We start from the raw sequence: 143,854 nt of genomic DNA, 5'->3' as shown, positions 1-143,854 counted from the left end.
ATGGAGAAGTTTAAAGAAACCTTGAACCATTGAGCTGTTTGAACAGGGCCTCCCTGTGTACCCCAAAGATTGCACTTCAGCATTCTGCTCCTCTGCAAAAGTTTTGCAAAGGTAAAATATGATACACCTTTTGATTGATTTATGACCCATTCTTTAGTGTCAAGCAGAGAGCTTTATCCTGAGGACTGATCTCTATAGAATGGCTTAAAAAAGGAAGATACTCTCTGTTAAACTGCCAGCTATAAGAATTATTTCTATGCCCTTCTGTCAGTCTCATCTCCATTCAATTCCATAAGACTTTTCTTTAAAGGTAAGTAACTGCTTTTGTAAGAAATTAAATCTTAAGTGAGCTATCTATTGAAAGCATGGGTGGATCCTCCGTCCCATTACAGTGAATCGATGCACAAGTAATTTTGAAAGCACTGTCATAGAAACCCTGACCTCAACAAGGAGATGTTGCCATTCAAAACACCCTGACCACAGCACTTCCAGTATTAATCTTGCATCCAGAAGGATGTGAATGGCCCTGCTTTCCATAACCACTCTACTGACAGTGATGTCAAACCTTTTCCAAAAGCTGATCCTGACTTGTCCTTTGTCTGTTCCTTCTGGGAGGCAGAGGGAGGCTGGGGGTGGAGAACAGAGACCAGTTGTCACCCAGCTCCTTGGCTATATGAGAAAGTGGCTTCTGTTTCCAAGCTTCTCTCTGCTCCACATCTTTCATCAACATCAAATTGAACAAGACTTTCTTTTGTACAAGGGGAATAAATGGTCCATGCAGGGGCCAAATAGCACTGCTTACCCAGTCTGGGACATGCCTCACACAGTACAGGCTTGTCCTGGGGATACACAATCACCATCAGTACGTGCCCCCAAGGCTGGCCTTCTTTCCTTGGCACTGGACACAGGGGGCAGAGTCCATGCATCCATCCAGCCATGGAAGAAGGCGAATGTCAGGGCAGTACTGCCCTCTGCAACATCCAGTGCTGCATCTATGCAACATCTAGTGGCTGGGGAGGGCATTTCTGCACTTGGTGCCCCCCACTTGCTGGGTTAGTGCTTGAATGCAAGTCTGAGCATGCCAGCACTTCCATGTAGTCACAGCTGTGAAGTCCTGTGTGAAACACCTACATGTAGAGGCCAGATAGGAAATTTCTTGATGTGATGATGTTCTGATCTGGGTAACGGCTTTAGTTGCGACTTTTGGTCTTTAAATGAGAGGCAGGCACAAATCCCTATGAATTTTCCGAGTCAGCCACATGCCTCCTCCAACACAAGCTTGCAAAGTCATCTCATAAATACAACAGAAGCTTTTGATCATTGTCTGCTAGAACAGAATCTGCCTCCTGCTGTAGGTTATGCCTCACAGAGAGATGCATGCTGGTCTTTGCTGATGAACACTTATATGTTTGTTCATCTGGCCTTCTAGTGTGTATGGGGTCCTCTGACTCTGTCAGCTACTGATGCCAGCTTCTGTGGCTAAGTAACCAAATCTGGGCAGAGCCTTCCCTCAAAGGAGGGCTGCTTCTGTTGATGAGAAAGCAGAATTTGTCAAGGTAGAAAAGTACATAGTATCCAGTTTTCTTTGCAATGTCTTTTCTTCTAAGTCTGCAATCTCTCCCTCAACGAGAACAGCCTCTGCTACTCCAGTGTAATCCTGCTTAGGGAGATTGCTTGGACATTACAAATTCAGTCCATTGAACATTCTTTGCTTTCTGGAAATCTCTTGAGTGCTGTTCAGGCCAAGGTGATTACAGCAGTGGTGAATGGAACAGCAAAAAAAGCCCAAGCCTGAGCCAAATGCCAGGACAGGCTATTTTTGTGTCAATCAGCAATGAAGTCTGTGTCCATGGGCAAAAACAGGATATGAACAGGACAAGAGGCTGCAAATGTGTCTGTACAAGAACTAAGGAGTTTTGGTGATTGCTGTATTATGCTACACCAGCAAATAGAAAGGCCACTGTGCTGGACTCTTTGTTAAAGGCATCTCAATCTCTACGCTGTCAGTTTTGGGTTCTTGTCATGCTTGGCCAGTTAATAATTTTTGCAACATGAAACTCTATTTCAGTCCTGAAATATTGCAAAGTGTGCTAGACCAGTGTGACATGACAATGACATAAAAGGGCCCAGAAAGTTTTCAGACCTCCGGACAAAGGATTATACTCCTGCTGATGGGCTGTCTTTAAGAACAAGAGGGAGTGCCAACCGACCTGAAACAGGTGGAAAGACTCTATGAGCAAAGAAATGGGATGAGCTCATGAGCACTGATAGGGAAGTTCCTTCCTCTCCATCCTCTTCCATCTGTTGACCTCATCTCAGCACTGCAGAGGACACTCTGCGTGGGAGATTCAAAACTTAATTCAGTCTTTGGGCTTGCTCAGCTCTCAGCACTTCGCCCACACAAATCCTGCCAATAGTCATTATTGTGATGTCTTCAGAGCTACTTCCAGTGAGAAATATTGGGAGAAAAGTGATGAGTGGATATAATGTGCTAACAATACATGCACCTCGTACCCCACTCTTCATTTTGGTCTCATTGGTGATGAAAGGCCTCCTTGCTATTTCTTTGCTTTTCATCTCAGAAGGAGCAAAGGATCAGGTGAGGGATATGAATTGAACACAAGTGTGCACACGCTCCATGTATGTGTGCATGCATGTCTGTTTGTACCTGTGTTGCACAAGGAATAAAGTCAATGATGCCTCCTTGAGTAAGTCACAGGTCACATGTCACCTGTATTTGAAGGTCTAATTTTGTCAGACAAGACTGATTTTGTCAAGAGGGCATGAATATGAAACACTGTCCTAAAAAGAGCTAATATTCTCAATAAGAAAAAGACTATATATGTACTTTTGTATTCTTTAATACTTGAATATTCCAGGAAGCTGAGTCAAGTGGCAATGGAATAGCAGTTATTACTCTAGCTGTGTTATTTTAACTCCCTCATGTGCATAATCTGTTCTGAAATAAGAGGAATTACTCCAAAGTAAGAAAATGCTTTTATTCTAGAACAGCATCCCCCTGAGGATGAATTATACTGAGAGCAGAGTGTGAACTAGTTTTCCCTGCCTTACCAGACTTTAGGATGTAAAAATTGTTTTCTGATCAGCACCAGAATAAAAATCAGATTATTTTGAGATTTTTATCAGTGAAAATAAACCAACGAGATCAGGAAAAGCTCCTTAGCAGCCTCCTGATCAGTATCTGCTGTGGGTGGACAATCTAGTTTGAAGTCCCTTGACTCTGATTCATGGATGGACATTTACTTGGAGAGAAATGTCCTGAAAACACTTCACTGTAATAAGTGTGTGTTCTGACTCTTACTGTTTTTTTTTTTTTTTTTTTTTTTTTTTTTTTTTTTTTTTTTTTTTTTGGGTGGGTTTTTTTTTTTTATTTTTATTTTTTTTATTTGAAGTGTTCTTGTCCTTGAGAAAAGTTTCATCTTTGATAAAATCAGTTGGTATTTTCCAATTAAACACTGGTTTGTTAAAAAATTCATGACCATCCTTAGTAGTATTAGCATAGATTTAATGGTATAATTATCTAACTATAGTTATGCTGATCAGTGCCCTGAGGTACTGAAGCTCTAAGCTCATTTCTTCGTGTGCATGCAAGTTCAAATGATAATGCAAGTCGAGTAATCCTCTCCCCTGAGCATGGGCATCTCATCTCTTCCCTGTAACTACCCTCGCTAGTGGTGCCCCACAGCACTTACCTGATCCTGCCGTGCAGCCCCCTGGGCTGCCCTTCCCGGGCTTCCCACATATATGCTAACAGCTGGGATTGCCCTGAGGCTCCTTTAGACCCTCACCTTCCAAATAAGCAAAATCCCTAGCCACTGCATCCCTTACCCCCGTGCTCTGCGTTTGCAGCACTGCCAGCACCCAGGACTGCTCTCAGGCTGGTGTCCTTGAAGCAGCAAGCTCTGTTATCTCCTCGCCAGGCTGCCAGCCCACCAGCTTGCCTTTGCCTTCCCACTGCATCCTCCCCCTCCACGGCCGCCGCACTTGGAGCTTGTTGTAGCATCTGCTGCCCTCTCAATTGGAGTCTTAGTGAACCCTGCTGCCCTCAGCTAACTGTCAGTATTTACGATGGCATCCCATTAGCACAATCCACACTAATGACTGTGAAAGAAGCATCCATTTCCATTTTCTAAAGGGCTTCCACTAGCTGGAATCCAGCTGCAGGCTGAGGCTGGGGAGGGTAGCACAGGAACAAATCTTAGTGTTGATGGAGCAGCGCATACATATCATTACCGAGTGCTCTTCTCTCCAGCGGCTCAGCAGCCGCCAGGGCGAGTGAGGGACTCCTCTCTTGGCAGCTCAGCACCGGTTAGGACCCTGAAAGGTGTGAGCTGGTCCAGAGAGGGGGGGAAATTGTCTCCTTTTTGCCATCTGCACAGACAGCATGCCTTTCCAGTTAAACAGACTGCAAGTGTCCAAAGCTGCCATTTCTCTCTGAAGTGTGTGTTGAGAGTTAAATCTACAGTCTCATACGGTGTGGAAGAGCCAGGAAACAGGATGCAAAAAGTTCATAATCAGTGTGTATCTGGTGGGGAGAGGGGACTGGATTGGGGAATCATGGTGCAGCCTCTCCCTACACTACACAGCACTCAGTTCACCTTGCTCAGCTGCTGGGGTCTATGTCTATAAGGTCTCTGATTTGTCCTCCCCAAATGGCCCCACTAGGGAAGAACTAACTTCTCCCATGTATCCAGCACCCTTGCCTACTCCTTTCCAACACCTCCTTAATCCAAATCCTGTTTGTGTTCCTTGTGTCTGACTGAATTGGACTTTACTGCAAAGGAACAGAGAGACTTCAGTGTCAGTCTTGTGTAGAGAGAGGGAATGGGTCCATGGGAGATGCTCAAAGCGCTTGCTATGTCTTTCTGGATGGAGGTAAGTCAGTTCTGTTGCAGTGAGACCAAAAAAATAAGGGTTACAAGAAAAGAGGTTTGTATCCTGAGCCCAATCCTGATTTCCTGCAGCAATCCCTGATGGGTGTTTTGGTTCAGGAGAAGGCAGAAGAGCAGGCAAAAACCCAAGGCAATCAAACATAGTAATGCCATTCCCTTCTTAGGACTTGACACCATTTTCTCCTTGTCCCTCTAATATCCTGACTCCAAAACCTCCCACCCACTGCTGGCACAGATCACCCTGTGCTGCCCACAACAGAGGCCCTCTATACAAGTGAAATGAAGTAGAGAGAGCTTCCATCTCTAACATCAGGAAACTTTTCCACAACCCAGTGCAACTTTGGCCATACCTGATACTGAGTTGGAAATATCCTCTTTTGCTCCTAGCTTGTCTCTTGTCTCCCTGGCAACCTTGCCCTTTAGCTATTGATGAATAGCTGAGTTTGCTTTTGGTCATCTCTTATCCCACAAATATAGATTTAACTTCAGTAATGCTTGCTGTAAATTTGGCTTTCTAGCTTTCTGACTGGTCTCATCATTTTTCTCTGATCTCCAGTTCCAGAAATTGCCAGAAGTGCCAGAAGTACATAGCTGATGTAAACTCTTGCATGTCAGATTTCCTCTCCTCTTTTTTAGGTGCCCAAAGCAACAAGGAACATTTTCAGAACATTTTTGTATTAAAACCTTCTGTTTGCTTGGTGCTTCCTCTTCCTAGACCTATGCTGTTACCAGAAATATTTCATATATCTTCTATTTGTTGGGTATGTGCTAGCAATATTTTAGCCTTTACTTTTAAAAATTAATTCCATCTGGATGTTTCTTGCTGAAGTTTCCAGTCTCTCTTGCTCTGTTTCTGGTTTGCTTTGGTCTTCATTATTTCATCCCCAAGGAACCACGAAAGGTTTCTATAGTCCTCCTTTGATGTTTATCCTTGTCTCATTGCCTGTATATTTTCCTTTCGCATTTTAATTCATTGAGAAATTCCTTGCTTATCCAAATGGGCCCTACACTAAAATACCCAATCTTCCTGCTGAACAAGATTGTTTATTCCTAAGCTCTCAATAATTTTGCTTTAAGAAACAGTCAGCCCTGTTGGTATCTTAGTCCCTCATAGCAGCTTCTTTTTCATATGATTCTGCCTAGAAAGTCTCTAAAAAAAACCCCAAAATTTGCTCTGGGAAAATCCAGAGTATTAACTACTGTTTACTTTCCCAAACATTCTCTAGATCTTAAACTCAGTGATTGTATGGTCCGTGTGGACCAAACCACTTTCTGTGACATCATTCACCAATATTACCCCTGTTTGTGGGAAGGAAGAGCATTGCTTTATCCCTGCTGTGTATTGAGGTTCCTAGGACAAAACTGGGTTTCCTGTTGCTCTCCCAGCAGATGTCTAAATGGTCAATATTCCCTGTGAAGATCAGCATCTACACTAAGGAGATTTCTGTTAACTGTTCTTAAGAAGCCTCATTTACTTCCTCTTCTTGGTCAAGGGGTTTGTGATGGAACCCCCGTGGAAACTTCTCATGTTTCTTTCTTTGCCCCTGCCTGTCCTTCCTAAAGAACATCCATGACCTCCAGTTGTGAGTAGCATCCTACCATGTTTCTGTGATCCCACATGATCCTTCCTTGCTCTCTGCAATCTGGAAGATGGGGAAGAAGCTGGATGAAGGTACACACAATCCCTTCATGTGACTTTCCTTTAGGTATGAAACCACTTGCACAACATTTCCATCCATGTTTGCTTATCTTGCAGTCATGAATACTGTGGCATACTGGTTCCTCCTCTGCTGTAGTCTGGAAAACTCTGTTGCCTGGTGTTACTGAGCAGAAGGAAGGGTTTTCTGAGGCATGACAGCAAAATGAAATTAAACAAACCTGGAAAGATAGATACTGAGATGTTCAGATTCAGAATGAGGATAGAAATAAAAAAATAGGTCTTAAGAAGAAAACTTTTTACAGTTATAACCTGTTTTTCACTGCTGCCCTCTAAGAAGATGGGTACTCTACATCATATGCTGTGACAAGGTGGTCTCGCTAAAAGCAAAATGATATGTGATACGAGTGAGAGATTCATGGCACACTGGAGACTGTCTTGTCTTGCTTCTCTGAATGAGCTTTGTGTGAAATTGTGAAGCGCTCTGATTATCTCTGATAATATGACCTGATGACCAGAGGGACCTCCACTAGACAGCACTACAGCAGAAAGAGCTGTGCAAAGCTTGGTTAAACATTTCTGAGCAGGCTGTGAAACTCTGACAGAGTAGAGTACTTCCAGTCTTTCCTCCCACAAGAAAAGCAATATGAAGGTCTTTTGATCATCACTGGATGGAAAAATTAGTCGAGGATGAATCAAGCCCTAAGAAGAAATGTAAGCAGGTGAATGGAGCTCAGGTGATTTTTGTCCTACACTTTTTGTGCCCAGTGGGAGGTTGCATATGATTCAGCAAGACCTTCTCCGTTTGATGTCTTGAATGGCAGACAATCTAAAGCCTTCTGGACTTCAGTCCAAAGCTAAACCCTGTACATTTCCATCACAGTTTTGAGATAAGAGAGAGAAGCATAAGGAAATATTCCAGACAAAAAAAAAGCAAGGCAGGCAGGCTGATAACACGTATCAGGGAAGAGCTTTATCGTTACTACCTGCTACTACCTGCAACTGAAGATAAACTGCAGGCAAAATGGCAAGAGCTGTTTGGGCTGAGCAGGGAAGGAGGGGATGAAGATTATGGGATGGAGCAGCCTGAGGAGAATCTTTGAAGTTGATTTACTATGTCTCTGGCCTGAATGAAATCCCAGGAAGCTCTGAGCTGCACTTCAGATGTAGAAAAAAAAGACCCTCCTTTTTAAGTTTTTTTGTAGGTAGAAATACACAGTTGTGGAGGGAACAGGGGATATATAGCCAAAGGCAGAGTTAGCAGGAAGAGCTAACATCTTCAGCAAGTTTGTCAACACATTTGTACGTGTGTACAATAGGCAGCAATGTATCATATCAAAAAGACATGCTTCTTCCCACAAAACACTCCTCCAGGCATGGGGTGAAGGAAGAAAGCAGCACAGCCCTTGGTGTCTGCAGCAAACAGAATCACTGCCTTTTCTGTATCTTCACAGAACTTGGTGCTTTTCTTTGAAGCACCAGCTACCCTCTGCTTCACTGAGGTGGTCTGCTAGATGTGCCGAACAGAAGCAGTTACATATGAGACCTTGCCAGGGTTAATGGCTGACTGCCCTGGAGCTGGGATGCAGATGGAAATCTGCAAGATTACACTGATATCTGGACTCACGAGGCCACAGGTGGCCTTCCAGAAACTCATGGATTTATTTCTGCAGTTCCAAGTGGAGGGTACGGCAGCCTAAAGGACATGGTCTCTTACAGAACTGACTGCAGCAATGCTCAACCCCAGTGGAATTAGTCTGAAAACTAAACAGTCAAAGTGGAGATAACTACCAGCAGCTTCATTTTCTACCTTCCTGCTAAACATACGCTGACTGGTACAGAGAGTTCATACTTAAAGTATCTTAAGGACATTGGCAAAATCAAAACCAAGTATTTTCTAAAGCTGGAATTGTAGGGGAAGTGCTGAGTTACTAGCTTCAAAAAGCAAGACAATTTTAGGGGTAGAAAATCATTATCAGATGTCAATTTTTGAATATTTTCTTATTACCACATTCCCTGACCAATTTACTGTAAAAAAAAAAAAAACCCAAAAAAACCAAAAAAACAAAACAAAAAACCCCCCCAAAAAAACCAAAAAACAAACAAACCCAAAAATAAGAGAAGTCGATGGTCGAATGTCAATGTACCTTTGATGCAATAAAAGAAGCCCTGAGACCAGAGCCAATGTTGATAAGCTCTCACTTCAGGATACCACTTATAGCATAAATATATATGACCAAAATAGGACTGGTCACAGTAGCCAAAAGAAGGACATGAAGAACTGTGTATTGCATACAAGCAGGAAAATTTGCCCTTGGGAGCCACAGTACAGTACTGTAGAGAGGCTGCCTGGCACCAAGGCAGTTCTGCAGAGCTTTTAGGTCTGTGCTTGTTGCAGTGAGACACCAGCATCCTCTGGCTTGCTTAAATACACAGAGAGACACGGATACACACAGAGCAAGGTGCCACTCAGTTGCACAGTCCTGAGGTGAAAAAAGTCCAAAAAAGCCATTTAAAAATGTTAATCCTGGGGAGGATATATGTGGGGAGCCACTGTGGGTGTGCACTGCACAGAGCAAGAGGCAGGACCGTCTGTCTGTAGTGGCAATGGGCTTTTGCTTCCCCAAAAGTGTAATGGTTCTGCTGAGGAGCTGGTGGGCTAATCATGCTGGCAGGCAGCCTGATAAAAGAAATCTAATTGCTCAGGGCTCCTGTGTAGCCAGCAGTGAGCGAGACAGAGGAGGAAGTACAAGCTCTGGGGTGGGGAAATACTTGTGTTGCTTTCATGAGGAAATTAAAAAACTGGAAAGCTATTCTGATTTATTGTTGAGATAAAGCTGATCCCCATTCCTCAGGAAAAATATAATCTTCTGATTGCATGAAGCCAGATCTAACACCAGAATGTGCCAAACACTACATACAACATCAACAATGATTTTTTGCTCACAGTATTAAGTTTAGACCCCCCATCTTTCTCTGGCTATGTCCCTACATAAGTCCTAACTCACATAGGAGAACAAGCTCAGGAAAGGGAATGGTTTGCCTGGCGGTCAGGCAGTGAGTCAGCCCCAGAGTTTAATCAGAGAACGTGTGACTTTTCAGATGCTTGCCCAGATCTCTGGCTGTGCTTCCTCCCCAAACATGCCCCCAGGCCTTGGGTGGGATTTCTCTGCTCAATGAGGCAATGCACAGCGCATTAGTAGACAGGAGCTGCAGAGGGTCAGTAATTTTGCTGATAGGAACTGCTTCACCTGAAAGATGTCAGAATTTCCCTTTTCCTGCATTGATCTTCTCCTAAATGGCTTGGGGAAGAAACAGCCATGGACAAAAAGTTGGCTACCAGGCTGGCAGCCTTGATGCAAAGGTCCAAAGCGGCCAGATCTTGGTGACATTAATCCTTTCAATGAAAGACCGTGGCAATAAATCTGTGTAAGGGGCAGTGAGGTCTGATGCATGAAGACAGTTTAAAACAACTAGAGATGCGTACTGTAGCTTGTGTGAACGACTCACACCTGCCAGGTGACACCCACACATTTTATTGTGCCTATCAGTCTGCCCAAGCCCAGAAGGGAGGAAAAAAGCTGGTTTTCTTTTTCTCCTCGCCACTCCTGTCACTGCCCTTCTGGGCATTTGTGGGGCAGGATAACCTGCTGTGTTTGGTGTCACGTGCTAGGGCGCAGGGGTGGATTCGCCTCAGGGAAGGCTCCATGAGGCTGGGGAGTGGGAGGGACTCTCCCGCCTCTGGGAGCTTCCCCTGTGAGCTGCTGGGACCAATCAGTGAGCTGATTTGGTGATGGACAGCTCGAAAAACCAATTAAAAGTTATTTCGCTTTCACAAATCACAGTGGATCAAGTTAACTGTCCTGTCTTTCGGGCTCTGGCTCCAGTGGGGTGAGGTGGCTCTGGCTGGGGGTTCCGGCCCGGCTCTGGGCTCGGCAGGGGAGCCCGGCCTGGCCGCCTGGTCCCGGCCCCTACCCGACCGCATGGCTCTGGCCCGGCTCCGGGCCTGGCCTGGTGGCCCCCAGCACCGGCCGCATGGCAGAAGAGACCTCCAGCTGCCTATGTGGTTTTCTTCATCTGGATACAATTTTAACTTCTTTATGCCTGGATAAGATTCTCGATCTCCTGAGCTCCCCTGAATGAAAAGAAATGAAGCGTAGAGACTATAGAGGTCAGTGGAATGAAGATAAAGTTCCTGATAGGAAGAGATTGAAAAGATGCAACTGATAAGTAGCTGAAAACCTTTTTTTGTGGGGCTCTAAGGGGATTGTGACTTTACTAAAATTCCTTTAAACTGTGAAATATACTTGGGGAGGATGGGTGCTTGAGAAGAAGACTTTTTGCCTTGGGGAAATTGAGCTTTCTGTTTTGGGACTGGAATATGAACAGAGACATTTGATAGTGAAGGAGATGAAGAGAATTTTGTTTTTCAGCAGCCTGCCTTTAAAAGTAGTACCCCATGTGTGCATCGTAACCCATAACACGGCTCTGGAAGGACTGTGAAAATGGGAGGAAAATTCATGGTTCTGTAGGTCCCGGGTGGATGCAGACTATGAAAGCGAAGACACCCCCTAAGCCATAACTGAAAAAAAGGGACTTTTCTCTCTTAAGTGAACTGAAATGATTATTTGGGTGGATAACTAACTGAAGTGTTCTCTGTATGTTGTTGTTAAGGAATGTGGAATGAAGGAAAGGGGAGGAAGGAATAATCTAGGAATCTTATTCCGAATTCTTTTTGTGTTATTAATAAATTTCTTCTTGTACCTTTGTAAGTTTTAAGTCTGTATTGTCTTTACTCCTAAATCCTATCTCTAAAAGAAATTAAATATATTAAAATTGGCAAAACCCAAGTCACACCGTGACACCTGCCTTCTCCCACTGACCCATTTGGTGAGGTGTCTCTCATGCTGAGATACTGCATCCCAAAAAAAGGAAGCCAGTCAGGTTTAGCTCTTTGGAAAGGTTCTCTGTGCAGTGAGGAGTCATTCTGCCAGGGCTTCCCCAGGGCAGAGTAGATGAAAAGTTATCTTCAAGGAGTGGTACACAAAGATCACAGCTTTTTATAGCTCTGACCTCTTCAGACCAAAACTCTAGGCCAGATAAACAGTTTTTTTCCCAAGCCTCATGACTTTTGTCTGACTGCAGGTCCTGAAGCATTGATGCCTGTCTGAACACAAGCCATGCCTGTGGCATGATCTTCTCCTGGAGCAGAAAAGACAGTGAGGCCTTAAAAGAGGCATATTCTTCCTCTGCCCGTCTTTTCTTACTTCATTTCATCCCATCATCTTCTCTCAGGAAGAAGATGAGAGACAAATAGAGAATGCATCTGCCTTTCATCCTCCCCTCCCCTTCAAGCACAGAAAAATGCAATGAGAGCAAATTGTGCCTTGAGTTACCTTTACCAAGCCCTTTTAGGCTTGGGAAGAGAAATAGCCTACTTCTAATGCCACCTTGAGATGCAGAGTTTCAGGAAGGAGAGAGAAGAGCTCAGCCAGGTGCTGCAGGAGCAGATCTGAAAGAATGAGGTTGCTCTGGAGATGAAGGTCTCCAAAAAATCTGCAGAAAAGACAGCATGTTTTTGGGGCAAACATGAAAGAAAGTACAAGCATCAATTGAATAAGGCTTAATGGGGGAAGCTGGGAAATCTTCATCTTCAACGGGGTCCAAACCACCTTGGTTCTATGCATCTTGAAGCAATGAGTATAAGGTCTTTTTTTAATTCCCCCAGCCACAAATGTAGATGCAGACAGTGGGGGAATGTCCTTCTGCATATATCCATGTGTGTCTGTGAGAAAGAGAGAATAAAAAAATGCACAGTCATCTTCTTTGCTTGGTCTAAAGTATGTGGGAAGGTATCTGACTCAGCATTTGGGCTTAGGCACTCCACCAGAGACAGAAGTAACTCAAGACAGAAGTTAGAAGATGACACAGTTGCAGGGAATCTTAACGTAAACTGTATAGGGGTTTCATAAATACTGCTCCTCTGGTTCTCTGACTGACAGCAGGCCGTGCTCTATCTAAAACCAGGGCAGCTCAGAGAGGTCTGGCACGAACACAAGAAAGGATGGTCCATCAGCCTGACTTAACACTATATCATTTAAACAGAACTCTGCCTTCAATTCTTCCTGGTAGATTTCATGCATCTGATTTACTGTCCTAAATAAGATATCAAATATTAATACAAAATATTGCCTCTACCTCAGGGACTGAGAAGCTGTTCTTGCCATAAACTCCAGGCTTTCATTAAATAGGCTGAGGCTGCAGCTGTATTGTTCTTATAGAAACAGATCACTTTTCCTGCGTCAGGGCACTGCTGTGGTAGAGCTATGAGAGAGGGAATATGAGAGAAAATGATATGGAGCAAAAGAGATGATGGAAGAAGAGATATAGGGAACAGAAACTGGAATGTAGCAGCTGGGAAAGAAAGATCAAAGAAAGGAATGAAGATGTATTGATGATGGGGAGGAGAAAAGAGGCAAAAGGATGGAAAAATATGTAGCAACTATATGGCAAAAGAAAGAGAAAAGCTTGTTTCTTGATTCACAAGGCTAACACATGGTACTGAGGGGATCAAGGAACTACTCTGGAAATTCTGGGAAACCATATAATTAATAATTAGCTGCAAAATGGAGTTGATTTTTTTTCCTTTTGGCTTTTTCCATTCTTTTCCCATTATTCAGACTGCAAGAAGTTTGCCAGATCAACCTTCATAAGCCAGCCCCTGGGCTGGCAGCAGAGGAACAATACCCAGGCATTCATACCTCAAATGGGAGGTGAGGTGCTGTGGTGGCCTCTGGCAAGTGGGCACTACCATGTGGTGTATCACTGGTGGGGATACCTCATAAATCTGGGCAATTCCTACCCTCCTATGGTCTGGGCTGCGCAGCCAGTCTGGCTTGACGACTAAACCAGCCCCCAACTGCTTTGGAAATATTACCAGTGCTGTTTTGCCTGTGAATTAAAGATCTTTCCTGGTTCAGCAGCTGCCTTTAGTTGGTCCTGCTTTTTACAAATTCTTTCCCTGCTACACTGCAGCAAAATGCAATACTAGCAAGTAATGCCAGAGGCTTTCAGCAAAAGACAGACTTCCAAATGAGTGAAGTGAGTTCAACACTCTCCACAATGCTATTCCACAGGTGATCTTGTGCTTATGTTTTGCTGATTTTTAGGGATTGCTACCCAAATCTCTAAAGGCAACAATAAAGAAGACAGATGAAGGAGAAGCATAGTGTTAGGTTTCATTCTTTAAGGTTCCCATCTCCTACCAGAGTGAATGGTCAGTAGAGGGGAATAACACATTTGCAGATGGCAGAAAAAGACCCTATTTTTATTTTTCTGGAGATTACACTTTTACAGTGTGGCTCATTTGACCAATTGCACAAACACAAATGCAATTCCTGGGCTTGCCACATTTCAGGCTAAAAGGAATCACAGTTTGATCAAACAGTCTGACCTTCTGTGCACTACAGGTCTTTCATATTCTTATTCCATTGCTGCTATAATGGTAGGATGAACTAGTGTTTCATGAAAGCATCTTTTTTTTAGATAAGCATTTAGTCTTGATTCAAGGAGAGCAGGGGATGTGACGTCCAAATCTTATGTCAGTGCTGTTTCCTGGCTGACCATCCTCTTTGTTGAAATTCATACTTTGCCTCTAGCCCAAAATTTGTCCAGCTTTCAGTGACTCCTGCACTCTTTCTTTACTGCTAGATTAGAGAGACCCCTTTAGTAGCTGATATTTTCTCCCCATGAGGGTATTTATAAGTTGCAATCAAATCACTTCTCTGTCCTGGTTTTGATAAACTAAACAAACTCTACTCTGAGATTCTCATAGAAAGGTGCTTTCTCCAGATCTCTAAAGATTTTAGTTGCTATTTGTTTTTCTCTTTGTTTTTTTAGCATCCTTCAAAGGATGGACACCAGAGCTGAAAGTAGTATTCGTGACTTAGTTTGATTAATAAGAGGAGGCCCCATTGCAATATACAGCATGAGAGGAAGTGGAGGGACAGGTACTGATCTCTTCTCACTGGCAACCAGGACCTGAGGAAACGGCCTGAAGTTGTGTCAGGGGAGGTTTAGTTTGGATACTAGAAAAAGGTTCTTCACCCAGAGGGATGGTTGGGCGCTGGAACAGGCTCCCCAGGGAAGTGGTAACAGCACCCAGCCTGACAGAGTTCAAGAAGCATTTGGATAATGTTGTCAGGCACAGAGTGTGACTCTTGGGGATGGTCCTGCACAAGGCCAGGAGCTGGACTTTATGATTCTTGTGGGTCCCTTCCAACTCAGCATATCCTGTGATTCTGTAATACTCTCATGCAAACATAAAATAACTCTTTTACAACAGAGAAGTAAGAAACACTTTTTCCTTCTGCATTGAAAGCTCTTATTATCTCTCTTTGTCAAAAGGTGGTACAAGATGATCATTGCTTGTCTGGCTTTGCCACCAGATAAATTTCAGAGTTGATGTTTCACAAGACACTTGTAGTAGGAATAGCTTGTGCTCTTTCTTCTTAGTTTTTCATTGAACCATGTCAAAATGCGTTTTGTCTGTAAGCATCCACTTGCTATTAAATGCAACTCAGGGTCCATAATGGCTTTTTTTCTTATATTTAATACTCTGCCGAACTTTATCTCCCTATAAATTTTACTGGCTGTGATTTTTTATTTACTTCCAGATCACTAGCCATCAGGCCCATTTCTGATTGTGGAGCTGTGTGAGACACCATCCCCATCTGAAGAGCTGTTCTTCCTGACAACTCTTTTTAAAGGCCTTACAGCACATTCATGATGTGCTTTATGGACGTTGTAAAATCATCACAGGTCTTTTTTAAAATCAGAATATCATGTGCTACTAAGTGAAAAGAAATCTGTGTGGTTAACTTCTTCAGCTAAACTTGCAAGCCCAAGAAAATTGCAACAGGTTTGACATGTTGATTGTCATTAATTATATTTCTGCTCATTACTTTGCCAGAAGTGGATATCTGGCCATCTGACGTATCACTGGAACAAGTTTCTTGCATTTTTTTCTACCATTAACACAGCATTAGAGTTTTCTCAGTCTTCTGAGATTTTGCCTCCATGCCAAGATTTGTTTACTGTAGATTACTGACTCTAATCAATAGGTGACACAGTGAACTTCTTTGGACTCTTAGCTAAAAAGGAATTCAGATCTGGAAACATTAAAATATCTAACCATAGCAGGTGATGTTTAATAGCTTAAGACACTAATGGACTGGAAAGCACTTCATCCTCTTAAAATGCTGCTGTGTTTTTTAAAATACAGACCAGAAGAAATACTTAAGTCAGTCTCCTTTTGTCCAATATATAATAAAATATTATCTCCACTAGTCATGAACCATGATACAATTTATTTAGTTCCTTAGACACTTAAACTTATTGTCCGTAATCTTAACACATACTTGTTTTCAACTTATGTTTAGTTTCCTTTATCAATTTTCTATATTCATTACTTCTAATTTATATTGACTATCATCTGTTTTCAGACACAGTATAACTCATTTATTGTACACGTCTTCCCAGTTTCTGATTGCTGCTTTGACTTTGCAGCTGAATAAGGATGATGAGCTTTCAAGGCAAAGCATCCCTTTTGTTGATGGAAAAGATGTACTTTTTTCCTAGCAAACTTTTCTGTAAGACCTGCCAATTTTCATTCATCTTTCATGTCTATTTTTACCCCATTAATTTCACTTGTATTTCTCTTCTGCTGATCAGAAATTAGCTCTTTGCAACTGCCCTCTGTTTGCCCACATTTAATGTAATCATCTCACAGTCATTATCATCTATAATTTTAGAAACCTTTAAACTCTGTCAGCCCCAGCATATATCCTTATAATCAAAGCTCATTAAAACTGTGCTTTCATTTTTTTCCCTTCCTGCATTAGGTATGAAGAAGAGACAGGTGCTTAAAGAATAACTCACCTTATTTTCTGCTTTGATTTAGCACTCTGGAACATCCCTGTACCTGCATGCCTCCTGTGTTTTGTTAGATAACGTATGCTTTCAACATCCTTTGGTTCTGGTTTATCGATAACCCTAAATCAAGTAATGACATCTTTAATGCAGACTGCCACCTCCACTTCTTTTTTCTGCTCACTTATTCTTAAACCAATTAAACTCATGGATTTTAACATTCCAGACGTGTGAATTGTCCTACCAGATTTCAGCAATGGCAATTATATCAATGAGACTTTCTAATTCTTTTGCTTGTTACAGAGTCTCTTTGTGCTGCAACATGAGCAGTTGAAACATTTCTTTCCCTATATGCTGCCATCCCAGCGCAGTTTGTCCGTGATGAGCTGTGTTTCAATGTCAGTTTTTCACTCCTACACTCATTGCTTGTCTCACAAGGTGTGGAGTGTGGAATCTGGTGTCAGGATTGTATCAACATCCATATTTTATAACAGCGCTAGAGGCTAACTTTTAAGATGGCTTGCTCTTTTGCCTATAAGAACCATAAAAATTACTGCATTTGGACTTGGCACCTGTCAAGTCTGTCTTCAGTAAGCTCACGATAAGATATTTAATGCCAAGACCATACTAAATAAAGGAAGGCAAAGATGTCTTTGTCATATTTGCAGTTGCAGAGTTTTGTGGCACTCTTCTTGTGCTTTGGTCCAAAGATGATGAGATTGAGTCCAGGACACAGCTGGATCTGTGCAACTGTTCTGGAGGGAGGAAGTCCCTTAGATAGTAGCCATAAGGCAAGACAGAATATTTCTCTACCTGCTTTTTAACTAAATGTTTTTCTTGTCTAATTGCTTTCCCTCTAGCTAATTATAACAGGATTTGTTGAAATGGGGTGGGTGGTGCTGGCCATGTTACATCCTCAATTGTTTGGCAATACACTGGGAATCAGTGGCATCATCTCCATCTCTCCATCTCCCAAGGATTTTCAGAGGGCAGTGTTTTAAATCATGCAGGCAGGAGCTTCCAAGGCAGATGTGCAAATGTCCATCATAACAGGATGCCTCGTCTGCAGCCTCCTGGGGCCTGGGTTACAGGGACTGTTTGCTGAGTAGGGGACAGACAGATAGGAGAAAGTCTTTGCATCAGAGGACATCAAACATCAATAATAAATGTGAGACTGGAAGTACTGATAGTCGTATAGAAAGGGTGATAATACAGATTGAAATTTCATTATTATTGCTTGAAAATTTTTTGTTTTTCATAAATGGCCAATCCCACAGGTGTTGTGATCTCACTCATCAGTTTCAAATACTTGGGATCACCAGGACAGAGAAGTTGACCCAACTGACAAGTGGTTTCCCAGCCCATAGCACGGGGGGCTTCAGGAGCAGATCAAAGGGAGAGAGCCAGCATTGGTTCTTCTTGCAGCAAGATAAGCATCTACTCAACCAGCACCCTCACCTCTTCCATAAGGGAAAGACACTTTGGTTGCACTCCAACAATGGCTAATAGGGAACCAACCCAAGCAAGAAAAAACAACTCTCCCTAGCAAAACACATACCTTTATCAGAAATTTGCTTGTGGTCCATGCTTATCATTAGACTCGCAGCTACAATGTTTTATCACTAAGTGCAACACCAGACAAAGATGTTATTTGCTCATATGCCTCAGCTTGCTCTTGTTCAGCATAAACAAACAAACAGTAAACACGCATGAGGGCAATGAGAGGTTTATCTGGGAAATGTGGTATGTAAAATGGCAATTACTCTGAAATCTGCTTCCAGTGTATGTTCACAACACAGCTTCTGTGCAAAAATATATGAGATATTGTTTTCTATGTTTCTATTGTTTTCTGTTGTTTTCTTTCTGCAAGCCATAGTTTCCATTGCCATTGGACATGAGTCAGGATGGGTATCTCATTATTCCTTTATCCCAGACAGCAAACATTTTCTCTGCCTGCCTCCATCTCTTCCCTTGCCACATTCAATACATTGCAAGTGTTAAGTCACCAAGTGCCAGCATTTGTGTCACTCTGCGCTAAGGAAAAACCCAGATGCCTGCTGCAATGCAAATCATTCAGGAGATTCTTGGTCACCTCTTCGCTGATTTAAGCATATAAAAGAGAATACATCATAGGAAGGGGAAAATCAGCCGTTTTCTCAGCCTTTTATCTGTGTCTGTGAGTGATAAAATGGGAGAGGAGCTCAGCTCCATCTGAACAGTATCAATTGTGGCTGGATTGTCACCGGTGCTATGGGTGAAAAGGTTTAGCAGTAGTGTGGGTGAGGAGAAGCATATTTGTCACAACAGCTTAGGGCTTCTCTGTGCTAGGAGGGGGTTCTGGATTGAAACCCTGGGATGATGAGGTGTGTCAGGTGGCTGTTACCTTTCCTAGCACCCTGATATCCCAGTGAAGACTGCAGACAAAAAAAAAATCACAGCACAGCATTGCAACATGCCTTGATGGTGCTTAAAGAGTGCTTGTGGAGGAAGCCAGCTTAAGACATGGGTACCACAGTTCCTACTGCGTAAGCTCTGAGCAAAGCATGATTTACATCCCAAGCCTTCCTGTGCAAATGTGCTTCATGCCTTCAGGTCTGAAGTGTCAGGTTTTATTCTACCAGACTCTGAGATAAAATGACAAGTTTGCATCTTCAACTAGATCTCACAAATTCCACCAATTCCCCCAGTATGTAGCTCTACTTTGGTCCATCACTAGTGGCTCTCTTTCTTCCAGCAGGAATGAGATATTCATGGTAAATAAAAGAAATAGCAGATAACACTTACGTATGTAAACTGTCCTATGGGTCATATATTAAGCCTGCGGTGGGAAGAACCAGGAGTATGACAAGAAGTTTAGCTTGCAATGGACAAAAATCCTGCAGGCTTTCATAATGGGCACACTACTATCCTGCTGCTACAGTGCAGTGCAGTGATTTGGGAACATCTGAATGCAAGAGTTTTCCAAGGTGATAGAGTCCAGTCTCTGCTAAAAATAGTAACTGTACCATAAAGCTTCTTGTAAACTGATCAAGTCCCCAGTAGCCCCATGTGGTTTGATCCCTCTCTCTCTTGGACCCCACATAAGACCAAGGGTTTTGAAAGACTTCGACGCATATAGACAAAGAGAAGCATATAAACAAAGGGAAGATACTTGCCACAGTGGCGAAGTTCAGCTGCTGAATATTGATACATTCAAGGGAATAATCTCACTGAGTCCTAAATGTTACAGAACCCAAATTGGCTGTCCCTAACAATCAGGTTAGTGAAAACTTGTTCTTCATTCCAATGTTAATCCAAACCAAACAGACAGAGAAAAAGGAAGAACAGTACAACAGCACTCCTATATGTGTTGATATAAATATTTATCGAAACTTATGTTTGTAAATGTAGAATTTTTGTTCTGTGGTGGCTTGTGCTCACTGAGAGTGGTTACAGTTGTTCCACTGGATGGTGAGGCTGAATGCTGAGTAGGTGCTTTGTGTCTTTAAGTCTGTCTGTAAAACTCAGTTTTAAAAAATGCTGTATTAAACACTAGTTATTATAATAATATACACATGCAAAAACGATCCAGGCTCAGAATTTTCACAGTGTTTGTATTGTTAGGAAGAGCCCCAAGAAATGCTAACCTTATTTTTGATCTTCCATTTGCTGTTACATATTTCACAAACCTTACTCTTCTTATGTATATCTTCTTTAAACTAAGAGAACACATCCTTCTCAATCTTTCTTTAACAGGAGCGTCCCAAGCAGATAATCATTCATGTCACCCATCTCTAAGCTACTTCTATTTCTAGTGCTACCACTTGATGGCTGGTGACTAGGAATGAACACAATATTCCACATGAAAGCACACTATTGATTTATTGAATGGCTTTATATTTTCAGTAATCTCTTTCATGCACACTTTCTTGTTACTGATGCTAGAGGAGTAAATGGATAAAAAATGTCTCTCAAATGCACTAAAATGGAAAATCTCAAGTATAACCTCTTCCTCCCTCTGGAAAAGTATCACATCTGACACCCTTTGTGTTACAGAAAGTGTATATCCATCTTCGATTTTCAGAGGTGAACTTTTGACTTTCAATGTGACTTGCAAGAAAGTTGTATTTATGGTGTTACTGCCCATTTGCAAAGTACCTGAGAACTGGGATTCAGTTAGCTGAAAATGTGAATAGCTTTTGTTGGGCTGAGATATGTTAAAGAAGGGAATGCTAAAGGACTTCTATTTGCCAGTAATCATTTCTGTAAGTGGATTTTAGCAGTAGGCATCTATAACCGTTTAAATATTCTTTTTTTCATATAAAATATATGGGTCATCCATAACAGTTATAAATATGATAGCATAAAAATATATAACTAAACTGAATTCCTGAAGTCCAGAATATGTACAGGTGCTCTCAGACTAGGTAATAAATGCCTCTTTTTATTTAGGGCCTTTGCTCTGAAATTTCCCCTATGAATAACCACCCCCTGGAATGCAACACATTAGCAAAGTTTGTCGTGCCTAAAAAAATAATTTTAAGCGAATGCCCTCTTTTGCACCATCTCCTGTGGAAAATAAATATCAAGAACTTTTAGGAAGTCAACAGTCACTGACTCCTCCTGGCCACCTCTGCCATGCTTTTCTCAGCCATCTCCTGGATCCCTAACAGGTGCAATTGGACTTTAAGAGTAGAAGGAGCATTTTCCTTGTTCCCAAAAGCAGCAGTGTGGACACACTCACAGGCAGCTGTGGGCTGAATGCTGGCAGCCTTCCTGCTGACTCTGAGGTTTTTCTGCTCCTGTAAGGACTTAAGAATGAAGATTGTAGACATACAGGCACTTCGACTCTATCTATCTTGGCATATGCCAGTGTAAATAAAAGAGTGTATGGCTACATGTTGAGGCTGTCTGCTAGAGCCAATTGACAAGAAATAAATGAAAAGTACAATAGTTGTCACTGTCATCAAGTTTCTTCCAGGCACCCTTACTGACCAGGAGCCCTGTCTCACAGAATGTGCAATGAAAAAGACAGTAAGATGACTTTGCATCCACCTTTCTGTCTGTTGTCCTTTCCAGAGTCCAATACTGAAGTTTCTCAATGCACAGCCACACTGCATGGTCCACTAAATGGTTGAGGAATTAGCCCTAATAAAAACAGGCAGCTGTGTGAGTAATGACCAGTAATTTACTCTATTTTTGGCATTGAAAGTCAGCTGGAGTTATCATTATTGGTGTAGAACTAATCCAGTCCTGGAGAGCAACCTGAGTTTCCATTATAGCCATGACTACAGAAATGAACATGGGAAATTTGCAAAACTTTATTAGCTAGTCATGATACCACTTTTGTTAGCAGGTCTCCTATACATAAAGATCTTTCCTGGGTGCTTAACAAGTACAGAGCCACTAGCATGGACTTGGAAGTACCAAGTACGAATCTTTAACTCTGGATGTATCTTGGGGATTAAGAACAGTTGTGCCTCTGAATTTTAGCCAACATGTGTTTGACATCAGCCTACCTGTCAGCAGGCAGTACAGATGCTTAACAGACAGGGATGTAAAAAATAACATCTAAGGAAGTTAGGGCTCCATCCAAATACCTCTGAATTAAGAGTTTGCTAGACATGACACATTTCAAAGCAACACGGAGAACTTCTCAGTCTTTTGTTTGATCTTGCTCATATTTATCACCAAAGAATCTGAATACTTACCAGTGAATGCACCCAAATCCTAAAGTAAGGCGGCAGGGTTAGAGACAGCTCCTCTCTAAACAGCTCTTTTAGCATCACACTCTACTGCTATGACCAGAGATACTGCTGTGGTGGGAACATGAGGAGATAAACAGATGTATAAAATAGATTAAATGGTTCAGGATTATAAAGTTCAGGTCACTAACCGTTGGTTTGATGGGTCACGTGCAGTCCCCATCCTTGTATATTTCCAAAACCAGAACAGACAAAGCCCTGAGCAACTCAATCTGATCTCATAGCTGGCCCTGCTTAGAGTGGGGGATCAGACCAGATGACATGCTGAAGTCCTCCCTTTCAATCTGAAGTCCTCCCTTTCAATCTGAATTAAATTACCCTGTGATCCTGCTGCCAGGGTCCCAAATCAGTGTTCTGATGCCAGAGCTTCTTCAGCCAGTCATGCTTTCTTAGCTTTCTTAGTCTTGCTATTAGTTTCACTCCTTGTAATGAACACTTTGAAAACATTCTGCATTCAATGAAGCCAAAGGACTAGGAAAAGAACATCAACAGGGTATCTGTGGCTGTGAAATTCACTGCCAGAGCTCTGACTAAAATTGATGAACAGTAACTATAAACTACCGTCACATTTCCCCAAACACATTTATGTTTCATGAAGAATAGCAAAATACGGTGCCTGTTTTCCACTCATGACATCTCCTTACAAATATATAGCTTTCAATTTTTTTCAAAGCTTCCCCCACCCCCAACTTTGTTTCATTCAGATATGATCACTGAATCATAATTTCTGTTTAATGTCATGTGGACCATCTCTCATCAGTCATATTAAGCAAATTCATCCTATTTGATTTCTAATACAAAAATGTTAGTTTGTTTTAATACTCCTTCCTCAGCCAAAACAAACAAAAAATTAGAGAAGAATCAAGAAGCACTTCTTTTATTCTGAAGAATTAAAATCTCTAAGGGAACAAGCATTTCTCATGAGCATTTGTTCCTTTGAAAACTCAGTTTTTGTTCAGAAAAAAAAAGAAAAGAAAGGCAATCCTTTGATGGATGTATTAGCAGCTCATTATAGCCAGGATATTAAATGAAATCCTCTCAAAGCAGAAAGAGCCCAATAGCCTCTTAAAACAGATAACTGCCTGTGATATCTTTTTGTGGACTGATGAACTTGGCACAGCATGCTCTTGCCTTGCTTCCTCAAGGCACTTTCTCACCTCCAGCTTAAGGCTACTGTGCTATAGAAGTCCCTGCCATGGCAGGAATCTCTCTGTGAATATCTGCAGTGCATATAGGGGCTATATATAGTCTGAAATCAGGTTAATTGTCTATAATAGTGCCCTTCGCTCTCTTTGTCAAGTTTATCATTGCTGAAAGATTCCACAGGAGAGTGGAATATACTCTAAATGTATGACAGACTCCCTTCTAATGAGTTTAGGTATAAGGAGGACAACTGTGATGACAGCTTTAACCTTGACCATCCCTCAAGAGCAGCAGAAGAGGATTGTCCACAAGAGGCAGCCATTGGTAGCCACTGGTAGCCACTTATGGCTACTTTTGAGTGGAGGAGAGTTGAGGTAGTCATATAATTTCAAAGTCAGAAGCTTCATACATTTTTATGTGTATGCATTTTGATGTATACACATCTTTGCCACTCTATGAACTCCTGGTGCAACACTGAATAAATGACAACTCCTTGGAGCATGATATTCATGGCATACAACAACCAGGAGGAATTATAATCACAGAGGTGATCACAGCCCAGGTGGTGCCCTCATTGACCAGGCACAGTCCCACAGCACCAGGCAGGGTGACAGCCTCAGGCAAGGCAAGGTGGTGAGTAAATTCCAGGTTCCCACCCGGGAACAAGACCAGGCCTTCTACAAGGTCGACCCAGTATATTTCCAGAAAAGGAATTAATTAAACTAGGACAGCACTGAGCACTGGTACACAATCAACATAACCCAGGAGAAGTATTGAAACTCAGGTCTGGGTTTATGGGCAGAGGTAAACCAGCCAGCCAGGGCAGTTCAGGTCTGTCAGTGCCCTCAAGGCATGGCAGATAAAAGTTGTAAATAAAGGGGAGCACCATTAAACAGTGAATGTGAATGCTGAACCACAGGGAGCTGGCTCATAGCATCTTGTGAACAATTGCCTTAGGGCTGTGTGTGAACTGATTATTCCAAGTTTTGTGATTTTTCTATTTTTGTTTTTTTTTTGTAAAGGGTGGAAAGTATTTTCTTTTTGCATTGGGATACAGGCAGTGATAGACAGACACAAAGGATTACACATCACTCAGCAGAACAGCTGTGAATTCAACACAGTATGGCAAGGGATAATGGGGAAAAATCAAGGACAGGGGAAAGGAATACTTTAGCCTGTGCAAAACAACAGAATTTGTACAACAACCCAGTAGGTGAAAACAACCACCACTGCCAATTGTTATGTGTCAAGGTCTAAATTAATTACAGTCAGGAAGGCATTTCTTTCCAAAATATACATGAAAACATGAAGTGTGCAATCAGCTATTTTACTATATTTTAGAACTCATCTGTCAGATCATTTTTTAGGAGAGTGTACTATGAAGAACAGAGCTGCTCTAGCATGAAAACTTCTGCTATTCCTCTCGCTCCTTTGGATATGCCAAACTGGATGTCCCCGGGAGATAGACTGTGGGAGCCTGAAGCACAAGGTATGAAGATGAGGCAGCAATGGGGATTGTAATAATCAGAAGGATTTTTATTTCTGTCTGGAGACATGGTTAGGACTTGTTAACTTCTTTGGGCCAATCCCTAGAAAAATATGGCATACTACTGTCTCTGAACTCTCTCTGCACACACTTCATGTGTTATTTGCACAGGAGGAGGAGACTTAGACAGCAGATGCTGCAGAAAACAGAATCAGTGAGTATTTATTCAGATTCTGCACAGCTGCTCATCTCCACTCCTCCCCCGCTCTCTTTTGTTTCTTATTCATGAGGATGGGTCTGAGTGGGGTTCTGTCTGACATGTACGTTTGGGACACAGCTGTGGCAGAGGGGTTTCTGCATTAGGAAGCAGAAATCTTGTAATTAAAAGCATTCTGACATGTAGTTCAAGAGCTGTAAAGCTCAGCACATCAGCAAGGGAGCCACTTATACAGTGTGAATGGGAGACGGGAGCAAACTGCAGATACCCCCCACTGAATGAAGTCTATTTGCATGAACCACTCATGAAATAATTACCAAGAGCAACAAAAAGCAAGGTCTGTTTGCTAATGATTCACCAGCTGGATAAAGGCTTGAATTAGTTGGATAATTTATTTGCAAAAAATAATCTAGCCAGCTGTAATTAGAAGGCTGGATAGAGTGATCTAGAAAGGGGACATAATTCCCAACAGCTCATGACCTTCCAGAGGGTATTATTGTTTTTGAACAGAAGCATTCCTAAATGCCTGTGAGCTTGCCTGGGTGCAGGGTGGATCTGGTAGAGGCCTAAAAACAGGATGTTCTTTTTTTTTTTTTTTTTTTTTTTCCCTAAAGTGTAGGGATCCTTTCCTTTCTTGGCTTTGGCCTATTTGAGCAGTTGGTACTATTCCCAGTGGCTTTTGGGTGTAGATCAAAGCATTGCTGAAATCACTTTCAAGTCAAGCAGAGAGCATTAGGAATTAGATCAGCAACTAGCCTCATTTTAAAAGATTTAGAGATTTTCTGTTGAGAAAAAAAGTTGGCCTTTTTTTATTTTTTTTAATTTTTTTTTTTTTAAATAGTAGGGCATTAACCTTCCTACAAGTTTATCCCTACTGTTCATGCCTTCCCCAAGCTCCAGCTCTTACAGAGGCTGAGATGGTCCCCCTATGAAGCACCATCCTCTAGGGACAGCACCTCCAAACCATGAGGAATATACACAGCCCTCTGTGTGATCAATCCCAGCGCTGCTCCTTTTGCCTGCCAAGGCCTTGAGCTCAAACAGTTCCTTGTCTATCAGCTGCCTGACCCTGACACGGGCAGCAGGGCCTGACAATTGTGCCTTGTTCTTGTTTTTGCTGCAGGGCTGTTCCCTTCTCCACTGGGTGAGAACATGGGGGTCAAAGAACTTGGTTGGGCAAGGAGGAGAGGAAAGGAGCCAGCTAGGAAGCTCTTGGTGGGGTCATGGTACTGTGAGGGGCAACCCACCTATTGCTTTGCACAGGGCATTGTCCCATCATCCTCACAGAGGAACAAGCCAGCTTTTTCTATGGACCTTCCCCTCAGCACTCACCTCCAGCCACATATGCACGCTAGCAGCATGAAACAGTGAGACATCCCATTAGGAAGTTATCTGCCTCCCCTGGGCCAGTGAGGTGCTCCTCTCTGACCTCAGTCTCCCTGTTTTAGCCTAGCAAGCTGTATAACTGGACCTTCCTTTGTTCAAAAGGAAAAACAGGCACTGGCTGACCTAACATTAGCAATTGTGTCAAACTCACCTCTGCTGGTCTGTAGTTTAATCGTTCCTGTCTGTTATTGTTGACCTGCTCTGAAGCCTTTGGAACAACACTTAAAGAGGCCTTTCCTTGAAATTTCCTTGCAATGAAATGTCAAAGAGACTGTTGCAGCTCTCCATAGCATGAGGAAGCAACAAAAGATGCTAACCATGCCCTCAGTTTTCTAGCAAGGGCTCTTCTAGAATGTCCTCCCTCTAAACTATTAGAATATTCCCTTACACAGGAGAGGTGACAAAACTCTCTTTCTTACTCATGGGGTGCTTCAGTTCAAGCCAAGACCTTCCCAACATTTCCATTGCTGGAGTGAGCTCCATCCTGCTGCCAGGGAGGGCCAAGGCTCAGCTGAGGCCGACCAAAATAGGCTGAAAGCTTCATGTAGGGGTTAAAAGGACCTCACAAGGGAAGAAGTCTATTTTTAATTAACTTTGCAAAATAGTGTAATCATTTTAATGATTTGGAGATTGGTCCTCTAAGGTATATCTGTGAGCTACAGTGGATTTTTTTATCTCTACCAGGGGAAAATCAGCAACATTCAAAGGGAAGCAAGTCCCTTAGATACTGAAAAGCAACTGTTTGTTGCTATCTATGTAACAGTCCTGTACAGAGGGGTTTGAGAAAGTGGTGGGTGGGAAGGGTTTCCACCAGATCAAAATAAGACTGTGAATCATCAATGTCATGCTGTTGCGAAAATGTGTAAGACCATACTAAGATGTATGGCTAGAGTTCTGTGAAGAGCTTGGGTGGTAATCCTTCAGCACTGGTGATTGGTATGATCTCATTTAGACAACTGGCATCACACTTCAAAATGTTTGTACATCAGCTGGGCAGAGTCTGGGAGGAGGGTGCCAACAAAGATCAGTAGTCGAGAAAACAAGATGTGTGAGAAAAGACAGAGAGTACTGCCTAAGCTAGAGAAAATAACGTTGCTTGAGGAGGAGAATGTGATGCACTCTTCAACATATAAAAGGCCACTGGAAAAAGTATGGGGTTTTTTTCTTCGTATTTTTGCTGGGGAAAGGAAATGTAATGAACTGCAGCAAGAGGAATTACAGAGGCACTGAGGTAGATTGTCTTGGATGGGTGAGTTTCCATCATGGTAACATTAGATAAATATCTGCCAGGAATGGCCCAGATATAGGTAATTCTCTTTTGGGCAGAAGATGGGTAAAATTAATGTTTGAAGTCCCTTTTAGCCCATATTTTTTACTAGTGTACATTCAATATGATAAAGCCTCCCACTAGTGACACACAGGGGGATAGAATTCTGGTACTGGAATGCAGGGATAAGAAATGGACATTTGTTCCAAAGGTTGCTGAGCCTTGAGAAGAGAATCGGAGAATTTCCAAGTCAGAATACGGCTTCAAAAAGGATTAATTTCATGCATTATAATGCCAAGCAGGATGCTGTCCACACATCATTAGGAGTCAAGGCTTTTAAGATCTGCTCTACACTGGCACAGAAAACAAAATTTGCCCCAGTGGCCTGTTTAAAAGCCATGAAAATAAAATTCTCCCTCATGCCTTGTTGCAATACACTGGCTACTGAAGAAGATTTGTTTGTCACCCTCCAGCCTGGTGATAGCCGCCTTCCAGCAGTGCTGCCAGAATGGCAGAAAGGTGCACAGACTACTTTGGGTTGGAAGTTTCTCCCCACAGGGCCATATGTCCACAAGCAGATAATGCTGTGAGCAGCATTCATTAACAATTTCCAAATCTGCAGCAACTGGAGCGTGGTATCATTTAAAACATGACTGATTTACTTCCTGCAGCCTTGAAAAGGAAGGATCAGTTGGAACCCAAATGCAAAACACATTTCTCTGAACTTATCAAATGAAGCCACATGTATCTCATTAGCATCACACACACACACTTACAGAAGTGACATCTTGGGGAAGGTACTGGAGAAGCTCACAGGACAGCTACTCAGTGGAGCACTGACAGAAGATCAGGTATCCCAGCTGCTGGGATGGCTCCAGAAATTGAGCAGAATGGAGAAAGTGGGAAGAATATTTATAATAATCCTGATGAAAACAAAGTGTTGGGCTACTATTTTATTAGAGCTTTTTTTAAAATTTATTATTGAGATCAAGAACAACACTAAAAGCTCTGAGGTAAGGACCATTCTTTAGGCAAAATTGTTCTGTGAAGGCTTGTAATATGTTGCACTTACCTAAAAAGAGCATTCAAGTCAACACAGTGTACCCTTATTTGTGTGACAGTGATCCATCTTTGTGCCCACCAGATGTTACTTCATTAATTATTGACAACATGGCATTTCTATAGCACTTCATAGAGTTAAGAGTTTTATAAATAAATAGATAAAAAACTAGTCTGAGATGATGCAAAGATTTTCCTTTTTTTTTTAAACATGCAAGAACAGAAAGACTGAGCCTGCCAGAAAAAAAGGGACAAATGCTTCCAGACTAAAAAATGTGAAATAATTTCTGAATGTTAAGCAATGGGGTTAAATGTTTAGAGCTTCCAAAAATTTTGGGCACTGGGATGGAATTCATCTCCTTCCCTTGATTAAATGCAGATGTTTGCATCTAGGCTTATCATTGTGGACCTCCTTTATAGTCAGCAGAAAGAAATGAACTGTACCCTTCAAGTGCCTGTTAGTTGTGGCTGATTATGAAAAGAGATATTGCAGATGTCAAGGTCTGATGCAGGCCTTGCACAGCTGGGGGAGAATAATCCTCCCCTGACATCTCCTTCAAAAATCTGTCAGGAAAAATATTTTGAGCTCCAGCCCTGGAGCTGCTGCAGTTTAGTTCTTTCAAGAGGATGCAGGATGGTATTTCAGGGGAAGGACGGCCAGGCACGTGGTGGGCACAGTGCCCAGCTAGCGCAAGGACGGCACTTGCTCTGCAAAGGCATTGCATAAGGAGGGCACCTGCCAGAGGGCAGGGAACGCTCTGCTCCTCCAGTGCCTCTGCATGGGCTCTGCCTCTGATCTGCACTGCTGCAAAAAAGAAGTGTCTGAGAGCCGAATTGTGAAGGAAATGTTGCCCGGGAATACACAGGCAGATCTATCCTGGCTGTTCTGCTCGCGTTTAAATCATGGCGATGCTGGAGCTCCTGCTGGTTGCTTTTAGCACAGTGGGTCGTGGCCACTGGCTGCTGTGTACCCAGCCGCCCTGGCTCTGTGCATTGCATGGCCTCTGTGGGCTGAGAGGCAGTAAAAGGAAGCTTTAAGCTGAAAAGTCACTGCTGATAAATAAGAGCAGTACCGAGAAACAGACTGCAGAAATCCTTGATCTGTTATGTCTGCAAAAGAGCATCAGATCTGCTGATGCACTGAGATATGTGACTTCTTTCAGTCATTTCTCCACAGCAAATGAACTGGTGTTTGTTTAAATGGCCAAGAATGGGAGCATAGAGAGCAAGGTGCTGAGGAACAAGGAAACAGAAAGCTGATATTGTACAGGGAATACTGCACACCCTTAAGGTGGAAAGATTTGTGGTTGTAAAACACCAGGAGGAGGGTCCCCTCTCTGCACAGCAGAAACCAGCACTCACCTGAGTACTCAGAATTTCACCTTCCCAGATGACAGGACTGCATAACTGTTAGAGGAGACATAATGGGAGGAGAACAGGGAAGGAAGAACTCCCGTACATACAGGGATAAAAATCCTATTTCTTCCTCCTATTTTGAAGACCAAGATCAGAATAGTTCTTATCCTGGGGACAGCAGCATACAACCCCACCAGTATTTTATAAATGTCACTAAAGGCTTCCCTAACATTTTGTTCTAACATAATGTACAGTCACAGCAAAATGCAACAAATGTTTAAGGGAACAATACTATACAAAGCAAGAGCAGCACTGGTTATCATTATCATTATCATTATCATTATCATTATTATCATTATCATTATCATTATCAAGATCATACTAACAAGATACAAAGACTTAGTTGTCATGTGTTGGGAGACCAAAGACATGGCCATTATCTTTTCAACTTTCTTCTATATAGACCTTACTGTGTTCGAGTCGCCAGTCTCCAAAATATGAATGGGTTATTTAAAAAAATATATTAATAGAAATTTGTTAAAAGTACTCATAATTGGTTAACATAGATTTATACACTTTCTAAAGAATGCTTAAAAATTTTAGAGTTTTTCTGTGTTTGTACTCCTGTGCAGTAGTCCTCAGTGGGAATTTCACTGGCTGTTCCCTGGCTTGGAGATGGACATGCAGCTACACAGATGTCAAAGATGGGATATGTAGGAGAAGGCTACAAGGTCTTTTAAGAAGGAATGGCCATTTCTTCTGTTTTGAACTCCCTCCCTTCAAAAGAACTCTATATACTTTCATGTTGATAGTAGTATCTTGATTATGAATAAACTTTCACTGCTTGTTTTTTGATAATCTTCCTTTAAACCCCTATCACATCACAGATATGTAACCTTATCGACCACAAAATTTTCTTTCATGGTCACCACCAACTAGAAAACACTAAAGTTGCCACTGGCCAAGCTCCTGCTACTGCTAGATTTTCTCTTCTTTCTGTGATTTTACCTGGTTTCTAGAGGTAACCTCCAGGAGTGTTACTTTGCTCTGGTGCTCAAATCACCTGAATATTTCTACTCTTCCCTATGTTTTCTTTTAATACAGATGCTTCTATAAGTGCATCATTATTCAGTTCCTAGCAGCAGAACAGCTAAGAAGACTGTTGGTTGCAATCGTTAATGGCACCAATCAAACCTGAAGCTGGAATATCCCAAATTCATTTAAACTCAGCCTCCTGCCAGACTTCAGAATTAACTATTTGCACATCTGTAGTTGTTTTACTTGTGTTAAGACCTTCCTGCTATTGCATAATGAACTAAGGAATCATAAGCAAAGAGATCAAAACACAAATCTTAAAAGATATTTCTTTTCTGGACGAAATGTGACCTGGGTCTACTCTTAGCTGTTTTTCTGCCTTAGTCAAAAGTGAGTGCAGGATGAGAAGGGACATAACACTGATGTGTGGCTGTGCATGCAGCACACAAGCATATACCTCACTTTTCCTGATGCAGGATTGTGACCCTCGCACTTCCTGTATGAGCTCTGGGATTATACCACACGTTACCACTAGATGTCAAGCTGTGTCCCAAATCCCACAAATGCCCCCTGTGCCAAGTGATGGAGGACCCTACGTGCTGCTTCTGCTGCAGCAACCGTGTCAGAGCAGATTTTAATTTTATTTCAGAGGAAAATGGTAGACAAATGATTGGATTAAGGGGCTTTAATTACTGCAGACACAGGGATTTCTAAAAGGGTACTTTGCCTAGAGAGGCAGGATAAGGTTTTACTAACAGCTACTAACTATCATTTTGTTAAAAAATGAAATCTACCTGCTTTGCACAGTTTATGAAAGAAAAAATTAATATAGGGGAAAGAAAAAAAAAATTCAATAGGGGAAAGAGTTAATTTACCAGCTAGTGAGGCTATATTATTCTTTTGTTCCCTCTTGACAAGTTTAAGTTGCTTTAAAACCAAAATCAGTAAGAAAAACTGAGGAGTCCTTAGCTTAGGACTGCAGCTCTAGCAGCATTTGTACACAAAGTGCAAAAATAATGATCAGCATTCAAGGATTCCCCCTGCAGGCAACAAAACCCACAAGAGCAGCTTATTCCTTAGAGTAGCTTAATCTGGAAGTGATGGAGATGCTGCCTTGCAGATGAGCTGCACACTGAAGACCCTAAGGAAGAGTGTCAACTACGAGTCCTGTGTCTCCTTTCTCAGGAGAGGCCTATGGTGCTATTACTCTGGACAGCTTTGAACTCCTGCCTACCATGAGTTTAATTTCTCAAATGTGTGCTTCTTTTTGTTACCTTCGGGTTTAAATTACAGCTCTTTTACCACCAGGCAGAGTAGTTTCTCAAGAGGAGGTGAAGAAATTCCCATCTAACACAATGCTTTCCCCGTGAAAGCTGTTATGTAAAGGATGAGATCTTGCCTTTACCATGTGTTGGAAAGTACAGTTTGTTAGGCTTTTGAAAGGACATGGCTTGGGCTCTTCTTAGCCTCACCAGCATCCTTCCTGTTTCTACCAAAAATAAACACAGACAAGCTTTTCTTCTTTAGCACTTTTAAACTTTCTTGGCTTTGTCTTTGTGCCACAGGATGTCCCACATCACCACAATATACTGCATCACCACAGCATGACATGGGCTGAGATCAGCTGGGGCTGGGGAAGCAACCAGGTCTCTCCTGCCTGCAGTTCTTTATCATCAGCTCCCACTGGATCAAGAGTGATCAAGTACACTGGGTGCAGGGTCTCCCTCCACAGCCTAATCAGGAGGATTTTATCATCTGGCTTTGACCTTCTCATTTAGCAGTGATGTCTTACACCTCTGAAAGGTGTAAGGCACCCAAGTCACCCCCTGAGTACAGCCTCAGTTCTTTCCATGTCCATTTTCCACACACATTCAGCATGCAAAGTTTAGTCATGGCTCGTGTCCCGAATTGGTTCCTCCTCAATTCTCTCCTCCTGTGGTCCTCTTTTGTGGCTGGCAAGCTGGCAGGAGGTCCTGAGGGCACAGCTCTGTAAGGACAGAGGGTCTGGTCCAACATGGCATGGTGGCTGTCTGCCTCCCACACAGGGAATGGAGGGTCTGACTATGGGACAGCCAAAGAGCTGTGTGGGAAGGAAAGGCTGGCTGAGCCTGAAGTCCTCCTCTGAAGAGATTGTGTCAAGGCCCACAGCAGGTCCTCCTTGGCAGTGCTGCTTTAATACATGGAGCAGCAGGTCTGAGAGGAGGGTCTCCTGGACAAAAGAGGTTGAAGAACAAGCACGTCCTTGGCCTGCTTACTTGTCCACAAAGCTGTCTCTCCAGCCAGAAAATTTCATCTTGACACATGGGGAGGACCTCCTCAGAAAGCGTGCTCTATCCAAACCAGTAAAGAAAGGGCCTTGTGCCAACAAAACCAGGCCACAACTATGCAATCAGACCTCCAGCATGTTTTAAAATATCTCTGGGTCCCTGTACACCCCACTTCTCCTGGCTCCCTTTCTGTTTCTCAATGTGAGGAAGGGATCTCCAGCTAGGCGAGGTTTGGGATGTGGTTGAGACGTTTCTGTGGTCAAAGGGTGGAGCTCCCTTTTTTCTTCCTTTTCCACAAAGTGCTCTGGCTCTTGGACAGTGACTGTTCAAAGAAAACATATCGCTTTTCCTCTTCACCCCCTGCCTCTCCTTCCCTCACACAGAAGGTAAATGAAGGAGCTTAGGGATGACAGGAGCAAGCAGCAAGCCTGAGCTTTGCATCAAAGCTCTCATTAGAGCAAGGTGAGGCCAGCACACCACAAAAGAGGCTAAGACAAGCACTTTCCTTCAAAGGGCCCTCCTTCCAACACTGGGACACCATTTCATGGGTTTTCCTTACTGTGTCAACCCACACCCACATGGTTTTAAAAAGAAGGATAATTTTGGGGTTATCCCTGTGTCACTACCTGCTCCACTTGCCTTAAAAGTTGCCTTCAGCAACCAAACAACAAATTAATAGAGGCAGGGATGGGGACTTGGGGAACACGAGAGTGCCCCAGGTTAGCAATGAAATGAAGCAGCTTTTGGCAACTTGACAATATAATTTCTCAGTCATCATTGCTCCCTCTGAATTTTATATCTGAGGCTATATCCTGTTCTGAGTATAATGAAAAAGTTATTCCCCTTTGATGGCATGCAGTCTTACACTTAAATTTTTCTCTCTTCAGCATCCTCCATAAGTGAAAGATACAGGTATAAAAGTTAACAGCCCCTTAAAGTAATAATGATGATCTTTTTACAATTAAATATTGGCATGAGACTGTGCTCTTGATTTTTCTTAGGCCTTGCGATCTCACTCATCACAGCAGGTCCAAATGCCTGAAACCACAACTAGTCAAAATTCACAGTCAATCCATGGATGAGAGGAAGAAACTGTAGAGAACTTGCCTGATAGCCTAAGATAATAAAGAACCTGAGGAAATTTCAATCTACTCTGGGATACTCCAAAAGTAGAAAAAGAAATGAGATTTGCTGAATAAACAATTCATGCCAAAATTATTCACTGAGATTAGAAGACAAATAAAATGAGGGAGAAGGATGCAGAAGGTAATAGAAGGTATGATGGTATTGGCACAGGAGGAATGTACTTCCTAGGAGAGATGAGAAAGAGGATCTGTCTCCTTATTGGCATTTTTCAGAAGCACAACAAGAAGTAAGACCCTAGAAGAAAAATAGAAGTTGTTTTTATCCACAGCCTATAGATCCTGGGGCCCCAGGACTGAGCTGTCACATCTTATTTTTATATCCTACTCCCAATATGTGAGTATTTTACCAAGATGTTTTCTTTTCTCTCATTTCATATTTTCAGCAACTGCTATTGTTCTGCAGTCTCCAAACGGGCTCTGGGAACCCAAGAACAGTATGAAAAGATGAAGTATGGGAAAGATTGCACCCGGAGAGGGCAGAGGAGGAGGACTGAAAGGGGTGACAGAGACTCCAAAGTCTTCTGGAAATGCAGTGCTAACTATCCCTGATGAAAGAGCTTTACTCAGGTGCTGTGGCATTTCACAGTGAGTTTAAAAAGTGCTTATAACCCTCAGGTATTGAGTGGCTGTGGTTTCACATGCATGTAAGAAGTAGGAGCTAGTGTTAGCCTAGAGTGAACAGAAAAAGCGATGTTTTGTAGGGGTTTTTTGTTTGTTTTGTTGTTGTTGTTGTTTTGTTTTTGTTTTTGTTTAGAGGCTGCTGAGCACATACTGAATGCTGGGGGTCTCTACTATCTACTTGTTGCCTGGCCATAAAGAATGAGCAAAGCCAGGAAACACGTGAGAAATTGTGTTACTTATTGCAAAGGTTAACCTGAAAAGAGATGATCTAGTTCAAACTCATTTGTGGGTAGCCTAGATAGTTTAAAAGCGAGACAACTGTGAGTTGGCACAGATTAGGGTATCTTAGAAAATCATTTGTAGTTTCCACATGACTGATATATGATTATGTCTGTTTGAAATTATGTTCCTTAAGAATATCAGAGAGCAAAAAAAGGACGATTGGTGTAATCTATTTTAGTTATGCTTCATATTTGTAGTTATTTCTAAAACACCATAAAAATTACCAGAAAACAAAACTAAACTGAACTAAAAAGGTTGCTTCCTGCTAGCTGGTAATTAAAACATCCTGATTTGAAACTAAATATAGCCCTTCCTCTTAATTTGGTAATTTTTTGCTAGATTGGGCTCTTTGCACATGTAAATAGAACAATCTAATCACTCACTTTTATTCAAATCCACAATTTGCATTTATTTATGTTAGAAAATAGTGAATGGCTTTGCTTATTTATGTGATAATTATTTTTTTTACTTTGATTTGTGTCAAGCTATTTTTGGATAAGAATTGGAATTCAATTAAGATACAGAAAGACAGCATTTAAATTCTACTTTTTATTTGATAATGGAGCTACTCAGTAGTTGTGCAGGACATAGAAGCTGATAAAACTGATTTAGCAAGGAAAGGAAATAGTATCTGTAGGTGTGAATTTGATTGTTTCTGTTTGGTTCACATGTCTTACAAGGTTTTAGAGCCAATAGATCTCAGCCTTTCCAGCCTCACTTATAGTGAGACAAAAGAAAAAAATCTAGTCTTCCTTGGTTTCCCAGCCTGCTATAAACTTTGTAGTGTTGATAAGAGCAGTAGTTGTTGAATCAAAATAATAATAAATAATGAATAAATTTAAGAAAACCTCCCAGAACTTCCAGGAAAGGATGCAAATCATAGGGAAAGGAGCTCTCGGACTTCAGCAGATTTTTCTAGTTTTTCCACTGGTGATTTACCTCACATTTCTGGTGTGAGATTCGGTCTTTAATACACAAAATTTCCCACTGATTTCATAAACAGCTTCATTTTCTAAAAGGAAGGTCCATTTAATTAAAAAGCTAAAAAGAAAATTAAAAAAACCCATACCAGCTATGATTGAACCCCTAGCAGTCCACCCTTGCTCCTATCCATTTCACATCCAAACAGAAGTTTCTGCAAGAGGCTCCTCCCTAAACAGGACCCATTCTGCGATCACCAAATACAGGTTTTTGTTGCATGTTCCTCAAACAATTAGCAACCACCTCAGCAGCCATTTCACTGCCATTCCTGAGCTTCTCAAGATGTCATTAATCCACCTTCTCCTCCTGATTCCCCCTGCTGGCAACCTTTTCTGTTTCATATCCAGCTGTAGCCCAGGACTTCCTCCACCTGACTGTGCTGCCACGAAAGGTCACAAGAGGACCCTAAGCACAAAATCTCCCTGTTACAGTTGCCCAGTAGCTTTCTTATAGGTAAGGGGCTGCAGCACTATCTTGGAGAATCAGAAAAGGATGTGGCTGCAGACCAATCCCTTTCACATCTCCTAAGCAACCACTGAAATATCCATGAACAGTCCTTTCAAAATGATAAAGTGATTTGGCAGAATGCGAATATAATATCCTGTTGATTGTTAAGGCTCCATAAATGATCTTTAGTCACTGAGCACAGTGGATCTGTGTTCTGCAATAAACAGCAAGTATGAAATAACCTCCTTTTCTTTTGCAACACAAACCAAGATCACAGCTTTCTTGTTCAGCCTGTGTGCACTAAATCAGGAGCTACTACAGAGACAGGCCTTTGTTTCTCAGCTTGATATCCAAAATTTTTACAGTTTGGGTCTTTAAAATGTCTCTATACACTAATGATCACTGTAGCTTTTTTGGTAGTGGTTTATCCTGAAATCTGAGTCTTACAAGAAACCCCCTGACACCAGGGCCTGGGACTTGACGGCAGTTGCTGTGTGACAATCATATTACAATCCAGAAAACCCAACACATACTGGGTTTTCTAATAACTCCCTTATCTCCTATGACAAAGGCAATTGCCAATTGACTCAGCTTTATTAGGGGCCTTTGAGTTACTCAGTCTTCTGTGACAAGATGAAGTGCAACACTGTAGGGTCTTGCATGCTGTATCCTATAGACCCTGTCTGCTAGGGGGCAGTCTGAAATACAGCTTCTTCTTGCTGCACTGATTTCTCCCATTTACTGATTTATCTGTAAAACATGAATTGTAGCACTTGAATAGTTCCCTCTCTTCCCTTCCATTCATCTATGGTTTCTCTCTGAGACTGCTGTCCTAGAAAGGCCATGAATCAGTGTTGTGTGCCCATGGTGTCAAAATATTATTATTATAATATTATGTACTTTTAACTATAATATTATCTACTTATTTTTGCCTCAGCTGCATTTTTCCTGACAGCATGTGTTCTCCTAAGCTGTTCTTAAAAGTTGGTTCCATTTTCAAGTTGGAAATATTTGGTATTGCTACAAAAAGAAGCTAGATAACTCAAACCATTGGATTTGTCCCAGCATCTTCTAAATTTGCCAGAGAACTGTATGTATGGGGTGATCAGTGGAGTGAGAGTGTGACACTGGCACTGGGGTCGCATGCACTCCTGCCCTCCTCCTCACAAGAGATTTATACCCCTCTTCTCAGGCAGGACTAGCAGATGTCTGTGTGGTTTAGGCAGATAATTTCTAGCTATTCTTTCTCTTTCCCTAAATTTTGCTATCATTGTGGCACTCAGCACCTTCCTTACCAAGGTTGAAAGGCTGTTTTTTTTTATTTGTTTTTTTTTTTTTTTGTTTTGTTTTTTTTTTTTTTTTGTTTTGTTTTTGTTTTTGTTTTTGTTTTTTGTTGTTGTTTTTTAATTTTAGGAAAAACTTTGTAGTCCTTATGGGTCTAAAGGAAAACACAAACCTGATCCAGTGCTGAAGGATGTTCCTGGGATCTCCCTCAGGGATGCACATGTCCTTTTCTGGCTAGCGATATTTTGGCTCAGAGGGCCAAAAGAAGCAGCAAATTTGGAGCTTAAGGTAATGGAACAAATCCATTTTGGATGCAGATCTGTGACTTCCAGGTTCTCAGCATTTAGGCTGCTGTGGATCAGGCAGACCTCTCAGTGAGGTGAAATGAATTAATGAAATGAAAGAAAGAAAGAAAGAAAGAAAGAAAGAAAGAAAGAAAGAAAGAAAGAAAGAGAAAGAAAGAAAGAGTGAAACTTTCATTCTCTCTTCTCCCTGTATGGATTATTTGGCTCCATTTTTTAAAAACAAGCAGAAGCAATCTTGTTCTTGCTCTGCAAACCAGTAGGGCTGGGGCTGCTTTTTCTCTCCCCTCACAGTGCTACTGTAGCAAGAATGGTGGTGAAACACCACAAGAGCACAGAAAAGAACAATGGGGTGAGGGAGAAGGGCATGTAACCACCTGTAACCCTATATGTACATGAGCAACTTCTGCTACAATCAGGGCAGAGATAGCAAAAGCTTTCCAGGAACAGTCTGCTGCTAAAATGCGCTCTGGCAGGAATACAGGATTTGGGGTGAGGGAGAACAGAGAGCAGATCTTATATTGCTCCTTCCCATCCTGATTTGATTTCTCTTGAATTCACCCCGTGTCTTCTGACACCTCCTCAAAGACAGTCCCTTGAGCAGGGTCACACCACAGAGCTCTTAGCAAGGGGAAAAAGCTCATGGTGAAGGTTGAAGAGGCACAAGTGCTTCCCATTTCCCAGTACAGTATGTTACAAGGGGCCAATTGCAAAGCTTGGCCGCCTGACAGTTTTGTTTGCAAGAGCGTTGGCCTCTTTCCAAGCAATTCTTCCAGGCCTCATTGTTTGGTAAGAAACAAACAAGGAGAACAGCACTGGGTGGGCACACCAGAAGAGGGTCTAAATATAGCAGGGCAGCATTCGGGAGCCAGGCTTCTTTGCCAAGCTTACTCTAAAGATGACACACCCACTCTGCTAGTCTGCAGAAATGACCCCATTTGTGCTGCAGGCACCCCAGTTACACCAGAGAGAGCTATCTAGGTGTCCCAGTCCTCTTGGCCATCTACAACAATGCTACATGAGCCATAAAAGCTGAAAGTAGCCTGTCAAGCTAAGTAATTGCAAAGCACAAGGAGAATATAACCGGTTGTAGCCTGAAGTCTTCGGAGTAGTTTCTGCTATAATTTACACCCAGTCTAAGTTCAGGATGAGTTAGGAAATAATCTGAATGACAGATTTAAGCAATGAGCTGTCAGAATGAAGGCAAGCCAAGCCCTTTCGACCTGTGATGGAAAGAAGATAACTTTGTGCCACCTTTGCCTGGAGGTGTTGAGACTCAGTAGGATACAAAGTAAATAATTTTGTTGACAGCACTGCAGAACTGATGACATTTCTGAAAACAGAGGAAAGGAGAAAACAAGTGTGCTAAAGAAGTTTAAAAACATCCTCCCTAACTTGGCATCTCCCCACAGAAAACACATTCCACTAGAACAGCCAGGGCACAGGTAAGGAAACGTTAAAGGAGAAATGTGGCTTTTTCTGACGGAATATATGAAGAGCTTTAATTTTACACATCCTGAGCAAGGGGACACTCAAATCTCAGGCAGAAGGGATCTCCCCACAGAGCTGATTTTCCTGCTCAGTATCTTCAGCATCTGAAAGCACAGTAGAAAGGCAAGTTGTTTTTCCACTTAACCTAGGGGCACACCTGACCACAAAGAGAGATGTGGTGTGAGGCAGGAGGAAAAAACATGAAGGAAGAGGGAATATGATTAGCCTTCTAGAGAAGACAATAGGAGATCATTTGTGCAGAACCCCCAGAGCATTTCCTACACGGATTTAGCCCAGCGAGCAGAAATAAGGAACAACAAATGTGCCAGAGCCTGCCACATGCAGGAACACCTGGCCTTGCCTGATGCAGCTGCCAGCACTCTCTACCCCTCACAGCTGCCAGCCCTTGTTAGAGGTGTCTGCAAAGAGGATGTGTGACTTTTGCAAACCTGTATTTCCTCTCTTCCCCTTTCCTGCCACCAAATCATCCTTTGCCCTGTTAGAAACAGAGAGAAGGTGTGAAGCAGCAGACTGTCCTAGCTGAAGACCACCATCATAGTTGGTGATCCTTCGTAGGAACTCATTCTTGTGCTGTATGTTCAGGCACAATAAAAGGAATCTTAGTTGAAAGCGTGTGCTAAAGCAAGATATAAGTCTCTCATACATTGATGATTCATGCAAGTGATGAAGAGAAGACCTCAAAATAAAAGAAGTCAGGTTTTAAGTGACTTTTAAAAACAGCATGTAACAGACTAGCTTTTATCCCTAAAATAGTAAGTGTCCCCTGAGCTATTTGTTGGGGTTTTTATTTCCAACAACAAAAAAGATTATTATGAAACAGCCCTTATCTTCTACAGAAAGTGACCAAAATGGATGATTGCTGGAGTGAACCCCTAAACCCACTTCTTTTCTACCTTCCAGCTTAGTCCTTATAATAGAGATTAATTCTCAACCCTTAGCCTCGAATCACCATTCAAATAATTCAAGGCTGCTGTTTTTATGCAGTCAGGTTAACCCACAACTTCCTTCTCCTGTGGCAACATGATTAGCAGAATGGATGATGAGAGAGGTACATCTGAAAGTGGAAATACAGGCAGTGAAGTGGGCGCTGGTTTCAGTGTCCTCTGTGTGGTGGTGAACTGGGCTAATCAGAAATTATACACGTGGGATACAATGCTGTTACAATGCTGTTGTTTGGCAGAACTGAGGACATGAGAGACTAAATAGTTTATTTTTTTGTTATAGGCCTTTGGCTCAAAAGGTTTTTCATTACTGTTAGAATAATGTTTATAGGCTAAAGAGTGGGGAAACTGCAACAAAACCTGTGGGTTGCAAAAGTGGAGAAGAGATATTTTAAACTCTCCTTCTATCTCTTAGGCTGTGGTAGTAAAGCTGACACATAGTGACAAAGCAAGGGGTATCTAAAGGAATAGATAGATAGATAGATAGATAGATAGATAGATAGATAGATAGATAGATAGATAGATCTATCTCAGGATTTTCTTCCCCAGTCGAGTTTTCTCAGCTCCTAGAGAAGCAGGCAAAAACATTTCCTGGTTTGGTGGGATTCCTTATTGTTGATATTTGCAGTGAGGCAATGTGTTGAAGAAATCACCTCTGTGACACACTACCTTGCTTGTACTCAGCATAAAGTTCCCAGCTGTCTCTTTGAAGTTATTAAAAAATCTGCTGGCAGGATGCTCTCAAAAAGGCCTGTGTGACTTTGGAATATCTCCACTGCGGAAGGTTTGTGGTCTTCCTGCCTCACCAAATGGGTCATCCCGCTGGTAAGATGCTAGGAGGAGATTCAGACCATGACTCTGAGATGAAGGAAGCTTTTGTTAGCTGTGTGGCATGTCTGACAGATTTCTCTGAATGTTTGTTTTACAACACTATCAGATATTACTGAGCTATCAATAGTTTTACACAGGGAGACATAAAGATTTTCTATAATGGTCTTTATGTTGTTTAAAAACCAAACAGTTGGAGTCCCCAGTAAAGAATTATAGATCCTCTGTGCTAGATGCTTGACAAACACAGAATTAGGCAAATGTCATGGTTCAAACAAGTTTGTGCTCTGAGAAAGGGAATGGAGATATGTTCCTCATCCTGCTTTCTGTATCCAATACACCTCTGAAAGGACTGTGAACAGTTAGAGAAGGCAATCTGTTAAAAACATAATTGCATGTTTTGTAGTTGTGCTCTGTATGGTCAGTACTGAATATCATGTTATATTAGGATAATTAGAATCATTTAGGTTGAAAAAGACCTTTCAGATCATTGAGTCTAACTGTTAACCCAGCACTGCCAAGTCCACCACTAAACCTCATACCCCTGATTACATGATCATGTCATGGGCAGGCAGTCAGCAGCAAGGGGACTTGGTAGCTTGTGTGAGGTGCCTCCTTCATTTGTATCCGAGGTGCTGGGATCTGCAAAGTAGCTGACAAAACAGTTGCACAGAGAAGAGAGATACACAGAGCAAGGTATGTTAGGGTGTAGGTCAAGAGGGTGGAAGGCCAAAAGGGAGAAGAGAGCTGAGGAGACGGCTTGTGTGGCTGGGAATGAAAGAAATTAGGGCCCAGGAGTGATTGGTATGCTGACAAAGATCAACGCTATATTCTGTGGTCCAAAATGTACTCAGAGAAACAAAAGACTCCACGCCAGCCTTTGGCTTCACAATGCACTCCAGCTTTGGCCACAGAGATGGGAGTAGACAGGAAACTGCTCTGGAGAGGGGCAGGAGAGGAAAGAGAGTATGCTGACGGGTGGGGAGGGAGGGTGAACTGGTGTGTCAGAGTCTAACAATGAACCGTCTGTGTCAGGAAAACAGATGTACTCAGCAGAGCTATTTTTAGGGGTTCAGATCTCCCCCTCTCTGAGTCTGCCTCCGCCCCTCTTCTGTGCTGAGTGGCGCCTGGCAGATTGGTGGAGATTTAAAGGCCACAGATAGGAAAGAGCTCAAACACAATAAAGGAAATGCAGCAGGAAGGGGAGAGATGGGTGCCCAGAAATAGCCTGTGCAATGCCTTAGCCATGGCCCCCAGCTCTTAGTGGAAGGGGAAGAAATACTTAGACCTAATGGCCAAAGCTTGTTCCCCAGGCTCTCAGAGTGCTTCTGGTCACCGATACCTTGTCTGTGAGAACGGAGAGAGCTGTACAGAACTGTAACGTAATTATCCATGCCGTGTTCTTTCACACACAAGGCTGGCTCACCACATCCGTTCTCAAGCTGAAGGGCGGGTGAGGCATCGCCGATCAGCAGTGAAGCAGGATGGGAAGGTGTCCCACCTTCCTGTGTGAACCTGTGGCCCTTGCTGACAGGGAGACCTCTGTAACTAACTGAAAATCCTGACCTATATTTACAGGTTCAAAGGGAAGGAATTAAAGTCATTGTCAGGGGTCATGGCTTCCAGACTTGGGCTGTGACACTGCAGGGCCACTGCCATCACACTCTGCATATGTTGGCAGAGAAAAGGAAGGAATCTCTATGGAGAGACGACTGCTATGAAAACCCCAGTTTGCCTTGGTGTTGCCCCTATTCTGCACTCACTTTTTGTTTTTGCAATTTTTTTTAGGAGGAAGAGAATTTCCCCCTTCTTCTCCAGCTGTTTCAACTTTGAATTTCGTTTTGCTTTCCATACTTCTTGCCTGAGATCTTTTCCTCTCCAGGTTTGCCTGGTCTTGTCTATGAAAGCTTTCCCAGGAGGAACACTGGTTTACTCCTTAGCCCTGCTCACTCAAACTAGTTCAGAGACCTGCTCTGCCGCCTGGGTTGTGCAAATCCAGACTTCATATTTTTTCCTCTCTAGAGAACATTGCCCCTTTGCCTCAGAAAAATCCCTTGGCTCAGCACTGATTTCAGGCTTTACTTGTAAAGCCTCCTTTGTTTGGCTCCCACTCACCTTGCCTGACCTTCTCCTCCTCCTCCTTCTCCTCCTTCTTCTTTTCCTCTTGGCCACAGGCTCCCTGGGCAATCCTGTAGCAACCTCCCCTCTATTTTGGTATGGGAAGCACCCCTGTAGACCAGCCTGCCTGGCAAGAGCTCTCCTGGAGCTCCTCATGTCTTCTTTTTCTTGCTGCAGCACATGTCTCTTTCACCGTTTGCCATGCCACTTCCTTTCTCCAGCTCTCTTCCCTCCAAGGGATTGAGGAGCTGGGCAGCAGCACAAGGCAGCAGGGCAGCAAACTTACAGCATCTGAAAGAGCTTCTTTGAATAAAGTGGGGATATGCCCTTTTTTGTTTCTAGCTTTTCTTCCCTGTACTTGAAATACTTCCTTGTGCTTGAAATACTGTTTTTTCTTGTCATGGAGGCAGCAGTCTCTCTGCTTTCCCCAGTATGGTACCGTGGTGGTGATGACTGGTGGTGGGTCCTGCAGCCTGGTGCTGACACTCAGGGTTCAGGGTCCTGACTGGGATAAGGGAGGCAGACCACAGACCTCAAATAACCGAAATAAGATGGCAGTACTCAATTTCTGCAGTGTTCATCAGCCAGCAGGACCCACCACCATGGGTTCCAAAGACGGTACCAAGCAATGGTGCCTTCAGCTGAAAAGCCTACCAGCCTGTAGTAAACACCATGGGGTGAGGGTGACAGTGCTGCTGAGTGCCCATACTCTGGGACTGTGAGCCTTGGAGCAGGGCTGTGCAAGGGATGGAGGGTCCATGCTGCACAAGATTCTCCCCCACTCCTGGGGCCAGAACTCCCTCACTTCCTCACACGGGGAAGCTTTACTCATTTATATATATATATATATATATATATATATATATATATATATATATATATATATATATATATATATTTTTGTTTGTTTCAAAATAAAGGCATCCTCTTTTGAAGACATTCTGTTTGGATAAACTTGCAAGAGGGGAGTGGAGAAACCATATCTAAGAAAAGGGAGGGAAATGGAGATGGGACAGGGGTGTGATGTAGAGGGTCACCAGACAAAAGTGTGCACAGACCCTGCTAGTGATTGCGTCCCTCTGATGTAGAGCAGTGGAGGAGACCAGCACAGTGAGATTAAACATCTTGTTTAGCTCAGGGAGGGAGGGAGGGGTCTGCAGAGGCAAGTTCAGGACTTCCAGGTGTGGTGACCTGCTGTGGTGAACCTGTTCTGTCACCATTGGTCCAATGTAGGGGCTCAGCCATATGGGAAAGGACTGGTGAGTGCAGAGGACATGTCTCCTCCCTGAGGGGGCTAGACAGGGCTTTATCTTCCTGTAGAAGGCAGCACGCCACCCAAACAGTGGGAGGATGGCCTGGCAAGGCATCCAGGTTTGAGCATCCTGTTATCTGTACAAGCTGTGTGAAGTGTGGCCTTTGGCAGGCAGGCAGGATGTGCTGTGGCACACCATGGCTTTGGCGGCACACCTGTGTGGGGAGGGATCCTGTCCTCTGACTTGACATCAAGGTGCTGTGAGAAGCCCAGAATAAATTCAAGGATGTTCTAAGTGTTTCATGAGGATGGAGGGTTCTTGAGAACAACTACTGTTCTGGTGGTGAGAGCTGAGTTTTCCTCCTTAGCCTGAGAGTGGGAGCAGAAGGCAGGGAGGTGACAGGCCAGACATCTCTATGACACATTCCGCAAATAATTTTCCTGTCAAACCATCAGGCATCAAGCTGTAAAATGGGGACAATTATGATAATTGCAGCGATAAACTGCCCATTGGAGTTATAATTATACAAGATCCTTCACTAGGTCCCTTGGTGTTTTTTCTTATGCATGAAGTGGTAATATCCAACAATTCTAAAGGAAAAAAAAAGACACTATACCAACAGAACCTGAATTGATTTTGGAAGTGGTCAGATCTCAGAGAGAGGCTTGATTTCTCTGAAAAATCAAATCTTACTCATCTCAAGTGAGTAAGGTGGTGAGTTTGCAGAGGGGTTCCTCTGCCCCATGAGAGTGAAGAGTCGAGACTTATGAAGGGAGGTAGCTTAAGGGTGTCCTTGGCCCCATTTCCTGCCCAGTTTTCCTCCAAAGCAAAACTACTTTCCTTGTCTTAGGCCTGATTTTTGGTAAAAGCTGCAATATCCTATTTTTCATTTGTTTGTTCATTTTTTAGCCCAGACCCATACAGCTACGTTTGGCACAGAGTACGAGGGATCAGTAAAGCCTTAGGAGAGTTAATTTTGCCTCCCTGTGCATGCTGGTGGGCACACCCAATCCCGTAAAAAAATCTGCATTTCTGGGATAAAAAAATGTGAATCAAGTGCAAGGATCTGCTCTTATGAGGTGTCCTGAAAACGGGACCAGAAAAATGTTTGTGGTGTGAAGGGTGCAATGACACACACAAGGCTCAGGGCCTGAACGTAGAGCTGTCCCATTTCCCTTCTTGCTGTTCTGAGTCATTTCAGCTCCTTAGCTAAACCCCTTTGTTTTTTGGGAGCTGACTCAAAAGTACGTGAACTTAGATGCCCGAACAGCATCTGTTTCTGCTTGCCCGGGAGGAGGGAGCTGAAGGTTTCCCTTCTTCCCCCTCTCTTTAATTTCCCAGCTCTCTGTCCCCTTCTTGCACTTCAAGCAGCTCCAGCCTGCACCTCTCTAGAGGAGGGCAGATCCCGCAGAGTCATACTGGAGGGCAGGAAGGCGCCCTACAGCGAAGGACTCGGCGCGCAGAGGCAGAGATCTATTGGAGAGGCTTGTGGTCTCTGCGCTCCTCGCCGGACCCTGCTCGGCCTTTGCCGAGCTGCGGGCTGGCAGAGCAGGAAGCGCCTGCCCGCGCCAGGGGCTCCGTCGGCCCGCAGTGATTTCCTCCCCGGCAGTCCGTTATCTGCCGACTGTCAGGGCAAATCTTCCCTCTTCCTTTCCCGATCCCCATCCCTGTTCCCCAACGCCTCTCCCCGCCTTCCCTCAGCCACTCGCTCACACACACACATACACACGCACACACGCGCGCTTTACTGCCAAAAACCGTCCTCCGCCCTCCTCCTCAGCTAACTTCCTTTCAGCGCTTTTTTGAGCTGGATAATCCTAGGATTTGTAAAAGGGGGGAAAGGAGAGAGCGACCGAGCGGGAGCCAGGACAGGAAACTGGTTTCTCATTCCTCCAACTGTCCAAACTAGGAGGAGGGGAAGGGGGGGAGCCAACGAGAAGCCTTGTACAGACTCTTCCCCAGTCCCTTTTCATTAGCCCGTTTGAACTTCCAGTCTCCTCCGAAAGCCAAGAGGAGGACGACCAGACCGGGACGCCTTCTGCTGGAAGTGGCGACAGCGCGACTGACGAAACACAGAAGGTGCCTGTGGAGGGTTCGGGATTGCGCTGAGGGAAAAGACGTCCCCCCACCATCCCCTACCCCCACCTTGCCAGCTCTGATGCGGGCACCCATCCACGACCCACTTGAGAACCCTTCTGGGCTCAGGCTATGATCACTGCTGCTGCCGGCTGTGGAACCTCCTCTCGCCCTGATCTTCTTCTGCCACAGGAGCAGCCCAACATCTGGTGGGGATTAATGTTTACTTCTCTGGCTGGACGCTGTACGGGACCCCCGATGTTGCTCCCTGGGAGTGGGACACGGGCGATGGTCTGAGGAGAAGAGCAAGAATTTTGTCGCCCAGCGCGAGGCCGGGGGGAGGGGGGCAAGGCAGGAGGGGAGTGAACGTCTTTTGGGACTAACCTCATGAAGAACAAGGGAGCCAAACAGAAACTCAAGAGGAAGGGAGCCGCGAGCGCGTTCGGCTGTGACCTGACGGAATATCTCGAGAGCTCAGGGCAGGATGGTAAATGCTTCTTTATTCTCACTCTGGTTGCAGAATAGCCAAGCGTGTGTCCTCCTGTTCTTACTGGTAGGACTGCAAACCAGACCTTTCCAAAAGCTAAGGATTAGACAGCCTGGGGCTGATTTATCCCTGGAAAGTGGAGTCACTGCCCCATTACTCACAATGAATGAACGATCGGAAGACTGCTTTGGTGATGCATCTGCATGACCCTTGCATAAGTAGTGCTGTGTGTGTGGAAAGGACTGGGCTGGGGTTCTCAGGCTACCTAAGTGTGTACTTAGACAGCCCGACATCGGCTGGGATACCCTCTCCCATCTGCCTGGCTGTGGAAGGGAGTAACAGGCTTTTAGGAAGTCAGGTTTGGAAATCTGAACTGTGCTCAGTGTTGCCTCCTCCGGGAATTCAAAATCCACCTTAAGCCCATGCGACTAGAATTTTGGAGGACTCTAGGGAGTAACTGGACTCCAGTACAGTTCCCATGTTATCTTTGGACTGGTGGATGGAGACAGGACAGAGACTGTGTTATGGGGTGGAGTATGGTGTGTGGTGTAGGAGGCATCTGAGCTAACACGTTCACCACCTTGCTGCTTGGCTTTCACTTCTTCTCCCCAAGGTCTTCATGCTCCCAGGTATTGAATGAGAACAGTAGCTCAGACAAGAGGTAACTCCAATAAAATAAGGGGGTCCTAAATTTGAAGTGGTCAGTCCTTGATGAAGGAAGGAGCAGAACATTTTTTCTTAAAGTGGGTTGGATGACAAGAGAAGTGGTTTTGTGTTTGACCAGCAGAAGGATCTGCAGTTTAGCAAGAGGAAAAAATAAATGCATACATTTTACCATCCCTGATGTTAGCATTATGATCCAGGCTTAGCATTAGGTTCCAATTTGAATTAACTAATTTTACCAATGTCAGGTTATTTCCAGAAAAAAAAAAAAAAAGAAAAAAAGAAAAAAAGAAGACTTCTATCAGCAGTGTCAGCTTTTTGTGGGGAGCTGTACAATCAGGTCTTTCATTTGCTGATGAGCATGGCTGATGGAGTGCAGTGTGGAACCACACTGGCAGAGGGATGGACTTCATAACAGGAGTCCTTTCTGTTGCGCAGTGGAGAGGGCAGTAAATGTATCACTAAGATAAAATGTTATATATGTCATTTATTTAGGTATGGGCGAAAACCAGCCATTCAATTGCATTGTGGGTTGTCTGTAACAGTACTGAGTCTTTTAACTTATATAGCTCTTAACAGCAACTGAATTGAAATGTCAGAAAAATAACACACTTAATGAGCTGATGTCCCTTTGCCAGTGTGAGGTGCAGACAGATAAATTCCACCCAGTGCTACCATGTGGTGGGGGAACTATTTACAGCTGTTTACAGGAGCACTGGAAAACAACATAGGGAAGGTGGGCACAGGCAGTATATTCACTCGAAGCAGCAAGGGGAATTTTAAAAGCAAAACCATAGTTACTGCAGTTGAAATTAGGCCAGAGGAGCAAAATCTGTTACTTAAAATCCCATATTTTATTTTAAAAATATAGTCTTTTGAGAACAAGAAGGAAGAACGTTTTCTCAGATCTCATTTGTGGCATGGTTCACAGTTCCAATGTACTTATCTCTCCATGCTGAGGAGCAGTGGGGGAGAATGGGAAGTTCCTTTCCTTTATGCAGTACTGCTGTTTGTTCAGTAGCACAACCCCATTGCCCAGTACTGTGGGATCCAGAAATGAAGGACTCAGTTGTTATAGGTTTATTGTTAAGGGTATAAGTTAGATTGGAAGTTCCAATTCATCAGAACAAGGGGAAAAGAAATTAAAGTATTAGAGATATTAATTTTGTGGGTAGTAGGACTCTCAGGATGAATACAAATGACTAAGAATGCTGAAGTGATGTCTTGAGGAAAAAAATGAAGGTTGAGGTGTCACTAGGACATCACAAACTTGCAACCAAATTAGAAGAGCATTTAGAGTATGAGAGATGGTTGATTTGGGGAGAATTGAATTGTCTTGCTAAGAATTATTTCTAGTGACAAGTCAATATTCCTGTAAGCAGCTAGTTTTATAGGGGCATAAAGCTGTAGCTTTATCACTGCTTTACATTGTGCTGTGTGTTTAACTGGTGGGATGCAGGCTCAGGTTGTTCCCTACTAAGAAACAACAAAGTTCTTAGACTGCTCCTGGTATCTGAGAGTGATGAGAAGCAGGAGGGCACTTTGACTGCTGTTCAGCAAACGTTTGGTTGTGGACCTTTCTGAAATCAGGTTTAAAAATGCACCCAGAAGGGTTAACTTGAAAAGAAGCTGCTGTGGACCTGACAGGACGTGAGTCATACTGGTTGTGCTGTCGGTTCTCAGGTTTGCTCTTCACCATCCTGAAGTGCCATTGTGTGTGATGGGAGTTGCACAGGCAAGGAGAGGCCAAGGCCTGCATTGCTGGTGCTGGCTAAAGGAGCACAGGGGATGGCCAAGGCTAGTGAGGACGATTCAGTTTGGAATTTTCCCTTCTGGTTTAGTACATGACCTTTGCAGTTAGGGGGTGCTGCGCTATTTGTGCGATGCTTTGTGGAGGAAAGGAATTGAGTCCCCACATGCTTGTGGTTGTTGACAAGCAACTTGTGCTTTCTGTAAGGACCCTAGTCCCTGTGTTGTCGCCAAATTCCAGTGGAGAGAATTATATCCTGTTAAAGGTATCAGCATTTCCTCTTTTCCCATTTAACTCTTTAATAACTCACTATGGTTCACTTTAGAGACAGCCAAAGATCCTGCTGTCTCCCTTTCCAGATCCAGGTATCTAAGCCTCTGTTAGAAAGAACTTTATGATAATAAAATAAAAGCTGCAGCAGAGATACAAAGTATTTAAAAATGGTCAAATAGGAAGACTTTAGAAGGCACTTCGGAAGAAGCTCAGGAGCCAAAAATGTGATACAAAGCCTTTAGCCCTAAGTTGATTCTTCAGATCTGACACAGGTCAGTGATGATGGGCAGATGTGGATGTCTGGTGGCTGGTTAGAAATTCAGATGTGTTGAATTTACTGTTTCAAGTCAGTGCCTGTCAGTAACACATTCGACCCTACTTGGCCTTTTCCTGCTGGCAGTCTCTACACAGACACTAGTCACACTCCTTATGGGGGCAGACAGCTATCAGTGCATACAGGCATTTAAAATCATGACTCAAGCCACAAAAACCACGACATAAAATCAATGCTGGGTTCTTTGTCTGCTTTCTGTTTTCTAAAACTTCAGCGTGCATCTGGGTTATGTTTTCAAGTCTTTCTTTGTAAGAGGGAAAAAGAAACTTCTCTTCCTCCTCACCATAATTACCAAACAATGGCTTAAATAGCAGTGTGTGTGAGGACAAGCTCACATCAGGCATAAAAGAATGATGGCTGGCAATACCAATGAGAAAAGGTTGTCTAATTTTACATAGTCCCTCCTGTGTCACTTTCAGCACTGAATCCACACTTGAAGGCAAGTGATCTTGTGGAATATAGAAGCTTCACTAGAAAGCAGTGTCCATGCCCAGACTTTTGATATGGATAGGCATCCATGCAGAAGGAAGTGAGTACTAATGCCCTCTACTAAGACATTTTACTGTGCCAAACTTTATTGAAATAAAAGAGTGCAATGAGGCTAACAGATAATAGTCTTGAAGGATTAACATTAGAGTCATGTTTTGGCCTCTTGATAAGCAGCCTAGTTTCCAGAGGAGAAAATTACATTGTGCCTCTGCTGAATTCAGTGGGAGCTGCACATCAGACACTCAGTTCCTGTAATAACAACAGTATAATTTTCTGGTGACGAATGGGCTAGCAGAGAAGACAAAACTCAAGTTTGTGCACCACCTTTAGCTGGGGCAGGACACTCTGAACTGCTTAAGAAAACAGTCAAAAAGTACAGTCTTGCTTCTGTTTATATCACAGAAGTGTTCTAAGGGGACACTGTGGTAAGAGTCAAAGCTATTAAAGTGAGAGGAGCTTAATCAAAAGGGATTTTAATATTCCCAGTGTTTCTAACTGTGGGAGATTCAAACTGAGATTTCAGGTATACAGCTAGGTACAACTTCTACTTTTTAAAATGGAAATGCAGACAGCATCTACAAGAATTGGATTGTGATGGTAAAAGATAATCTAGTCTTTTGCATAGGAACCGCTACCAATCCAAACCTACCTTTGCTTCATATGCTTAGAGCCAGGTAGAACTTGGGAAAAGGTGGAATTATTTCCTTAGTTTTTTTGGTATGCTGGTGTCTAGGCATTGGGCTAGGAGGTGTTACCAGGTCTACATGAAGCCAAATCTCAGATTTGATGCCTTGTTCTTATGATGCAGGTCAACTCTGTGTGTCTGAGATTCCCCTAGTTGCTGGAGAGTTAATTCTCCTGTTGCTGTACCCCTCTGTGGTTTCTTCCACATCTGTTTCTTGCCTGATGTTGTCTGGTTGGGATGCAGTGAGCTCAGCTTTTCCCCTCAACCCCCTCCCACACTCCCCACAGCTCCCTCAATGGCTCTCTTCCTGAGCCTGTAGCACCCAAAACACTTTCTATCTCTTAATCTAATTCACCTTATTGGCTTTGTTTGTTGCTTGCTTTAGAAAAAGGGCTACCTTGTTTGAGAAGTTTTGAAGCCACCAAACTCCCTTGTTCTCTCCACTTGAGGCTCCTTCTTGCCATGGCAGAGAGAACAAGGCCAGCCAGCAGCACTCCCTGAGGCTGGAGAGGGAAGAGGAGCTTTTATCTTCAAATGTAGACAGGGAGGCATGTGAGGAACCTTTACAAGTCCCTTGATTATAGGAAAGGAGACAACAACTTGGCTAGCCCATATGACACTCTTCTGTGCTGTTTGACTGTGCAGTGGCTGCCTTGTCACAACTGCATTTGAATGAAAGAATAAGGAAAGTTTTCATTTTGCATTCGTGGTCTCAAAAATGTGGTAGCTCTGGCCAGCCCTGGCTCCACGAGCAAGTTCTTAAATGTATCTGAGATTTGTGGTAGGCAAAGACTTTGCTGTAGCAGAGGCAAGTAGTTCTGAGGGAAAGCAGTAACAATAATTCAGCAGTAACATGCTGGGTACAAAGGAAAGGTGGGCTTGGATACTACTTGCTTGTTTTGGTACAGCACCTTAAGCACACTGTTCTCTGTGTGATTTTATCATCATGTGTTTCACTGTGAAGCAGCCTTGTCCATATGTGACTGGATAAGGAGACCTGTCACTTAGGAAAAAATTTTCTTGCATCAAGAATAGGCTCCCTTTGGAGCCAATCATTTAACCTGTTACAGAGATGTGAAGTAGCTTTTCTGGGCCCTCTGGCTTTCTTTACTCACTCTTGCGTGTCTTTTGGGATAGGAGCATGCTGGGAAGAGCATGAGGGTGTATGCAAGTCCATAGCACAAGTAAGTGTGTGTCACACAAAGCTGCATTTGTGTTCACAAGGCTGCGTTTGTGATCACTTAGGACATTTTTTTAAGCTGCCTTTCCTGTAGTGATGTTTCAAAGCGAAGGCATGCCCATACTTTTGGGTAGGTGCTTTTGGTTAGTGATGTGTGCAAGAAATCCTGAGAAAACTGCTGAAGAATCATTAAAGTGAAAGTGGAGGAAAAAGACGAAGCTTTTTTTTTTTTTTTCTTTTTTTTTTTTTTTTTTTTTTTAAAGTCCCCTTGGAAAAATGAAACTGCCACATGCTCATTTAATCTGCTGCAGAATAATGAAGAGCTGCATTCATCCATCCCGCTCTCAAAATTAGAAACTGCGGCACTGGAGATTTCTGTCTCATGAACTGATCAAGTTGAAAAAAATCCTTTTTGTGGAGGCAAATTGCCTTCAATCTAGATCTCTTTCCTGACCTGTCTTACTTGGTGGCTGTGCAAACACTTGTCTCCATTCAAGGAAGGAAGTGGCAGGGGCTGGGAGGAGAACAGAGTAAGAACAGCCTCTTGGGCTGGCTCGGAAATGCTTTAGTCCTCTTTTTTTTTTTTTTTTTTTTTTTTTTTTTTTTTTTTTTTTTTTTTTTTTTTTTTGTGTGTGATGTGCTGCTGGGGTCTGATCTACATTTTCACACTGCTGATATGCTAGAAAGCCACATGGCCTGCACTCTATGAGGTCTATTCCTGGCTCTAGCCATGCAGGCTGTGTGGATATTTAAGGCTGCACCCCTCATCCTTGTGACAGCAGCAAAAGGAACAGTTGAACTCTGAAGTTTGGGGTGAAAAGAAGTGGGATTGTGTTATTGTACAGTGAAGGACAGCTGTGGCAGTGGAGCCTGAGAGCTGAGTACATGTAATGGCAGTTGGAGTATCTAGGCTGGGCTTTGAGGGGAAGACAGCTCCTTGGCCTTTCCTACCAAAGCATGGCCAGTGGACAAGAGATGAGAAGCTTTCCTGCCAAAATGGATACTGTGGAGGAAATTATTAATAATGTAAATTCTTGCATTTTCTCCATCCTCTCTCACAAGTGGAGCATCACATTTTGAGTCCCAGATACCAGTGTCTGTGGCAACAAGTGTGAGCAAAAAGACACTGGGGACAATGGGAACAGAAGCCATCTGTTTGCTTCTGTTACTTTGCTGTTCCTTCTTGCTTCTGATGATGTTTGTGTTACTTCCGAAATCTGTTTCTGGCTCCTGGGACCTGGACCTTTGTGTCTCTGTGGCACAGTGTTACTGTTGTTTAACATTCATGTTGCAAGCTCAGCTCCTTGTTCTGTATTGACTTTCCATTGCTAGCATTGTGTGATTAGCAGAGAACTCTTGCATGTTGCCTTCTGCTTTACATTTCCCTTACTGAGCACTGCAGGAGGCAAATGTGTGGTTTGCATGCACTGAGCCCCACTTTGATCGTGCTTTTTCCCCCACCCTCTGCAAAGAGCATAAATCACGTCTTGCCTGCAGATTTTAGATTAGGACATGTATTTTGATTTAGCAAATGTTTTCTCTTTGTTGGTAGCAGCTGATTTCATCTGAACTTGGAAACCAAGGAGTAAGGACTTCACTGCTTTGGTATCACAGCTCTCAAAGTTTCAGGGAAACAGCTGTAGTGGATCAAACACTGGCAGTGCACGGGGTGGATGTACAACACAGACTGATCTAGACGTGATGAACAAGTCTGGGAGACCCTCTTTGGTTTGGGGTGCTTGGGTCCCAAGCTTTGGTGTAGCCCTGGTTCTAGTTTGGAGAGCCCAGAAAGCATTCATCTATAACTCGGACTTGCATATATGACAGAGTTCTACAGCAGCAACATTTGCTGGCAGTCAGGGTTGTGCCAAAAATTTATGTTCCAGTATTTCTCCTTTAAAGGTAATACGGGAAATGAAAACAGCCTGTCAGTAATTGTATAACCAGCCCTGCTCTAAAGGGCCAGGATTGGGGTGGCTGTCAGATTGACTGCCGACATCATGGCTTGGAGTGGATCTCTATCTGGAGGGTGATTAAAGGATGGAGAGCTACCAGCATCTGCCTCCCATCCAGCACCACCAAGAGGGTGTCAGATACACTTAGAGCTCTGACATGGAAACCTACAGATACCTTATTGCAATGCAAAGGCTGCTAAATGGCTGCGCTGCATTTCAAGGGCAGCTAGTACTCCTAGTCATCTACTAGTGGCTCCTTTCCATACATTCCCAGACCCTCAAGCCCTCAGCTATCCTTTGCTTGCATGCCAGACTCTTCAGCTTCTATGCTGATAATTTCAGTTGTGTTTTGCATTGTAGGTGAAAAAACCCCCAAAAAAACAACTACCAAAAAAACCCAAACCAAAACAAAAAAAGAATCTGCAGTATGTTTACAGTGGATATAGATAGATAACAGTGTAACATAAATTGAATTTAGTGTTAAATGAAATTACGTTGTGCAACTGTGCTGACTGTATTTTTAACTTTCATACTTAATTCAATAATGTAGACTGTTTTCTACATTTATCTGAAACCACAAGCAGACTTTCTGATCTTCTGCACCAGTGTGATTGCAGATATGAAAGTACTTAACCATGGACTTTAGACCTACTTTTTTGTCAGATGTTGGGGCCTTTGCATATAACGAAGTTACAGACATCAATACTACCCTTCACTGTCACTCAAGTGCCAGATCACTGTTACCTCTGTGTGTGAGAGCAAGGAGTTCAGTCCCTAACGCTACAAATCTTTTGGCACATAAGTACACAGGGAAGTGCCAGTCCTCTTCTGTTTCACCCCCTGCCTTGAACATGGCAGCTGGGTTAGATTCCCCATTTTCACCTGAGTGGGGTCCCTTTTGATTTTAACAATGCACCAAAAGGGGCAGAACAAAATTTATGCTTTTTGCAGCTGCCTTCAATTCCTCCAGCAGCCACCTAGCCTAGGCTCAAACCAGCCTTCTTCCATCTCGGTGTTGTCAGCTGATGATGTGTGTGACAGACACAGTTCCAGGCACTGTCAGGTTGGCTCGATGGCTGCCTTGACTTAGGTGAGTTAATGTCCCTATAGGAAGAGTTACAGCAGTATAAAATGTTACAGAATCACAGAATTACTAAAATGACCAGGGACTTCTTGAGATTAACTAGACCAAACCCTCTGCTCAAGCAGGATCAGCTTGAGCCAGTTGCCCAGGACTGTGTCCAGTTGAATTTTTAATACCTCCACAGAAGAAGACTCCACAGCCTCTGTGAGTAAACTGATCCAGCCCCAGAGTACCATCAAAGTAAAAAAGTGTTATGTTCAGATGGAGTGTCATGGTTTTTAATTTATATGTCTTATATTGCCAATGGGTACAACTGAGAATAATCTGACTCCCTTTTCTTCATTTCCTTCCAGCAGGTCCTCATTCACAATGATAGATCCTTTCTGATCCTTCTCTTACACAGGCTCAACAATCCCTGAACAATCTCTCCTCATATGAGAAATATTCCAGTCTCTCAATCATCTCTGTGGCCCTGAGCTGAGCTTGCTCTGTAGAGCCCAGAGCTGTGGACTCAGACAGGACTCCAGCTGTGGGCTCAGCAGCACTGAGCAGAGGGGAAGGATCACCTCCCTCAACCTGCTGGCAACTCACCTCTTAACTCTTCTGATTTCTTAGAAATCTATACAGTTACAAACAGAGATTTTCCTTGGTATTCCAGTTTTTGCTGGCAATCAATCAATAACTAACATGCAATCAGGATGTTGTAAAGGATCCTTTCTGCCTTGCTTAATGCTCTTTCTGCCCTGGTTAATGCTCAAAAGGTATTGTCTTTTCATAAAGAGACTCAGTTCTTTAGTGGTTTCTGAAGTTTTGCTGCTGGTCAGCCCAAATAAATGAATTTATATAATACTCTGCTATGCTGCATCTTGTGAAAGCTATGCAGAGCCTTGACTTGAAAGTCTACAAAAAATGCTTTGAAGCAGCACATTTTTCTCAGGTGGTGTTTGTAAGAGCTCACCCTCTCCTCCTCCAAAGCACTGGTGCACAGATCCATGGCATTGTGGCCAAGCTCCTTTCTGCCAAAGCATGTCCAACAGACTGGAGAGTGAGAAACTTTGCTGCCAAAATGGATACTGTGGGGGCAATTATTAATAAAGCAAATATTGCATTTTCTACACCCACTCTCACAAGTGGAGCATCACATTTCGATTCCCAGATACCAGCCTCTATGGCAAACAGGGAGAGCAGAAAGGCACTGGGAACAAGGGGAGCAGAAGCTGTGTTACATCTCCAGCATGGGGATCGAGCAAGGGGAGGGAAAACATGCATCCCTTTGCAGGATTCTCAGCTGTGTATGCTGCTCTTAGAAATATGCCTTAAGCGGCTGACTTGGGTTCATAGTATATTATCTCCAGCTCCTCACTGACCTCTTCTACACTCAGGGCTCAGCTAACTAAATGCCTTTAGAAATGCTGTGCTCTCTGGGGCCAGGGTTAGCATGGAGATGTATCATCTGGAACAGGAGGCTTTGTTTGGTTTTGTAAAGCACAGAAGGGTTAAAGAAAGAACAAAAAATTAATGCCATACCAAATGCAAAACTCACTTTAAATCTCATGCTCTTTATTTGCTCTCACCAATCTGGAAATATGCATGTATTCTGTTTTGCAATGTCATTAGATACTGTCACATGAGGAAATGGTTAGAGGAGATATAGCTCCATCTCTAGAAATGGGGATTGAACATCCAAATGACTAGGTGATATTCCTGATGTAACTAAGTTGAGTAATTTACTTCCTGAAGAGCATCAGATAGGAGACCAGGTCACTTTTCCAGTAGAAACTTCATATAAAGGATGCCACTGCTGGTTTTCACTAAACACAGCAGCGTTGATACTGCCTTTTTTCCTGAAAGATGCTGAACATGATCACAAATTTTCTATACATGTGGGATGCAAGGTTGAGAATCCAGGCTGGATCTGTGCCTGAACTCACCCTCTATATTCACTAGCTAATCAAAAAATACTGATTTAGCAAACACAACACTGGGAGGAGGGGTGTGTGTGTGTTTATGTTCAGCTGAATATTTCAGTTGGGGTATTTTTGATACATTGGCATTCTGCATTTGCCATCTCAGCAGTGAATGTGACTGTCAGTCTTATTGCAGACAGGCAGCTTGGCAGCACAACAGAGCTATCCAGCATGTGGCAAACCCTTTGCAGCATGTGCAACTAGTGCTGTTTTTTCTATTCCTGTTCCATTGTGGTGCTGCTGCTAGTGGTGGCAGTCACACCTCAGGAGGTTCAGAGGTGTGATCAGGCAGGGTGAGCTTCCTTTTTGAGCCCTTGCATCTGTGCTGCAATTTGTATAAAATAAATAAGCTGTCAGTGGGACTGAATTGTTTACTTTCTTTGTGCAAAATCAGAGACAGGAACAGCTTTACCATTTTGCTCTTTCTGTTTTTATCTTCTCAGTGTGTTTCAATTGGTAGTGCATTTTCCTTACCCTTGTTCTGGTCAGGTAATTTCAGATGAGAGGCTAAATGAGAACAAACTCTCTTGTGAGATTTATTGCATCTTCTGCTTCTAATCAAGCCAGAGAAATAGAGAAACAGACTTCCTTCTGTAATCCTGTTCTCTCCATTCAAGTTCCAACTGGAAACCAGAAGTACAACAAGGAGGAATGCAGAAAACAAAAACAAAAACAAAAACAAAAAATGAAAACAAAAACACAAAAAAACCCGAACAAATACCAAACCAAAAAAACCCAAATGTTCTGGAATCTCTAAGAAGAACATGGGGTTTGGCCTGAGGCGATGGCTCAGGGGTGCATGCGGGGCACGGAGGATTCTTCCTTCTCTCAAGTGTTCAGTTCCCCCTTAGTTGTATTTCTTACCTCCCTTCCCCGTCTCCCTCCATTTCGGTAACTTTATTACCAGGATGGCAGTATGTACATGTTGCCAAAATAATGAAGCTCTGTGCCTAAGGCAGGCTTAGGAGCAGTAAATAAGAAGAGCTGGAAGAGCTGGTCTCAATCCATTGAGTTCATCATTCTTTCCTCCTGCCTCCATAGTGACTTACATACTGCTGCCAAAGTTTCTCTGTGTAAAGCCACAAACGGGGGCCGAAATTCATTTAGGAAATTCAGTTCCATATCCTAGTAACTTCAGTTTTGGGTCACCCTCCAGACTTGTCAGAACCTAGATGAGGAATTGAATCCCCTGCAGGCCCAGCTGTAGAACAGGTGGCTGTAGGGACCCAGTGCCTGCTGTCCTCCTCGAGGTGGCAGGCAGAGCAAGGTGGTAGAGGCAGCCCTCCATTGCTGCTCACAAACCTGCCTGAGGCGGGGAGGAGCTGGTGTGACAAACACAAAGGAGGGATAGGAGTCCTAATTAGTCCTCATTTCTATCCTGCTAAAATATCCATCTGTCACTCTGCTGCAATAATGAGATTTGAGAAGATTAACTGGATACTACTGAGGCCCCTCAGAATGGCAGCTCAGTAAGCGTGCCGCTGTTCAGCTTTAAGCCACACTTGCAGCAATTTACACCCCAAGCAGGTTTATGTCTGCTTAGTGCTTGCACGGGAGTGGCCCAAAAAAATTTGCTACAGGAATGGGGTGGGTGATTCAGAAGATGGCAAGCGTAGTATCAGCTCAGTCAAGTTGCTGTCTTGGCATCATTTGGGGAAATGTTGCCATTTGGGCATGTGGTAAAACAAGGACCCCAATACTTAAAAATATCCCTGGTTTATATAGTTTTTGCCTTCTAGAGGATAGGGTCTCTTTTACACATGCACATGCTGTGCTGTGTCTTTTCTTTTGCAGAAGCAAATTTGTTTTTTTATCCAGTGTCCTAAACTGTCACATAGTTGCTCTGCCTGGCTCAACAGCTGTCACCTCCCAGCCTAGAGCTGGGTGGAGTGAGTCTTGTTTTAGAAGTTTGTGAAATATTTCAGGATGGAAGGCACTCATTAAATTATTGATGTTAGCTCTTGGGTGTTAAACAGATGTGAAATGCAGCTCTGGATCCTAAGGGCTTTAGAGGCTTATCCCTGCCCTAATGATGGTTCCCTGCTTGGAATTTTTCATGCATCTCTTACTACAAATTTGAACTCACTGCAGGGTGGTGGAAGGACTTAGCAGATGGACAAAGGATAACTGCAAGGCTTTCCTTTGCAACATTATATACCTGTGAAGCAAATCTTAATTGAGCTTTGCTAGAAAAAGGGAAAAAAAGTGCATGTTTTCTTTAGGAGAATGGGAAAAATTAGAAAAATGTCTCCTGCCTTTTGACAGAACACGTTTGCAGGGTATGAAAAGATTTTGAATAGTTGTGATTCGAGGAATGGTGCAGGTGCATCTGACATCAATTCTTGTGCTTAAGGAAAGATATTTTAGCTTGTAATGCACCTCACTTCTATCCCTTTCCCCAACCCTTTCTCCTTGATAAGTGACTGGCAGCAGTAGTGCTGCTGAGTTTACCTCATGGTGATGGCAGGGTGGAGGCTGGAAGGTTAGGACTTTAAATGCAGCCCTGTCCCTGCAGTACTTTCAGATCTTTGGCTGGGCTGTGGTGGTGAAAAATAACACATTTGCTGATGTGGGACAAGGAAGGGAGGGTAGAAAGCGTGACACCATGAGCTGTTGAGATCTCTGGGCAACTTTGTGGGCTGCTTGCTGGTTCCCAGGGAACAGACTGTAAACAAAACTGAGTATGGCAGGAAAATCCTCTCCGGGATTTGACATGGGGTCCTGTGTTTGTGTTTGAATGGGAAGTGCTCAAGATTCTCCCTTCACGTCCCCTTGCCCACCCATCCTCCCCTCTCTGCTTCGGGGTGCTGTGGGGGCACAAAACCCTCCTGTTTGTTTTGGGGCAGAAGAAGGGCGAGTGCCATCCCTGACCCCCTCCTCCCCTCTGCAGTTTGCGTGGTAATTAACTTGTCCCTACCAGACAAGCCCACAGCCCAACAGAGCAGCGATTCAGAGGCTGAACAATGTCCAATTATCCCAGCCCTGGGAGCAAGAGGCTATTCCCTGACACGTGGGCTCCATGTCCCTGCCCAGATGGCTCCTCAAAACCCCTTGGCTGTTCCAGTAACACTGCTTGGGGAATTTGACACTTGTCAGCAGTTTTGGCTGAGTGCTTTCATGAGCTACCAACAGCACTGTTGCCTGAAATATTGGGAAGAGCTCTGTGTGCACCTTGGGCAGTACCCCCCCACTCCATGGCTTGTGCTGAGGCAGGGCTGGTGGCTACAAGGGAGCATGGATGTTCACGTGTGGAGTGAGATTTTGCAGCCTCAGCTTGGTGACGTGTATCCCTCATCCAGTTTGGTGACCTGCTGGATATGTAAACAGCTTAAAAGCACTCCTTGTGCTTTTCTCTTTGCACTCCAGCAAAGTGAAGCACTGTGCACCAGTGAAGGCTGAATTGTTCAGATTAGAGTTTTAATTGCATGGAAGAGGTGGCAGGAGTCACATCCATGGCATGCGCAGGCCATGGCAAGCTCTTCTCCTGCCACTGCCTGGCTTGACAGAACTTAGGGCACTCCATATTTTTCCACATCCTACCTCTTTGAGTGATTAAATGATGCTGGTATCATCTTCTTTTCAGTTCAAAGCTCTCATTATTATTATTAAATAGGAAGAGTCCTACTTGCTTTCATGACCCAGTACTGAAAGGTGGGCTGTTACAGCTCTGGGGAGTGACACATTGGGTGAGAGCGAGGGCAGGAAAGTATTGATCTCACCCGGCTTGTCTGTCTTAACAGGTTCCATACCAAGAGCCTCCGAGGGAGGTGTGAAGAACACCAGGGTGGCATTATGTACCCAGAGTACTTTTTTTTGACTTGGTGTGGCTTCTGCCCTGAAACGTGACAATTTAGCTTTGAAGAGAACATGACAGCCATTAACCATCTAACCTTTGAGGTTAGGAAATGAAAAAAAAACAATGCTGCATGGATCTGAAATAGCAGAAGAGATTAGCCTAGACTGAAACTTGGCCAGGATGCTTATGCTAATCCTAAAAAAAAAAAAAAATAAAAAAAAAAGGAAACCAAGCAGAAAATTAAAAAAAGGCAACAAAGAATTTCTGCAAGACTGGAATCTTCATTTTATAGTCTCTGATTTAGAAGGGAGAATATGCAATAGCACAGCTTTCCCTTTGTACACCATGGGATGAGTTCATTACTGACTCATGGATAAGACTGCCCTTTACAAGTTGCCTGCAGCAACTTCAGATGATTCTGGTTTTGGGATGAGGCCCAAACTTAATTTATGGATAGAAGTTAATGATAATGCATCCAAAGAAACAGCTGGGAGGAAAGAAGTGTAGCAGAGCAATGGAAAAGGACATTGGAAAAAATGGCTGGGGAAAGGGAATAAGTGCAAATGTGGAACGTAGAGAAGCATGAGTAAATTCCAATATGCTTGAAAGGAAGGAGTTGAAGGTTGGAAAATCTAGTCCGAGGGCAAAAACTGACTGTATTGGAACAAATGGAGACTGCTCATGAATGGTGGAAGACAGAGGGCTGTAAGTGGGAGCAAAATTCAAAATCCTGGCAGCTTTGTTAATAGCAGTGGAATAGAGGAAGAGACACTGTTCTGGGTGTCAGAGAGCTGAAGGATAGACAGTAGTAAAGGAATATGCCCAAAGTTCGACCACTCTTGTTATCCAAAACTACTCTTCCAGATTTTTACCCAAACGTGAGATAGGGCAAGAGGTAAAACAATCATTTCTGACTCGTTTCAGCCCTTGAAACAAGCTTGATTTTATGAAGTGCAAAGGAGATGCCATTGAGTTACTACATTGCAAGTGGCACATTTTTTCATCAGCTAACTTCATTTTTTCATTCCACTTTTAGTGCCTAACTGTTAAAATGAGCTTCCGACTCTGATTAATTCTGAAGTCTGTGGATGTGAGCAAGAGCAGCTTTGCCTTACTTGGATAAACTTTCAATACCTAGTATTTAAATGAGCTCATCTTTATCACCTGCTAAAGGATATGGTGCTTCAGCTTCCTTTGCTTTGGAAACCTGCCCTATGAATCAAAACTTCTCTGATTTTACAGTCTCCAGCAAGGTCCTGCTTTTAGATCATTCAGTTCATCCCCCTTTGAGACACACCTGTGCAAGAATATGAACTTAGCCTGGAGTTTTCTTCCCTCTGAAACATGTCAGCCATGTACTAAAATCAGAACACAGGTCATGGCCTGAAGTGTGTGGCTCAGCTGTGTTGGCTGTGGAGAATTGCAAAGGCAAAGAGATGATTGACTTGTACAGCAGTACTGTAGCTATCAAAATGTAAGGAAGTTTGATTAAGCATGATCTCAACGCCCTTTTCCTGCAACACCCCTTCTTGTGTTTGCAAAGTGTTTATTAGTGTCTCAAAGCCCTTAGTACAGAAAGATCCAAGAGTCAGAAAGACAAAAGAAACACAGTCCAGAAACCCAATTCCTAGACATATGCCTTTGAGAAACATAGTGCATGAAAGGATTTTTTTCTTTGGTTGCTTCCTTTCTCCTTGCTTCCTCCAGTCTTTGTTATTCCCAGCAATGACTTTATTTACGTGTTTGCTTCTTCCCAAACCACTGGAGAGACTGGCTTCATCAGGGAGCAGTTTAGCTGGAGTGGGCAAAACAATAGGCCTTTAATCAGGGTGCCCCCAGCAGCCATTGCTGGCCAGAGGTTTTGCTGCATTCCTAACATGGAACAGTTGCCTCTTTCACGAAGTGCCTGTGGGATGAGCACAGGATTGCTACACCCAAAGGATTTTTATGCAGCCACAGCTCTCTGAAAGGAAGCACTGCTGAGGACACTGCCTGCAGCGCCCCAAGCTACTGGAGTGACCAGCATGAGAGAGGCTTTCTTCCAGGCCTGGGCTGTGTTTGCCTTCCACATGCAATCTGTGAATAGCTCGTCTGGAAAGTGTTTAGGAAAGCATCGAGCTTTTCTCTTAAAGGAGGGGAAAAAAAGAGGAGGGAAAAAGAAAAAGAGAATGTCAAGGATAAAGAAACAGTTTCCAGTGACTTGATGCAGTGTGGCCAAACTATTTGTAATAATTTCCTTTAAAATTCTTTAATATAGAAAGAATTAAATATGAAATCATGAATCAGGAAGCAGTCATCCTGCCAGCCAGTGACATGTACAGAAAGATCAGAGCAAAGTGAGAAAGACACAGAACAGCAGGAGAGTTGCAAAAACCTTTTTTAGCTCTCTCTTTTTTCTTCCTCTTTTTGTTTAGTGTATACATTCATATAGAAATAACATTTATGACCCAAAAGAAGCTGCAGGAATCTCCTGCTGTTCCTTGTCTCTCCGATGGCAGCCCTAAACCTTCCTGTCTTGATGTGTCTCATCTGTCTGTGTTTCCTGATGGATGTTGCAGTCTCCAGATGTTTGGATATCTGATTCATCTCAAAGAAGACTGTGAAACATTAGGTATTTTTAAATACCCAGCCTTATAATTGCTTTGTTTAACGTTGCAACTTTCTGAACTCATGTAAGGCAATAATAAAAATCACTGCTGTTTTCCTTCAAAGTTTTTTGCCATTGCTGCTTCTAAATTTGTGTGCACACAATGGCTTTTGCCTTTGCACTTGCAAGGTTATAACATTCCTGTTTCCGGAATATTCCAATGGCTTTTTTTTCAAACTCTCTATAAAAGTTCCTATGAGGAGTGCCCAGGCTTTTGTGGGGCAGATGTTAACCAAGTGCTACCAAACTGAAGTTAAGAAATTTCCCCAACAAAACCTGAAGTCAGATGAAACAGAACTTGTGCCTGTTGTCTACAGAGGTCTACAGGCTCACAAAGCTGACTTGAATTGCACTTGAGTTTTGCATATCTCAGTAGTCTGCTGGATTACACTCTGGAGCTCTCACACTGGCCTTTGCCATGTCTCGGCCAAAGCTGGAGATGAAGATGCCTCTCTGAAGCCCTGTTCATTCCTTGAACTTATTCTTCTCAAATTGCTCTGATCAGGGCTGAAGTTGAAGTACAGACACCTGACTTCAATTTCCTGAAATACAGGGTATTCAGCTGCAGGATTTTTATCTGAGTCTGTCTGTAGCTTGGCTCCAAGAGAAAGAAGAATAAATACTACAGGCCAGGAGACTGCAGATGCAAAAAATTATAGACTTTAAAATGTCACTAGCTGAGCACATAATAGATATTCTTCGCATTTTATGATTAGCTGTTATGTTCTGTTGGCCAGTGCTGCCTTCCAGATGCAATTTATAAAAGAGTCTCAGGTCAGGGTGAGGCAAGTCAGACTCAAAACTGGATTTGCTGAGAACACCACTATCTTTTGCAACTTTTCCTTAGTTTTCTCTGAGCAGGACAAGCCTGCCTGTGTACACCTGACTGTGACTTCCATCCGCTTTGCCATCTCCCCTTCCATTCCTAGTCCAACAAGACATCATCCACCCAAATATCTGCTTGCATACTGCAAAACCAACTGGTTTATGAACCAGGTTATGCAGCTGAATCATGCCATCATGTCCAGCATTTCAGATCAAGGGAAGTGCATTATGTGTAGGATTCATATGACTGTCACCCATCTCTGCCCAGAGACATCTTAGAAACTGGGATGACTTGAATGCTGTGTGTAAAACCAGTCTCTACATGGGGCCATCTATGCCTAGGAGTCCAGGGCACTGGTCTTTAGACCTTGGCAGCTGTATCTGCACTTTACAGATTTGTATTGATGTGTTTCCTTGCAACTCCTTTCATCAGCTGCTTAGGTGGTCCAGAGGCTCAGCTGGCCTCACTGAATGTCCCCTGTCCAGCATCTTCTGGTTTATGAAGCTGTGGAGTAGAAGGGGATGTGCAGAGCAGTGTGGCAAAGTTGGATAGGGCAGTCTGTACAAGCCAAGGGATTCAGTTAGGAACATACCCCTTGTCTGTATGTTGTGCCACAAACCTTCCCTAGCATGGGGCTCTTGTCACTTGGTGTGTCCTTTCAAGCACTCTATACACAGAGTCTTTTGCAGTGGGACACAAGCAGTTGAAGGGATTTTCATGCTTTCAGAAAAAGAGTGTCTTCATTTTGTTAATGTGGCTCTGAAAGATTTTTCCATCACCTTGTAGCCCTCCGACTTCTTGTCTCCATTTCAGCATGCTGCCTTTTACCACTGAGCTCCTCCAGAAGCACAGCCTGCATGGCATGGGGCCAGCCTCTGACCTCAGTGATACTAGTATAAACTGGGATACTGCAGCCAACTGGTATGGAAGTACTCAGCTCTGCATATACAGAAAGTATTCCTAGCCATAAAGGGGCTTATGATTTAAGTTAGTGAAATAGCTGATCAAAAGCAACTTCTGTGTGATGGGGATACTTACAAATCTCTCTTGTGACAAAGTGTTTCTGCAACATTCACACTTTCCCTGATACTACTAGAGTGAGCCATGAATTCATTCCAGGGAAGTCCAAGGAATGCACCATAACTCAACTGATGCCAAGAATGGAAAAAGAACCAAATTTTAGATGGATTTTTCAACAGAAGGTAGACTGTTGAGATTTGCTGCAGTTGACATTGAAGACAGTAGTGCTGTCAGCTCCAAGAGAAGTAGGTTTTGTTGACCTAGAACACTTTTCAGATTGCTGAGAAACTCTTGGTGAGGTGGATCTCGATCAGAGGAGTTTTCAAGTTGAAAGCTTTGATGACAGTGTCTGGACGGGAGGTTTTGGAGACCTGGAGAAAAGGTTCTGAGAGTGTTTGACACAGAATGAACTTCCCTGAATGAAACCAAGCTGCTGACACGTAAGATCTTTTGTGAGACTTCTGAAAATTCCTCTTTAGCCAGTGTCCCTTTTTGCTGTAATTGAAGAAAATTAATTGATAATAAAGAGTGGGAAAAAGCATTGTGATTGGAAAAGATCAACTGAACCTGAGAGATGGAGAGCAAGACAGCAGGAAGAGCCTCAGTTCATTCCTAAATTGGATCACATCCTTACTGTAATTCTTCCCCAGAAGGTGCAGTAGAGCAGCATTGCTCAGGCTTCTCAGGCTGAAGCCAAAAATGTTATTTCAGAACAACTGAGAGGCCATGACCAAAATTTTGCAGCATATTGGTAGACAAAGCAGAGACAGAGAGAGAGGGAGAGAGAGAGAGAGAGAGAGAGAGCAGGACAAAAGCCCTGGAAGGTGGGTCGAGGAGCAATGCTAGGGCAACACTTACTGGGCAGTGCAGGCTAAAAGTGTTTCCTGTGATGAGGCAGGAAAATATGGTCTGTGGTTGGTAGTTGACTCAGCTGATTTTCCCCATTCCTTCCAAGAACTCTTCCCTGGGATGCCTGCTGGACAGCAGGCAGACACATTTTACGGGCAGTTTCCAAAGGTCAGGCAGAGCCTGCTGGGCTCGGCATATTCTCCTGCAACCTTACAGGGAGCAATATAGGACAGGAAGGTCCAAGGTCATCTCAGAGCAGTCCTGGGGACATCTGAGGAGTCTCTGGGGTGGGATGTGCTTGGCCATCCCATCCAACACACATACACTTGGATTTGAGAAAAGCCATTTCCACATGGAAGTTAGCAGAGCTAGAGCAGTCATGAGATCTGGGTTCTGACAGCCCTGCAGTCTGTTGGCTCAGGAGACAGCAGTTTGGAATCTTCCTCTGGACAAAGCAGGGAATGTCTGAAGGGGTGGATATCGATCCCAATATCCAAGGAGAGCCCCAAGCATGGTTCTCCTGTCTGCCTCATAGCATCAGCAGCTGCTGGTTTGGACCAGTCTGCATGTCCTTGTGTGAGCCAGGGCAGCTGGAGGTGGGTTTGTTTTCTGTCAATCTCATGGCAATGTTGCTGCTTCAGGCTACTGCCTTGGTGTGAGGAACAGCATCCTAGAAGAGACACCCAGTGTACTGCTGACTGCTCCACGGCTACCCAATCCACATGCCCAGCGTGGGAAGTGGTCAGACCACCCTGAAGACATCAACAAAGCTATCATGTTTGCTGACATTTCAAGGGAACAGAGAAGGGAACAAAAGCTGGGAAGAAAAGCTAGGAACAAAACTCTTTGATGCAGTTTAGAGTTGCAGTTGGAAGATACGGGCCTGAATTGTAAATGCCATATACAAGTGCATTTTTCCTGGGGAGGGATTTTAAACCTCCATCCAGGTCCCAGAGATGGGACTTGAGTCTGAATTCCAGGGAAAGAAAATTATGCTGAAAACTGAGTTTGCTGTGAAATCAAAATGAAAGGTAAAGAAATGAAAAGAATGGGTAGCTGAGGAGATGGAGGAAATCAGTAGACAAGGAATGAAAGAAGTATGGTATAACTTATTTGTAAAGACAGAGCATCTTTTCCAAGGAATTCAGGCCTCTTCTCACCCACCTCCCACCCCCAACCTCCCTTCCCAGAAATGATCAGAAATATTGCAGTTTCTCCCTAGATGACCCTTTGGTAGCATCTTGCTACTATTGTGGTATTCAGTTATGAGACAACCATTTAAAAGGAAAAAAAAAAAAAAAATATATATATAGAAGTGACACCAAGCCACAAAGCACAGGACCAGTTCCAAACATTCCCGGGCACAGGGCTGCTGAAGTCTGTTTGGCCCAAACTGACTTCTAGGACAAACAACCCAAAAGGTTTCTCTGACCATCTGATCAGTGATCTCTAATTCAAATCTCCTGATGTTTTAGCCTGTATTTTCAGGTTTAGGGTTAAACTTTGGGTAGGGAGTGGTTTGGTGGAAGCTTGGGGCAAATTGATCTTCCTCCAGAAAAACACATTTGTGTGAGATTTTCAACTTAACTTTCTGGGTCAGTGATTCTGACAAAGCAGTTGCAATTTCTGCATGCTTTACCAAGTTCTGAATTTTTGAAAGTAAGTTTCTACTTTCCCAGAGTTGAGATACAGGAAAACTGGCTCTTAACCTTAGGTCTTCCCTTATCTCAGTGCATGACTCAGGCTGCTAAATTATTTCTGTTTCTCCTGTTTGCACCTATGGGATGAGAATGATCCTTATCCTCTGTTAGTTCATGACTCCTTGCTGAGGGCTTAGATTTTTTGCTGACAGAAGCAAAGCACATTTTGTGAGACCATGCTGAGGTTTTATCCTCACAACGGGGGATGTGACATACAAGCAAGATTTCAAATGAGGGGGTTTTGTGTCCTGAAGGTTGAAAAGTAAACCATAGGACACTTACCTCCTTTTTTCTCATTCATTGACAAGAAACACATGCAATATTCCGGGTTTCAGCTTTCAAGGAACACTGCTGCTGTCCTCGGAATTGTACAGAGAGGCAGGCATTGATGATATCACTCAATGTCCATTAGAGCTGGTTCCTGTTTTGCACTATACTGTACTCCATCTTCTCCTACCACAAGACTTTCTTTCATCTAGAATTGGAATAAAAAGGGAGAAACTACCCCTAAATAAAAATTCTCCAAAATATTTAATTACATTAAAAATAATGATAAAGGAGTGAACATATTTCACCTTCTGTATTTGAATATTGGTTGAAAAATTGAACAGAATCCATGCATTCTGGTGAAACATTTTGATTTTGTGAAATGCACACCTTCCCACTGGAAAAGTTTTCAGCTGGGTGATTTTCAAGTGGCCTTTCTTCCCACACGCTTTAGTATCCAATTTAAACTCCAGCTGCTGGTTGTGGTTGTCCCTTGTAGTGAGTACTGGCACTTATGCTTTCCTTCAACACAGCAAACTCTTCCAGGGAATCTTTCTGTGGCTTAAAAGGTATCACCTGATAACGACATGGGAAGGCGGGTGAGATGGTTTTGTCTTTGTCTCAGTGCAGAACGATTCCATTCAGAGTAATCTGATGGATTTTGAGTATCCAGGAAGCCTGCCTCCCAGCCTCTTCCTGAGAAAGCAGTTCTACACGATACTATGTCTCAGTCTTAGGAGATTTTCCATGCTCTTTAATATTCTCTCACTGTGTGATTCATTCATAGCTACAAGCCCTTGATCACCCCGAAGCAGCTGTTTCCCTCGATGTTATGCCTCCCCTGTGCAGACCACTACTGTATGCCTTCATTACTCTACTGGTCATTCGGGCCAGCTGTACCTATTTACCACCAGAACTTTGATCTTCCTTACTAGTTAATCCCTGTAGGTCATTAGAGTTTCTGCTCCTTTTCTCTTCCTCCTCCCCTTATGCCGCATGGTATCCTGTTTTCCTTGTAACTGCAGCCACACTGCAGGGCTGAAAGACTCAAGGATTTTTCCATTAATAATCCCTACGCCCTTTTCCTGGTCAGTACACTGCTTGAGAGGGATTGAGGTAATTCATTCACGAATAGCAGGCAGTACTTAGAGAGGGGGAAAGAGCGACAGGAAGATGTGGGCTCAGTGGAGTGTGTTTCTCTTGCGCGACCCTTCATCCAGGGGCAGTTTTGCTGCCGAAGCAGCTCGTGGTCCCCCCCATCCCACGTGTGTGGGCACTAGCACGGCTCCAGCTATGGGGGGCACACACCCTCCGTGCCTGGGAATGCTTGCTCCAGTGTCAGCATTGCAAATTTCAGCAGCCCTGGCCAACTCCTGCTAGGAGAATGTAGGTGGGCTTTTATCCTTTGCGTTACATCCTCACCAGCCGTTAAGATTTTGTAATTGCACCTTAAGGATTTCTTCTGGTGGGGAAAACCAAGCCCCAGTTCACTCTCTTGCAGCTCTGCTGGCTCTGCCAGGCTTGGGGCCACATCTGCTGCTGGCTACAGCTGCAAACAGCTGGAATAATTTTGTCAGCCTCTGTGGCAATTTATGGACAGAAATTGGAAGTCTAGTCCTTTGCTTAATTACTACAGTGTCACAGGAAGGTGACTAGGCCACAGATAGGAAAAAAGTAGAAAATCACATTATAATAACGTATTTTATTGTCATATAGCTTTGACTCATCCTGGAGGACCATTAGAAGCAGTAGTTCTAGACAGTCTGCTAAGGGACAAGTCCTATTCTAGTCATTTCTGTTCACCCCTTAGTAAACACCCTTCCCACCCACCTGTCTATACCACATCCATGCCACCATGCAGTGGTATGCATGTGGTATAGAAAGTGCTGGGGGGCTCTATTTCCCCAGTCAAGCGAAAACCTTTTTAGCTTGGGTGCATGTCCTAAGGAGACCCAACTCCTTGCTCTGTGAGGAAGGCCATGGGACCCTCAAGGCTGAAATCCTTGGCAGCACTGTTGCCCTGACTGCCCATGCTCCCCACCCTCTGCCCTGCTGTGTGTCCTGTAGCCACAGGCTCCATGGCTGTTTCTTACACTGTGCAGTGAACTGCAGACTTCCTGGTGGGAGATGAGACAAGCCCATCAGCTTCTCTAACAGGACAAATGCAAACCTTGGATATCATGGGCTGGGGGAGGCCTGAAATGATATCTGGTAAGGTTTTGTCTTCTCTGGTGTGACAGTGGCACACACAATGGCAATCTGTGGGGTTGAAGTGATTCAGCTTGGTGTGAGCTGTGTTCTGCACATTTGTTGCCCATTTTCTCCACTGTTGACGAAACAGTGCTGGCAGTGGTAGTGATTCCTCCGTTTGAGAGAATAAAAAAGAAGGCAATAGTCTGGTGTAAAGGTCTTGGCATTTCCCACAGCTTATGACAGCGCTGCTGGAACGCAGGGGCTGTGGCTGTAGCTATCCTATTGTGAGCTTACATTCCTTAGCAGCGGGAAATCGGCAGCTGTAATTAGTCTCTGATGTTCTCTGCTAAAAAGTGATTTTCTGGTACTTGCAAATACCAGCATCCCTAAGACATAACTGTATTGTTTTGACCTCTTCTCTCTCCTCCTCATTGAGAGGGACCCCAGAAGTTCTCCAAGACTACTTGGAAAAAAACATCCATCACTGCTCCTTCCTATTACATACCTTTCTCCATGCTATTTTGTTTTTTCTTTCTTGGCCACTGTGTAGAAAAATGGTTCCTGCTAATCCTCATGGAAAAGGACACAGATGCCATCAGGAAGCCCATTTGCTTTAGGAGGAAGAGGACCCTGACATCAACAGGAAGAGCTGTGCAGTGGAGCTGCTCCTGCCTCTGAGAGAGGGGGAACTTGAAAACAATGTCAGCTAGCAGTTTAGTACTGGTGGCAGGAAACGCAAGCACCCTGGTGTTTGCTGTGCAGAGGAAATGATAAGCACTACCTGGCCTGACTTGGACCAGAGATAGCATGGGGGAAAAAAGGTGGGGAGGGGAAGCGGGAAAGTTGTTTTTCTTCATACTGGTTCAGGGCCTGTCTTTCGTAAAATGGAAAACAAAATGAAGAGTGAAATATGGAGCATATCAGGAATCTGTTGGGGGGCTTGGAAACCGAGGAACACAATTGCCAAGTGGCTAGATTTACTGCTTTAGTAACTGCTTGATATTGGGTTTTTTCCCATTGTTAGCACTGAGAATGACCCGTAGTTTGATAATCCCTGGCATGCATATTTATTGAGAGGTGAAGGGAGTGAGAGGCTTGTATCCCTTGTGGAACTGGGAGGATTTTTTGTGCAGGAAAGACATGGGGACATGGCTCCCACTGGGAGCAGAAGGGCCTTGGGAATACAAAGAAAAATATTGTATAGATGAATATCTTTCCTGACTTGTCCTTACTAGGTGAGGGGATAGAAGCCTTCTTGAGAAGTAAGGAGTTACCATCGTGCTGCATAGCTTATTCAGCTTTGTTTCTTTTCCTCTGTTGCTAGTGTCTTTGGAAGCAACATTGTGCCTCTTGTGATCAATGACCATCTGACAGAATCAGTTTCTATTTCTGATGCCCTTACACCTCTGGCAGGCAGTTGCAGAGGCGAAGTCCCTGCAGCTTAGCCTTGGAGAAACCATTCCTTGTCCTCTGGGTTCATCTCAGTAGTTATGTGCTGACATCCTGAGGTGGAGATGAACAGACACAAATAGCATGGCAGGAAGCATTCTAAACAATCCTAGCCCAGCATCAGCCTCTAGAAGGCTAGGAGGCATTGTGACACCATCTGCAAATGTTGTTCTGCCTCCTTTGCTGTCCTTGCTGGTTCTCTCAGGTTCTGGAGAGTGAGCAAACTGCCCTCTTGCACATTATGTGACCACTGATGTGCCACAAGGCTGGCAGTTGGAGCAGTGCTGTGCTCCCTGCTGTTTCTGAAAGCAGATCTGAATGAGCAGCACCACATCCAGATATTTGAACCAGGCTTCTGAGCAGCTTCTTCTTGAGCTCCATACCTGGATTCATCCTTCCCAACACATACCCTCCCTGGTACATGGAAACTAAAACAAGATCCTTGTGAATAAGGCTGTAAGAGTATACTTTAGAGTACTGCAGCCTCTGAAGATGAAAAGGTGTAGCCAATAAGACCTATATCCCACGGGCTGCCCTTCTTAACTAAACTACTGGGTGAAACCAATCCACTGAGATTGGTTCTGGACTTGCTTATTCAGATATCCATGCATGCTTGAGGAACAGCCCCCCAGACTAACAGCTTTCCTTGGCAGTGAGTGAGTGCTTCACCCAGCAAAGCCTTCAGCAGCAACAAGCAGGACAATACTTCAAAAAGCAAGTGCACCAGCGTGTCATGATGTATCCTCCAGACTTATGACATTGGCCTAGCATGACTTTGACATCTTTTGACTTTGTTAGGCTTTGATTGGCATCTCAAGAAAACCTAACTGTTTCTCTAAGAAGAGTTTCCTGGTAATGCACATGAAACCTCTCTCTCACACACATACATAAAGAAACAAATATATCTGTATATGTAAAAAATACATATGAATTCACTGAATTCGCTGAAACTCACACCAGCATTTTGTACTCCTGTGAAGCTGGTGAAAATGCTTCTACTATTTGTGTACCTCCTTTGCTAGTATTTGCATGTCACAGTAAAAGGTAAGAGGGTGTAGACAAATTGATTTTATTTTCTTTTGTGGAAGATACTGATGAGTCCAATGGGATTTTTTGTATGAGTGTGTTTCTTTGGGTCGGGCCCAGGCAACCTGGCAATGAAAACACTCAGTCTAAATATATGCTCAGCAGCTGAGCAAAGATGGAATGGATTTGGTGCTGCTTGGCTACAAATTATAATGCCTGATTATTGCTAGTGGCTTTGCATGTTTGTTTTCAATCAGATTGAGATCAGAAAGCTTTATTTACTTTTTCTCGAAAGTCTGTTTTCATTTGCCTTTCACTTCTCATTTGCAGCCATTATGGGTTTGCATTTAGGCTCCTCATTTGTCTGCCTGTGATATGTAATGATACTCAGTGATTTTTCCTGCTCCTTGCCCTAAGTTGTTGACTGTCTGTAAAACAACCCATTTGGAATAACCTCTGAAAATTGCAGTACTGCTCTTGACTAGAAGAACTCCAGAGGCAAGATCAATGAGAGGCCTGAGTGAAAGAGCATTGCCACATAACCTAGTGCCAGTCTGCATCAGTCCTTCAGTGTAACAGGGCAAAAGAAAAAGAAGGGAGAATATATAAATATGTCCTGTGAGATTCAACCATGCCAATTTTCTTCCACATGAGAGCTTGGTCCGGGACCAGATTCTTTATTACTTTGTACTTTGCTACTGAATGATAACCTGGGCTCTCAGTGGGATGATGGGCCCCTGTTCTCCCTTTCACACACCTGAGCTCATTGGCACTGCCATCCTGAGTTAGCTGACACAGCTGGATGTGTACTTTAAGGCTTGGGAGTGGCTGCCATGTATACTTGTAAATGTGTGGCAAGTGTGGAAGGAGAACCATGAGTGCTAGTGGATCTCCATCCTCTCTTTGCACATTTGAAGGGACAACAGAAATTTCCTGGAAAAGAACAGCAAAAATAACTGCAGAGCAAGCCCTTTGCTGAAGCATGGGCGTTCATGAGATAACAACCTAGTTCCTTTCTTCATCCTGTCTCTTCCCCAGCCTTCCAATGGCATTTATTTGGGAATTAGTTGCTTTGTCACCACCATGCCATCATACAAAACTGAGTAAGGATCTGTCTAACAGTGAGAGATCATTACAGAGCAGCACAGAAACTGTGGGTAGATTCCATGTCCTCTAGAAATTGCTACAGTTTTCAGTGTATGGAGATGGTGTTTGAGAAGGGCACAGTACAAAGGATTTCAAAATTGTTTAACTAGTTGCTGATATTTTTCAGGTGCACATCAAGACCTAAGCACTCAGAATTTCTTTCTAACAGCCCCAAAAACCTTGTAAAGAGAAACCCGAAATCCCTATTGCCTGGCATACTAGAGTCCAAGTGGAAAAGTACTAAGGGAGAAATTAACACTGACAGCCAGGTAGGGAGCATTGATCCCCTTGAATTGCTGCTTTCCTGATTCTGGGATCCTAAGAATCCTATGTAAGAATCTCAAAGTGTCAAAGGAGATTTTGGTTTCTACATCCTTATAGCAGTCAAGAAGCATGTGTTAAATCTTACAAGTTGCCTCCAGAGTAATTATGGGACTGTAAGAAAATAAGCAGGTCAGCATGAGGTGGCAAACCCAGGTAAAAGATGGAGACTGCACTTGTTTTTTTAACTTTCTTCTGAAGCTCTTGTAAATGAAAATATGTAGATCAAAATCTGGTGAGAGGAAGAAGAAACTTATGGAGTCCGTATAATTTTGTTCTTTTGCTGCCAAGAGTTAAGTGGGTTAGCATGGCTTACTTTGGTTTCTATGCTTCAGAGGAGAGCAGAAGGGAAAGCATGATACAGAAAATATGCCATAAGCTTGTTTATTGATCTGGATGAAAGACAGCAGACTCTCAAGAGACTTCAGATGAAGCCTTCATTACTGGATTTCTTTCCCATTACCCAACACTTACCTGGGCTCTTCCCTGGCAGGCTGCTTCTCCCAGCTTCCTTGAGCTGAAGCATCGGCATCACCCTTCTCCTGCACTCCATCAGCTGGTGCAGCCGTTGGATTTGTTAGTGGTTTTAACACGTCACCAGAATTGAGGTCAATGGCAGAATTCTGTCTTACAACTTGCTTATCATCGCCGTATCTAGGCATTTACCGAGACAGAGGTCAATCCATTACATGTGGCTTTAAAACTATTCCGATATTTTCTATACTTACACCCAAGTTCATTTCCAGACACAGCATAAATTGTCCAGTTACTCCTATCTTCAGAATTTTTTATCCAAATTGCTTATGCTGTGGTTAAAAAAATACTGTACAATATCCACCCTAATTGGCTGTGAATCAGGGTTGTTAGGATTTGAATGGTTAGCTGAGGACGTGCACATCTCATTGACCTGCCATGCAGAACCTGGGCCACTGTTTTCCGAGGTGGTTGTACCACAGTCATAAAAGTTAGGACTGGAGATATCCTGTTCTGTTATCTGGTCTTTTTTTTTTTTTTTTGCAGGAAATTGTCAGCAGGATATTTTTCTAGCAAAACTATTCTAGTATTTAGTACAAACTCTTTCAAAAGTGCCTGCATTACAGAATTTGCCAGCTATGTCAAGGTAAAGTCACATTTCAGAGAGGCACAGTGACTGTCGGGGCTGAGAGTCAGCATTCAGTGTCTGCTGCTTTGGCAGTGCTTTCTCTTAGGCTTTCTTTGATGTGTACTGTCTATGAGCTGGGCAGGTCTGCCACGGGCTTTTCCATTCCTGCTTCAAACATCACAGTTGTCAGATCTGCTCTGGAAAAATCAGGTGTTCCTACATGTCTTATTTAAATATGTTAGATGTATGCTGAGTATAATATCAATGGGGGCAAAAAAAATCCTTGATGGTGGTGCCGCTGACTTCACTCAAACTCACAGCTGAGCCTGCAGGTTGTGTTTAAATGTATGAGCTTGAAATCAGAAGGCCACATCCCAAACAGCACTCAGTATTTCCATTTCCCACACAGGCCATGGAGGGTCATGGCTCTCAGCATCTGACAGATTTGAGATCTGTTTTTCCTACATTTTTGCCCACCAAATCACAACCGGGCACAGGATGGTGCTTTCATTGCAGGGAATGGCACCTTTGTGATATTGCAGGGGCATTTGTCACAGAAGCAGAGGGGAAAAATTACATGAAGTGTATGACTTACATAGTGAATCAATTGTGCTGTCCATTTGGACAGGATCACCTTGGTGCCATCCTTTTAAACTGTGTTTATGGCTGGTAAGGGGGAAAAGCCAAGGTGAATTGCAGCACACTGGTTTGTTTTTAGGCCTGTTTGTTGCTGTTTATCTGTCTCCTGCTGTTTAAATACAGGGGTGTGAGTATGGAGGGGGTGTGGCAGCTTAGCCACAACTAACAGCAAATTTAATACTGAAATTTGAGAGTGAGACAGGTTTTGCTTTTTTATTTTTGTTTTTGTTTGGTTTTTTAGTTTGTTTTTTTTTTTTTTTTTTTTTTCCTTGTTTTAATTCTTAAAATTAATTTAGTGCTGGTGAAAAGTATGTACAGACAACCTGAAGACGGTAGCTCTTTGTCCTTGTAGTGTGTTTATGTCCTGAGAGGGCAAAAGAGACCCTCTGCAGGGAGTTTGGATGCTGTGGTCCCTTCCATCTCTGGCTGCTACTGGCAAGGAGACGGCGGAAGGCAAAGGAAATGCTGTGTGGTGGGAAGGCTGGATTTATCCTTACCTGCCACTGGTTAGGGCTATGCACTGGGAGAAAATCTAGTGTTGTGACTGATGCGCCACACCAGGGCTCGGGTGAACTGCAGGGAGGAGAGCGCAGTTTGGTCTGCTCTCGAATCTGTTTCTAAACCAATCTTATGCCGAGTAAAAATCAGGCAATGTCAGCAAAAAAGAAAAAAAAATATGAATCAGCTTTAAAACTCGTGATTTACAGTAGAAAGTCAGGAAACACAAAAAAATGTATCAGAGATACTGATGGTCAAGTATGTTGCCATTTGTGCAATGTTGTTCCTTTCCTGTGATTAGTATGCCAATATTAGTTTGTTCTGTTTAATTATTTTTTTTGTACAAAATAACAACTCTTCCTTAGTAGAGAAAGGAAATATTTCCTATTTTAGTCATTTAAATTGAAACAAGAGACTTTTGACCTTTTTTATCATGGTATTGACATAACATGCCAGGAAGCATGTGCTACTATCGGCAGTAATTGAAGACAATAAAAAAAATTGATGTATAGCAAGACCAAAATGATGAAATAAAAATGCTTATAACTTTTTTTTATGGTGCAGGATTCTTTGCAGGGAGAAATAAAAAAAAAAAAGCCGAACTATTTCCTGCAAGTCAAAAATCAAAAAGTTTGTGTTCCAGTTGAAATGAAAGGTCTATATTTATCATCCCGGTAGATGAACTAAAATTAAAATAAAATTAGAGAGGAAACCAATTACCAAGGAGGTCCTGACTATCTGTCACCAGTGCTTATCCTTACAAGGAGAAGTCTGAGAAAATAACAGAAAGATAAAGTAAAAAATTAAGCCTGCTGCTGTTCAGTCCCATTCAGTTCAGTGTGCCCTGAACACATGGCCCAGTCCAAGTTAGCTTACAAGTCTAACTGGGCACTATTCACACGGACTGGTTAGGGTGTCTGACTTAGCAACTTCCTCCCTGGGATCCTTCTGTAACCCATGGAGACTCAAAGTTTCTTCAGGAAGGAGGCACTGAAAGTCACAGGATATTGCCTGCATCTCCAGCTGGATCAGCATCTTCCTTGCTCTTTGCTGGCTTTGGTGGGAGGCCAGGAGGCCATCCTCCCACTGACCACTGAATGGGGTCACTCCCTCTTTTCTTAGTGGCCTCTCCTGCTTGAGCTGCTTGGGAATTTAAATAGGAACATGCTTAAAGGTCCCTGCAGATTAGATACACAATGCTCAGTCCAGTGCCAGATGAAGCCTTTGTCAGGCAGGCAAAGAATGGACACCTTGCTTGCTGGTAGGGAGGTTTGGTGGGTGGCAGCACAATGGCTGGGAAGGGGCAGGAGAAGGGAGAGCCAGCAGTGCTGGGAGGTGGGAATTTCATTGTTGCTGGGGGGATCAGAATGAGGACAACATGGTGCCTGACCCAGTGAGAGTAGCAGACACATGTAAAGGAGGTGGGCATGAGCTGTTGTCTTGGAAAAGACCCTGGTGAAGGTGCATGTCTGTGTACACTGAACTTGGACGTGACATCCAGTGAGAGTGGAACGAGTTACTGTGACTGTCCTTCTGGTTTATTTTTGTCTAGGGGAAGAGAAGTATTGTCTTTTGTGTGCAGTATGTTTATAACTCAATTTCCCTTCTGACTGATGCCTTGCTCCATGCTCTCTCGTCCTCCTCCATCTGGTTTCTATTGTAGTTTTAAATGAGGACCATTTGGCTATCTGGCAGAACAAACAGGGTCTGTGTGACACCAGCTGCCCCTTCCAGCTTCTAAGCTTTCTAAGCTTCCAGCACAGTTTTAATTTTAGGAGTGTCAAGATTGGACTCCCTCTCCCCCATCTCCTTTCTGTGCCTGCACATACAGCCCCTGCTGCAGATCCCCATACACATCTGATCTTCCTTTACGAGACACCCAGCCCTGTGATTTACATGCCCTGTAACTCTGATAGAGACATGTTGTAAATCACATGCCAGTGCCTGTACCTTCCTGCATTCAGTGTTGATCCCAGCCTCAATTCCTCAGGAGTCACGTCTGAAATAATCCTACCATCTCAGCACCTCCTGGAAGTGGGAGAGAGCTGCTCACTACTGTTCTAACCTCACCAGCCCCGAAGGTCCAAAAGGCTAAGCTTTGTAGGAGATCAGAGCTGCTCAGGAATGCCAAAGCTACAGATCGTGCTCAAAGAAAACATTTATTGTGCTCCAGTTCCATACAAGTGCTGCATTTTGGGGCTTGATTTGCAGGAAGTTGATGTAGTCCCTTCACCTCCAGAGATCTGAGGTTGAAGTCTGTAATTTTCAGTTGCAAGGGAAAAGTGTCCTATGTGGGATTTTTTTTTTTTTTTTTTTGACATCACAAAACAGCCAGAAATTTTGTCATCACTGACTGTTTGTCTTCCTTTGAGCCAAATACCTGGTAGGACAGGAAATCTTGTACCTGATGAGTGAAGGGCACTGGCAGAGATATGTGAGAAGCCCAGGGTTGGAAAAGCAAGGAAAAATGCAGGGCTGCAGTAAGAGATACTGGCAGAGCTCAGTGCATATTATCTACTTGCAAGCTATAGGTTGTCTCTGCTGTGGAGTTTTCACTTTTAAAAATGGGTTGAATTTTATACATTTGCTACAGATTGTTCTCTTCAGGCCCCTGTTTTTTGCTTACCAGTCCTCAACAGATGGATCTAGCCTTCTCTTCTTCTTACCTGCCTGAGACCTCTTGACCTAATTTACTCCAAGGAAACTTAGAATTCAGCCAAAAAAATTGTGTGATTTAATAGATATTACTTTCAAATTAGTCACAACAAACATCAGTATCTGCAGTTTTAGTTGGTTTTCTTATTCTTAACACTGAGGTTTTAAAAAGTATCTGATAAAGGATGCTTTGTGCATGGACCCCATTTTTTGGCAGCCAGGCACCATCATAGGAGGCTTGTCTCTTGTCTCCATGAAAGACTGTTAACCTTTAAACAAACCGTGTCATGTGGCTATCATGATCAAATATGTTTTCTGTTCAATTAATTATTCTTTTTTTCAGGTTGCATGGAGTTTCAATGGTTTCTGTTCTCTGATCTAGAAAGATCTGAGGTGGACGTGGATCTGCCTAACTTTCATTTTTGCTGGTTACATGTCATTTATTCTGACAGCCCTAACAAGAAGGAAATTTTAATGTCCCATGTATGCATAGCTTCTACTATAAAGATGTTAAAGCCTGATTTTCTAGAAATGGAGGCCTGAAGTAATTTGTCTTTCTTTCTTTTTTTTTTTTTTTTTTTTTTTTTTTAGCATTCTCATCATCATATGATCTGAGTTCCCTACTGCAGCTCAAGATAATCAGATCTTACTCAGCAATGGAAAGGTCCTCTTTTTTTTAATGTGTCACTTGGACTTTTCTTGGAAGGACATTAAGGAAATTTAATACTGCTTTTTTTTTTTTTTTTCTCTGTCTCCTTCCACACTATTTCGTCCACATAGGAAGTAGGTGTTACATGCATTGAAAGGAATGCTTCCCAGGTTCTTTCCTTTCTAGAAGGCTCTGATGCGCCTTTCCCACCAAAGTCCTTGAGGAGAGAATGCCATAACTCTGCGACTGTTGTGGACAAAGCTTTGACTCTGTAGACTTCACCTGTTCTCTTTGCAATTTCATGGCTTCATGAACACTGTTGTAGACTTAGGGCCTCTGCCATGAGCTCCACCCAACAACCTGAGGATCTTGAAAATCAGCACAAGGGCTTTGAGTGTGTACCAATGTATCCATGTTATGAGTGCCTGCTCAAAAAGCCTATAAAATCAGTTTTATCCTGTTGTTTTGGAGAAGCTCCTTTGACTGAGAAGAGTTAGTCTGCTTGGACTGTTCAGGCTTCCAAGTAATCACTGAGACTTTGTAGTTCTGCATTTGGGTTGGCCAAAAGACAAGAGAAGGGACACACAAAAGGACTTCTATTTTCTTGCCCTCAGCAAGTCAGGAGGCAGAGGGGCAGCACTTTCCTGACTGACTGGCTCAGTAGCAGTCTGTCACTGAGGTGGGTGCAAGCTTGGAGCCCTTCTCACCAGAGCTTGTGCCCTGCAGTACTTGGTAGGGATAGGTGCACCCATGAGCTGACTCTGGCCTCTATGGCTCCCATGAGAAATAATAAAATAATGAAAATTAATAATGTACCAACTGTTTTTGTTCAGGCTATCGTCTGAGTGCTGTCTCTGGATGCCATCTGCTGAAGCACATGTTAATATGTCATTATGCTCCTGAACTTTGAGCAGAAGAATTCAGGGAAAGTCCAGCCAGAGGCATTGTCTCCAGGGTGTCACAAAGATGCATTAATTGCTATGGCCTGGCTTTACAGTCAAATCTATGGCTTAGTTGGTTTTCCTCCGTACAGCTTTTGAAATGTGCAGTGCAGCAGAGTCAGCATTACAGCAGGGAACTTTTGACTTGTGCATTTACTGACTTTTGTGCCTGCGGCTCTATGAAGCACTGCATTAAATACACAGTAGTTTCTAGCACCTAATAAGGAAAGGCTTTCTTACTGTTACTGTTATAGCTTGGGTTGTTATAGTACTGGGGACAGGGAGGCTTGATCTGATCAAGAGAATGGGGGGTTCTTATACCTATATAATGGGGAAAAAATAAATATATACTTTGGGTCCAAGTCTGGATGTAAATGTTGTGCCTCCATCTCCTCTCAGCTTTAGGACTGGTTAAGTCTTTGTCTAGCTGTGCTGATGGAGTTATTTTGAAGCCGATGTCAGATTTTGTAAGTGTGCAGATCTAGTCAATATTTGAACTTTATACCCCCTCAGTGGGATTTATGAGCACTAAACTGTGGGTACGTAGGCTTATATGGAAGTGTGAATGCTTCTCTGATTGTTATCCAAGCCAATGAGACCTTTTGGCACAATTCAGCAAGGCTGGAGCTCTATACTGGGGAGGATGGAGGTTCCCAGGACCTCATGCTTTACCACATGCTTTCAATTAGAATGAAAGAGCTTTTATTCTATTTTGGAAGAAAAAGGAAGAGGGGGAAACTCTACCTTTCTTTTTGCTATGTTACTGTGACTTCAGGGTCAGTCATTGTCACATGTCAATGAGAATTGCATGGCACAACTGCAGCATATTCTTATGGCCACTTTGCAGGCATTGTTTTTTATTTGCCCTGTATTTGTATTTCTCTCATTGCTGTACCCTTCCCTGCATCCTCAGAGAGCTTCTGCTATTTTTTCATAGAACTGTCTCTGTGGTGACTTGTGTGAGCTGTCAGTGTGTATTCATTGGACATTTTGCTTTCCTCTTGTAGTCCCTTATGTACTGAAGAGCTGTGCAGAGTTCATTGAGACTCATGGCATTGTGGATGGGATCTACCGACTCTCAGGAGTGACATCCAACATACAGAAGCTGAGGTAAGGGCAATGTTTGGGAGTGTCAGAGGGATTCAGGGACCTTTTTCCATACCTGTTTGGTATTAGTTCCTCACGTACAGACTGTGGCCAACAGGGCTCCACACTGATGCAGAAGAGAAACTGTCTTTGAAGCTGGTAACAGGGGAAGACAACATTTTAGGGATTAGCCCCAAAACCCCTATATCTCCCTCTGCATCTGTTAGTGGGAAAGGGATGGAGGGTCTCCGTGCAAATGCCGAGTTGCTCTCTCTCACTTTGGGACAAAGCAATCTCTTTACATCAGTTTGAGGTGCATTCCCTGTGTTTGGGATAATGAAGACTAACTGAAACCTCAGGGCCTGAACTTGGGGCCAGCCTGCAGGGACATCTGCTTTCCCATTTGTTTTTTCTCTAGCTGTAAGCAAGTACTTAGGGTGGAGTACTGGCCTGCTACAGCTCCTATTCACCCATATTGTTATGTTTTCATGTTGTTTCAGACAAGAGTTTGTTTCTGACCAATGCCCAGATCTGACAAGGGAAGTTTATCTCCAGGACATCCACTGTGTGGGGTCACTCTGCAAGCTGTACTTCAGGGAACTGCCCAACCCTCTCCTCACTTATGAGCTCTATGAGAAATTCACGGTGAGACCCTTGGCTGTTCTTGTTCCTCTCCTGCAGAGTGGATGTGCTACAGATTCCTCCATGACAGCTGTTTGGGATTCACTCCAATGTCCTGGCTTCTGGTCCATCTATCCATATAAACACTTCTCAGTCCTCTTCCCTTCTCATCTTGTGTTGGCTCTTTTTTCCTGTCCTTGTTTCTTTTCACCATTTCATGTTTATTTCTCTCAGTTTGTCTGGTGTTTTCTCCCCTTTATCTTGCTCATTTTTTCACTGCATTGCTTCCCTGCTGCCTCTTTCTCTCCCCACTGTGCACCTTCTCCCAGCACTACTAATTATATTTCTTTTCCTCATTGCTGTCCATCACTGAGAGTCTTCTAGGTCACCTGGGCTTGTGATTATACTCACAGCGGTGTGGTTTCCTCCTCCCTGTCCCTCCAACTGTCCCTGACACCTGCACAAACTGATTTCCCAGCCCATGTGTAAACTTTTCTGCATCTGTCACATTTTTCGTACTGTTTGTTGGACTGCAAATGAGGATATCGGTTATGCCAGATATGGCATATCAGGTCCATCATGATCACACTATAAATACAAATGGCAGAGGAAAGTGGCAGCTGGCCAAGCAGAAATCTCTAACTTTGTTTAAAGAGATTACAATTCAAGGAGTAGTTACTTGATTCTGGAAAACAGCCATAGATTATACACGGGTACAGTTGGAGCTTCGGAGCTGACTGTGGGGGAGCAGAAATATAAGACCACAAAGCCTGAATTTTTAAGAGACTTGGCTAATTTTGATGACAGATAATATCTTATTAAAAGGTGGCACAGCAGGTTATGTTTGTTATTAAAGCTGCCTGTTTCTTAGCATTCTAAATCTACTTTCAGTTTTTTATGATGCCAACAAATTTACATTCCATCAAGGCTGAAATCTTGTGTGCTGAAGGTATGCACTTTCAGCTAGAAGAATTCATGAACTTCTCAAGATAACTGATGTGGGGGATGGGAAAGATTGTTTTTACAGTGTTAGAAACATCCGTCCTTTGTTAAGAATTTCTGTCATCCTACTCTTTCCCATTTGCTTGGGAGGAGGAGGCGACAGTCATTGCCAAAAATGTCAGATGTTGCATAGAAGTTCCTCAAAATCAGGTGTTGCTGTCTGAGTTATCTCTATCGCGAATCAAGCACTTCCAAGTGACACTGCTGTGGCACAGGAGGCACTGTCCACAGGGTCCTTACAAGGAGACGCTCTCCAAAGATTCCCTGCTCTGGTAAGAGGCATCAGTGCAAAGAGTGCTTGCTGTGCAGCAGAGCCAGATGAGACCAGCCAAGCAGGAACTTGCTGTAAGAGGTCAGAGAGCTGTTAGGGACATGACTCTGCTGGGGATCATGGGGTAGAGTGGCTTGCTGTGCTGCCTGACAGACGTGCAGTAATGTTAGGTGTCTTGCTGTTCCAATGCCAAATTTTAAGTAAGATTGGTCTTTGTTTCAAAGTGATGTATAGCCAAATCTTCAGGGAAAATCCTGAGCAGATTTGAAATGTTGACCAGTATCCTCAGGATAAAAGGATTCTGATGATATGGAGTAGGATTGCTGGAGACAGTCAGGAGGAATAGCATCTTGAAAATACAGGGTATCATTCAGTCTTTCACTGTAACTGATGAATCTCATTCTTGTTGGAACTATTTGGCTGGTGTCTTCTTGGCTATCACCACTGATTTATGTAATAAAAAATGCCCTAAAGGAAACATTAAGATTTAGATGGAAACTTTTTTTAGGAAAGAATATTTGCTGAAAAGTGAAGTTTTGAGATGATGACTTGCAGATTTTCAGTAGATACATTTGGTAAATAGCTTTATTCAAAAACAAAAGGGAAAACATGTCTGTAGTTGAGTGTTTCTTTTACAAGTACTTTCTAAAGGAAATGTTTCCACATTACATCAACATATCAGACTTACATAAAATGTCTTTCAGAAAAGGGTTCCAAATTTAAATTATAATTTCTGTTTGAGTGCAATGATTTTGGTCAATCTTGAACAGTTGTTTTCTAAAATCTTATGCCAGCTTCCCAAAATGTTGTCACTTTGTGTTGCCCAAAAAGATTTCTTTTTTAATCTCTGGCTTTTCAGTTTTTCCACTTAGCCACAAAATCCATTATTCATGTAAGCCTGCTCAGTAGGGATTTATAATTGGTAACCCGGCTGACAGGAAGCACAGTCAGACACCAGGAGGAAAGAAAGAAACAAGACCAATTCCCCAAGGAGCAGAAAACTCACTAGGAAGGTGTGTGTGCGTGGGGTGTCTGAACAGGGAACAGTGGCAGCTGTACCTCAGCAGACAAGTGCTGGTAGGAATAAAGAACACATGCTAATCACAGCCTGACTGAGCCAGAGCTGTCTGCGAGTTGGGATAGGCTGCACTGTTGAGTCACCACAGTGATTCAGACATTTCTGTCTAAGGAAAATCAAATATTTAATGATTAGGGAGGGGTTGGCCTTTTGGTCATCACTATGTCAAGTTCTCAGTTGTAACATCCTGGTCATGACCTCGCTGGCTATAAATTTTTGCCAGATGATTGCCATGTTGTATCCCAGTAATGGATGTTTGTTTCTCAGGACAGATAATTTGACTCTGCTTGGCTTGTTCTAGCCTGGGCATAGAGGGACCAAGTACTCCCTCAGAGCAAATCAGCTCTAGGAGGCCAAGTTTACTTTCTCTCTCTGGACTTCATTACACTTGTTAAACAGGGCTCATTAATTGTGCACTCGCAGAATCACTAGAGGAGTTGAAAAAAATATTAAACGGCATAAATGCATACCATGATGAACATATATACAATAATTGGAAACATTGTTTCTTCCTTGAATTCTGTATTCTGCTGCTGTAATCTGCAGTTTTGAAGGGCTCCTCAGATGTCAAAAGCACAGCTCGTGTGGGTCAGACACGTGGCTTGGAGGACTGAATGGGTCAGGACCTCAGAGAAGCTGGTATTTGCTTGCTGTCTAATCATTAGGTCTTTGAGACCTGGAAGGTTGAATATTGGAATTAAAATGTGCATCAGGGAAGAAAATATTGTGTATAATCTAGTTTAAATCTAATGCTTTAGATGCACCAGTTAAAGTGTTTATTTCTCTTGGTCTCCATCTTTGGACAAGGTTACAAGATTACAAGAGCACTTATACCTTGGATTTTTTTTTTTTTAATTTTTTTTTTTTTGGGAGTGGAATAGGTTGGTGGGGGTTTTTTTTGGTTTTTTTGTGGGAGTTAACCTGCCTTTTTGTGCATCTCATATATAGATAACTAGTGAGCTCACTTGTTTTGATCTGCCATCACTTCTCTGGCCTGGAAACTGGCAATGTGATGGTTGTAGAGGAGAACTAATCTGCAGGGAAAAGGGCAGTGACAAAACCAGCAGTGGTATTAGTATCATCATGGTGACTGCTTCAAGAAGATGCTTCTCTAGCGGTGGCTGGTAATTTCAGGTTCATGATGTTTAAGTGACAAGTGGCTTGGGAAGGGTTGTTCCCTTCCTTTCCTCCCCGGGCAGTGCTGACATCTCTCTGGAGGCAAAGCTTGTGCTGGCAGTGTGGGTCGCAGCATCTTCCTTTGAACTCTCTCCAAACTCTCTCCAGAGGCAGGGTGGGTAGAAGAAGGTTCCCAGACAATCATGCTCTGTTTGAACTGGTTGGTGGCTTGTCCTCCCCCAGCACAAATATTGAAAGGGAATAGCTGAACAGATGAACACCAATGAAGCGAACTCCTAGGAATGCTGACAAAAGCTTCTCATGACTCTCTGAGCTCTTGGTCTGTAGAGATTTGCTCAAGACTGAGATGTATAACCTTGATTCTGTCTAACACTGAGTATAAGATTTTATTAATCTGCGGGCAGGGACTCTGCTAAGACTTCTTGCATCATGAAAGATGCAAACCCACACAAACAATCTCCTCTGCTATGTTCTTATGATAGTAAAAATATTGCTTATTTTGAATACGGAACATGTATATCCAAGGTGCTCTTATAACACAGAGCTTAAAAAACATGTTTTATTTTTAACAGGTTATTTTTTGGGGGGGGGGGGGGTGTAATTGCTTTTTGCTTTTTCTATTACCTTCACTTCTCTGTTTCTCTTCTCTTTCTGTTTCACCCATCATTGCCCAAGTTAAAAAAGGAAAAGAAGGAAAAAATACCCCATGAAAAGAAAAGCAAAACAAACCAACACAAGCAAAAAAAACCCCTGTAATTTGTAATAGAAGGTCTAAGTCCTTGAATGCCCCTCTCCTATAAATACTGACCACCATGTCTGGGCATGGTGTGCTGAAACATGGAATAACTGTGCAGAGAATCCCTTCTGTGCTGGGCACACAAAGAAATTTCTTCTTCCAGTATCTCTGTATGGTAGCAAGAGAGCATTCCCTCTGAGACAGGGTGTCTCATGTGACCCTTCTCATCCCTCTTCTTCTCCTCCTGAATCCATTGACAGGGTGTACAGTGTACTCTTTCCTTGTATCCCTGCAGGAAGCAGTGTCACGCTTCCCCGAGGATGAGCAGCTGGCACGAATTCAAAATGTCATCCAGGAGCTCCCACCATCACATTACAGGTACGATTGTGTCCACAGAGGTGCTGAGGATCAGCATGGTGACCGCACTCTCATCAGGGAATATTGCCTGAAATAGCTCTGGGATTAATTTCCAGAAATCAATTTCCAAAGGCTGACTCACCATTTCCAAATCTGGCAACAATTTATCTGGCATTTAAATATCATTGAACAAACCTTTATTAGAGACAGAACAAGGTCTCCCTGCTTCAGTCTTACCATCCTCCTTCCCCAAGTATGACTGCTGTGGCAGCCTTGGGCAGTGTCCTGAGTGTGGTAAGGAGAAGATGATCTGCTGGAGGTGCTTGAGCAAGAGCTGAGAGCTCCACCCTTGGCAGCATCACATTCTCTCTTCCATCCATCTGCCGTTGTCTTTGCTCCCATCATGCTAAGGATGGCTTGGTTCATGCCCCACCCTTGGCCACCCCAGAGCACAGCTGTTCAGGTATTCACTGCCATCCCATGTAAATGCTGGTGCTGTCTCCTCTGTGCCGTGGGCTCTGTTGTGCCATTGCAGACACTTGGGGAGGGGACTGGGCTGGCTCTGAGCCTTGCTGTACCAGCAGGCAGGCACTGGTAATGTGACACATTTTCTTTCTTTGTGTGAAACCACTCCAGAACATTGGAATACTTGATCAAGCACCTGACTCACCTGGCCTCCTTCAGCAACATGACCAATATGCACACCAGAAACCTGGCCTTGGTGTGGGCTCCAAATCTCCTCAGGTACAGTAGAGATTCCTCTAATCCAGAGCACCATGCAGAGCTCCAATGGGAGTGGCAGCATCTGAACCTGATGACCCATCACCTGAGGGAAATGCAAAGACGGAAAAATTGAACAGCTAAAGGGAAGAGCATAGCAGAACAGCTTTTTTTCCAGGTTGAATAAGGTTTCACTGCCAGTATCCAAGGAAGCTTGTGGGTTTGTGTGTTTCTTATTTTAAAAAGTTGTTATTTGCAAGTTAAGCATAGATTTAGTCTGTTTTTCCTTTGCAATCTTTCATAAGTACAAGTCCCAGGAAGGAAAAGAAAGGAGGAAGCAATGCAACTGCAGTCTCCTTACAGGGTTATCCTCTTGGCAATGCCCCAAGCTGTTATCTAATGCACCAGTCATTAACTTTGCAAAGGATCCATTGCCCAAAGATAACTTCTTCAGCAACACTTTGGCAAGATAAGGAGTGTGGGAGCACAGAGGGGCAGAGAAGAGACTATTGGGGCACATGGCAAAGTATTGAAGAAATTGGCATGAGGAAGACCTGGGCAGGGTCTAAGGGATTTCACTGAGAGGTGATTGAAGCACTGAGTAGAGATCTAGAAGCAGCATTTGAAGGCTCTTGTGTTGTCTTTTAGGCCCTGCCTTGAAATAACTAAAATAGGAAAAAGGGAGAAGAATGCGACTTGACAGTCACAGTTTTACCTGCTGAAGAATGTAAAAGCCAAGTGGGGAAAATAACACATTCAGGAAAGAAAGTAGCAGAGATGGCAAAGAAAACAGATAAAATAATTTTTAAAAGAGTGAAAAGACAGAGAGAGGGTGAAGGCCTGTGAGGGAAGGAGAGGAAGAAGTACAGAAAGAGTGGGGAAATCATCCCTGTTGCTTTGCTTGCAGGAAGAAACCTGATCTGTCTTTGCCAGGGGCTGTGTGTGGTAGTGCTCAGTACTGGTCCCCTCTTTCCTCATGCAGGTCAAAGGAGATTGAGGCAGTTGGCTGTAATGGGGATGCAGCTTTCCTGGAGGTGCGAGTGCAGCAATTAGTGATCGAGTTCATCCTGAACCACGTGGATCAGATCTTCAACAACAACAGGAAAGACAGCTCTCCAGAGAACATTGGTAGCAACCTCCCTGAGCCACTTACCATGTCACTTGCTACATAGTTCAGCTCTCCCTTCAACTATTAATACAAGCACAGTGACCCTTGCAATCACCACAAACTTCGTCAAAGACACCTTAAGCCCAATATCTCATTTCTTTTGTCTTCTTTATCCCTATCTCCAACATTTTCTTTTTGAATACTAGCCCCCTGTAGTGTTTTTTCATGTTGCCTTATGACTCATTTTTTGCATGATCTCATGTGGCTTAACCCTTTCCACAAAAGAAAGACCACTAGATTGATTCTCAGTCTTGGTCTAAGCTTTCTCTCTAAATCCATCAACCACAGTCTCAGCTCTTCTCTCAGATTCCCCCAGTTACAAATCCTCATTCCAACAATACCTGCCCTGCAGCCACTATTTCCACCCAAGTCAGAGGTCACACTCCCAGGCACTCCCAGGAAAAAAATTAATCCTGCGCTCCAAAAACTTGTATCTTGCTCCTGAGGACATTTTATAAAAGAGATTTGGTTTTTTTTTTCTGGGACATCAATAGTTTTCAGAGATGCTGATTTTGCTGTTTAGTGATGTTGGCAAACACTGGGAAGTGAGAAAGCATGGATCCACAGGAACTTTACATAATTGCAGAAATATGCATCTTCCCATATTATGCACTTAAAAGACTTCTGATACCTTCAGTACTCAGGAAGTATCTACCTTTGCAGTCCTGTGTCAGCTCATTCTGCCCGTCCTTACCCAAAAATGGCTTTGCCACTGCCCTCATAAATACTTTTAGTTCCCTGGGCTACAGTGACACTGCTTTCTCTGGCCCTGAAATGGATTAGAAAGTTAAAGTAATGTTGGTTTTTAGAACAATCCTCTGTCCTGAAACAAGACAAGGAGAAAGATGTAGAAGTGAGAGAAAAAACTGGGCACCAAATTGGGATCAGGGACTGAACTGCTTCAAAACTGGGGGTGGGTGGGGGCAGAATGGAGGAAGGGAGTTAGGGAGGAGTAAAGGGAATGTATGAATCCTGGTGGTTTTCAGAGACACCTCCTTCACATAGAAGCATCTGCAGCAGAGGAAGCAAATCCACACAACACAGCCTTTGGCTGGCAGGCATGGCCCCTGCTGGGAATATACTCAGATGGATAAGGTTGCTGGGGAGCTGAAAGGCTTATCTGACAAAAAGCCTTTCTCCCTACATGTGCCACTTCTTTCCCCCCTCCGCAGGAGATGTTCCAGTCAAATAAAGTCATGAAGCTCTTGCTCTCATCTCTCCTCACCCCAGGCTGGAATGTATTTTCTTGTTTTTTAGAGAGTGCATCAGTTGTGAAGAGTTTGACTCTCCCCTCAGCCTCCCTGCCAATGAAACTGGTGAGCCTAGAAGAAGCCCAGGCACGGAGTCTGTCTGCATCCCACCCTGCTCGGAAGGAGAGGAGAGAGAATAGCTTGCCTGAGATTGTACCTGTAATTGGGTCCCTCTTCCACACAGTTGTTGACCTTCCTGACAGCAAGTAGGTGCCACGAGGAGTTTAAACCACAAGCAAAAATTGCAGGCTCCCCAGTGTGATTTGGAATGATGCTTTTGTTAATATGATACCCCCACACATGCACTCATATGAATATACTGCCACTATCCAAAGAAAATTCGGAGTCTTCTAAAAAGGCAGAGCTACTCCTGAGAAGTATTGCAGGTGCTGAGTTCATAGCTTCACTAGTTCTCATCTCCATCAGGGCAGAACCTTACAGACCTCCTGCAGGACAAATGAATTGTCTTTGCATCCTTGTTTCAGCTCAGAAATTTGCTAAACATAGGATGAGGATGGAGCAGGTCAGGGCACAGCTCATCTACGAGTTCCACCTGCTGGTGGCTGGTCCAGGGCACACCTGATGCCACTGACCTACTTCAGATTCTTCATTCTCCTGGTTCCTCTGCAATTACAGCCAAGAAGGAAGGCTTATTTTCACTCCCAGCATGAAGAGATATTTACATAGTGGCACCTATGCCAGCTATGTCTATGCCAGGAGAAGAGTCTGATTTCAGCTGAGATTGCTGCAGTTGTTGGCACAGCTGCCCAGAATTAGTATTTCTCTATTGGTCTATCTAACTGTTAATATATAGCCACTCCACTGCCTGGTTATGATAGATTATACCCTCTGCAACAGGAGACTCATTAATCTACTGACCCAGAAGTCACCAGAACAAGAATATTTATTGGCATTTGATATATTAAAGCAAAAAGGAGTCATCTAACAGAATACTGGCAAGAAGATAACCAGGTTAAGACAAAAGGAAGTTTGTCCCTCTAGAGTGCCTTCTCCTTTTTCATTTGAAGAGAAAAATCCTATCCCCAAGATAGGATCAGTCCCTTTTTTAAGACTGATATGTGCTTCTCTGTGTACTCATCATACGGGGATAGAAAGCCCAATATAGAGAACACGACAGGAAGATAAGGGAATTCTTGCTCTGAAAGAGGGGAGATGGAAGGAGGAGTCAGAATGAGTATGAAGGAAGTGAAACAGAGCGTCATGAAGAAATATGCATACAAGAAAAAAATTGTATTAGGACAAGCAGTTTCTTTCTGCAAAGGCTGGGATTTCCAAAGAGGCATAGGGAACTGGTGTCCCACTTCCTCTGACAGTCACAAGAGACTGATTTATTTCTCTTAAACTTCCTCCTGTTTGGTTAGTACATTATACTTGCATATGAGTATATAACACCTGTGATTAAATAAATGTTAGCCTGAGAAGCATTAATAGCTAGTTTGCATTAAGGAATCCTTTTATTTTTTCCATAAGACGTGGTCTTTAAAGCCTAACTTTGTGCACTGAGAAACAGTACCAGTTCCATCAGTTCCCTGGAAGTTATCATACGTTGTGTTATTAAAACCTGTTAAAAAGGCAATTTTACTTTGCTTTATTGCGGGATAGCCTGAGCCTTGGAAACCTCTCCTTTCTGGAGACAAGCATGGTTGATTGCTCAATCACTGTTGCTGTAGTATGATACCAGAGCCAACTATGTGAAGATTTATGTGTCTTTCCATCCATGAAATAGTTAAATCAGCAGTACAGATAAATAACTTACAGCGTGCTTGCTTCCTATGTAGCCAAGAAGTGTTGGTTGTAAAGCTATGCCTCATGTACTTTAGACTTAAAAGAGGTGTGAGAAGAAAAAAATGTAAAGTGTTGAGGGGACACAGCTCCAAGGCCTTTGAAGAGGCCTTTGGAGGGTATTAAAACAGTAAAATCTCTAAGATTTGGTGACCACCTGAGCCTTTTTTTTCTTTCCAGGAGGAAATTATCCACCAAGTCCAAAAAATGGAAGTCAATATTTAATTTGGGCCGCTCTGGCTCGGAATCAAAGTCTAAACTGAGTCGGAATGGGAGTGTCTTTGTAAGAGCACAGAAGCTCTCTGGTAAGAGCACTTTTCAGCTGAATGTTTCTCTCTGTAGCTTTCTTTTGTGTTTTTGGTGTCATGGAACAACCTGTATCCACTTGCCACTAATGCCATAGACTTGAGATAGTCTAATGGGGTCGTGCTTGTTGCCTCGTTTCATGTACATCTCATTTTCCTGTGATGGGAAGAAACACCCTTCCAGGAGAATGTGACAGACAGCTACAATAAATATTGCATTTTGGTACCTGATACATGTGCTCCTGTTGTCCAGCTGTCAAGTCGGGAGACTAGAAAATGTAATGTAGATTTGGATTAATCCACTATTCCAGCCCAACCAGGAAAGCCCTTTCAGGAAAGGGAATAAAATCTTGTGATTTCAATGAGGATTATTTGGGCAAGCTTCAGTCCATTTCCCTGCATTCTTCTCATCCCGTTCACTTTTAGTGTTTTCACTTGATTTTGGAATTCTCCATTTTCTTTTTTCCAGCCTTTCATTTCCTTACTGTCTTCTCCTCACTCTTTGTTTACCTTTCTTCCCGGATGTCAGGATTTTAATTGGATTAAATTTGCAAAGTTTGGATCCTCTTCACTGCCCCTTATTCCACCTTGGTCCATTTGGTTGAAGTCACTCAATTTCCACATTTTCTGTTTCTTTTTCGTTGCATTTTATTTGATCATGTCTCCTTTCCAGGGATTTTGTTAGACTTTGTCATCTGATTTTAAGATTTCATTCTCTTTCCTGAAAGGGAATTTCATTCCCTTTCTCTGTCTCCTAAGGCTCATTATATGAGTGAATGGATGTCCTAGGCTGTCCTTCCACTAAAGGACATTAAAGAGCCAACTGCATTCAGTGTCTTTGTGAAAAGCAGGGCACCAGGGGTACCTTCAGCTCTGGCTCTCAGCACTTTGAGGGAGGCCATTGCTTTTGCAGAATTTACAAGAGAGAAGTTGTGTTTTCTCCTGGCTGTAACCCTAAATTCTAAATTCTCCTGCGCTGCAATCTCATAAACACTCTGCTTCCTAGAAAATCACATGGCAGTGCAAGTTCCAACTGTTAAGAAATGATGATTCAAGCTCTAAAAATCGTGAACTTGACTTAAAAGTAATCACATTTTTAGAAAGAAAGAATGCCTTTTTATTTTGAATTAATAAAGAAAAGTTTTGGGTTTATAAGTACTAGACTTTTTTAATATCTCCAAGTCAAGGAATTTATTTTCTATAGGGAGATAAAGGTGCATTTTTTCTTTTATATTCTCATGACTCCAGAAGCTGGTGTTTGGAGGACCACTGCCTAACATTGCAAGACTTCAAATAAAATAATTAGTATTGGCAACATTAGCTACCACCACATATAAGAGAGGCTGTATTTGGATCAGAAATGAGTGTGAAGCCAAATGCTGGATCCAGTTCTTTTTGGATCCCTGCCTTCACCATGTTTTGCATGTACAGATGGCCTCACACAGTGTGCCCATGACAGACTTCAAAATAGCTCTCTGTCCTATTTTGATCACGGGATCACCTTCTCACCTTCATAAGGAATACTCTGTCTCAAAATAGTGCTAACCCAATGAGGCCCAGGAATGATGGCAGCCCCTGAGATCCTGGAGGCTGAGCCTGGTTGCAGGGACAGTACTGAGTGACAGAGGGCTGGACATTTTCACCAGAACACACAAATGCACAGCTGTGAGCAGAGTTTTCAGCACTGCAGCAGTGCCTTTCAGAAGCCGCACTTTTGTGCTGCTGTGTTACATTTTTCAGTGCTCTCTGCTTACAGCCTAATGTGAGGGAACAGACAAAGCTGCTGATGAAACAGCACATGCTTTAGCACAGCTTGAGTCTGTGCACACAAATCAGTAAGTCACTTAGAATTACTTACACAGCTCTCCAGCTTGAATTCTGTTCCTCCTGGAAAGTAGAAACAGTGCTCAAGACATCACATCTTATGAAATAAAAAATAGCCAGGACTCCATATAGATGTAAAAAGTAGCTGGAGTTTCTCCTTTACTCACTTGAGAGTCAGAGACAGAAGCCTCAATTATATAAACAAATGAAGTCCAACGAGCCTGCTGACTTTCTGCTTTACCTACTTCGTGCAACTCTGTAAACAGCAAACTTTACTCTCAGACATTTTCCAGATCTCCATGGATGCTTTTTGGGCTGCAGAGAATAACTTGTCTTCCTTGCCAGCTACATTTCCCTACCTCCCTTCATTTTTCAGAGCAGTAACAGCTACAGGCTTCCAAAACCTCTCAGGAGCAGACCTGTAGAGTGTATAGCAACAAATGACAGCTTGTTTCTGGACAAGCAAGTCCAGTGAGGATGGCCAGCAAAATAGGTCACTTACTGCCATCAGAAATTTCCCAGAGTTCCTGCTGGAGGCAGGGTATGCTCACATCAGCAAATGCCAGGAGTGCAATGTAAAAATAACCCAACATTTGCTGTCAGGAATGAGAGGTGAGAAGGCATTTATGTCAGTTTAGTTAAAAAGTCCCCCACAACCAATAGCCTGACTAAGTCAAGGAGGGGAGTGGCACGTGACAGCTTTGGGGATGCTTAACTGCTTCAGAGTGGAGGTGCTGTTGACTGGCTGGGTTAAGTATAGCTCTCCACATGTCCAGCAGGTGCAAAGCTGTTGTTAGCACTAGCAGATCCCCAGCTGTGTGGACAAGTGTTATGGGTAATAAGCCATGTGGTGTAGATACATGAGGGAATGCTTGGAAATGGAAAATGTCTGCCTGGCATGCCTATCTATATGTATGCAGCCTTTGATCTTTATGGGCTGAAGCCTGCAAAGCCACAGGATCTGATACCTGCTTCTAAAACTTTTTTTCCCACAGAAAAAGCAACTATTCGGCCGGCAAAGAGCATGGACTCATTGTGTTCTCTGCCAGTGGAAGGTGAGACATCCATAGCCTGCCTGTAAGGGGGAAGGATTGCAGCTCTGCATTTTCAGCAGCAGGAATCACAGAATGGTTTGGGTTGAAAGGAACTTTAGAAATCTCCTAGTTCCAACAGCCGTGCCATAGGCAGGGACGCCTTCCACTACACCAGGTGGTACCAACACTTGAACAAGCCTTGAACAGTTCCAGGGATGGAGCATCCACAGCTTCTCTGGACAACCTGTTCCAGTGTCTCACCACGCTCAATGGATAAGCAGACTGTGTCTATCTCACCATGCTGTGTATCTTCATGTACTTATGCCATGGTTGCTGACGTGTGTCCCCACCTCTGTGTGTGTGTATTTTTGACTCTTTCCTGTGTTGTTTATCTCAGTGCATCCACCTGAGAGTTACCACAGTGTTTAGCTGCACCTTTATTGGCAGTTGGACTTCTTTGATTTCTTTCTTGGTTATTTTGGACACAAAAATCCCATTCATAGATGAAAAAGGCTTACAGAATGCCAACAAAGCCTGGCATGTGCATTGTGTCAGTATGTGATAGCCGTAGACTTGGCTGCATCTGTTGGAGAAACGTGTCTAATAAAAGTCTGAACTGACTTCCACTGGAGGGCATTCAGTCCTGTGCTGCCTGCCCATTTTGAAGGAAGCCCTAGGGCTAGAGCACAGAAGGTCTTCAGTGCCTATTGTCTCCATCTATGTGGGAAAATGTGAGTGTTCACCATGGCAGGACTCATATCTGGAGGGATTGAGGAGGGCGCTTCACAGAGGAAGTTTTGTTTGCTTGTGCTTTGCTTCCCACTGACTTGCTCCTATGTTCCCGTCTCTAGGGGAGGATGACAAAAGCAGGTTCAAACGGTCAGTGACTACTGGAGGATTCTTTGTTCCCACCAAGATACGGACAGGAGGCACAGGCAGCTCATACGACCTCAGCAAGGAGAATGAGTGGGAGCGGGAAGGATCTGCCATGGGGGCCAAAGGAAGTTCAGAGCTGCGTGCGGAGAAAGGTCTTCCCCGGACACCGCAGATGAAGTCACCCCCTGAGCAGCTGAAGGTTTTCCGGGTAGCAGAGGATGCTGAAAAAGAGCAGACTTCAGCCAAAGGAATGCTTATGTTCTACACCTCTGAAACAGCCACCAAGTCGAGCTTCCCAAGCAACCTCTTTCCCTTGGAGGCCTCTCCTCATCACCAGAGGAAAGCCCTGAACATCTCGGAGCCATTTGCTGTCTCTGTCCCGCTGAGGGTATCTGCAGTCATCAGCACCAACAGCACACCCTGCCGAGTGCCCACCAAGGAGAAGCATTCCCTTTCCAGTCTAGAGGAGTTGTGTCCTCTGGTGGAGAGCACGAGCCCCTCTGCCCTGGAGGCAGGGACCCACACACAGGCAGAGCAAGCAGCAGAGTGCAAGGAGAAACAGCTGGGGCCAGTGGCAGCATCCAGAGGTAAATTGTGTTAAGGAGGGGGATATGGATCTTCAGCTGGGCTGCTGGAAGTGCCCTGCAACTTAGTGGTGTGGAGGTTTCTCCAGCTTGATCTTGTGGCAGGAAAGAAACCAACCTATAGCAGGGTGGGTGTTGAATTGATAGCAAGTCAGGATGGTGCTTGTTGCAGTTTGGAGCCTGGGGAGGTGGGCAACCTCCCAGAAACATGTGGTTGTGCCTGGAGGGAACTCTCTAGCTTTTTTGGTTGGTGTTGGCTCTGGCAGCACTGCTTTGTCCCAGGACACAAGTTTTCAGTCTCAGGTAGTTACATTCATTTGTGTTTCTGATCCAGGGTCTCATCCTGAGGAGCTGGTGGCAGCCAGAAAACAGGAATCCTTAGAAACGCCACAACCAGCAGTGGAAAATGAGGAGACGTGTGGGCAAAGCAGCTGCACCAGTGGCACCAGCAGCCCCCAGCAGTCCTCAGAGCAGAGTCCCACCTTGGAACAAACACCAGCATTGGAGTTCCAAAAGAGACCACTCCCAGCAGGGAAAGCAAAGCAAGGACAGCTCAAGGTAAAGGATGTCTCCTCAGAAGGCAGCTGTGACAAACAGGAGATTGAGATGGCTAAGACAGAAGATGGATCGCACCTAAGAGCTGTGGTAAGGAAGAAGGCATGAGAAAGGTGGGGGACCATGTCATGGCAGTGTCTGGGAGGTTGTTTAAAGTTTCATTGTATGTCTGTAGCTATGAAAACTCAGTCTATAACTTAGGCAAAGAAGCACCAATAATTGATCATGAACTGACTTATTTCACTTCTGTGAAATCACCATGTGATGATTTACCTTTATATAAATACCTACTGTCCCCTTTTGGTCATCTTTTCCTATAACTGTACAATTTCAGTCTGTACCATCTGTCTGCTCTGAGACTTTCCAGATGTGAGACTGTCCAGATGTCTGTGCATTTTGACCTGTGGTCTCTGAATTCCCCTTCTATTTTTGTTGTCCCATTTGTACTGGACAGCCTGAACAGCCTTTTTACTCCCATTCTCTACACACAATTTTATTTTTTTAATTCTTACTATTTTTTGCCTCCTCTGTATCTCCAGCAAGGCCTTTTCACTACGTTTCTTACAGCGATACTCATCTCTGGACAGCTATTTAAAGATCTGTTGGCATATCTGCTTGAATAGATTATTCATTTGAGTGTGTGTGCAGTTTGGGTATTCATATTCTCTGGCAAGGCCAAGTGAGCCTGAATGGGAATTGCTGAGAAATGGGCTGGAACATTCCAGCTACTTATTCAGCTCACTATTTCAATATGTCTGTCCTAGGCCTCCTTTTGGCAGCACCTCAGACCTTCTCCTCCATAAACCACTTGTTTATAGCTGTATTTTCTTCCTTGAACTGCTAGCAGTCTGTGTGTCTGTGTTTCTGTACCCGTGACTGTGCTCATCCAGGAGCCTGGCTATTCTAGGAGGGCTGTTTGGGAAGATGGAGGGGTATTTACTGATAAGTTGTGAGCTCCCAGGTGATGGCATTTCTGCTGTTTTTCAGACTGAGGAGGACACGGCAAATGTCCTTCTGGAACCATTGTGGCCAGAGATACAGCAGGAACTGAAAATTATTGAACCTGAGGAGGAGCTCTTGCTCTTGCCAGCAGCAGTCCTCAAGACAAGCTCAATTTCCGAATCCTCTCCTTCAGTACAAACAGATAGTCTTTCCTCTGGCCCAGGGCAGAGTTCAACACTTGCTGAGCAGAAATCTGAAAGCAAAGCATCACAGATAACTCAGGTGCCTTTATTTGGTGCCAGTGGCATGGAGCAACAAGACAACCTTCCCAGCTGCCAGTCTGATGCAGTTGCACAGCAGAGTGGTGCTTCAGCCCTACCCAAACTGGGCACTCTTCCAACAGGCTCAGCCACTCCAAAGAATCATCAGTCAATGGCGGAGAGCAGGAGTGAATGTCTTACTCCTACCCCCAACTGGAAGCTTCATAGTCAATCAGAATTTAGTGAGATTGCCACTAGTGATGGATTATCTTGTTCCAAAGGAGCATGTCCAGACTCTGAGAAAGAAAAAGATGGCAGTTACCAGCTTCAGAGAGGAGAGGATGGTCTTACTAGAGTCCCAGAGACTCAGAGGGAGAAGCATGAGATAATGACTACTGATGAAAGTGACACATTCTCCTCCAAGGCACTGAGTGGAGCTGGAATCCAGGAGGTGAAGGAAGGCAATGCTGTTAGCAGAACCCAGGATGCTGCTGACCAGGATGATGAGGACACCTGGACAGATAATGTGCAGAGCTTAGAACTTGTGGAGCCTTGGGAGGATCACCAGTGGGTTACAAGCCCTCTCCATTCCCCTACCTTTAAAGATGTTCAGGAGAAGATGACCCAGGAGATTTACCCACAGAGCCAGGGAGCAGAGACCAGCCTTTCTCTTAGACCGCGGTTCAGTCGCAGCCTCTCATTGGACAGTAAAGACACAGTGCTGAGTATGTGGGCTACCCCATTCTCTTTCATAGATGCCACTTACCAGCAGCAGCCATGCAGTGACATTCTGCATTCAGTGACTTGTGAACTGTCCAAAACACATCCCATGTCCCCCTCTACTTTGGGCAAAGCTATGCAGGATGAGAATGGCCCAAGTCCTCCAGAAGAACCTTTAAAACCTGAGTACCCCCTTACCAGGGAGAAAGCACCAGGTGAGAAAGCAGGACCCCCCAGAGTCCCTCTTTTGGAGACAGAGGGAAAGAAAGTGCATGTGAGCAAAGAAAATCCCTGGAGCCCAAAGCTTGAGTTGTCTTTGCCATACCAAAATAGCCCAGGCAGTTCTTCACAGATTAAGAATACAAAGGAGGAGTTACCCATCTCTCAGGACACTGCCCTGAGAGGAGAGACTGTCACCAAAGCATTGTGTTCTGCAGCTGAGTCACAGCTGAGTAATAAAGGTGAAGAAACACCTCGCAAAGTAAAGACCAGGCCTTCATCCCTCAACTTGGATTCACTCTTCCCAGCCCCTGATTTCTTCACATTTGAGAGCCTGTCCATGCCTTCTGCCCCTGGGAACCTCCTGTATGGGCAGAAGGAAGTAAAAAGCAGTGATTCTGTCCCCTCCCTGCCGACACACTGCCCTGCTGCCAGTAGAGATGTTCCCTGGGGTTCTCGTTTCAATGCCCCTGTGGATTTAGACTTGGATTATCTGGCAGTGGCCCATGCCACCACTGGCCGTCGTAACTCTGCCCCCATCAGTGTGTCAGCAGTCAGGACCTCCTTCATGATTAAGATGTGCCAGGCTAGAGCGGTACCTGTGATACCGCCGAAGATTCAGTACACCCAGATCCCCCAGCCTCTGCAGGCTCAGAACGCTGCTCCAGCCACTGAGAAGAAGGAAGCAGAAGCCAAGCAGCCCATCAGGCAAGCCCCACGGGTGGCATGGAGCCATGTGCAGGCCCCCAAGAGCCCGCTGACAGAGAAGAAAGCCAAAGCAGAGAAAGAAAACAGTGACCCTGCTCAAAAGGACTCAGCCTGTCCTTGGCATGGCAGCCTGGGCTCTCCACTGGAGCCGTCTCAATCCAGTCATCACTCTGCTCTGGATGCCCCTGTTCTGCGCCGAAAACGCACCTCTGGTGGGGAGACAGCTGGAGATAACCCACAGTCTTCAAAGATAGAGAGGCCATCTGGGTTCTCCAAACCTTCCTACAGATCTAGGCCTGGGAGGCCCCAGAGTCTGATTCTCTTCAGTCCCCCTTTCCCCATCATGGACCACCCCACTTCCTCAGCAGACTCCAGGGTATTGTTGTCACCCATCAGGAGCCCCACTCAGACCACCTCTCTGAGCCCCATTTGTGGCGATCTGCCTGACCCTGCGCAGACAACACCTGAGGGGGTGACACTGCGGAACAAAATGACCATCCCCAAGAATGGCCAGAGACTGGAGACCTCTACCAGCTGCTTCTACCAGCCCCAGAGGCGCTCTGTGATTCTGGATGGACGAAGTGGGAGGCAGATTGAGTAGCAGCTGCTTCTCCTATTCCTTTTCTTTGATGGTTGGAATGGGAGTGTCCAAGACCAACTCTGTTGCCATTTTGCTGTTGTTTGCTGTTCTGTGCAAGATGAACCTGAATCCTTTATGGTTTCCTCCTTCCAAAGCTTTTGCTATGGAAGGTCATAGTATCTTTGTCTTGCTTTTTATTCTGTTTGTTGCTCCTGCCTAGTCCCTCACTGTCTGTGTTTTTTCATGGTAAGCCAGTCGCAGGGAACTTGCATTTCTCACACCTGTTTTCTAACAAGTCCTGTGAAAGTTTCATCCTCCCTATGGAAAAAAGGAAAAGTAAATCTCTGTATAATTAGGTTGTAGGAAACAGTTACAAAACACTGCAGCTCAGGGTGCAGGGGCACAAATCTGCTGAAGAAGTAAGTCCAGATATTTGAGAACTCCTACTATTTTTTCCCAGACACCAGTGAAGGACTTTCTGATTTACACAGGGTAAATAGTGCAGGAGGCTGGGGATAGCTGGAGAGGAGGGTGAAACTGGCATGAGCAAATCACAAGCGTGTGAGACACCCAAGGATGTTCCAGTGATAAACGTACAACCTGAAGACACTGTCTCCAGCTCTCTTCTTGCATCAGAGACATGCTCTTTCCAGCAGGTGCAAGAGCTGGAATGAAAGCAGCTGCACATGAAATTACTAGTTTTTCTTTCAGGTCATGCTTGTGAGTCTTATGTTCTCAGTCACTCCTTCCTTGGGCACACAAGATCCCTGTGGCTGAGGAATGAGTGTGCAGCTGGCTGCCCAGCGGTAGAGACTCCTCAGGCTGAAAGCAGTGAAAGCCAAAGCAAGGTCATAATGAAGGCCAGTATCAACTATTTTCATCATTGCTTAAAGTCAGATGACACCTCTGCAGCTGTCTCCAGCTGAGCTCTACCCTGCCAACAGCAGACAAAAGCAAGAGGATCTTCTTATTTCCATGTCTTTGGGCTATTGTCCTCTTGCACCCTGACTGACATAGCTTTGACCCTTGGTCTTTCATTGTCACTGTGTGGCATGTCCCCAGGTGCTTCTTCATTTAAATTTTGTCTCCTATGATTTCACACTGTTAATCTTTGAGAGTGTGGCTGTTGCCACCTCCCCAGACCTCAGTGCTTGCAGATTGATTAAGAGTATGGTAAAGAGGATGATTTGTGGGACTGCAGAACAGATCATGAACAAGTCCTGAGAGAGGGATTTGAAGTGAATTAAACTCTCTCCTGAAGGGAACATTAATGTTACAGTCAAATATGTGTTCAGATATGCAACAGCTGCCATAGGAATAGAATTAAAGCTTCCTTTATAAAGCCTCTAACCCTGCATTCACCACAGGCTCATCTGTTGCCTGATCTATGACTGTGGGCGATGGCAGTCAGGTATAGCCTGTGCTGTGTCTGCAATTTAAGTGTCACTGGTGACTACAGAGGAGATGGGAGAACAGGTGCTGCTGCCAGCACTGAGATTGTCCTGTGATGTGCTTGCAGAGGCCATCATTCCTGGAGATGTCTGAGTCTGCAGGCCCTCAGATGGGTGTGATGGGCTACAGTTTGAGCAGTAAACTGTTAGGAAGTGCTAGAGCCACCACGAGTGTCATCCAGAATTTCCCAAAAGATGTGTGTTTAGGGCTTTGTTTTCTGAAGTACTGGCAGTTTCCAATGGTTAGTAAACTCAACCCATGAACTCCTAGTCTGTACTGACTGTGTCACTTTATTAGTGCCTTGAGCCTCCCCAGACAGTGCTTTCTCTCAACTCTTTGATTGCTAAGGGAGAGATATGCCGGAGTATTTTTGAGAAGTTATGGGCCCACAAGTGCAAGAAATATATCTTCAGCAGATTTTTCTCCTTTCATTTCCAAAGGGAATGTGAAAAAACGAGGGCTTTTCCTTGTCACCAGTTGCAGTCTATGATCCTCCCCACCACAGTATTTGTGTATAGTGCCACATGGGAACAGAGCAGAGAACTAAGTCTCTACTGTCAGTTTTGTTGAGGGAGATTATTAAAACAGATGAGAGCCTGGAGTTCTTGTTTGGGTCCATGTTCTTTCACAGGCAGCAGCCTATGCTTTGCCTGGGCAAGCTGTGGACAGCAGGCCCAGAATATGCAGCTTCATGGCATTCATATTATTCTACTCCCAGACCATAATATGCCTGTGCAGCCTCTTATTAAAACTAGGGAATTCCCAGTCCTTTATGCTCCTCATAGTTAGCACAGCTCCACACTGCACTTACATAGCTCTGCCTCATGAGAAATCTTTTAATCACCATGGCTGGGTTAAGGACAAAGGGAAAGTGTGATACAAGGTATTGTGGTAAGGTTTCAGAGGAAATAAAAGTTGTGGAAATGATGCCTAGGTTTTTTTGGCATCAACAAAATAGTTTACTTTGGACAAGAACTTATAGTCTCTCAGTTTCTAGAAGTTTTGACTGCCAAGGCACCTGGAAGGGAGGTAGACAAGCTCACAAATTAATGCCTCAGAAGAAGAAGAAAATGTGGCATGTTTATTCTTGATGTGTTAAAACCATTTATTTTCTCCTCTTTATTATTGTCATATAAGCTGATCTATGAATAAGAAATGAGGTCTGGCAAATTGTATATAATATACTGTCTCAACTCTTAACAGCATTTCAGTAAGGAATAGCACTTTTAGCATAAGTGGTGAAACTCCTGCAACAGAAAGTTATTAGAAATCTTTACTTGATATTAAAGATCAGCTTCAACTAAAATCTGTATCCAGACTATACTTTTTAAGGTTGTTTCAGAATTGGAACTCAGATCTGGGTCCTGGATTTTAATTAAGCAGAGATGCTGCAATGATATCTCTATTTTGTAGCTTGATCCCATTTTTTATCTTCAATTTCATCTCCAGCCTTCAACTGATATATCTAGAGCACTTAAAATAAAGTCCCAGGTCCTGCAGAGATGAAAGCACTTTCTTAGTTGCAAGGTGCCCTGTTGCACAGGTGTAATTTTTCTCAGCTCCAGACTCAGCCTTCTGCAGAGTCTGTAAAGCTTATGATGTATCCACGCTGATACTGGTACCTGCAGTCAGCTTGAAGGACCAGAGCTTGGGAGTTGGACAGGGCCAGAAGACAGATGCCACCTCCCATTGAATGGTGGCAGGAGCTTCCTAAGACCCAGCTTTACTAACCTATCTTCAATGTCACTTTCAGGGTCAGACCTGATCTCTTTAAGAAAGGATTTTCTTCTTATGTTTTTTTCTCCATGGTTTTGAGTTTGGTTTTTTTTTTATTTCTACTTGTTTGTTTGTTTGGGGGTTTCATGTCTGTTTTTCCTTTATTTATCTCTGAAACATTATGAAGAGGGATTTATGGGAGATGAGTCTTGCCCAGTAGAGCTAAGATGGTTTTTCTTGGTATTATTGAAAGGACCTTCCTAAATAGACTGGCTCATCATCTGCAGCTCCACAAGGAGCACTTTAGAGACCCTGCAGTACATTTTAGTTCTCCTGATACTGTGAAAAGTAAAGGCTGTTCCCCAGTTTGCAGATGGTCCCAGTATCAGACACGACAAATTATAACCAGCATGTGTTGCTTGTGGGCTTTTACAAGTAGTAGACAAGTGAGTAAATGTCACTTTTCTTCCCATGTTGTCAGAGGGTTGGTGCAACTTCTCTTAAACGTAGCTCAGAGTGAAATGGCTGAGTTGGCAAAGGTGAGGATCCCTGGTGGAAAGGAGGGTCATGTATAATATTAGCTCATGTGAGAGCTGCCTTACTGGCAGGAGAGTAAACAGAAATGAAGGTTGCATTTTACCTTATAAGCACCAGTCCTCTGGGCTGTCCATCCCATGCTATCACTATAGAAAGACTGAAGTACTTATTTTTTCACCTTTGGAAGTTCAGAGGAACTTAAGTCTGTATTAGAGAACATCCATAAAGCCTGCAACCTTTTCCCTCATCCAGTGTCCAAAAGGTGCAATCAAAATATTTTTTCTTTCTTTATGGATTCTGAAATGCATGTAATAGTGAATATTTTTAAATTTTATATCTATATATAAAAGATCATTCTATGTAAATGTATTAAAAAAAAGAAATGTAATTAACATGAAGGAATTGCCTAAATAGTATTTTACACATCTGTGAAACTTGGGCAGATGCATGGAACTGTTTTCTGCTGCTATGTTTGCAGCACTGGGAGTGTGAAATGGCTTTTTTCCCACAAGCTAGCTAATTAGTTCTGGTTAATCTGTGATGGGCAGAAGGCCTGAATGTGCCTTCCTGAGAAGGATCTTGTCCTGGGAATGGAGGGATAAGATCAGGGGAGACCAGAGTTCAAGGGGTGATTTAGCTTTCCACCACAAGCTTTTCCCAGGCCTTGAAAATACAATTTACTGAACCATATATTACATTTCAGGCATGCCCAGGTTTTGCAGTTGTCCTTTTTGCTTCTCTCCATCCCTAGGGGGAAAAAAAAATCTCTAGGAGTCGGGGAGAAGCTGCAGCTGATCCCTATTTTGTTTAACCTTTGCATGCTCCTAGCTGATGTAAAGGATTGGTAACTAATTCTGCTCCAAGCAAGGAATGGAGGACTTCTCATTGAGTTCGACTGGAGATGGAGTAGGACTTTAACAGCCTCAGAAAGGAAGGATGGCAGAAGGCAAGAACTTTCTGAGGACTCCATACAGCAGTGCAGACCTTGGATCTTGTGCTTGCAGGTGCTAGTCCCCTTTGAAATATTATTTGCTGCCAGGTCAAGAGAAGGGCTAGAAGCTGGACACTATGAAGAGGACTGTCTCCATCCGACTGGCCCTGGTTTTGTGATTATTTTTCCTGCTAGCTCTGATGAATTGCAGTTTTGTTTAGCTTTTTTTCTCTGTGTGGACTTGCCTGCCTCTGTGCATGATTGTCAAAAAAAAAAAAAAAAAAAAGGAAAGAAAAACAACAGCCACAAAACAAAGATGTTTTGCCAGGTCTCAGCCATGAGATTAAACTGGAGTTTTTATAAAAACAGATCTGTGCCCTAGTGATGTTTTGGAACATTTTATTTTTTTCTGAATTTGGTTTATAAATACAGTGCCAATGCTTTTGTCATCTTTTGACATGGAGTTTGAGCCCCTCTTTTGTTTTGTGAGTGGCCAGGGCACCAATCTGTGTTTGTGTGGGCTTTGATGGTGGGAACTTACTTAAAGTTAGGGCCTGACCACACACTTTTCTGATTGGAGGTTATAGGAACTGCTGTTGCTCTGCAGCTCTGAAATTGAAGTGAGATTTGGAGATTTCTGTAAAATTACTGTTATCTGAAATGCTTTAAAATTTTCAAGAGTAAAATAATTTTTCTCTTACCATTTCTAGCTCTACCAGGCTGAAGTTTCAGTGATGTGCAACTGTGTCCTCCTGTTTAGCACATCTCCTGCACAATTCTGCCTTGCCTGTGATAATGCAGAGCAACTCAGAGTAGAGTATGGAAAAACTTTGTGATCCCAGTGCTTTTACAGCAGAGTCCAAGCTGGAACAGGGGAAGTTACTGTGAAGGCCTCTGGTGCATCATGCATGCACTTCTGTTGATTTGCAAAGGACAAGCAAGAACTTAAACAAATTATGAATTTAGTTCCTTGGCTCTCACTAAACCAGTCTCTGAGCTGTAGCATGGGAGTGAATATTATGTGTCCCTTATTCCATCCTGGGATCAGAGAGAGTTTAAAAAAAAAAAAAAGAGGTGTGTTCTTGTGCTTGCAGTCTCAGTTGGACCTATCTGCAGTGCAGCTTGCTCACTGCTCTCCCTAAAAGGCAGGTGAGTCATCAGGTTAAATTAAATATTTTTTCTCCTACTCGGCAGCTGAACTCAGGGCTTAACTCCCTTTCCTACGTCCTTCATGACTTCAGTTTCCCTTTAGGAAAATGCCTTGGTTGTGCTTCCTGCTTACCATGGCAACTGGCATACAAATTGAGAGAGAAAACCATGTTTGTTGAACTCTGGAATTGTTGTTAGATGTTCCAGAGAAAATTATTAGTGCTATATGAGAACCAGTATTTTCCTATTCTTTGTGCCACAGAGTCTCGCAGTGACTTCGCCATAAGGCAAGAGGAGAACCTCAGACTGCCCCACAGCATTCCCATGGTTATGAAAATTAGGCTAAAGGGACACTGCAGACCTACTCATGCTCCAGTCAGCACTGTGCCCTAAATCAGGGTGCTTAAATACATGGAAGTGCTTGAACACTATTTCAGCCAGTTTCTTTTACCTGCTTGACTCAGGGCAATGCCCTGCATAGGTTGTGTTGGAAGCCACAGCTACAGCATTTTGGATACTTTCAGTTAGGCCAAAACCAGGATTAAACAAGCTCACAACCTGGCTGTTAACCAAGAATCAACTTTACCCAGCACTAAGGAGCATTTGGTGTCTCTTGCATCCTCACTGCAAGGCAGCACTCCAGAGGCTCTGGGCAGCAGGACATCCCACTGGCTGGGGCTAAAGGTTAACCGGCTTCAAAGGGAGGCAGGCAGTGCAGGGAAGGGAGACTGGCACAAGGCACCACCACCAACAAAAAGAACAGAATCATAACAACCAAAATAGAGAAAGGGAGTGAGATTTCTGAGTTCATTTTCCATCTGAGCAGGATAAACTTTTCAAAGAATGTGCCTCACCACAATGGTAAAGGATGAACAGTTTCAGTGTTAAAGATTAGAAATGAATGGGATCTGCAAAACTCAGATCTGTCCGAGTCCTGCTGCCCCCAGAAGTTAGACATAGTGTGGTGTTAAAACTCAAATGTTTGCCTCACACCATAATTAAAGGGTAAGTATTTTTGTATGTCTTTTTAGCAGACTGCACTGTGAGATGAGCCACACTTTTCAAACCTAGACAAGTCCTAGGAATTATGATTGCAATTTGGGTCCAGATCCATCTTAAAATGAGACCTTTTTACTTCCATAGCACATCTCCTGCAGAAGGTGCATTTCTCTATAGTTTAAATCCCTTATCTGAAAAGACCAAGAATTATTTGAATTCAGTGAGAGGAAATGACTTAAAAAAAAAGTTTGTAGCTGCTTAAGAAAGAACCACAAGGCACACAAACATAGGAACAACCAGAACTGGAGAAAGGAAAATAATACACATGATGATTATTCAACAGAGGAAGTTTCTAGATAAGTAAAACCCAAAAAGGAAAAAAATTCAACACTCAACAGCCACAAGTCTGAAAAGTCTGAAGAATATCAGGTAACATTCTCTTTCCTTCTTCCTTCACAAGGATCAGAAGAATAAAAAACAGTGCTCACAAACTGCTTTTTTTTTTTTTATTTTTATTTTTTTTAATTTTATTTATTTATTTTTTTTTTTTTTTTTTTATTTTGCACTGTGGGATAATTTACTTTAAACATCAAGAGTCAGACAGTATAAAAGGACCAGGCTGGTTATTTACAGGGATTTTTTTGAAGCGACTTGACTTTAGAGTCTCCAGCCTCTGTGCCAGCCACAGTACCCTGCTAAAGGTGAGCATTGCTTTGGGAAAAACAGAGAAGTCTTTCATTGCCCTACAGTTAGCAACAGCCCTGGGTAACCAGAGCAGCTCACTGCTCATCACTTGTCTCTCTTAATCTCAACTGGTGATCCTGCAAGAACTGCACATGACCTTGCCTGTGATGTAATTGCACCTCGTGAGCAAGTCAGAAACACCCTCACCTTTTTTCCTGTTGGGGATAAACCCTCAGCAGTCATAATCCACTCCTCCCAAAGCGGGCTCTCCTTAAAGACAGATGTCTGAGATTGCAGGGAGAGCTCTTTCAGGAGGTTCCCAGCATACCACACGTTGCAGGGGATTTCCCCAGTTGCCAAGGAGAGCAGGGCTGCCAAGGGTTGGGAGTAGGAGGATTCATTTATGAGCTAGTTTTAGATCATTGGTCCCAATAAACATTTGCTTGGCATGAGGCTCTGTTGTAAGGAATGTGAAAAACTAAGATGCCAGGGCAGTGAGCAGGAAAGGGAACAAATCACCCTAGTCAGAAGATACTGAAAGCCACTGTCAGCCTGGTTCCTGGTTTTCCCAATGAGGTGTGTAGCCAGATGCAAGTATGGCACATAATGGCCATTGTATGTTGTACATGAACCAGTAAGGTAAAGAAAAACAGGGCCTGGAAGGGTCTGTGCAAAGAGGTCTCATGCAGAAGAAGTAGGGGGAAAGGAAGAAGGGGTAGGAAAACTTGTTGGAAAAATGGGGTTGAGGCACAAAATACACAAAGGCAGTCCCACATTGCCCCATTGCCTGAAGGAACAGAGACCTTCAGCACTGCCAGCAACAAACATTCAGCAGTGTGAAAAATGCCAGGTTACATTTCTGTGTGTGTGGGAGGGCAGCAGCTGAGGATGTGGGGTTCTTTTAGGACTGGAGGACTCGCCACTTTTCAGCTATGAACAGAGGATGCTTCTCAGCAGGACTTGATTTCTCAGAGCTGGGAGTATTGCAATAAGTTAATAATCTAAAAATACATTTGGTAGCTCCATGGGAAAATTTAAGTGTGCTTATATTGCCAAGAGAGAACTATGAATATTCACACCTAGAGAGAATAAACATACAAAGCAAATCTGCAAACAAAACAAATGACTTTCACCTGCAGCATTTTTTTCCTCATCCTGTCTTAGCAGGATGTCTTAGTCCAGCAGTTCTCATGCACACATGCACATTGCCTGCTCTGAAGACCACATACATCCATGCCTTCAGGAAGCAATCCAAACAGCTGAGAATGATCAGGATTTTTTTTTTACAAGTCTCAGCTGACACATAAGCCTGTTCACTACCATTCCTATCACAAACTCTATCCGTTCCTCACCCTTTCCCTGGCACCCCAGGTAATTTCAGAGGCTAGAATCAACCTTCAGAAGCACATTATTTTCTGATTTTTCAGTAGGATTTTTTCATTATGCTGATCAACATCATTCTGTCATCAGTCAAATCCTCTCCTTCCCCCTTAGTTCAGGCAGATAAAGATGGGCTTTTCTGAATGCGTGTTTAGCACTTCTGCATAGATCCAATATTGCCTGGATCACTTGCTCAGAACTTTTATTTTTTTTAGTACACAAATCATGAAGTGCAATGGGAGGTAAAGGCTTAAGGAGCAGAAAGCAAATTTGCAGAACCCAAACCGAATTGACTTGAGCTGCCATTTATGTAATAGGTCAATGGTATCATTTGCAACTGGTTGGAGCAGTTAATACTGCAATCATTTATTTAAAGTATTCTCAGATTATCTTCTTCAAAATAGGAGCATTTTCCTCTATATTAAATGCAGTGCTGTAATCATACCACATTTAGATGGATCAGAAAGATTTGAAGCAAAAGACCAGAGGAGGAAAATAATATTTGATCTTACCTGCTTCTGTGATCCTACAGTTTTGTCCATCCAGATGATCAGGGACATCCATATTGAGAAGACCTTACTAGCCTCTAGAAAGTCCCACAGTCAGTTATTTCACTCATTTGTTTCAGAAAAAACTCAAGCAAGAGGCCCTTATGCAGGAAGGCAGCTGCCTACGACGGCTGCCACAACCGAGAGTTATTGGAGGTGTTTGGCCAAGCAAGGACAGAGTCTCTGTGCCTGACATGTCCTTCCTGCCCCATTTCTCTTGTCTCCGCTGTTGCAGTTGGCAGGAATTTGCAGTTTCTGCCAGAATCCAGTTTTTACCATTGCTCCCTAACTTTGGCAGATGCTGAGTCTCTTTAAATTTCTTTACATTTAGGTATTACTGTAGCTTTCTGCAGAATAAACATAAAAACACCCAACCCGACCACTTCCCCCTTGAAAACCAAACTCTAACCACTGCCCTAGACAGTTTACATGGTCAATCCATGACTCAAGTCTCACAACAAGAGTGCTGAAGACTAATTTCCTTATGGAATTTCTCAGAGTCCAGAGTCTCCAAAACAGTCACCGCACCACTGAACCAGGGGAGTGCCTGATCCGTAAGGATTGTCAGTTCTGAAGGCACAGTCTTACAGAAAACTCCTTCTGTGTTGCAGGGACCCATTTCTTTCATTTCTTCCTCAAGTTCTTCACCCTTATATCTTCCTCCTCCTCTCCCCAGGACTCTGGCAAAGAACTATTTCGCTGGTGAGTTTCTGTAGCACGCTGCATCTTGGTGCTTTAGCATGTCTCTTATAGTATATTAAAACCTGTCATTGTCCTGCCCCACATGTCCCAGACATAGACCTTTATTACCTACCCTTCCCAAAGACACAATCTTGAACAAGAGAAAAAAATTCACTTCCACTTCTTTTTAATTAGTATTTTGGTGAATATACAAAAACAAAGAATCAAAGCAGATGGCAAGCATCAGGACCTGAACCAGTACATTTTTGGGAGAGGCTTCACCTCAAAACACTCTATGTTGCTCTAGGAAACACTCTGTGCTTTAGAAGCACATTTCTCACAATACATTTAACTACTGAAGCATTCACTAGGAAAGACACCAGCTCAGTCTGGACCAAAGTAAACAGCCTTTACTGAACAGAGTGAAAACTGCAAGCGCTGATGCAAGGACTGAGTTTGGTTCAGTTAGCTCCTTCCTTGTGTTTGTTTTCACAAGAGTTACTCATGGCCATTTTTTGCCTTTTGTCATACTTGATCCAGGGATGTAGAAGGGAAATGGCACAGAGACCATTTACACACAGACAGCTGAAGCAAGAAGTACAATAAACCAGGAGCCATGTTTGCAAAGACAACTACAGCACAGAACCCCTTGTATTCTGCACAAATTCTAGCCTGTAGAAGTATGAAATCTTGTGTGAAGTACGTAACAGCTTTTTTGAAGGAGCTGCTTGTTAGCAAGTGGAGCTTTTCCTGGAGTGGTACACTTCTGAAGGTAGGATCACATGCAGTAATTTCAACAGTGACAGGAGGTAGGCTAGCATATAGGCAGCAAATTGCTGAGGAGTAAGCTAGCCTTTTTTTGGGCTTGACTAGCAACAGAATTTTTATCATGCGACATGCTTTTATTGCTGACACACTTAAATACTCAGAGACTCTGCCTTATTCTAAGGCCAGGGTGACAGTGACCAGCAAGAGAAGTTGAACAGTAAAATATAATATATAGGTCTGCAGTCTTCTCCCTTGCAACATCCATCCTTATTGGTCACAAGAGGTTACAATTTTGCTCACATAGCCCTTGCTGGAGTAATTCAAATTGATTTTAGAGAGACATTTTTCTGGAGCAAGTGTATATGGACATTTTCTTTTCTGATGTCATCAGAGAACAAATCAGATCACTTTTTTCTCATCTTATGCTCCATGATTTCTTGCACAGTAAAAGAAGAATTGTGCCTCAGTCAGGAGGCATTAAGGCTGCAGAAAAGGGGCAAAGCAGGGACAAGAAGATTCTTTCCTGCAGTCATCAGTTCTTTGTGTCAAGTTTTTGGAGGGGCAAAAGTATATATGGGAGAGGTAGTGGGAAAACTTCAAATCCTCCATGGCCCAAGGAGAATGGAGCGGGAGACAAACAAATGCAGCTTCACACGTCTCTTCAGGACAGCACTGAGGACACCAGGCCTTCAGTATTCAATTCTATGCCAGTAGAACATGGTGCCAAGGAGGACGCAGGACTGAAATGACAACACTATTAAGTTTCTCTGCCCCTCATTTCCTTCCCTCCACCCCTTCCCCAGCCCTATTTAGTACTACTATTAAGTAGGAGAGAGCAAAAGAAATTCTTGAAAAGCAAAGCCTGTTCAGGCAGAGGAAGCTTAAAGTTTTTTACCTGCACAGAAACTACACAGTAAAGAAAGAAAATATATTCAGCTATAACTATTTGACTGTATCACTTATCTAACTGGGGACTATCTGTCATGAAGCTGCTGAGCTGTGCTGAGTACTGAATACACTCATACAAAATCTTCAAACTACAAACTGAATTATCTATCATGATGATCCAATACCCTTCACAAAGAAGCATCTGCAAGCTGTGTTTGCTGTGTTGTATTGCTGAGATGGCAGCAGGTGACAGCAGGCCACAGCAGGAAGGCCATCTAGTTCCTCACCTCTGGAAGCCAGAATGGAGGGGAACTTGTAAATGCAGGCCTTACTGGAGCAGGCTACAGGCAGATTTGTGATGAATTAATGACGATAATCTATGGACATTTTAAATGCGTCAGTCTTGTCATCCACCTCCACCCAGCTGGGTGCGAAATAGCAAGAGAAGAGGAAGTAAAGGAAAATATTAAGTACTTACAGTCCAGCAGAGGATGGCAAAGCCAAACCAGGCAACACCCCAGGCATGTGTGTTCACTGGCCCAGAAATAGCATCATAACAACCCTGAAATACAACCGGGAATGACTCAACACCAGCACTGAGCCTGCACTACAAGGTGACAAACTTATCCACCCCTGAGAGAGACTGAGGTGACACAGTGGCATGCTCCTCTCCTACTGCAATTTGGGTAGCTCAGAAGGTCTCAGAAAACTGAGCCGGAGCTACACTGCTTATTGACAACTTGCAGATAACCTACCTATTTCTGGCTGCAAATACAAAGTAGACCCATCTCAAACACTTAAGGACAACTTGCTGTGCCATCCACTTGCCAAGTATGCATAGATAATCAAACACAGTTGACACAGAATTGACCTCCAGAATCAAGAAGTGTCAAGAAAATTTGGAAGCTTGAACGCCTTCTAGAATTGCAAGCTAGTGCAGAAGGTGATGCTCATGACCCAGCAACCTAATGGACAGGACATGACGGTCTACTGAAAAGCTCTTCCTTGAGGAAGAGAACTGCTGATTTGCTCACTCATGTTCTATACACTCATCTTTGGGCCAAGTTTGATTTAGTTACTGTCCATCCACCTGTTAGAGATGCCACTCCTTACCAGTGGTTTGGGAGATTTCTTTCTCCATCAGGAGAGCCTTTATCCTAAAAAAAAAATCCTGTCCTGTGCTCAGCAGCATGGTCAGGACTCTACAGGCATTTCTTCTCCTCCAGAAAGCTTTTGAACACCTGTGGCTCACAGTGAAGGAGAAGGGCTATTCACAGTGTCCTTCCCTTCCAGCAAGGCACTTTTGACTGATATATAACTGAAAAAACCAGACAATCTTACATTGCTGTTATAGTAGCCAGGCACTCCAAGTTTGCAGCCATCGAGGCTGATGGGAAGCCTTTGTGCATCCAGGACGCAGCACATCCGTGGCCAGGGGTAGTCAGCGTCACTATGCGTGCGGCGGAAGACAGACGTGTACTTCTGCCAGTCGGACGGGCCCAGCACCCCACAGCAGTGGTTCTGCAGGGACAGAGAAGGGAAGGGTCTTTGTGGTCCCAGGTCACAGCCCTGCACACGTCAGGACACCAGTTAGGCATTAATCACAGATTTACGGGAGAGATTTTTGAAGTGCCTGCCTCTGACCGTCTACCATCTGATAAACGAACTAAAGGGGGGCTGTGTCAGAACTTTCTTTAAGGTTCAAGGCAGATGCCATCCTCTTTATTATCCAGCAGGCCCAAGGAGGACTTGAAATTCCAGGCTTACAGAGCATTCGGTAATTAGTGACTTTTCAGTGTTATTACCTGAAGCATGAGCTCATCCCATGTCTTTGTGATCTCGTTGTCACTGTTATTGGCTGGCTCTGACTTCTGATATCTCTCCAGCATTTGCTTCAGAAAGAGCTCTGGAGTGAGCTACAGAGAAAAAAAAAAAAGCCAACAGAGAAAAATGCAGAAACTATGTAAATAAGTGGCCATGTAAAGCAAATACAGGGTTATTTGGGGAGCGTTTGTTTTCTTGTTTCAGTGTCCTGCTGGAGAACAGGAATGTTGCTTCTCTGGTTTTACACACAAGAATAAAGAGCAGGATTTGAGGAGCAGGAGCAACAAAGATGAAGATCTCAAGCAGACACTACTAGATGTAGAACACAAGAGCTGTGCAGAAGCTATGGATTGCTTTTGGTATATTGGAACTAAAGCACCACAAATAATTTCCCTCCCCACAGTATCTCAAATAACTCATGTAATCTTTCCCTCACCAGTAACACTGCCTGGGGCAACACTAACCCATGATACTACTTCCTTAACTTTAAGGTTTTAAACATTCTAAAATGTTAAAAATAACAAAACTATGTTAGAAAGAACAAAGTTATTTCTTTGATTAGAACTTGTATTTCCCAGTGCATTTAAAAGAATACATGAGGAAAGAAATACTCACAGAGTCTTGGTGAGTTGCTGCTGTGATGCAAGAAGCCATTTCAAATGCAAAAGTGATCAGCATCAGAATGATGTACTGTGGGAGAAAGAGAGCTGAATGAGCTCTTGGAGAGACAGTTCAGCATTTTTTTCAAGATTAAGCTGGAAACCCTGCTTGATGCAAAGGTGGTCAGGTGACCGTATTCTCTCTCACATAGCCTGAATGTTCTCACAACCCTATCCTGTGCTTGTCTTAATTTGCAATCTGCTTTTTTGAAAGTGAATAACTGGAATTGTTCTCCATGTCACAGAAAAGATTTCATGAGAACCTCATGACATTAAGATACGCTGCCTCCATGGAAAATACTTTGTCCTTTTCTTTGTTGTGTCTCATTGGGAACCTATGTTTGTGTTGTACGTCCTCCTTCCACTTACCAGCTATAAGCTTTTCAGCAGGAAGCTGTTCACTCCTAGTAGGAGAGACTGTACTTTGGGGAAACAGAAGGTGCAATTTAGGGTGTCATTCAGATCCCCCTGATTTTTCATAATCAGATTTCCTGAACACTCTTATATTGTGAGGAAAGATCCTTCATGAAAACAGATTCCAAGTGTCACCTCTCACAGTCTCTTTCACTCTTTTTTTCCCCTTTCCAGCATAATCTCTTTGACATTTTCCATATTTTCTTTGGACTTCTCATGTATCTGTTTCTCCTTCCACACTTTATAATGCTCCTCTCTGATTAAAAGCATTTTTTTCCCTACTTACCCCAGCTTCTGTCCCTTGTACCCTCTCATATATCCTAAACCAGAGCCCTGGGTTTCAGCCAAGACACCAAAATTCAGAATTGTTTTCTCATCTGTCTGCTGACATACTCCCTGGCCCAAGAGTTCAGATCTCTGAGTGCCCCTTGTCTAAAACAGACACCCTGCAACCCCGCAGTAATCCAGAGAGAGCTCATTCCAGATTTTTGCCTCTACCCTTCATTAATCTAAGCACCAACCAAGTTTGGCCACTGCCAAATTAAAGGACTAAGTAAAACATTGTACAGAGATTTGTCCACATCTCAACATTGTCCTTGCATTATCCAAAGCTGTCCCTACCCCTATAATTTCTGTCTGCCTGCTGATGGCTTATGTTTGCACCCGTATTTGGTATCCTGACACTTACTAATGCCTTGTAAAAAAGTCATTACTTATCAGCTCTTAAAATGAATAGTGTATGACAGTTGAAAAGCAGTAAGGGGTGGGAAGAAACAAGGATCTAAACCACATCCCAGCTATATGTGGTTGCACAAATGCTCCTGCATTGCTTCAGGGCAAGGTCAGGGTGAAGCCAGTCAAACTTTCAGTGTGACTATCTCCATGGATTCCCTCAGCCTAGTTCAGGAGCTTCTCATGCATGAGTCTTCACAAGAGTCACCTTCTGGGACACCACAGCCATGATCAAGAAGAACATTTGGCTCCTTATCAGTATAAAAGCTGTCTTTGCTCATTGGTTGATTCCCAAGGTGACCAGGGACACTAAGGTAGCGTTTGTTCAGTTTGGCAGCAGTAGGAAGGCAAATTTTGCTACACTTACCACCAGCAACAAGGTCCTACTGGCCTTAATAATTCCAATGATACCAAGGATAGACAGGGCAAAGAGTGCAAGGCCAACAAAGATGCCAATCCAGGCAGCAGCGTCGATGTCACTGTTTTCTGTGGCTTTCAGCAGAGGGTAGAGATCATGGGGGTTAGACACAAAGTAGATACACTCTGCTGTCAGAGCAATGCCGCACATCTGAGGAGCACAAGAAATCCATTAGTTCAAGGTTCCCCAAATAAATAGAAAAGAAAGAAACAGGTGTAGACTGCTTTCCTTACATTCAATTTCCTGCCAAGTGGGAGCTACCCAACCCCTCCTCTACCCAGCTCTACAATCTCTTGTACTGGGACTTCACAGAAGAATTGCAGGCAAATCTCACCCAGCCTTGATCTGAAAGGTCATGCCTAGGACTTGAAGATGTTAAGAAAAATGAACAGAACTATTCCATCACTACGGAGGGAGGTGGCTGGAAAAATGTTAGTCTGCTCCTGCTGACAGTTCTAAGGCTTTTCCCCTAGCACCCATCTTGGTATTGTGGATCTGCCCCTGATGTCCCTTTCCCACCCAATTGATCTTCTAGGACAGCTCTCCTTATCCTCTTATTTCACGCTATTTATGTGTGGACTTCACATGTGAAGAGAGAGAGCTGCTGTTTTAGGAAGTGTCATACTGGAAGGAAGCCTCCACCCATACTTCTTCCACCTCACTTACCCCAATAACCACATTCCCAAAGACTAACAGACCCTGCAAGATGTGTACACAATCATCATCTTTTGCCATCTTTAATTCTTCATGCAACCTAGAAAAAACAAATGCAATCTTCAATTAAAATCACTAATAAAACATGCTTCACTCAGAAATACAAAGTATCTTTAAGGAGAAGGGTAGACAGAACTTGCCAGCCTGTCTATACACCTCCCATCTCTTGCTTTATAGAAGTTTCTGAGACCTCCCCAGGTGTTAATCTGCTAACTCAAACTCTCTCTGCTACAGGCTGGGACCACTTTGGGGGCAGCTGGTGTATTCAGCTCCCTTTTGGGTAGGATTTTCATCATCACAAGTGTGCTCACAACAACCTCAGCTCATGGTGTGTCATTTCTACCTGGCCAAAAACACCAGCTACATCTGGAGGGAGAGGGGAGAAGTTCAGCACCTTCTCCTCACCCCTATGCCAAAGGAGCCAGCATTACTCCAGGGCATGCTATCCTGGGCCATTTTGACCAGCACCACAATGGGATGGAACTGGTAACCACAGTGCTCTGGCTGTAGCCCACACACACCTACAGTACAGGGCTTTGCTAAGAATAGCCCCATCTCCCACCTGTGCTGGGAATGGGAGCTCAGTCTCCCAAGTCAGGTGTGAAGGAGGAAGAGAAAGAGGGAGTGGGCAGCTCAGGTTGCAGCTGGCTCATGGGAGCCAGGCCAAGTAGCATTCCTACTGAATTCCTGAGAGTTTATATATATATATATATATATATATACACATACATATATACATATACACATATATATATATCCTGCAGTCTAGAGTCAGGTGCCCTGCATTAAATTCATCCCCTTCCAAAGAGAGCAGCATAAAGACATCAGTCAGAGGTATGAGACCTCTTGGAGAAAGCAGAGCCCATCAAGTTTTTGTTTCAAAGGGATGGAGCATGTGCATGGAGAGAGTAAGGAGAAAAAATCCCAACCCTGGGACAACTGTATTTATCAGGTGGCTAAGAAAATATAAATGGGGAAAGAAAGGCTGCAGTAAGCCCAGCTGGGGCAAACAACAGGAAAAACTGCTTGAACATCCTTCTTCTGCCAGAGTACCTGGACTTGTGCCTCTCTTTTGCTGGGGCCACTGACTTCACGATTCTTCAAAGAAGCTGTTGGAAAATATGAACAGACACAGGTGTCAATGAAGAGGAACTTTCTGAGGAATAGAGCATTGTGAGACCTCTCTAACAATGCCACCTCCTGCCTCCTCAGTAGCTGCCCTTTTAGGGGTATACAGGACTTCCAACAATGGCAGGCAAAAACCGGGCACTTCCTACCATTCCTTCTGGAGTAGTTTGAGGATTAGGCATGCTGACATCTCTAGTGCTCTCACCATTATATTGGCAGAGTGCCTAAGTATTTTTGTATGATAGCATGTGTAGGAATTTTTTAATAATATGTGACCATTATTTTTAAGTTGAGAAGACATTTTTAGTTCCAGACGGCTGTTTGGAAGCCAGATCCAGTATATATGAAACTGTATGGCTCTGTATTTGAAAACAGCAGGCTCATGAGGTCAACCTGGATCTCTGTCCCAGCCAAACTTCCTGACCAGCCAGGGTGTCCAGTGGCTGTCTTGCAAGTCAAATCTGAATCTGAGCAATGTTCAGCCATGTGCTCTATTATACAAAACTGCAGAGTCTACCAAACCTAAGATGAATCCTGGTCTTCTACTCATCTGAAAGCTGGAGAGAACACTTCCTGGCTTATGGATCTATGTCCTGCAAACTCCAGAGGCATTAAAAAACCCTTTAGTTATTGCCTTCTAAGGGGCATCAAAAGCCAGGCAGCAGTCCAAAGAGCAGTTCTTTCCTGCTTGAACACAGGCACTTGAACTCTGACTGCTACATGGAAAAATGGGTCTGCTCCAGTTGCAGTGTATAAAGCAAGGTTAAATGTGTTACCCTGTTCAGTGTAACAGTGCTCACACCTTGTATGTGGGCTGTCTATACAGCCCAAACTCTTGCCTCTCCACAAGTTGGCTTTCTCCTCCTTGGCAGGCAGAACCTGGCTCACTCCTGCTCCAGTCTCCCCTTGGGCAGGTAGTATTGCAGGCACATTAGCTGGAGAAAGCAAGCCCCTTCTCTCAGGGTGAGCTCACCTCCAGTGGGCTTCTATGGTTTTGAGGAAAGTTGGACACAGTCACCACCACAGGTATCAGCTGGAAAATGTTGAGTTTCCAGACAGCCTAAGGTTCTCCAGTACCTTAACTGAGTTCAAAGGGATTGCAGTGCAGGGGGAAGCAGAGAGACCAGGAAGAGGAAAAAGGAAGGAAAAAGGATTTACTCTAGACATAAAAAACCCCACTATTGCCATATTTCTATGAATTATTCCTCTGCCTCCAAGTGATTGGTGCCAAAAGAGCTCATTTCCTGGTGTCCGTTTTATTAACCCACGCCACATCCCTTGTCTGATCTCTTCTCCCTTGCAGATGGTCCAGTATCACCATAAGTGATGAGAGACCAAGCAGGTCTCTCCAAGGCCAAGCAGGCCATCTCCAAGGCCATAACAGCTGGGTAGCAGGAGAGCCGATCCTCCAACATGTCCCAGAGGAGAAGCTGTGGGAGATTGGGAGCTTTCCGCCTGCTCTTCATGCCTCGGAGGTGAGCTGAGTTTAGCAAGAGCGGATTGCGCAGCACTTAGCACAGTTACACGCCTACAGAAGCAGGAGGTAAATTTGGCTGGTGTGCCCAAGGCAGGCTGTGCACAGATGTGACTCACAGGCACCCCCAGGTGTGACAGTGGTGGGCAGCCCTCCTCACAACCCCCAGAGACACAGCTGCCAGCAGCCTCTGCCTGTGAACACAAATGCATTTGGAGGTAGAGGAGCCTTATTCTTCGGCCTGCTAAAATTAGTTTTATGACTCAAATGCAATTTCCTGGGGTTTCAGGGAAACCCCTGAGGAAACTGGAGCTTCAGATGCAACCATTATCCAAAAGTTCCACATAAGAAGGCAGCCAGGTCCTGGAATTTCAACTTTGATCTGGTGTTCCTCGGCACATCCTAGAAACCTTGCAATTTAGGTGTGACCTATGTAGGTCTGAGGTATTCAATTATCACTACCACAGACTTTGCTCCATGCTCTAACCAGCTTTGGAAAGGTGTCTATTTCTCTCATTGTACCAGAAACTCCTGTGTCCCTCCTGGGGCACATATTTCTTACTCTTCCTGACATTCTTCACAACCAGTACAACTGGTCATAACTTCTCCCATTTCCTCACCCCTTTACTCTCAGTATCTTTGAGACCCTCAGCACAACTGTGGGAGATGAAAAGGAAGCTCCTTTCTACAGAGGTTGGCTTCTGCATTTGTATTTTAGGTGATAACCTCATGCAGGCTTTAAAGGATGCTCTTCTGGCAACAGTTCCTGGATTCAAATGAGATTTGGGGTTTGTTGTGCACCCTTCATGCACATTGTGCTGGTCAATCTTTTGAAGTCTCCACATCCTATTTCTATAGGTTGGGACAGGATTTCAGTGGACTTACAGATGAATTCCCCCTTCTTAGCCTAGCTCTACTCCATCTCTAGCCAAAAAAACCCCAATGGTTAAGAATTCATTTGGCATTGCCCAACACAGACCCAGGTGGCATTTTGATTGCCTTGCATTTTGCGCTAATTATCAAGCACTGTGACAAAGGGACATCCCAAAACATCCCTGTGAACATCATTTGCTTCTACACCCTGCTGTTGGAGGTTTCTCAGCATGGTGGTGGGGCTTGCAGGAGCTTCACATCATCCCTTGCTACCTCCCTTTCCCACAGCGTTCCTGCTCAGGGCGTTGCATTCTCATGCCCTGGTGCAGGGAGGCAGAGACAAAGGATGCATTTGTTTTATGACTCACAGGCTCTGCCCACTTTGGCTGAAGGGCTCTGCACCACTCTAGCACAGCTGAGCAAACCCAGCCACTCAGCAGCAGAATCCTGGTCCCTGCCCGTGCAGCCCTGTGGGGCAGAAGCCTGGACACCACCCCTGTCCAAGCCCAACTGGAGAGCATGTCTCTACAAGCAGGAGGAGCAAGATGCCCGGGCTAGCCCTGGGGTGCTGATGAATGGAAGTCATCCAGGTGGAACAGCTGCTGGAGGTGCTGTGCCAAGGCCAGTGCCGGTGCCACGGGAAGCCTCTGTGAGCCACAGACCTGCCCACATATAAGACCTCCTGTGGACCCCAATGCAACAAGCAATTAACTTACTTCTGGGGTTTTAAAAAATTCGTTATAATGGAAAATCTAGCCCCTAAGGCACTTAAAAAGAAGGTATTTTCCAAGTGCTTGCGACACGTTGAGAATGACACAGTTTTTAAGAGGATGTAATTTAATATGTTAATGATGAATCGCTTGAACTCCACTGTAAGAAGCTGAATGTTTTACTGAATATCAGTTCATCATATGTTTATTTATTTAAAGCAAACATCTCCAGTGAACACAAACCCATGCACTCCTCCTACCCTGCTGGACTTTCCCCAGTGCTCCACCTCCCCTGAAATACAGCCACCTCTGACAGAAAACTGCTTGTCAGCTAGGAGTCAACCACACTTAGAAGAGGCAGACAGTTATTTTGTGCTACCAGGGGAGAAAAATAAAGCAAAAACATAGCTCAGCATCAAGCAGGGGTCACAGACTATTTGAGTTACCTTACAAAGGGATTGCTATGAAATGAAGCCTGTGTGAACAGTGGTGTGGCTGGTAAATCATCATCAAGCATAATTACCTTGGAAGCAGAGCTGGGAGGTAGATTTTTCCTCTCTCCTTTATTAGCTCAGCACAGCCAAAACAGTTTTTTTAACTTTCCTATTTTCACAACTGAGGGGGAACTACAAGATTCGTCTTCCCCTACAAAAATTTTTCCTTTTTTCATTTTTTTTTTAACACTCAGATTTACAACAGATTTAGCTTTTCCATTCCCTCCTCCCCAGTCTTTAGGAGAAAATAAAAGGAAACAGATTACAAGAGCTATAGAGAAGACACAATCTGAGGTAAGACAAATGAAATACTTAATAATTTCTTGCAGTTAACCTTATTCAGGTACTAGACTCCCACATACCAAGCACAATCCAGGGACTAAAATAAAAAACATTAAACATAAGAGTTGTCTTTTCTCCTAATAGGCACTTATGGCTCACATGCCTCTTTAAGAGGAAAACCATGGCCAAAGCAAGGCACTTACCGCTCTCTTCTTGTGATGCTTCCCAGCAGAAACTCCAACCCACCTGCAAAGCTGAAAAGGCCGCTTTCTCCCACCTCCACTGCTCTTTAAAGAGCCCAAGTTGCTTGAGGAGCATGCTGTCTGATTGGTGGGGTGCCCATCACATGAGCAAAACTTTTTTTTCTAGCCAAACCTGTTCCCCAGTCCTCCTGGGACCGGAGGGTGTCTCTGTGATTCTTAGATCATATCGGAATGCCGTTGTGCCGAAAACACAAAGCTTTAAAGAATTTCTATTATTATACTCTCAAAAGGGTGGATGAGTGAGTCACTCATACGAGGTACTTGAACTTTAAAGAGGATGGGCAAGTTGGAAGGACGAAAATATACAAGAATTGCTGGATCACTGTTTGAACATAAGTGTAAGAAGAATGTACTGAATAGAAAAAGAAAGTAAATTAATTTTAATATTTTCATTTAATTATGTAGCATGGGAAAGATCCACTGATTTGGGTTGGATCTATTTTCATTTTATTCAGCTTGGAATTTTCTTTGGAAACAGAAGTGTAGGTGTTGGCCACTCTGCAAGACACTGTGGATGACATGAAAAATGGGGAGAATATTCCATTTCCTTCAGCACTCTGGATTTTTCACATAGTCCTATTAAGATGGAGCAAAGTCAAGCACAGATATATATATTAATTGGCCTGTGATGACCTGAGAATGGCTAAGGCTGAGGAACACAACAGAAAAGGAATCTCTCTCACCTTCCTCTCCGTCCCTCATTCCAGCACAAGTTTGCCGAAAGTCATGATTGACATTACTGGTGCCTTGAACATGTCTCTGGCAAAAGCACAGGTGGTTGTACTTGCTGTTCTTCATTTGCTAATGCAAAAACCAGCCAAATAAATAACAGGCTTGGGAAGGGTAATGGGAGTTCCACAATGTTAGAGCCCTTCACAAGTCAAAAATAAACACGAAAATAACATGTATATGTCCTATTGGCAGCCATCCTTGCAAATATTTTGTGTGAAATTAGTGAACAGTAGTTCTAAAGTCTTATGGATCCCTTGGTACTTGTAGATAACTGAAGAGAGATCCTGCTCTCCCATGAGATCTGTGTGAGATTTAACTCTGGAGAAAGGACAGAACTTTTGGCATTTCCAGTTCCATGAGTTATCACAGCCATAAGCAAAAGGAGATCCAGCCATTGCAGCCAGCCTGATCTAGTAGAAAAGGACAAGAAAATAGTCCCTTGGGCCCTCAAGAATACAGATGCAGATTTATCTGGAGTTAAATGACTCAGATCTTCTTGCCCACTAATTTTGCTCCATACAACTCATGCAGTCTATTTTAGTGCAGTTGTCACCCCATATATTGGGAATGCTGGTGGGACTAGGTGTTTCACATCAGCTGCTGTCCTGGGCTCTGGGAAGGCAGGCTGCCATCATCATTGTTGGACATTGAGAGTAGCTGGCAGGGGTAAAAGCGGTGTATCCATCTCCAGAGCATCACAGCTGGGCTGATCTTGGGGGCAGCCTGCCGCAGTAAAACACCCTATCACATCTCAGCTGGGAGGAGAAAAAAGGATGCAACTGTGGAAATATGGTCTTGGGAAAACAAGAGAGGAAAGAGAGGAGAGGGAAGTGAAGCTGGCAGTTCATAGTCTTGCCAATCACCAGCACTGAAAGTGGCTGCTGGGAGAGAATCCTGGTGCAGCTGAGCTCTTGCAGCTCTGTAGCCCTGTCCAGGACACTGCAAAAAGCTGTTAGATTGAATCCTTGTTTGGGCTGGAAGAGTGGTTTAGGCTGGACTGGGTGGTGGCCACCCTTCAGCTGTCATCACCTCTTGGCTCTAGCAGTTTGTTAATCAGGTTTAGAATCTGAGTAAGAATATTTTTACGGTACCTGAAGAGAAATATGATATAGGAAAGGAGAGTCTTGGGATGGGGGTTTTGTTTGTTTCTTTGCACTTCTTTTGGTGTGTGCCAACAAGGTCAGACTATGAGTTTATGTGAATGCCTGTGCAGAGCAGAGGGTCAGACAGAGACCTTGTCTGGGGAAAGGAGCACAGTGGGACTGACAAACCAGTGCTGGGAAACCCCTGTTCCCACAGGGGTACCTCCAGTGAGGTGCCTGCAGCTGTTTTAGCCTCCCCTGTAGGACTGTGCCTGTGCTGGCCTACTTCAGATGGACCAACACTTCTATACAGCCAGACCCATACATTTGTATGGGTCACATGCTCTTGCACTTGTGAAAGCTCCTGACTTCTGAGTGTGCACAACCTGCACAAAACCATACCTGTGTATGTGCACAGGTACAAACCCATACACATGTGTGCTTTGTGTATCCAGACATGGGCCCACATACATGCACACCTCTGCTGCAAGTAAGTTAAAGGCAAAGTGGGACTTGGGAATGAAGACACGCTGCCATTTCGGGCTTCATCTTCAGGGACAGTCAGATGCTGAGACCCCAGCCTGGCCTATTTTCAGATGGAAGTGGAAAATTAAATTTCTCAGGAGATCTATCACTTGGTTATTGCAACGTGTGCAGTGGGTGACAGGGCAAAGTTAGAACATGCCTGTCACAAAGTATGCTATGTTTATTCAAAATTGGCATGGAAGGCATGCTGGACGATGCCCAAAATTGCTGAAAAGATGATTAGATGTTGTGGTTAGTTCCAGTGTGTTGGTTCCACTCTTCACCTCTAAGAATACTTTCCTGCCTTCCTGAATCCTTTGAATTTCTTCTCTTCATAGCATGGAAATAATTATTTAAGGCTGAGATAATATGAGCGGGAGGAATTAGGGAGGGAGTGAACACACAGAAAGGAAAAGGAGCTTGTGGTCAAAATAGCAGACTCCCAGGAGTCATCTCTAGACCCCCTCACGTCAGTGTCATGACGGAGCCACTGCCATCCATGAGCAGGAGGTTCCCGACTGCATTTTCAATGTTGCACGGTAAAATCAAAGCTCACAGTTGAGGGACCGGGCTTAGGAAATCCCTTGTTTCTACCAATGTGGCCTCAGTGTTGGCCAAGCCCCTGCTCCCATGCACAGGTTCAGCTTGACACACGCTGTCTGTCCCAGGAAGGAGACTTTTTCAATGATGGTCCCTCCAGTATACGGTGGTAAGTTCACAGCAGCACTGCTGGGAGTAAAGCCAAACATCCCTGCTGCAGCATGCTGCAGAGGAGTTGCCCATGACTGGACGGGCTGCCACCTTTCCTGGTAGAGTCCTGAACTCATCAGCTGGGTCAGCAACCTCCTTCTTGAGGGCAATGCTCCCTATGGCCCCAGTCCCAATTGCTGCCACCCAGCTTTGCTCCTGCATTCCCAGGAGGGCCGCGAACAGCTGCTTCCCATTCCGCAGTTTGACCATCCTTCCCTGGGCCAGATTTGGGGTTGAGGCTCGTGTCTGCCACCCAAGCTCTCCACGTGCCATGTCCAGGAGCCTGCTCCTCCCCGAAGTAGAAGGGAATTCCTAATGGCTGCCTTCTCTCCCATCTCAGTGCATCTGCACAGGGAGTAAGGATGCAGGCGGTGGGGGACAGATGTCCACTGTGCCTCTTGGGTTTGCAGCTGGCCTGGCTTCCTGCCAGCCTTGTCTCCCGCCTCCCCAGTTGAGTTGTATTTTTTGCTACAGCTGCCTCCTCCTTTTGGCAACATTTTTGCCCCATTTTTTGCCACTTCTAACAACCTCAAGAGAGAGGAATAACTGTGGGGTGCAAAGAATAAATAAGTGACCACCACCTAGTGAGATCAGCGGAGAGAAACTCTGTTTCTGAAATTGTTTGCCAAACAGCGCTGAGTGTGGGGAGACAAATGGCATACCATGAGTAACAACCATGGGCTAATTATAGTGGATTAGGATAAACCACTGGGCCACTGGGCTGGCCACCCCAGCTAAACCTGCAAACATATAGGCTGAAAAGCAGAACTGAATATAAATATTTAGCATGATGTGGAATGCAGTCAGTAACTTCTGTCTGAAACTTCAGCTACCTTGGCAAAGAGCATTAACAGAGAACAAAGATACAAGCACCTTTGTGATGCTGGTAATCCTGGGGTTCTGCATTTAGCAATGAATATGGCACTGTACTCTTCATTCCTAAGAAGAGTGCTTATAGGGCCCACTCTCAAGGACTGGGGTATTTTTGTATTTTGAGTTAAGAGCGGGATGCACCTTATCTTTTCAATTTTTAGGGTAGCTTTATTAAGGAGCTTATAACCACATTTGTATTTTGGTATCATTAAAACTTGGGTGGTGTCCTGGTTTGAAGGACAGGTGTCTGCCAAAAAAGGCAGAAGTTTTCCTTAATTTCACTTCCCCCAAGTATTATAAATGTTTGAATCAAGGACTCTGAGGCAGAGATAAGGGGATAGGAATAACAGCTCTTTTACTAATATATCTAACCGTACAAGCAGAAACAACAGCAGTTGTTGAAATTACCAACAAAACCGAACAGATAACTCAGTTCCAGTCCTTTCTTTAGCTGCAGGCACGCTCTCTCTGCACTCGGTCCCGGTTCTCCAGACGGGCAAAGCCCGGCAGAGAGCAGGCGGGAGGGGGCGGCAGCGGCCACGCCGGTCTCGGGTGGGAGCGGCTGGAGAGGGCAGCTCCTCGCTCACCATTTGTGTCCAGGTGATTAGCTGTGTCCTCAGAGGCAGGAGCTGGAGCAGGGCAGATGCAGGGCAGGTGATTGCAGAGGGTCTGGGTCTCCTGCCTTCAGCCGCGTGGCTGGAGATGGGGGCAGTCCTCCTCCAAGCTCCCCAGAAACACGAGTCCCCTCCGGAAACATGAGTAGCAGCCCCTCCTGAAGCCCAGCTCCCACCTACCCATTTTGTCTAGAGTCGTCAAAGGTCCTGGGTGTAAATCGGCCAGCTCCATTGGCATGGTAATGGGAAAAATTCTTTAAATTGACACAGTAATAGAAAAACTCTCAACCCCCAACGGGTGGTTGCATAAAGCCCAAGCTACTGGAATCATGAGATTGCATTAAAATGTGTACATTCAGCCTTTTAGAAAAGAATGTTTCTCCCGACCTGTGAGCAAGCAGAAAGGACAAACAACTTGGAGAAAGTTGCCCTGTCTGGTAAAGAACTGAGGTCAGGCAGGGAACTACTTTCCCAGGGAATTTTGGGCTAGTGCTCATAGTGATATTTGCACGTGTAGGTAAATGCAGTAACAAATCTCAGTACTCTGCTGCTAACAATTAGATCAGCTGCTTTTGCTCCCTTCCTCAGTGGTCTTAGCCCAAAAGCCTAGAGAAGTAGTAGATTCTTGTAAAGATTAATCTCTGTTGGCTGCTACCACTGTTAATAAAGGAGACCCTCAGGGTGCCTTCTTGTAATCACTGGGAGAAATTTGGGCTCTAAATCTCACCCTAAGGATGTCTTTTACTCTGCTGACTGCAAAGGAAATTTGTAGGAGAGCCTCAACACATTCCCAAGGCCAGTATCTGCAAAGGAAAATCCAGACCAAAGTATCTGCATCTTAGAGCTTCTGATCTTACCCAGGCAACCCATAGGTCACATTTTTGTACATGCAAGAACCAGAAGATAAAATAAGCATGGAGGAGCATGGGAGAGTGCAGAGGTCTAGCTCTGCCCTGATTCCCCTCCCACCAGCAGGAGTTTCTCCTGGCAGGGAAGGGGAGCCAAGCTCAAGAGTGACACTTCACAACCAACACACTTGATGGCATAAAGGGGCCAGTAAAAGGGACATGGCGTTTTCTTGTATCTCATCTTCGTATGAGGGCAGGCCAGCTCATTCTGAAGAGGAGCCTGGCCACAGGCAACCACAGAATCACAGAATCATAGAATGGTTTGGCTTGGAAGGAACCTTAAATATCATCTACTTCTGACCCTCCTGGCCTGGGCAGGGATGTCACTCACTAGACTAAGTTGCTCAGAGCCCCATCCAGCCTGGCCTTGGACACTTCTAGGGATGGGGCATCCAGAATTTCTCTGGGCAATCTGTTCCAGTGCTTCACCACCCTCTGAATAAAGAATTTTTTCCTAACACATAATCTAAACCTGTTCTCTTTCAGTTTAAAGCTATTTCCTCTTTCTTATCACTACCTGCTGGTAGAAGAAGTCCATCTCCCCTCCTTTTTATAAGCCCCTTTTAGGTACTGGAAGGCTACAATGAGGTTTCCCCTAAGCCTTCTCTTCTCCAAGCTGAATAACCTCACCTCTCACAGCCTGTCTTCATAGGAGAGGAGCTCACAGGGAAGGCTCACAGGAGGATAGAAATCTCATTGTGTCTTAGCAAACGATTGCCTGGGATTTGCAGAGATCTTTGGCAGGTGAAAAGATTTTTGAGAAAACAGAAATTTTCTGCTTTTCTTTTAGATAAGCCTTCTTAAAAGGCTGTCCAGGAAAGATCTGCTAGCCAGTGTCTCTGTATTGCTTTTGGTTATGAAACCAGGCCTCTGAAAGACTGCATATGTCAGTGTCAATACAGCCATTAGGATGCGGTCTCAGCTCCTCAACAGCCCTGGCACTGTGATGGTCCTTTATTACTTATAGTTCAGTTGAGTTTTCCCTAGCAGACTGGGAACAAGCTATTCTGTCTGGGTCTGGTGACTGCATTGTTCTTGCTGACAGTAAAAAACCTCTCCTCCAAAATCCCGTCTGTCAGTCATGAGCCACAATATGCTTCAAAGAGGTCCTGTTTGGGAATGTTTACTGCTTGTTTGCAAGGGGCCAAAGAAACTTGCTCACATTGATTTTAGCTTATTATCGAAAGGTGTTTGGGGATACCTCATCGCTCCCAAACCCACTACTTGCCTCCTCTGCATTAGCTGCATCTGGTGCAGGAGGCCACAAAGGGCTGGCAGTGGAGTACTGCCATCTACATATGGTTGCCTGTCAGCACCCAGTTTCCAACACGCTTGCTGTAAGCATATGTCTCATTTATCTCAGCATTTCCACCATCAACCTTGCCAGAGGTCTGATGCACCCAGCAGAAAGAGGGAGGACAGTCAATTAAAGCTGCATCACAAGAGTCTCGGAAGTGGGAGGAATGGGGAAAAGCAGGGGGTGTTGGCTGGTGCAACACTGCAATGGAAATAAATAGCACCCGCCTTGGGCATGTTTGTAGTGCTCCCAGGGTGACAGCCTCTGCCTTGGAAAGGGTGTGGTTGATGTCTCACATCGACTCATTGCTTTAACAGAACTGAAGGCACAGTCCAAAATTCTTCCACTGAAACTCTTCCAAGGTTCCAGTACCTAACTGGAAACTTCCCTGAGAAATCTGAGAGACTCAGATCCTGCTGTGCACCCAGTCAAGCCTATACCAAGCTGTACCTGGGTTTCAGTCTCAGGTGGACGATGGATGAGCTTATGCTTTAGGCTATCTAGCCGTTCTACACAGACCTTTCCACCTCTTCTTTTAGCTGCTCCATAGCTGGATGTAAACTCATGCCTCTGAATAGCCTTTAGCAAAGGTTCAGCAGGTCTGTGCTGCCCTCTCACGGCACACATAGGAAAGGTTACATTTTATTCTGCTTTTATAATTCAAGCCGCCTTTTAACCTGCTACTCTGATGCCGTTTTTCCACAAGTGATTTCTGAAAAACCAGGAAGGCTTAGAACAGCTGCTAAGAGATCTATGGAAGCTAATGAGGAAAAGTTGTTCTATGTGTAGTTGTGCTGGACCCTTCTCAGCTTCTACCTTTCTAAAGGGCTTTGCTCTTCTTTACAGAGATTTAAACATCTAACGGGGCAAAATGTAGAAAGCTGTCACTAAACCCCTCCCATATGCACTCCTATCTGCCAAGACAAACATATATTGGCATCATGGCGTCACACCATGGTCAAGCAGTCTCTCAAGATAGCTCTGTTATGCTACAAAGGATTCAGACAGCAGGGCTCAAAGCTGTGTTCTCCAATGGGCAGTGCTTGCTTTCAATACTTTGGGATTCCAGCAAACTGGCGATACTGTCCTTCACTGATTCTCCTTGCAAGGAGGCAGGATACTACGCTAGACCCAAGGGAAGGCTTAAACAATGGTGGGATAGAGCTGGCATTGATCTGCTCTTCAGAGGAACTGTGGTACTCATGATGTTTATGTAAATTTGAGGCACTGTTAAAAACCTTAGAGTCTCTGACCATTTGCCTGCATGTGATACAGCCTTCCTCCTAATGTCTACTCACCTGTCTAAACTCCAAAAGCTCCTCAAGGTGGGAACTGTTTTTCTTCAAAGGCTGGTATGACTTGCGTTTTCCATTAAAAAACAACTGCAGTATTACACATGCCTTTATTCACCCGTTTCTTGTTTTATGCTAGAAGTTACACTAAGGGACAGGAAGGAGAAAGGACAGAGGTCACCTCTTTTCCTTAAAAACTCCCTAACCCTAATGTGGATCCTGCCTCCCAGTTAATAGTAATTTTTAATGTTGGACCATATGAGTCTAAATAAGGCATTTGCCTTAAAGGCCTGTAAGTTTATAGTGAAGTTTCCATGGCAAGTATAAACTGAGAGTTTTATTCCCTTAGCTACAATACTTCCCTTTTTATTTTGAGAACTGCACTAGATAGCTGTGCACCTTCATAAGTCTGGCTTTGTGCAGCCCTGTGTTCTTCCGTCTCTCACCTCTAATGACAATGAAAAAGATGCCCATTTTGGTCTCAAAGTAACAATGTCAGAAAGAAAAGGAGTCCATCTCACTGTTTGTTTCTTTCCTGGTATTATTTCACCACACTTTATTACAGATTACACCAGCAGTTTCTCCTCTTTTCTGCCCTGGAAGATAGTTTACCCCAGACTCTTGGATGAATAAGCCATGGAGATGTCCTTCCTAGTGCTTGAGAACAATAAGGTCTGTGACAAAGGAGAGTAAGATATTCCCATCTGTGAGAAGAGTTGCATGGGGAATTGAGATTATAGTCTTGAGGGAGAAGACCCACTCCATTCATTCATACCAGGAATTTCTAAAACAGATCAATGACTGGGGTGTCCACAGTCAGTTTCCAGTGTTGAATTATATATACATAGAAATCTCTTGCATCTGCTTTGCCTAAATTAATCTGTTCTGCAATGACATTCCAGCCCAATGTACTTCTCCAGGAGATGATGAATCTAATTCATCCAATCCATGTCTCTTCCAAGTTCTTTTCATTATTGTATGTCAAACTGTGCGCATGAGCTTTTGGTGATGCTGCTACATCAGTGTTGTCCATAAGGACAGTCCCCAAAAAAGGAATGCAGCCATGGATAATAATGCCTGACCTTAAAGAAATATTTTTTTCATTTTCTCCTACATTTCATCTGGATGAAATAATGGTCAAGAGAAGCTTTCCCTGGAATACAACCTGGAGGCATGTCAGACAGAGTTTGATCAATTTGCCTCAGTATATTTCCTTTCCTAGTACTTCCACATTTTCCAGTCTTCAGCCAGAGCTCTCTTTAGCTAAGCTCTTTGTTAGACTTTACCCAGAGGTTACTTTCTTCCATTTCAGACATGAAAGCAGTTGCTGCTGCCTACTATGAGTTTCAAACAATTGTGAAACTTTGAAATCAATGGCACTTAACTAACTTAAAGTTCGTGTTAAGCAGCAGTAATTCATATCCAGTGAGTCACAATGGAATGTCTCATGCTGTAAGCAGCTGCCCATTGAAGAGAGGTCTTGCCTGTGCCCTCCACATAAGAACCAGAGCAGAGGCTGTGTGAACTTTTCAAAGGATTTTTAATCAGCTGTTACATTTTTTTCCCATTGGTTAGAAGCAGTACACAGGCAACTTCAGTATTGGTTGGGGCGGCTGAGTCTTTTCAAGTTCCATACAGAAATGGCAGGAAAAGGAACTGATGTTTTGGTCCAAGAGACCTATTTTACAGGGACTACACTTTCCCCTGATTGGCTCCTTTGCATCCTGCCTCTGGAGGAGCACAAGGTTCACAACAGAAACAGTCTGGGCGCTATGAGATCATGCCATTTGGCAGATGAACTGGGTGTTCCATCCTGGGCCTGTCCATGCATGAACAAAAAAATCTCTTCCTTGAAAATAATGTGTTTTCTCAGTGCCCAGCTTATACTGCAGAGGAATAATCCTTGGGAACTACAAACTACATCCAGCTTCCACACCTTCCACTTCATGACTTTTCTATGTAGAAGTACACAGAAATACACAAGTGTGGAAAAAAAACACTCAAACCACACTTTCTAAAAGAATGCACTTCAGTGCACAGTCATTTCCCTTGTAGAGAGGAGAAGGAGCAAACAACAGATGTTAGTCATGTTGCTTAGCACTCTGGAGGGCATTCAAATGTGCTGTGACTAGTGTGCTATAAGAACTTATATGGAATAGTTTCAGTTACACACGAGGAACTAGAAATTCCTTCTGAGCACTCAAAGCAAGAAATTTAATGACAGTTTAACGTCATGTTGATAAATGCCCACTTAGAAGAAATAACAATCCAATGGTTTTGGAAAGAAATTGTGGAAACGGGACAATCACTCTGGAATTAAGATTACACTAAAAGTTGCCATTTTAAATCTAACTTTTCTTCAGCACAGAAAAGCCTTCTTATACACGAACAGCAGTGCCTTAATGTGAAGTAGATTTTTTTCTAGAGCTAGAGTGTGTTTTTCAGAATAATTCAGAAGCAGATCAAAAAATACAGCTGTATGACACTACCTTAAACACCTTAATCAGCAAACATTCTGCAGGATGCTTTTTTGTTTGCATAAAATTAAGTTCGATCATATGAGAGGTTTGAGGTGAAGGAAGTGACATTTCTCCTTAGCTCATGATAAGTTCCCCAAGATTTCTGGTCAAAGTCCTTGCTCAGAGATTATATAATTCCCAGTCTGTGAACATGGAAGGATTATCCTTGGCCCATTGCCTTCCCCAGTCTCATGCCATCTACACATGCCAACTCCAAGCCCATAGAGCTTGTCTTGGGTACAGCCTCATTCATTTCTAGAAAACTGCTCCTCAAAGGAGAAAGACCTCTCCTTAGTAGAAAGAAAAGAACAGAAAACACTATTTTCTTGAAACAGACAAGACAGATGCTCTGTCTTATGTGTACTGGGAAGGACTTCTTGCTACCATACAGCAACTTTGTTAGCATGAGATGAGGTGCCCAGGCCACCAAAGGAAAACTGTGGCCCTGAGATTACTGAGGAACACCAGGTACAGCCTCTCCTGCAAAACTTCTGTCACCTGTAAGAAGACTGCTTTCCAGCTCATTTCAACCTACCTGAGAGAGGAATTAAGGATCTTCCCTTGCATAACTCCCTTAATGCTGACATGAAGTTGAAGGCATATACTTATAGTCTAAGAACATATTACAGGTCAAAAGCTTTTTGTAAGTAAAAGAGAACAAAAGGCAATGCCCAAATGACAGAAGCAGGAAATATACAGTGAAGGCTGTACCCCAAGGCACCCTACTCCTGTTCTACAACAAAATTCAAAGACATGTCAGCTTATCCATCTCCTGGGACAATATGCTGACAAATGACCATAGAGATGAGAAGACTTCAAACATTATGTTCATCTGCCATACATTTCCTGTTCCCCACAGATACATTAGGACAGGGCACATATACATTGTTTTTCACCCTGATATATTTTTGGTTAAGAATTTGTAAGCAGATCAACCTCAGATTCCAAGTGTCGGACTTTTCCAGTTGCTGGAGATAAGTAGGGATTTCAAAAGCATCTCACTTCTGCAGTGGGACCTATATGCCTAAATCTACATTTAAAACTGTTATAAAACCAATGAAGATTTAATCTGACTCTTGAACCATCTTTAGACTCACAATAATCTTGAAAAAATCCCTCCCCTATGAATGACAAGGGTGCTTACCTGCCTTCAGTCTTCAAACACATGAGTTAACAGATCCTTTTTGAGAAACTCAGAAAGGAAACTCATCTCACACATGGAATTTGTATGCCAAATACCTGCCCTCTGTTATTCCCAGACTTTTGGTGCCCAAGCTGTGCTGTGGAGAATCTCATAACCCAATCATCATTTATTATTTTTTAAAAAATAGATAGATGGATGTTTTTATGCTGCTCTCTTCATACCACAGAGACAGTCATTTGGGAATACACCACCATTCATCAGGAAATTAGAGCACTTGCCTAAAAAAAGAAAATCCTATAGTGACATAAAAATCCTTTCTGGCATCTACTGCACACAGACAATCTATTAAGCCTAAATAACTGTATGCTCTGTTGCACATTTACAATAATTGTCAGGCAAGAGACATGAAAAAGAAATAAAAAAGATTTTTACAGGGTAGAAACAGACACTTGGATAGTATGAAAACAAGGATTGTAAGTGTTTCAAAAATCAAACACAGTTCAAATAATGTGCTTGCGAAATGTACCTTGACACTCAATTCTCTGGGCTACCAGTGCTTGATTTTGATTTGTTTGCTTTTATTCACCTCCCACATTCCTGAGTGACAATATCTTCTGAAAGCATGAAGGGTGTGCGCAGCTGTTGCTTTACTGTTCTGGTTATACACTGTACTTACAATGACATAGGCAGGGCAACCTCAAAAAGCAGAGTGATCAGTGTCCAACAGTGATGATTAAGGGTGAGACAGCTGTATACAGTGTTTGGAAGAGGCAGAGAGACAGCTTTTTGCATTAGAGGAGCTCTGGAAGCACTGTGAAAGCCCAGACACAAACTACCAGCATATTAAATAGGCATTGGTGCTGCTGCATAATTGGACACAGTAAGCCACCAATGCTTATAAAAAGAAGGCGGTGGGTTGTCCAGGGCTGCTTTTTGACTCTATTTGCTTTTGTTCTTGCATTGTCTGAGCTGCACAGAAAGGCAGAATCTGGAGTGGCCTAAATATAAGATTTATGCATTTATATGCAAAGAAATTCAGCAGACCTGCCTCTTCAAGATGTGCCATATGTGCATACAGATCTATGCACATTTAGATCTCAGTCTGTGATTCCAAAGCAAAACTTGGCTGCTGGATTCAAACCCAAGGAGAAGCACAAGCATACAAAACAGAGAAAACAGGCAAGAGACAGACAAGCAGATCTTTTTCAAGTTATTGCCAATGACTACATGGTGTTCTGAAGTCATGTTGTGGCAATACCACAACAGCAAGGTCAATGGGGGCCAAAAGGAGTACGCAGGCCCTCTTCTAGAAACACCTACACATCTTTGTTCTATTCCAATAGTCTCTCCGGTTCTGCTTGCCTGGCATTTATCATAGACTGCACCTGGGCAAAAGGAAAAGGAGAGTCATTTGGGAGCTTATTTGCTTTCACACTGATGCCCAGAACTGACCTTGACATTCCTCTGGAGTTTTTGTGCTTGGTAAACCATGAACCCAGTAGCAAACCTCAAAGATGGTGCTTCTCCTGACTGACTAGAGGGCAGTGAAGGAAGACACTCACTCTTTTCCTCTATCTGCTTTCTTCTTCTAACCTCTCTTCTCCCATGAAGCAACCCCCATTTCTAACTCATTCCCAAACTATTGTCTCACTTCACTGACTTTGAATTACCTGTGTTTTAATACCTTGCAGGATCAGAAGACAGCTCTTTTGAATAGAGGAGTGTGGGCAGAAAAAGTGCTCCCTCCCAGTTTGGGATAGAGGCAGCTCGAGAAGGGTCACAGAGATCTCTGACATGAAGCTTCCCTCACATCTCAGGTAATTCCAGGGCACATTCACCCCATTCTTCCCCCACCTTTCCAAACCTTTCCTCCTTTTCAGAGCACACATGGTCCCTTGCACACCAGGCACTCTGCTGCTGCCTATGCTTTTCCTCCTCCCAAGACAGCAGACACACAGTCAGAGAAAGAGTCCCAGGCTGATTGTGATTCTAGTGTGCTCAACAAAACTGACCCCATCCCCACAGAGCCTCAGCAAGGCACCCTACCTCCTGCAATATGAACTGCAAGGGGTCATCAGGCTTTTGGATCAGCAGTTTTTCCGTGATATCCTGAGACAAACAGAAGGAAAGAATTATTGAATCTTGGATAGAGGGGTGCCTGCATTTCTTGTTCCAACGCTATCTGAAATTTAAAAAGCAAGAATCTCTTCAGACACCAAAGATGACCAACGGTCCTTTTCTATTGCTTTTTCTTAAGTCTATACTTAAGAAAGCACAGGATAAGGAGGGGTCTGGGGAAGGGATAATTTGGTTCAAGCTAACTTTAGGCCAAACTTCTCACATAAGCCTCTGGAAGAAGATGAGAAATATGTACTTCACCTGAAATATCTGTAGAATTTTATGTTCCTCCACATAATTAATGGCGACTTGATAGGGGTCTCCAAAAGCTTCCGGATTCTCCAATGATTCAAATGTAATCTCTGCTGCTGACAACACAGTCGCAATAGTGTTAGTGCCATCCTGTGTGGATTCAGAGGTGTACATCTTGACTTTGAAACATGGAAGTTCGCCCACAGTTTGATCTCAGGTGAGCTTTCCCTGATGCAGACTATACAATGTGCAGGAAGTGGTACTCAGAATGTGTTGGTTTCTTGACAGCCAGGTGGTCTGCAGACATGGCAATTCCACTACATATGGCTGGGCTGCAGATGCTGGTGCTTCCACGCCAGGTAAATCATCCAGTGATGGTGGGGATTCAACTATAGGTGTGTAGTCCTCAGGTGGTTCAGCAGCTGGTGATATGCAGCTTCTTCCACTTCAGATTCTGAATAATTATTGAACCCTTGCTACAATATTTAGCAGATAAAGAATAAGAGTATTTTAAACATCTGTCTCAGACTAGACACAGCACATTACTCCATCCTCTGCAAATATGCTACAGCACACTTAAAGCATGCACAAATAGGGTTTGTTTCTGTGACCGGTCCCACCTTCACCTCCTGCATAATCACAGGAACTCTACTTAACCTCTGGCTCAGAACTGATCTGAGCTATGCAGCAGTTGTATTTGTGCCTGATCCTCACTTACTGACTATTTTCCTAGGGTGACTCTGAGTGTATATTCCAGGTAGCTTTGTCTCTATGGAAGTCCCCTGGATGGATCCCAGACCCGACTTATGACCTTTCCTTGCCTGTGAGGTGAGCCCTCTTATGTGCACACTGCCTGCAATGTGGCTGCCCTCATTCCCTGCTTTGTGCAGCAACACTTTTGCTCCCTGACAGCAGCAGCAGAAATTTGTGCAGGCTCTACCCATCTACCCGTTGAGCAGCTGGCTGTGGACTGTGCTGTATCGCTTCCCCACACTCCCATCCCTAGACCTGTGACTGAGTGCAGGCCGTCCTGCCCTGTTTCTTCCCCGCATCCCTAGTCCCGGTTGCTGCAATGTTGCCTGAAGCGGGGCGCTGGAGGAGGACCGAGGCGGGGCAAGACTTGCGCTCATCCACCTGGAACTGGGAAGGAGGGTGTTGTTGCTGGGGACAACGGCTTGTTGATAACGGGGTTCGCTTCGTGCAGAAGGGAGGCGGTGGGTGGTGGGGGGCCGGGGGCGGGGCGCTCGGGGGCACGGTGCAACCAGGGAAGCGGCGGGAGAGCCGATCCCGGCCGAGGCTCTCCCTCACCTGGCCCCGGCTCTGCAGGGAAAAGAAGGGGGCTCTTCGCCCCCCCCCGCCGGCACCGTCTCTTTCTGCCGCTCGCCGCTCGCCGTAGCCGAGGGTGGGGAATGGGCGCGGGAAGCCGCGGCGGTTGCCGAGGTAACTGCCGTCACGTGCTCGGCGGGCGCTGCCGCCAGCGTCACGCGGGCGCTGAGTGGCGGTGCGGCCATTTTGGGTGAGGGTGGAATAGCAGGGCGGGGGCAATTACGGAGTTAATCGGTGGGAAAAGACCTCCCAGATCAACGAGTCCATGCGATGGCCGAGCGCCGCCGTGGTAGCTGCATCGTGGCAGTAAGTGCCATGTCCAGCCTTTGCTTAAACATGTCCAGGGACAGTGACTCCACTACCTCCCTGGGCAGCCCATTCCAATGTTTAATCACGTTTTCTGTGAAGACATTCTTCTTGATGTCCAACCTAAACCTCTCCTGGCACAACTTAAGACTCTTGCCCTATCTCTGGTTGCCTGGCAGAGGAGACCAACCCCCACCTGGCTACAATCTGTTTAAGATTGAAGAGAGTTATAAGGTTCCCCCTGAGCCTCCTGTCATCCAGGCTAAGCATCCCTCGGCTGCTCCTTGTAGGACTTGTGCTCCAGACTCTTCACCAGTACCATTGCCCTTCTCTGGACGCACTTAAGGGGCTCAGAAGTGGGCTTAATTCAGAAGAGACAGGATTTGAGGTATGGCCTCCCCAGTGCTGAGTACAGGGGGACAATCACTGCCCTGGTCCTGCTGCTCACACAATTCCTGATACAGGAATTGTACAGGCCAGGATGTCACTGGTGGTGGTACGTGGCAGAGGCCCTTGTCCTTTCTCTGGTCCTGCCTCTGGTTCTGGTCTTGGTCCTGGAAAAGGACATGTCAAATAGCTTGTGCAGGGAAACAAGGCAGCAAGAGGTAGGGTAGTAGTGTGCTGAGAGAAATATTTTCACGTACATTGATGTGAGAGGTACTTTCTCCTGTTCTCAGTTTTACACAGATCCAGACGGTGTTTTGTGTGATGAACTTCATCAGAAAAAGCAAATAAACAGACTGCCAGTTTTCCCCAAAGAGGAGATGAAAGGATAAAGATAAAAGCTGTGCTGGGTTACCACAGGAACCAGCTTCTGACGTATTGTGGCTCATGCTCCAGTCTGACAAGAGCTGGGTTTGAAACAACTGGCTGAAACTGCCATGAGGGCTTATGGGGATGGGAGGAGGGGAGATCCAGGACTTCATAAGCTATTCTAAACTTATAGATGTCACTTCCATTCAGATGAGTTCACTTTGTGTGTGTTTTTCAGGTTATGCCATTGGCCTTTTAAGAGAACCAGCTGCCTTACTGCTCCAGTACCAGGTTCATGACAATACTGTCCATATACTCAGCCACACTGACCACTCATATCATCTTGCACTGGAGCACTGCTGTTTGCACTCATGGGATGCCAGGATGCCCTCTCTGATCCCTTCCTGCATCTCCCATTTCTCCATGTGACAGTGATGATTCCAGACAGCACGGGACTGCTGGCTTTTTGTAACTCCTGATACAGTTTTATCTGAAGGAGGCATCTTGATATATGTGTGTTAGGGTGGTTGTGTGCTGAGCCATCCCAATGCTGTGTTCTCCACAGCATGGCTCCCTGCAAGACTTCTCCCATGGGTTTCTCCTCAGTTCTTAGCTGCCAGCTGGCTTCAAATAGTGTCATGCTGTGGGTAAATCTCGAGCCCCATGTGTTCCTTTCATCTGTGCCTCATTGGTAAACAGCAGATCTCTCCATTTCCAACCCCACTGCCTACTGCAGGGATCTGGCTGCTTGGTCTGGAAAGCTAGGATTTTGCACAAGGAAGTAAGATGAATGACTCTATTAAATAAGCATCACTGCTCTGTTTATTCTTTCAAAAGAACAGATTAAAAAAAGCAGAAGATGCATTCTAAATGCATTAAAAATTCTGAGCAAGATAATGCCTTAAATATAATGCTTACGTAAGATAAATCACGTGGCTTTTTTCTACACATGGAAAGCAAAAATGTATTATTATATTATTATTTATATGGCACTGTATGCTAAGTCTGGAACTTAAACACTTTGAAATAAATAAGAAAACACCAGCTGCAGATTAGCAATACACTCCTTTATTGGGAATCACTGTGTAACTATGGCTATCATTCCTGCTGTTAAGTTAAAACTTAAATAAATTGTCAGAGAAATAAGATAGCCATTAGAGATTCAGTGTCTGTCTCCTGGGGACGCTTTTTCTAAGAGCTGTAACAAAGACCTGCTGCTGGTTTTGTCCTATTTCTGTAGTAACTCACTGCATTTGTCCCCGCAGTATCTCACAGTTGTTCAGTAGAGATGGTTGAGCTGCTCACTATAAATAATGTTGGTTAACAATGCAGCCCCTTTTGGGTTAATAAATTATGCTCAAACCACTCTTGAGCCTCTTTGATTGGTTTCTTGTAAGTCTGCAGTGGAGAGTTAGAAGATACCACTTTCCACAGTCCGTTTACTTTGAATATTTCTTCTTATTTTACTGAGCTGTAAATATACATATATAATAGCCAAATCCTGAAAACGCCTATCTCAAATTCTGGTCACCTCATCCGCTACTTGAAAATTGTAATGAGATGCATGGGATGAAACATATCAACAAATTTAAATGTCATTGCTTAAAGGGGTAGAGGGCCTTGGTCAGCACCAGGCTGGGCAATTTGTCCCCCTCCTTTGTGCAGGATTTGCTGTCAGAGACCAGGGTTTCCCCAAGGCTGAGGTTGGTGGCTGGAGCAGGGAGCTCACCTGCCTTGTGATCCGTGAGCTGTGACAGCCTAGTCAATACCCACAGCCAGGGTCTTGTGGTTCTCTGCACACTGCAGTCCCAGAACTCTTGGTTTTGCACAGCTGCAGCCAGACATAGTTAAAGCCTTCCTGAACTCTGGTGAACAAAGACCAGCTTTAGGTCATGGAACAATGATCAAAAAAAACCCCAGGCTGTGAGTCAGAGGCTTGGGGTCCGTGGGGAGAGGTCTCTGTTCATCTGTGTCCTGACTGGTGACTCTGTGGGGTCCTGAGGCTGCCCTGCACATTGGTTCCTTACCTTAGTGGTGGGTTAACTGTTTTGCTCTCAATCCAGAGGGTTTTTGAGAAGAAAACAGGGTGGGAGGAGAGCAGGTGTTAGTGCAAGAGAATGGAGAAAGCCAGGTCCTCTATGAGGTAGAGGGCTGGGGTGCAAGGGGAAGAGAGTTGGCTGGGGCTTCTAAATTGTATTCAGACTGCTCCTGCAAACGTTGATGTGGGTGTGCTTCTGGCAGCGATGATGAAGAGGAGACTATACCAATGTGTCTGCGCTTGTACAGGTGGCTCTGAGTTTTGTGTGCTGGCAAATGCATCTTTTCCCCCAGCACTTCCTGCAGCACGGACTCTGCCCGCATTTCCCAGCAGAGAGCAGCAGAGCCTCGTAGCTGCTCGCCGGGCCTCGGAGTGTGGCAGACTCTGAGACCTTTTTGCAGCGCTTGCCTCTGCAAAGCACAGCAGTAGACCTTCACTGAGCTCGCAGGCATGTCAGGCCTGTCAAGAGTATTGGTGTGGGCAAACAGAAAACACATACTCTCAATATTGAAGATTCGGGGCTTCCCTGAAAGGCAAGATGTTTACAGAAATCAGCAAGACCTTTCTTGAAGGGATGTTCTCTGAATTGTCTTTCTGCTCAAAGTTGGCTGAAAGGGAGTGCCTCAAGTATGGCTTCAGAAAGTGCGGGGCAACAGGATAAGCAAACCTCTTTCATAGGTGACTGGCATAGACTAGGTAGCCCCTCGAGATCTCCTTCAGTCCAGTCTTTGGCATTGCAGGAGAGACATGTTATTAGCTTCTGTGTTTGGAAATATTTGCTTTGGGAACCTGTTTAGCCTACCTTAGATTTAACCCTTTTGGTTAAAAATAAAATTTCATCTGACTCTTCTTCCCTCAACTGTGATGTTACCAGGAATGTTACTGGAGATAATGATGAACAAAAAAAGTGGGTTAGTTTTTTTGCCAAGGTGTCAAAACTAGTTAATCTGTGTCTAGTTTAGATAACATTCTCAAGAAAAACAAGACTGCTCCTTGTTTGGAAATTTACCTGCTGTTCCCGTGGCATTTAAATAAGTCATATATGCGATTGTTTTAGAAGCTCCTCACCAGTATTAACTGAGACAAGTTTTGTCATACCTTTATTGTCCCATTCTAGTTCCTGAAACTATTATGGTTTTATGTGTTCTCTTGGAAAGTAATCACTGACCTTCTGAGAGGCTCAGTCCTTGTCAGGCAGAAGGCTTAAATTTGGTCTCACCATCACATGGCATGAGAGGGAGGGGATGCTGTGTTCTGGCTGAAGTCCACAGTGAACATTCATCCAATCCTGTCTCCATCAGCTGTAAAATGCCTGAAGTAAAGAAGGGTCCAGATATGAAGTTCAGATGAGGGAGTGGTGCCTGAGGAGGGTGCTGGGCATAAAGACTGCAGGTGGGGTATAGGGAAGACTCTGGTTTGTCTTTTTGTTTCATCCTGTGAACACTGCCTCATTGCTGTGCTCCCCTCTGATGTGAACCTATTCCTGGCATTGGAACAGGAAGGCAGGCATGGTATGGAACAGGATTTTGGAAGGCAAATGTGTCACACAGTGACAGCAAGACCCTGGATAACCCTATCAGTAGGTCCCTCTTGAAGAGCCTGTAATCCACAGATGGTTGTGAGGGTCTTTCTGCATTCCTCAAAGCCTTGTGGTCAGAATACCCTCTTCATCTTCTCTTTCCCACTCCCCCTTATTTGGCCTATATGCCAAGCTATCCTAAAATATGATGCAGACCACCTAAACCTGGGGTCACTGTCTTGCAATACAGGATGTGACCAGAAATGTGTATTCTATCACCATCTGTTGAAGCTGGGTGGGGCAGTGATCCTTATTTCCATGGCACATATTATCTGCTAATGGGCCATCTTTAAAACCAGGTGGGGCAGTAATCTTTATCTTTTCCACAACCGTCCTTCTTCCAGGAAGGTA

At 43.8% G+C, this 143,854-nt stretch overlaps 2 protein-coding genes and 1 long non-coding RNA gene across 3 annotated transcripts; 1 reads left to right on the top strand and 2 right to left on the bottom strand.

Annotated features, from left to right (window-relative positions):
- The first annotated feature begins 46,837 nt into the window (after nt 1–46,837).
- ARHGAP31 (Rho GTPase activating protein 31) lies at nt 46,838–106,683 on the top strand. Its single transcript, XM_056487658.1, has 12 exons — nt 46,838–47,737; nt 82,849–82,951; nt 83,428–83,572; nt 88,068–88,150; nt 88,766–88,873; nt 89,832–89,977; nt 91,275–91,473; nt 93,251–93,375; nt 96,195–96,254; nt 97,085–97,696; nt 98,028–98,338; nt 99,236–106,683. Exons 1-12 carry the CDS (start codon nt 47,638–47,640, stop codon nt 101,696–101,698), a joined length of 4,455 nt encoding a protein of 1,484 aa, XP_056343633.1. The 5' UTR covers nt 46,838–47,637; the 3' UTR covers nt 101,699–106,683.
- A 5,243-nt stretch (nt 106,684–111,926) lies between these two features.
- On the bottom strand, nt 111,927–123,399 carry UPK1B (uroplakin 1B). The gene is made up of 9 exons (XM_056501178.1): nt 123,336–123,399; nt 119,225–119,280; nt 118,124–118,211; nt 117,407–117,607; nt 115,850–115,924; nt 115,216–115,326; nt 114,752–114,931; nt 113,889–113,972; nt 111,927–113,262 (listed from the first exon to the last, which is right to left on the bottom strand). The coding sequence occupies exons 3-9, from the start codon at nt 118,190–118,192 to the stop codon at nt 113,212–113,214; spliced, it is 771 nt and encodes a 256-aa protein (XP_056357153.1). The 5' UTR covers nt 118,193–118,211; nt 119,225–119,280; nt 123,336–123,399; the 3' UTR covers nt 111,927–113,211.
- Nucleotides 123,400–134,863: 11,464 nt separating this feature from the next.
- LOC130258103 (uncharacterized) lies at nt 134,864–138,949 on the bottom strand. The gene is made up of 4 exons (XR_008841437.1): nt 138,810–138,949; nt 137,511–137,977; nt 137,178–137,240; nt 134,864–136,516 (listed from the first exon to the last, which is right to left on the bottom strand). It is a non-coding gene; the product is annotated as an uncharacterized LOC130258103 (long non-coding RNA).
- Nucleotides 138,950–143,854: the final 4,905 nt, after the last annotated feature.

This window comes from Oenanthe melanoleuca, chromosome 1, assembly GCF_029582105.1.
Source record: "Oenanthe melanoleuca isolate GR-GAL-2019-014 chromosome 1, OMel1.0, whole genome shotgun sequence".
NCBI lineage: Eukaryota > Metazoa > Chordata > Aves > Passeriformes > Muscicapidae > Oenanthe > Oenanthe melanoleuca.
This window is presented reverse-complemented; position numbering and strand designations above follow the sequence as displayed.

Bases quoted from the DNA above. Each gene is read 5' to 3' on its own strand.
- ARHGAP31 (XM_056487658.1), top strand. From the start codon at position 47,638: ATGAAGAACAAGGGAGCCAAACAGAAACTCAAGAGGAAGGGAGCCGCG. The intron at 88,874-89,831 runs GTACAGTAGAGA...TTCCTCATGCAG, and splicing joins TGGGCTCCAAATCTCCTCAG to GTCAAAGGAGATTGAGGCAG. The intron at 93,376-96,194 runs GTAAGAGCACTT...TTTTTCCCACAG, and splicing joins AAGAGCACAGAAGCTCTCTG to AAAAAGCAACTATTCGGCCG.
- UPK1B (XM_056501178.1), bottom strand. From the start codon at position 118,192: ATGGCAAAAGATGATGATTGTGTACACATCTTGCAGGGTCTGTTAGTC. The intron at 115,925-117,406 runs GTAAGTGTAGCA...TTTCTCCCACAG, and splicing joins GTAGGACCTTGTTGCTGGTG to TACATCATTCTGATGCTGAT. The intron at 113,973-114,751 runs GTAAGATTGTCT...GTTGTATTTCAG, and splicing joins CTGGCTACTATAACAGCAAT to GGTTGTTATGATGCTATTTC.